Genomic DNA, 144179 nt, shown 5'->3' on the forward strand with positions numbered 1-144179 from the left:
ATACAATTGGGCAGAAACAAAATTTTGAGCATTCAGGTCGAAAACCTATGTTGTTAGCACCTATATTACCTGTTTATTTTCATAATTCATTATGATTGTAAATATATAAATAAATAAATAAAATTTTGAGCACAATATTGTTTGGGAGAATTTTTTTTAAGCGTATAATATGTTTGGGTGCAAAATGCTTCTAAACGTATTATATGGTCACATAATAACATATTGTTTTTTGGAAGACAACATTATTGAATTTGGATGCAAAAATACAAAATGCTTGGAACTTGGACTACCCAAACATATATTGTTTAGACCAATATGCTTTCAAACATATTATATATTGGAAGAGATCAAACATATAAATGTTTGGGCAATACCCAAAAATGTATATGCTTGAAGCAAAATATGTTTGGGAGTATATGTTACAGAACCGATTTTTTGTGAGGGTGTACTAATTACATACATTTAGCGTATTTAGATTTATTTTTACCACTATACCTCTATGTAAATAAAATAAAATATAATATTTAACTGTGAAGTAATTGATTTTAAATATATTTTTAATTAGGTTGGGCAACACAACCGAATGATGAAGGTAGCCACAACCAATATCGTCTGCAGACCCAACCAACACCATATGTGTTATTAGTTGTGTCGACCGAATCAGTCGGGTGACACAACTGCCAACTGGTAGTTGCTACAACTGCCAAAATGAGGTTGGCAATAAATTCGATTGTCACAACCAATCTGTATTCTCTGTGTACATAATGGAATAAAAAGAAAAAAAACGCATAAGATACTATCCGATATTTTACCCTTTAAGAACCACAAGCGAAGATTATCTTTCAGAAAGACTGTACACAGAGAATACAGATTGGTTGTGACAATCGAATTTATTGCCAACCTCTTTTTGGCAGTTATAGCAACTACCAGTTGGCAGTTGTGTCACCCGACTGATTCGGTCGACACAACTAATAACACATATGGTGTTGGTTGGGTGTGCCGACGATATTGGTTGTGGCTACCTTCATCATTCGGTTGTGTTGCCCAACCTAAATAATACTCATGACCGAATTAAAAAAATATTTAAAGTCAATTACTTCACAGTGAAATATTATATTTTATTTTATTTACATATAGGTATAGTGGTACAAATAAATCTAAATACGCTAAATGTATGTAATTAGTAGAAAAAAAAATTGTCTAGAATCTCTACACGCTCACAAAAAATCGGTTCTGTAACATATACTCCCAAACATATTTTGCTTCAAGCATATACATTTTTGGCTATTGCCCAAACATTTATATATTTGATCTCTTCCAATATATAATATGTTTGAAAGCATATTGGTCTAAACAATATATGTTTGGGTAGTCTAAGTTCCAAACATTTTGTATTTTTGCATCCAAATTCAATAATGTTGTCTTCCAAAAAACAATATGTTATTACGTGAACATATAATATGTTTAGAAGCATTTTGCACCCAAAAATATTATATGCTTAAAAAAATTCTCCCAAACAATATTGTGCCCAAAATTTTATTTATTTATTTATATATTTACAATCATAATGAATTATGAAAATAAACAGGTAATATAGGTGCTAACAACATAGGTTTTCGACCTGAATGCTCAAAATTTTGTTTCTGCCTAATTGTATATTCCCCCACATCTTTCTCCCTTCCACGAGATTTTTTAGTTCTTAGCACCTTTTTCTGTAATACAAACATTGTAGAAGAAATTATTCAATTTTATGATTTTTTTTATTTTAATTTTACCTTTTGCCGGACGGGGATTCGAACAGCGGACCACACAGTTTGTAAGGATCAAAGAAGTAGCTGATCAATTGCCCAAAGAAAAATAACATGTTAATTTTGTAATAACAAGCAACAACCACCAACTTAATTCAATATCGCTTCCTGTTAAATAGCGCTCCAAGCTACTAAACACATATATGTTTATAGGCTATTTCTAAATTAATATATGTTTGTATCCAAGCATATTATATTTACAAACATTTTATGTCCCAAACATAATATGTTCTAACATATTAACATATATGTCCCAAACATGTTATGCTAGTTTATGAACATTATATGCTTGCACTCAAAAATATTGTGTTTAAAAAATTTGTTTTCCAAACATATAATGTTTATAGCCAAACATATGAAAAACAGTCTTTTTCATCCGTGTACTTATTGCATCAAAATGTATCCACACCCAGATTCTTCTAGCATGGTTGCCGCAATCCTCTTATTTTCTCGGACATTATGTTCCTGATTCGACAGCATCAAAAATATATTTCCTTTTTTTATGGATATCAATAATTGAATATTCGTGGGGTGAACAAATTGATAACATCGTGCAGATTTAGTAAGATTTTCCACATCCAACTGCTTTCGTACCTGAAATGTAGCTTCTTAAAATCCAGGACTATATCGCTGGTTGACCAGAGTTGATTTTTCTGCCCAAGGTGGCGTCCAGAGTACATAGTGCGGCATAGCTTAAAAATGGGTCACTATCGTAGGGAAATTAAGAAATAAAATTAGAAAGTTACGGGGTATGGGTATCACTGCTAGAGTTTATAAAACTAATTCCAAAACTTACCCACAATATCATATCACATCAAAAATGGTCCACAGCTATTACCAGATACAAAACGGCAGGTTCAATGAAAAGTTAAAAACCACAGCTAATATTGTCATTCCTATCCTACATACAATATAAAAGCGTTTCTTTTTTAAACCAATTTGAAGCCTACAAAAATATGCCTCCTTTGATAGATAATAATTTGTTAAAATAACAAGTATATACGGCCGTAAGTTCGGCCAGGCCGAAGCTTATGTACCCTCCATCATGGATTGCGTAGAAACTTCATCTAAACACTGCCATCCACAATCGAATTACTTAAGTTGCGGTAACGCTTGCCGATGGCAAGGTATCTTAAAACCTCCTAACACCATCTTCTAAATTGTATGTAAGTCCATACGTGGTATATATTAAATCAAAAAAGATCGATCCAATACGTATATAATTCAGTTTGACAAAGTAGACATAAAATTTTGACAAAATTTTCTACAGAAATAAAATTTTAACAAAATTTTCTATAGAAATAAAATTTTCACACAATTTTCTGTAGAAATAAAAATTTTGACAAAATTTTCTATAGAAAGAAAATTTTGACAAAAATTTCTACAGAAATAAAATTTTAACAAAATTTTCTATAGAAATAAACTTTTGACAAAATTTTCTATAGAAATAAAATCTTGGTAGATTATTTTTGGCTCGAGTGGCAACCATGATTATGAACCGAATAAAATTTGAACAAAATTTTCTATAGAAATAAAATTTTGACAAAATTTTCTATAGAAATAAAATTTTGACAATGATGAAAATTTTATTATGAACCGAATAAAATTTTAACAAAATTTTCTCTAGAAATAAAATTTCTATAGAAATAAAATGTTGGTAGATTATTTTTGGCTCTAGTGGCAACCATGATTATGAACCGATATGGACCAATTTTTGTGTGATTGGAACAATTTTGGTATGGTTGTTAGCAACCATATACTAACACCACGTTCCTAATTTGAACCGGATCGGATGAATTTTGCTCCTCCAAGAGGCTCCGGAGAATGTTTTATATGGGGGCTATATATAACTATGGACCGATATGGACCAATTCTGGCACGGTTGTTAAAGATCATATACTAACACCATGTTCCAAATTACAACCGGATTGGATGAAATTTGCCTCTCTTGGACACTTCGCAAGCCAAATCTGGGGATCGGTTTATATGGGGCTATATATAATTATGGACCGATATGGACCAATTTTTGCATGGTTGTTAGAGACCATATACCAACATCATGTACCAAATTTCAGCCGGATCGGATGAAATTTTCTTCTCTTTGAGGCTCCGCAAGCCAAATCTGGGGATCGGTTTATATGGGGGCTATATATAATTATGGACCGATGTGAACCAATTTTTGCATGGTTGTTAGAGACCATATACCAACACCATGTACCAAATTTCAGCCAGATCGGATCAAATTTGCTTCTCTTTTAGTCTCCGCAAGCCAAATCTGGGGATCGGTTTATATGGGGGCTATATATAATTTTGGACCGATGTGGACCAATTTTGCATGGTTGTTAGAGACCATATACCAACATCATATACCAAATTTCAGCCGGATCGGATGAAATATGCTTCTGTTAGAGGCTCCACAAGCCAAATCTGAGGGTCCCTTTATATGGGGGCTATACGTAAAAGTGGACCGATATGGCCCATTTTCAATACCATCCGACCTACATCGATAACAACTACTTGTGCCAAGTTTCAAGTCGATATCTTGTTTCGTTCGGAAGTTAGCGTGATTTCAACAGACGGACGGACGGACGGACGGACGGACGGACATGCTTAGATCGACTCAGAATTTCACCACGACCCAGAATATATATACTTTATGGGGTCTTAGAGCAATATTTCGATGTGTTACAAACGGAATGACAAAGTTAATATACCCCCATCCTATGATGGAGGGTATAAAAAGATCGATCCAATACGTATATAATTTAGTTTGACAAAGTAGATATAAAATTTTGACAAAATTTTCTACAGAAATAAAATTTTAACAAAATTTTCTATAGAAATAAAATTTTCACACAATTTTCTGTAGAAATAAAAATTTTGACAAAATTTTCTATAGAAAGAAAATTTTGACAAAAATTTCTACAGAAATAAAATTTTAACAAAATTTTCTATAGAAATAAACTTTTGACAAAATTTTCTATAGAAATAAAATCTTGGTAGATTATTTTTGGCTCGAGTGGCAACCATGATTATGAACCGAATAAAATTTGACAAAATTTTCTATAGAAATAAAATTTTGACAATGATGAAAATTTTATTATGAACCGAATAAAATTTTAACAAAATTTTCTCTAGAAATAAAATTTCTATAGAAATAAAATGTTGGTAGATTATTTTTGGCTCTAGTGGCAACCATGATTATGAACCGATATGGACCAATTTTTGTGTGATTGGAACAATTTTGGTATGGTTGTTAGCAACCATATACTAACACCACGTTCCTAATTTGAACCGGATCGGATGAATTTTGCTCCTCCAAGAGGCTCCGGAGAATGTTTTATATGGGGGCTATATATAACTATGGACCGATATGGACCAATTCTGGCACGGTTGTTAAAGATCATATACTAACACCATGTTCCAAATTACAACCGGATTGGATGAAATTTGCCTCTCTTGGACACTTCGCAAGCCAAATCTGGGGATCGGTTTATATGGGGCTATATATAATTATGGACCGATATGGACCAATTTTTGCATGGTTGTTAGAGACCATATACCAACATCATGTACCAAATTTCAGCCGGATCGGATGAAATTTTCTTCTCTTTGAGGCTCCGCAAGCCAAATCTGGGGATCGGTTTATATGGGGGCTATATATAATTATGGACCGATGTGAACCAATTTTTGCATGGTTGTTAGAGACCATATACCAACACCATGTACCAAATTTCAGCCAGATCGGATCAAATTTGCTTCTCTTTTAGTCTCCGCAAGCCAAATCTGGGGATCGGTTTATATGGGGGCTATATATAATTTTGGACCGATGTGGACCAATTTTGCATGGTTGTTAGAGACCATATACCAACATCATATACCAAATTTCAGCCGGATCGGATGAAATATGCTTCTGTTAGAGGCTCCACAAGCCAAATCTGAGGGTCCCTTTATATGGGGGCTATACGTAAAAGTGGACCGATATGGCCCATTTTCAATACCATCCGACCTACATCGATAACAACTACTTGTGCCAAGTTTCAAGTCGATATCTTGTTTCGTTCGGAAGTTAGCGTGATTTCAACAGACGGACGGACGGACGGACGGACGGACGGACATGCTTAGATCGACTCAGAATTTCACCACGACCCAGAATATATATACTTTATGGGGTCTTAGAGCAATATTTCGATGTGTTACAAACGGAATGACAAAGTTAATATACCCCCATCCTATGATGGAGGGTATAAAAAGATCGATCCAATACGTATATAATTCAGTTTGACAAAGTAGATATAAAATTTTGACAAAATTTTCTACAGAAATAAAATTTTAACAAAATTTTCTATAGAAATAAAATTTTCACACAATTTTCTGTAGAAATAAAAATTTTGACAAAATTTTCTATAGAAAGAAAATTTTGACAAAAATTTCTACAGAAATAAAATTTTAACAAAATTTTCTATAGAAATAAACTTTTGACAAAATTTTCTATAGAAATAAAATCTTGGTAGATTATTTTTGGCTCGAGTGGCAACCATGATTATGAACCGAATAAAATTTGAACAAAATTTTCTATAGAAATAAAATTTTGACAAAATTTTCTATAGAAATAAAATTTTGACAATGATGAAAATTTTATTATGAACCGAATAAAATTTTAACAAAATTTTCTCTAGAAATAAAATTTTGACAAAATTTTCTATAGAAATAAAATTTTGTCAAAATTTTCTATAGAAATAAAATTTCTATAGAAATAAAATGTTGGTAGATTATTTTTGGCTCTAGTGGCAACCATGATTATGAACCGATATGGACCAATTTTTGTGTGATTGGAACAATTTTGGTATGGTTGTTAGCAACCATATACTAACACCACGTTCCTAATTTGAACCGGATCGGATGAATTTTGCTCCTCCAAGAGGCTCCGGAGAATGTTTTATATGGGGGCTATATATAACTATGGACCGATATGGACCAATTCTGGCACGGTTGTTAAAGATCATATACTAACACCATGTTCCAAATTACAACCGGATTGGATGAAATTTGCCTCTCTTGGACACTTCGCAAGCCAAATCTGGGGATCGGTTTATATGGGGCTATATATAATTATGGACCGATGTGGATCAATTTTTGCACGGTTGTTAGAGACCATATACCAATACCATGTACCAAATTTCAGCCGGATCGGATGCAATTTGCTGCTCTTTGAGACTTCGCAAGCCAAATCTGCAGATCGGTTTATATGGGGTCTATATATAATTATGGACCGATGTGGACCAATTTTTGCATGATTGTTAGAGACAATATATCAACACCATGTACCAAATTTCAGCCGGATCAGATGAAATATGCTTCTCTTAGAGGCTCCACCAGTCAAATCTGGGGATCGGTTTATATGGGGGCTATATATAATTAAGGACCGATATGGACCAATTTTTGCATGGTTGTTAGAGACCATATACCAACATCATGTACCAAATTTCAGCCGGATCGGATGAAATTTTCTTCTCTTTGAGGCTCCGCAAGCCAAATCTGGGGATTGGTTTATATGGGGGCTATATATAATTATGGACCGATGTGAACCAATTTTTGCATGGTTGTTAGAGACCATATACCAACACCATGTACCAAATTTCAGCCAGATCGGATCAAATTTGCTTCTCTTTTAGTCTCCGCAAGCCAAATCTGGGGATCGGTTTATATGGGGGCTATATATATTTTTGGACCGATGTGGACCAATTTTGCATGGTTGTTAGAGACCATATACCAACACCATATACCAAATTTCAGCCGGATCGGATGAAATATGCTTCTGTTAGAGGCTCCACAAGCCAAATCTGAGGGTCCCTTTATATGGGGGCTATACGTAAAAGTGGACCGATATGGCCCATTTTCAATACCATCCGACCTACATCGATAACAACTACTTGTGCCAAGTTTCAAGTCGATATCTTGTTTCGTTCGGAAGTTAGCGTGATTTCAACAGACGGACGGACGGACGGACGGACGGACGGACGGACGGACGGACGGACGGACGGACGGACATGCTTAGATCGACTCAGAATTTCACCACGACCCAGAATATATATACTTTATGGGGTCTTAGAGCAATATTTCGATGTGTTACAAACGGAATGACAAAGTTAATATACCCCCATCCTATGATGGAGGGTATAAAAATGACATTTGAGAATTCATCAACCGGCATTCGGCTGAGAATACCAAATATCAGTTAGAACTACTAAATGACAGTTACGAAATTGTTTTAAGGTAGGTCATATCTATCGGATTCAAATAAATTTTTACAAAAGAGGGGCAATTAGAGGGTGATATGGACAAAATTTGGTCAAGGGAAAACGCCTGTAAATCGGTGAAATCGTTTATTTAAAAAATCAAATTAAATTTCTTTTTCAAGTTCAATTAGTATAAAATTCAGGAAAAATATTCAGTTAGGCTTTCGCTTTTCCAAATCTGAATTGCCGGGCCTCACGCTTGACACCTGCCATCAGATTTTGTACAGCCACCTTGTACACCTTCTTCGCCGCAGAAAGCCAGTTTGCCTTGAATTGCTGCTCGTCCTTAGCAGTTTTTTGGTCTTCTTTAGGTTCCGCTTGACAATAGCCCAGTATTTCTCAATTGGGCGGAGCTCTGGCGTGTTGGGAGGGTTCTTGTCCTTGGACACCACCTGCACGTTGTTGGCGGCGTACCACTCCATGGCCTTTTTACCGTAATGGCAAGATGCCAAATCCGGCCAAAACAGTACGGAACAACCGTGTTTCTTCAGGAATGGCAGCAGACGTTTACTCAAACACTCTTTCACGTAAATTTCTTGGTTGACAGTCCCGGAAGCTATGAAAATGCTGCTTTTCAAGCCACAGGTACAGATGGCTTGCCAAACCAGATATTTCTTTGCGAACTTTGACATTTTTATGTGCTTGAAAATATCTGCTACCTTTCCCCTTCGTTTTGCCGTATAAAACTCCTGTCCCGGAAGCTGCTTGTAGTCGGCTTTGACGTAGGTTTCGTCGTCCATTACCACGCAGTCAAACTTCGTCAGCATCGTCGTGTACAGCCTCCGGGATCGCGCTTTGGCCGTCGTATTTTGTTTATCATCGCGATTTGGAGTCACTACCTTCTTGTAAGTCGATAGTCCGGCTCGTTTTTTGGCTCAATGCACGGTTGTAGATGATACATCCAGCTTATTTGCGGCATCTCGGAGAGAGAGGTTAGGGTTTCGCTTGAAACTACCGGCAACTCTCTTTGTCGTCTCAGCGGCTTCCGGTTTTCGATTTCCCCCCGATCCATACTTCCTGGCTGTCGACAAACGGTTGATTTGGCAACTTTTAGCGATTTTGCCAGCTTTGCGTGCGAGTAGCTCGGATTTTCGCGATGCGTGAGCAAAATTTTCGCTTGGACGGCATTTTGACAACTGAAGAGTGAATTCCAAAATCAAAATAGGAGCAACATTCTACACACACACACCTTCAAAATGAGGGGTGTTCAGGTTTTTTAAATGCAAAATTGAAAGAAATACGTCAAGTTTATATTGACCAAATTTTGACCGTATCACCCTTTAGTTGCTACAAACATTTGTTTGCAATTACAAACGAAAATCTATTGAAATTATAATCAAATGATATATGCTTATGATTGAAGGAAATAGATCAGCACAACTGATATTTAATTCTGAGTGTAAAATTTTCGTTAGTACAACTGATTTCCAAACAATTTGTTTTCTGTGTGTAGCTGATTTAAAAAACAGGTAAAATACCTTGTTGTTTTATTTAGTAAGAAATGAGAATTTATTCTATATAAATGTGTTATTAAGCCAATTATTTTCTACGAATCTCCGGTATTGTATTCTACTACTAAATATTATATAATATATAATTTCAAGTTAATCAGTAAAATGTCTTCATACTTTTACCGCCATTTTCAAGTAGCTCCGTTAGGCTTTAACTGCCAGTTAACAGAAAGTAAATTCCAAATATCTTCTCTCCGGTTAACTTTAACTGAAAAAATTTTCGGCAGTTAAGTTCCTAACTGCCATATGGAATATATACGTAATATGGCACCTATACCCATAATACGGTTTAAAAGTTCGTTAGTTAACGGAGCTTCATGAAAATGGACGTTAGAGATTGAATGATATGAATACTTTTCAAAAGAGAAACAATTTTCAAATTCAAATATGTATTAATTTATTGTTATTAAAATACTTAATATATATACAAACTAAAATAATGTCGCACTAATATTTTTGATAGATAGTTTTTTTTTTTGTGTTTTGACAAAAATATATTCTTAAATTTACGTATAAAAGAAACATAATTAAAATAAAATTAGTTATAATTATGCATATATGTATATTTAGATATATACTACATAAAAATGGAAATATTAATTCATTATTTGTTATATTTATATTAAAAATACTAATAAAAATAACAGTCATATTCGTATGGAAATTAAAGTATCTTTGCTTCTTTTAGTAATATTGTGTCAACAATAGACGCAAGAGGGATGTGTATGGAATATAAAATGCACAAATATATATTAAATTATTTGTAATCGTTGGATACTCATGCACAAAATGAATACAGAACGATTAGAATAATTCTTATAATTATGTCTTAACATTTTGTGTTCGTCGTTTTTATTTTTTATATTCTAGAGAGATTATTGACAAACTCGTTTTTAAGAACGAGTTCAAACTCTTATTGGTGTCCTATCAAATGTACTTAAGTACCTTTGTGTATAGATCGACTATAAATTATTGACACTGATGATTTGATTGATCCAACCTATGAACGATGATACTTTGACATAAACACCCGGCACATCAACACGACCACAACCGAAGCCCCAAGAAACCAAACCAGCCAATTCATAGAAGCCATCATCTTGACATACCAATGGGCCACCTCCATCACCTTGACACGCATCATTACCTTCTTCACCGCCAGCACAGAAACTGGAGGCAGGAAGGATGAAGATTTTCTCTGTAACTGCATTGACTTTGCGTATACACTCGGTATCGCTGACAATAGGAATTTCAGCTTCGCGAACTCGTAATGGAATGGGTCCAGCTGCAATGAAAATGTATTAAAAAGAATGGTATAGTGTAGCGAATAAGAACACTTTACCTTCTCCCATGTATCCATAACCGGTTACTGTACAACGTTTACCAGCAGCATGACTAACTCCACGAGCTGGAAGACAGACCTATAAAAAGAAAAACTTTTTGAAAAATCCATATGTATATGTTTTCGAAAACTTAGGGTCGTACCCTAATACATTTTTAATCAAAGAAGTCAGCGAGTATCAGCCTAGTGGACTGGGTTAATTGTATACAATTTAATTTAACCAATATTTTGTACACTGAAAAAAAAAACTGTTCAGGTTCCAAAGATTTAGTCTTAACACTAATGATTTTGGTATTGTGTCCCAGCCAAAGAAGTGGAGAATTGCACTTAAGATATATTTAAGACGCAATTCTCTTTTAAATTTGAGTTTCGCATACTTGATAATGGGAAACAAATTTGAATTTATTCAGGTTTTCTGCATTTGCCCTCATGTGGTATCCAAGTCCTTTAAAAGGCTACATCTCCTAGACGCAGATTAGTTGTCTATGGTTAAAAATGTATGGGCCATTTTTAACCATAGACATAGGGTTATTACACTGAAAAAAAGGCATACCCGGTTCCAAAGGTTTTGTCTTTACTTTAAAAATTTTGGTATTGATTCCGAGCCAAAGAAGTGGAGAATACAATTAACGATACTTTTAAGACACAATTCTCTTTTAAATTTGAGTTTTGTGTACTTGCTTCTAGGAAGCAAATTTAAATTTTTCGTTTTTTCAGCTTTTTTTCTTCATATGCTATCAAAGTCCTTTAAAAACGAAATGACGACAACTTTATTTTCCAAATTCAGACTCAACTTCCAGTAGAAACTATGCTATGTTTCAAGTAAAACAAGTATATACGGCCGTAAGTTCGGCCAGGCCGAAGCTTATGTACCCTCCATCATGGATTGCGTAGAAACTTCATCTAAACACTGCCATCCACAATCGAATTACTTAAGTTGCGGTAACGCTTGCCGATGGCAAGGTATCTTAAAACCTCCTAACACCATCTTCTAAATTGTATGTAAGTCCATACGTGGTATATATTAAATCAAAAAAGATCGATCCAATACGTATATAATTCAGTTTGACAAAGTAGACATAAAATTTTGACAAAATTTTCTACAGAAATAAAATTTTAACAAAATTTTCTATAGAAATAAAATTTTCACACAATTTTCTGTAGAAATAAAAATTTTGACAAAATTTTCTATAGAAAGAAAATTTTGACAAAAATTTCTACAGAAATAAAATTTTAACAAAATTTTCTATAGAAATAAACTTTTGACAAAATTTTCTATAGAAATAAAATCTTGGTAGATTATTTTTGGCTCGAGTGGCAACCATGATTATGAACCGAATAAAATTTGAACAAAATTTTCTATAGAAATAAAATTTTGACAAAATTTTCTATAGAAATAAAATTTTGACAATGATGAAAATTTTATTATGAACCGAATAAAATTTTAACAAAATTTTCTCTAGAAATAAAATTTCTATAGAAATAAAATGTTGGTAGATTATTTTTGGCTCTAGTGGCAACCATGATTATGAACCGATATGGACCAATTTTTGTGTGATTGGAACAATTTTGGTATGGTTGTTAGCAACCATATACTAACACCACGTTCCTAATTTGAACCGGATCGGATGAATTTTGCTCCTCCAAGAGGCTCCGGAGAATGTTTTATATGGGGGCTATATATAACTATGGACCGATATGGACCAATTCTGGCACGGTTGTTAAAGATCATATACTAACACCATGTTCCAAATTACAACCGGATTGGATGAAATTTGCCTCTCTTGGACACTTCGCAAGCCAAATCTGGGGATCGGTTTATATGGGGCTATATATAATTATGGACCGATATGGACCAATTTTTGCATGGTTGTTAGAGACCATATACCAACATCATGTACCAAATTTCAGCCGGATCGGATGAAATTTTCTTCTCTTTGAGGCTCCGCAAGCCAAATCTGGGGATCGGTTTATATGGGGGCTATATATAATTATGGACCGATGTGAACCAATTTTTGCATGGTTGTTAGAGACCATATACCAACACCATGTACCAAATTTCAGCCAGATCGGATCAAATTTGCTTCTCTTTTAGTCTCCGCAAGCCAAATCTGGGGATCGGTTTATATGGGGGCTATATATAATTTTGGACCGATGTGGACCAATTTTGCATGGTTGTTAGAGACCATATACCAACATCATATACCAAATTTCAGCCGGATCGGATGAAATATGCTTCTGTTAGAGGCTCCACAAGCCAAATCTGAGGGTCCCTTTATATGGGGGCTATACGTAAAAGTGGACCGATATGGCCCATTTTCAATACCATCCGACCTACATCGATAACAACTACTTGTGCCAAGTTTCAAGTCGATATCTTGTTTCGTTCGGAAGTTAGCGTGATTTCAACAGACGGACGGACGGACGGACGGACGGACGGACATGCTTAGATCGACTCAGAATTTCACCACGACCCAGAATATATATACTTTATGGGGTCTTAGAGCAATATTTCGATGTGTTACAAACGGAATGACAAAGTTAATATACCCCCATCCTATGATGGAGGGTATAAAAAGATCGATCCAATACGTATATAATTCAGTTTGACAAAGTAGATATAAAATTTTGACAAAATTTTCTACAGAAATAAAATTTTAACAAAATTTTCTATAGAAATAAAATTTTCACACAATTTTCTGTAGAAATAAAAATTTTGACAAAATTTTCTATAGAAAGAAAATTTTGACAAAAATTTCTACAGAAATAAAATTTTAACAAAATTTTCTATAGAAATAAACTTTTGACAAAATTTTCTATAGAAATAAAATCTTGGTAGATTATTTTTGGCTCGAGTGGCAACCATGATTATGAACCGAATAAAATTTGACAAAATTTTCTATAGAAATAAAATTTTGACAATGATGAAAATTTTATTATGAACCGAATAAAATTTTAACAAAATTTTCTCTAGAAATAAAATTTCTATAGAAATAAAATGTTGGTAGATTATTTTTGGCTCTAGTGGCAACCATGATTATGAACCGATATGGACCAATTTTTGTGTGATTGGAACAATTTTGGTATGGTTGTTAGCAACCATATACTAACACCACGTTCCTAATTTGAACCGGATCGGATGAATTTTGCTCCTCCAAGAGGCTCCGGAGAATGTTTTATATGGGGGCTATATATAACTATGGACCGATATGGACCAATTCTGGCACGGTTGTTAAAGATCATATACTAACACCATGTTCCAAATTACAACCGGATTGGATGAAATTTGCCTCTCTTGGACACTTCGCAAGCCAAATCTGGGGATCGGTTTATATGGGGCTATATATAATTATGGACCGATATGGACCAATTTTTGCATGGTTGTTAGAGACCATATACCAACATCATGTACCAAATTTCAGCCGGATCGGATGAAATTTTCTTCTCTTTGAGGCTCCGCAAGCCAAATCTGGGGATCGGTTTATATGGGGGCTATATATAATTATGGACCGATGTGAACCAATTTTTGCATGGTTGTTAGAGACCATATACCAACACCATGTACCAAATTTCAGCCAGATCGGATCAAATTTGCTTCTCTTTTAGTCTCCGCAAGCCAAATCTGGGGATCGGTTTATATGGGGGCTATATATAATTTTGGACCGATGTGGACCAATTTTGCATGGTTGTTAGAGACCATATACCAACATCATATACCAAATTTCAGCCGGATCGGATGAAATATGCTTCTGTTAGAGGCTCCACAAGCCAAATCTGAGGGTCCCTTTATATGGGGGCTATACGTAAAAGTGGACCGATATGGCCCATTTTCAATACCATCCGACCTACATCGATAACAACTACTTGTGCCAAGTTTCAAGTCGATATCTTGTTTCGTTCGGAAGTTAGCGTGATTTCAACAGACGGACGGACGGACGGACGGACGGACGGACATGCTTAGATCGACTCAGAATTTCACCACGACCCAGAATATATATACTTTATGGGGTCTTAGAGCAATATTTCGATGTGTTACAAACGGAATGACAAAGTTAATATACCCCCATCCTATGATGGAGGGTATAAAAAGATCGATCCAATACGTATATAATTCAGTTTGACAAAGTAGATATAAAATTTTGACAAAATTTTCTACAGAAATAAAATTTTAACAAAATTTTCTATAGAAATAAAATTTTCACACAATTTTCTGTAGAAATAAAAATTTTGACAAAATTTTCTATAGAAAGAAAATTTTGACAAAAATTTCTACAGAAATAAAATTTTAACAAAATTTTCTATAGAAATAAACTTTTGACAAAATTTTCTATAGAAATAAAATCTTGGTAGATTATTTTTGGCTCGAGTGGCAACCATGATTATGAACCGAATAAAATTTGAACAAAATTTTCTATAGAAATAAAATTTTGACAAAATTTTCTATAGAAATAAAATTTTGACAATGATGAAAATTTTATTATGAACCGAATAAAATTTTAACAAAATTTTCTCTAGAAATAAAATTTTGACAAAATTTTCTATAGAAATAAAATTTTGTCAAAATTTTCTATAGAAATAAAATTTCTATAGAAATAAAATGTTGGTAGATTATTTTTGGCTCTAGTGGCAACCATGATTATGAACCGATATGGACCAATTTTTGTGTGATTGGAACAATTTTGGTATGGTTGTTAGCAACCATATACTAACACCACGTTCCTAATTTGAACCGGATCGGATGAATTTTGCTCCTCCAAGAGGCTCCGGAGAATGTTTTATATGGGGGCTATATATAACTATGGACCGATATGGACCAATTCTGGCACGGTTGTTAAAGATCATATACTAACACCATGTTCCAAATTACAACCGGATTGGATGAAATTTGCCTCTCTTGGACACTTCGCAAGCCAAATCTGGGGATCGGTTTATATGGGGCTATATATAATTATGGACCGATGTGGATCAATTTTTGCACGGTTGTTAGAGACCATATACCAATACCATGTACCAAATTTCAGCCGGATCGGATGCAATTTGCTGCTCTTTGAGACTTCGCAAGCCAAATCTGCAGATCGGTTTATATGGGGTCTATATATAATTATGGACCGATGTGGACCAATTTTTGCATGATTGTTAGAGACAATATATCAACACCATGTACCAAATTTCAGCCGGATCAGATGAAATATGCTTCTCTTAGAGGCTCCACCAGTCAAATCTGGGGATCGGTTTATATGGGGGCTATATATAATTAAGGACCGATATGGACCAATTTTTGCATGGTTGTTAGAGACCATATACCAACATCATGTACCAAATTTCAGCCGGATCGGATGAAATTTTCTTCTCTTTGAGGCTCCGCAAGCCAAATCTGGGGATTGGTTTATATGGGGGCTATATATAATTATGGACCGATGTGAACCAATTTTTGCATGGTTGTTAGAGACCATATACCAACACCATGTACCAAATTTCAGCCAGATCGGATCAAATTTGCTTCTCTTTTAGTCTCCGCAAGCCAAATCTGGGGATCGGTTTATATGGGGGCTATATATATTTTTGGACCGATGTGGACCAATTTTGCATGGTTGTTAGAGACCATATACCAACACCATATACCAAATTTCAGCCGGATCGGATGAAATATGCTTCTGTTAGAGGCTCCACAAGCCAAATCTGAGGGTCCCTTTATATGGGGGCTATACGTAAAAGTGGACCGATATGGCCCATTTTCAATACCATCCGACCTACATCGATAACAACTACTTGTGCCAAGTTTCAAGTCGATATCTTGTTTCGTTCGGAAGTTAGCGTGATTTCAACAGACGGACGGACGGACGGACGGACGGACGGACGGACGGACGGACGGACGGACGGACATGCTTAGATCGACTCAGAATTTCACCACGACCCAGAATATATATACTTTATGGGGTCTTAGAGCAATATTTCGATGTGTTACAAACGGAATGACAAAGTTAATATACCCCCATCCTATGATGGAGGGTATAAAAACGTCCTTAAAATAAAGCGTTGAAAAACATATCCTATATTTGAACGATTTTTTGCTTTGTAGTCAAGATGCAAAAAGACAACAACTTTAAAGACAATTGCATTAAATTTAAAGATTTTTTCTGAATTATTAAAGTCAAGTTGACCTTAGCCCAAACATTTTTTCTTTCATGTTATGATACCTGTTTTTAAATGAAATCACTTAATTATAAGGACAATACGACTTCATTGAAAAGTTTATCGACTTTTGGTCAAGGAAAAAAACTTTATACTAGAGAAATGCGTCTTCTATGTTAAGCAAAATTTGCATTCATATTTTAAAGACATGAAATCTTTGACCTCACGACAATATTTTTTTCAGTGTAGAGGGCATATAATAACATCACGTAGCAAATTTCAACCAGATCGGATGCGAATTTCACCTGCAAGAGGCACCGGAAATCAAATCGGTCGGGTCGCTTTGTATGGGAGCCACATATAATTATGGACCGATAGAGGATACTAACATTGCGTTTTAATTTTCAACGGGATCGAATGAAATTTAATCCTTCAAGAGGCTCTGGAGGTTAAACCTGGGGATCTTTTTATATCCCCCAAGGCGAGGTTCTTACTTTTAGGGTCTGGCGTCTCTTGGGAATGTTTTATATGGGAGCTATATATAGTTATAGACCGATATTGATCAATTTTTACATGATTTTTTTGGTTAGGTTAAGTATAGTGGCAGCCCGATTTCAGGCTCACTTAGACTATTCAGTCCATTGTAATACCACAGTGGTGAACTTCTCTATTACCTCTGAGTACTGCCCGATTCTTTGTTTAGTTCAATGACAAGGGACCTCCTTTTTATAGCCGAGTCCACATTGCGGTGAAACCACTTAGATAAGCTTTGGAGCACTCAGAAATGTCACCAGCATAACTTTTGGTGTTCGGTCGAAACTTGTGTTGAAGCCACGACCCTGTGGATGCAAGGGGAGCATGCTAACCACTGCACTACGGTAGCCATATGCTAGCATCGCGTTCCAAATTTCAGTTGGATCGGATGAATTTTCATCTCCAAGAGGCTCCTGAAGTCAAATTTGTGGGTCGCATTATATGGGGTTATACCAAAAAGTGGTCCGATATATAACAACGACAATGTCTCAAGTCGATAGCTTGTTTCGTTGGGAATTTAGTATGATTCCAACAGACGGACTTATAGGGTCTGAAGTCAATATTTTAATGTGTCACAAACGGACTGACAAAGTTAATATACCCCCCATCCATAATGGAGGGTAAAAACCAATTAAAATTTAAAATAAAGAAGTTTATAAAAATTTAGTGCTTATCAGTATGGAAAATGTCTAAAGTCTCCACTTTAAAATAACATCGAGAAAAAATCGAAGCGAAATGGAGAAATAGAGTTTGGTGTTGTTTTCGAATGTCCTCTTAAGTGGACATCAGTAGTCAAAGCGTTAATTGAATTTTAAAAATATTCAACGAAACATTTAATTGGTTTGATTAATTTTTTAATTAAAACAAGGATAAATCACAAAATTAATTTTTCAATAGGCATTGGTGAGTGGTACTATCATTTCTGTGTTGGATCTATCATCACATTGTGATTGAAGGCAAACAATATTTTTTTCTGTATAAAGCCTCGATTTAAAGCTTCCTAAAATTCTTACGGAAAGGTCAAAATCTTTGTATTTTAATAATTAAATATTTGTCTAGTCTGACCACGCCGCGAACACTTTACTTTTCACATAACTTACCAAACAGACGCCATCCCTCAATTCAGCCTGACCATGTAACTTCAATAAGGCAATATCATTATCTAAAGTCTGACTATTGTGATTGTGGTGAATATATGTGGTGGCCACCCTGAGTGTTTGGGCTCCAGGACTACCATATTTTCTAGTTAAATCATAATCACCTACACGAACATAGATAGCATCACCAGAGCGAACGATACTAAAATGAGAGGGAGAGAAATCATAACAAATAGAAAAAATGATTTTTTTTCTGTTGGTTTTCTCTACTCACTTTGTCACACAATGAGCTGCCGTTAATACCCATTGGGTTCCAATGAGAGCTGCGCCACATAGATATTGATTCATGGAATTGATCAAAGCCACCTGCCAACACCATTCGCCATTGTCACCATCTTCACCGCCTACAACACGAGCCCTCCTTCGACCCGACGTGTAATTACCAAAATAGGATTGGGCAAATACTGTAGCCGGATAGGTATCGGGATAGGAACGCACCTGATTATAATTGGCTACCTCATCTTGTATTAAATCACCCAATTTATCATTATGGATTTGTATGGGTACAATATCAGATCCCAAAATTAGACGTTCACTGGATTTTTGCATTCCTGTGGGCATGTTCAAATCAGCATTCAATTGTCTCGATTGACGATGAACACCATATTTGGCACGAATATAAGATATCAAAGAGAGGGCAGGTGAGGAACGACCAGTACGTAAAGTACCTTTAACGCCACACACATATTTAGAGTAGACATGAGGCCGCTGTGTTGTCGTTGTAGTTGTAGTGGGTGTAGTTGTTTGTATGGTGCTGGGTGGTAAGTGCTGATGTTGTGATGGTAGTCCGCCTTGGTGTGGAACTGAAAAGAAAAATTACATAAAAAAACAATGAAAAAATGTTCAGTCATTATCAGCAAATCTACTAAATTCCTACGAATCGAGAAACAAAATTCGACATCGGACAATAAATAAAAACTTGACATGTCGAACAAATCCTCACAAGGTGAGATTTTTACTAATATTACATTGTTGTCCTTCAACTTTGTCCATTTCCATCTTACATATGGCAATGGACAATGTTAGGTTAGGTTAGGTGTAGCGGCAGCCCGCTTACTTAGACTATTCAGTCCATTGTGATACCACAGTGGTGAACTTCTCTCTTATCACTGAGTGCTGCCCGATTCTATGTTAAGGTCAATGACAAGGGACCTCCTTTTTATAGCCGAGTCCGAACGGCGTTCCACATTGCAGTGTAACCACTTAGAGAAGCTTTGAAACACGACTGTCACCAGCATTACTGAGGTGGAATAATCCACCGCTGAAAAACTTTTTGGTCTGTTTGGTCGAAACTGGGTTCGAATCCACGACCCTGTTTATGCAAGGCGGGCATGCTAGCCATTGCACCACGGTTGCTCCCATGGACAATGTTGAACCTTATTAATAATAGCCATCACAAGATTGTCTTTTGCAATTGAGTGATTTTTAATCGCTATTAGAAAGTGACAACTCATCAGGTGAGATATTTCCCCTTTGCCAGTTCCAAAAATTCTTGCACCCATTATAAGGAATTGCTTTGCTTAGCCGACGGTGTGCTTGTGTCAACTGATCCCAATTTCTATGGGATAAATAAATAATTTCTTCGGTTTTTTATCTTCTTTCTTGAGGGATTACCACCACTGTTGCCACAATTGGTAGAAATTTACTATAGAAATAAAATTTTGACAAAATTTTCTAAAGACATAAAATTTTGACAAAATTTTCTAAAGACATAAAATTTTGACAAAATTTTCTAAAGAATTAAAATCTTGACAAAATTTTCTAAAGACATAAAATTTTGACAAAATTTTCTAAAGACATAAAATTTTGACAAAATTTTCTGTAGAAATGAAATTTTCACAAAATTTTCTGTAGAAATAAAATTTTGACGAAATTTTCTACAGAAATGAAATTTTGGAAAAGAAGATTTTTTGCAGTGTTTTGGTAAAATTTTCTCCAAATTATATTTGGGTCGAGTGACAACCGTGATTACCATACCAAAAAGGTGTCGCAGACTGTCGACCCGTCTACCAGGGATGGCCAATGCAGTACTATAGTACTTTTTCCCAATACTTTTTCACCCTTGTCAGTACCCCCACAAATGATTTAGTAGCTTTTGTGTACACAGTTTTGAACCAATATCAGTTTTCGTTGTACCATAATTTTGACAAAATATTTTAATAATTTGAGAAAATCTTCAACGAACTTATTTGCTAAAGGTCTTTTGCAGTATCCTGAATCTGCATCCTTACAAATTTGTTAAAACAGTCCATCCGGTATATTTATTGGTACGGACCTGGACAAGGGCAACGGGATGGGACCTCACTGAGAAACGTGAGCGGAGTTAAAACTAAAAAAAGAATAATTTCAAATTGAGGAGTTTATAAACCAATTTGATTTTCGTTTTTATATTAAAACTTGTGATCAGTGTTAACATTGGAATGCAGTCTTAAGGAGCTCTTGGCAATAACGTTCCAATGGAAGTTTTGTCGGGATACTGAAATATTTATACCCTAAACCACATAGTGGTCAGGGTATAATAAGTTTGATCGACCAAAAAATGTGCCTACCAGAAATATTGATTTTAGACCCCATAAAATATACACCGATCGACTCAGAATCACCTCTTGAATCGATCTAGCACTTGGTGTCCGTCCGTCCGTCTGTCCATGTATTTGTTGTTCACAGGATTCCGGTCGCAATTATTAACCGATTTTGGTGAAATTTTGTACAGGAAGTTTTTTGGGCACAAGGACGAACGCTATTGAATTTGGAAGAAATCGGATCAAATTCAGATATAGCTCCCATATATATGTATCGCCCGATTTCGACAAATGGGGTCACGTTGCGCTTTTTTTCAAACGGATCGTCATCAAATTTGGCAAAAGCTAATCTTTTCCATCGCCCTTCAAGTCTGCAAAATTTCATCCAAATCGGTTCAGATTTAAATATAGCTCTCATATATATGTACCGCCCGATTTTTCTAAATTTGGCCATAAAACCCTTATTTATCAACCGATCTTACTCAAATTTGGCTAAATGTAGTCTTCTATAGCACTAACTATATGTGCAAAAAATCATCGAAATCGGTTCAGATTTAGATATAGCTCCCATATAAATGTATAGCCCGATTTTCCCAAATTTGGCCATAGAACCCTTATTTATTAACCGATCTTTCTAAAAGTTGGCTAAATGTAGTCCTCTATAGTACTAACTATATGTGCAAAATTTCATCGAAATCGGTTCAGATGTAGATATAGCTCCCATATATGTATCACCCGATTTTGAAAAATTCGCCCCTAATAACCTTATGTTTGACCACACTGGCCTCATTTCTTAACTGATCTTACTCAAATCTTGCACAAGGTAAACGTTTGTGGTATTAATCAAACCAGCAAAATATTATGCAAATTGGTTCAGATTTAGATATAGCTTCCATATATATGCATCGCTCGATTTTCCCAAATTTGGCCATAGTACTCTTATTTATTAACCAATGTTACTCAAATTTCAAATTTTGATGTACTAGCCGATCTTACTTATACGTACTTGTAGCTCTTACATAAGAATATTGCTCGACTTTTACAAATTTGTATTTATTACCCACACTAATTTAACGATTTTCTCTTTTTTAATAATGGGCTCAATATTAGTGGCATACTAACTCCGTAGGTGCAATATCAACACAGCCAGTGTTGCTAGAAGTAGGGGAAATTCCCTATATGTAGGGTTTGTTCTAATATTTAGCGTCTTGTAGGGACGTAGGGCCACAATGTAGGACATTTTCACTCAACACAATTTGTAATAATTTTTACATTTTGGTGGCTCTAGAGGAGGAAATTAGAAGCCGGCAAGGCTTGATCTTTAACAATGTGTGGTAAACTTTATTCCTGTAGAAAATTTTGTCAACATTTTATTTCTATAGAACATTTTGTCAAAATTGTATTTCTATAGAATTTTTTTTTCAAAATATTATTTCTATAAAAAATTTTTTCAAAATTTTATTTCTGTGGAATTTTGTGTCAAAATTTTATTTCTATAGAAAGATTTCTCACAAAAATTTGTTTATAGAAACTTTTTCCAAAATTTTATTTTTATAGAGATTTAACAAAAAAGATTACTAATTTGGGTAGAATTCTACCAACTGTGGCAACCGTGGTCGTAATACAAATTTATATTCTAAGTTATATACGTTGCATATTCATGTTTTAAGATAATAAAGTACTTAGAACCATTTTTGTTTTGTAAAATTTTTTAAATTTAACGAAAAATATAGTAGGGAAAATTGTTTGGGAATGTTTAGGAAAGTAGGGAACTTTTTTTGTCCTTGTAGGGTAAACCGAACATTTTCCCTGGCAACATTGACTATCAGATTGACACAAAGCACCCATAGACATGTACCCCTTAATTTTCTTAAATATTCAACTGCGGTTTATCTCCCAGATCTTTATGTTACCCCACAAATGCTTATGATTACTAATTCTGTAATGGTGGTTTAGGGTATGATATAGTCGGCCCCGCCCGACTTTCTACTTTACTTACTTATTTTGAAATAAGAAAGTATGGAAAATTTCTTGAAACCAAAAGTTCAAATAAGAAGAGTTTTAACTAGAAAATATAATGTCACGAAAGGTAAACAAGGTAATTCCTCGTTTAAATAAATTATTTCCCGGTGAGAAAAAATGTAAATATATAATTTTGTTTTCAAACTTGAAATGCTAAACAAAAAAAAAACTTAATGCCGTTAGTAATTTTTTGCAAAATGTCAGCCTTATTATAAATGAATTTGACAAACTCATGGCCGTAGTAGGTTTTTGTTGAATAAAACTTGAAATTTAGTGAAAAGTACTTTTTGCCTCAAAAAAAAAAATCGTTTTTTCTGTACTTTCTTAGAAATTGTATTTTCCAGGCCTGCCGTCAGGTGGACTAATAGGGCCTAACTACTCGTCATGGCCCAAATTGGTAACTTCAGTCGAGACCCATCCACTGGTCCCTGAAGTTGGCAACCCAGCGGATAGCATGTCGCTGTCTGTCAACCCGTCTTCAGGTCGACTAATATGGCCTAACTACTGGTCATTGCCCAAATTGGTAACTTCAGTCGAAGCCAGTCCTGAGTTGAGCAGCTCATTGCATGACGTTGAATCTCCAAAAAATAGGACCAATTTTCATTTGAAATATTGCGGTTTATTTCCATAATGCCAACAGACCCCATATGAAGTTCCTCCCCAAAAACAACATAAAAATTTGGGCGCTATGGACACATGTAAAACTTTATATAACCTCATCGAAGTTAAAAACAGATATATTTCCAATACTTACGTATTCCAGGGCCATATTGAGAATAATCGTAGTTCGGCTGCTGTGGTGGAACTTGCATCGGTGGCTGTGGTGGATAGTGGGGATGATGCATTTGGAGTGGTTGTTGTGTGGGCATATATGCTGGAGGTGGTGGTGGATAAACCGACTGTGGTGGATATTGTTGTACGCCCAATGGAGGTGGAGGTCCCAATGGTGGATAATGGCCATAGGCAGTATCGTTACGTGTCTGGAATTGTTGTTTTTCCAGTATTTTACTCTTTGGAGCACAGCACGTTTGGCCAGAACGTTTGCATTTGAACAAGTCTGTCATTTCGGCATTTTTAAAGCAAGTGAAACTGAGCAAGCTGACAATACAAGAACCAGGACATTCCTCACGGGGATCTGGCAAAGGTGTATTGGGTATTACATAAGGTGGTTGCGTTGGAGGTGGTGGTGGTGATGATGATGGTGGATATCTGACTTGTGGTGGTGGTTTTGGTGAACCAGCTCGAGAATTATCACAACATACCGAACCTTTGGAACAAGTGGTGGGCGAGGATATCAATACTGAAGGTCTTTCACAGAAAGCAGCCATAATATTGAGTAAACAGAAACCAGGACAACGTGGAACTTTAGGAGGTGGTGGTTGTGATGTTGGCTCAGGTGGTCCTCCGGCTCCACTCAAAGTGTTTTCGGCAAATGTTAAAAATTGAGAGAATAAATCATTACCGCCACCCGATTGTGGGGGTGATGGTGGTGGTGGCGATGCAGATTGTGGTTTCTTAAGGGCTGGCTTATTTCCAGGTTTTGAAGCGATTTTGGTCGATGGCTTTGTTGGACTGACTTTGGTGGCTGGAGATGTATTTTGGGCAGCAGTTCCTGTTATACAACAACTACCTTCATTTGGACAAAATGCATCAGAATCAATGTCGTCACAGAATATAGCCAAAATCCCATTCATACATTCGCCCTCGCACTCTTTCAATACCTCACCGTTAGTGTTTTCGGTTTTCTCATTGGCATTGGGCTCTTCGTCGTCTTGTTGCTGTTGTTCCTCATTTTCAGTATCTTCCTCCTCCTCTTCTTCTTCAGTAGGCTCCTCTGTCGTTGTGGTTGTTGTACCAACAGTGGGTTGTGGTTTCTTTGCCTTCGTGGGTTTGTTTTGACTGGAACTACTGCTGATAATTTTAGTACGTGCTGGTTCTGGTGTAGTTGATGTCGTAGTTGTTGTTGTCGATGTTGAGGATGTCGATGAGGTGGATGTTACCTTAATTTTGCTATTGCTACTTGATGTAGCCACTTTAGTCTTATTGTGTGATGGATTCAAATTTGCCATATGCTCTGAAAATGTAAGGAGAATAAACGGATGAACATGAAGTTTTACAAAATGAAAATTTGAAATTTGAGTAGTTTGATTAATTCATGTGGCAAACGGACAGTCATGCTATCAATCTCTGGCTCTTACACGTTGTGAATTAAAAAAAAAAAATGACACAAAAAATGGAGACGCGTTTTTTTGTTTTAAATTAGATCTAAATTAACCTCACTTTCATTTTATCTCCACTTAATGGAAAACCAATTCTTGAATATTACTCATTCAAGGGAGAACTAGGGTTTTCTAGGGAAAGCGGGAATTTTTTTTTCGAATTTCCCGGGATCCCGGTCAAAGGGAAGCCTGCATTGATGTGGAATACATTTAGACATTTCAATAAATGAGAAATAGCCTAAAGCTACGGTTATAAGGCGCTCTCTGGACAACTAACAACATATATTATGTTGTTTTCTTACATCAGCCATAAATCATACTAAAATTTTGTAATACAAAACATTGTGACAATGGTTAAGGCAGTCTCTTTCGGTATAGTTTTCGGAAGAACACTATTAATATAGTGGGATTTTTTGTAACACTAAAAAACTGTTTGGAAATGAAAGAAACTTATTTCGATTTCACCATCGTTAAACGGGGTCAATAAATGCACATGTTCAGTCAATATTCCCAAAAGGGAAACACTACCATGTAATACGACTCACATTGCCCATCCACTATAACTAGATTTCAGTTGTCATATGCCCTATAAATAAGGGCTTTCAACCCCAATTTTAATAGATTTCAACCCTACTATGTATAAGGTATCAATTTGAAATTAAAGTAACTATCTTAAAAAAGGTTGCAATTTTCTTTTTTCATAAAAAACATCCTTGCAATAATTATGAAATTTTGAAATTATGCAATTGCCAACGTGGGTTACATAAGGTAAAATTTCCCGTTGTTTTTGATGGTTTACTCAGTCTACCAGTCTATCGGAATGTCGGTTTACAGAAATATGACAATCATAAATTAGGAAGTGAAAACTTCTTTTTAACAATTGGGAGCCCGTTGGATTCAGGATTAGAACCCACGACTACGTATGCTCCACAAGGCAACTAATACGACTTGGTACCGTAGTTAACATATTCACATTACACTTCCAAAATCCACTTTAACTAAAGGGTGATACGGTAAAAATTTGGTCAATATAAACTTGACGTATTTCTTTCAATTTTGCATTTAAAAAACCTGAACACCCCTCATTTTGAAGGTGTGTGTGTGTAGAATGTTGCTCCTATTTTGATTTTGGAATTCACTCTTCAGTTGTCAAAATGCCGTCCAAGCAAGAAGAGCAGCGTATCAAAATTTTGCTCGCGCATCGCGAAAATCCGAGCTACTCGCACGCAAAGCTGGCAAAATCGCTAAAAGTTGCCAAATCAACCGTTACAAATGTAATTAAAGTGTTTGGGGAACGTTTGTCGACAGCCAGGAAGTCTGGATCGGGGGGAAATCGAAAACCGGAAGCCGCTGAGACGACAAAGAGAGTTGCCGGTAGTTTCAAGCGAAACCCTAACCTCTCTCTCCGAGATGCCGCAAATAAGCTGGGTGTATCGTCTACAACCGTGCATCGAGCCAAAAAACGAGCCGGACTATCGACTTACAAGAAGGTAGTGACTCCAAATCGCGATGATAAACAAAATACGACGGCCAAAGCGCGATCCCGGAGTCTGTACACGACGATGCTGACGAAGTTTGACTGCGTGGTAATGGACGACGAAACCTACGCCAAAGCCGACTACTTCCGGGACAGGAGTTTTATACGGCAAAAGGAAGGGGAAAGGTAGCAGATATTTTCAAGCACATAAAACTGTCAAAGTTCGCAAAGAAATATCTGGTTTGGCAAGCCATCTGTACCTGTGGCTTGAAAAGCAGCATTTTCATAGCTTCCGGGACTGTCAACCAAGAAATTTACGTGAAAGAATGTTTGAATAAACGTCTGCTGCCTTTCCTGAAGAAACACGGTTGTTCCGTACTGTTTTGGCCGGATTTGGCATCTTGCCATTACGGTAAAAAGGCCATGGAGTGGTACGCCGCCAACAACGTGCAGGTGGTTCCCAAGGACAAGAACCCTCCCAACACGCCAGAGCTCCGCCCAACTGAGAAATACTGGGCTATTGTCAAGCGGAACCTAAAGAAGACCAAAAAAACTGCTAAGGACGAGTAGCAGTTCAAGGCAAACTGGCTTTCTGCGGCGAAGAAGGTGGACAAGGTGGCTGTACAAAATCTGATGGCAGGTGTCAAGCGTGAGGCCCGGCAATTCGGATTAGGAAAAGCGAAAGCCTAACTGAATATTTTTCCTGAATTTTATACTAATTGAACTTGAAAATGAAATTTAATTTGATTTTTTAAATAACCAAATTTTGACCGTATTACCCTTTAGATTTCAACTGTCATTTGCCATATAAAACCCTCTATTATACATAAAATATTGTAAAGAAAATTTCCCGGGAAAGCGGGAGCGAAAAAATAGCAATTTCCCGGAATCCCGTTCCCGAAAAAAACCCTAGGGAGAACCCAATGCAGTTAAAATCTGAAGTTCGATTACACAGAAAAAGTATCTGCAAAATATTTCCAATTAAACAGTTGATTGAAGTTTAAACTTTTTTCAATTAATAAATTTATTGATACAATTAACTTTTTAGTCAAACTAAGTCAGTTTAAAAAAGTGATGGAATTGTTTTAATTTTTAATTAAAAGTTTATTTCAAACAATCAATCGTTTAATCAAACTAGCACCTATATTTTCTCTTTATTTTCATAATTTATTATGGATGTAAGTATATAAATAAATAATAAATAAAAACTAAAAACACTAAGTCAGTTAAGAAAGTAATTCAAAATAGTTAAGTTTTTAATTAAAAATTTAATTGAGTTTTGCGATCATCATCAATCAATTTTTTAATTGAATTAATAACAAAATTAATTGAAATTTGCTAATGAAATCAATTTATTTATTATTCTCAATTGAAACTGTGATTGATACTATCATTTTGGTGATTGAGGATATTTCAATTAAAACTCTAATTGGATCAATTAATTTCGTGATTGAATCAGAAAAAAAATGTTATCATCGAGAATTTCAAAAAAGTGACACAAAAAGTGTCAATCACAATAAAAAGTGGCACAATTTTTTGTAAAGAAAAGTATACGAATTAATTGGTTTTTATAACTTTTCTTTAACGAAATATATCTAAATTAACCTAACTATCATTATAAAATAAATTTGTGAAAATTACATCTTCAAGAGAGAACCCAGTTCATTTACTATAGAAACAATCCTTTGTATATTTACAGGTAGCAGAATTGTTCGCTATGGTATGAGAAGGATCCCAGCAAAAAAAGCGTCGCCAAAAAAGTAATGAAAATTTTCTTTTTGCATCCGGAAGTGGTGCAAAATTGACGAAGAGGCGATGAATTTAACATGGGCTTGTCATAGGACGGAAGTCCTCAATTTCAACAGCCGTTGCACTGATTTTGCATCACTTCTTTAGGTGTGATCCGAATTCAATGTTTTGGATGTAAATTAAAAAATTCTGTGATATTTTGTCGAATAAATAATTTTTATAATTTTTTAAAATTTTTAATGGATTCTAATGATTGTCGGAAACGTTTGTACCATTTTATAAATTCTTACTCTGTTTTTAACCTATTTGAAACAAAAAAGTTAAAATTACCCATTAAAAGTATGAAAAAACAAGTTATAACAAGTATATACGAAACCAGGCCGAATCTTATGTACCCTCCACAATGGATTGCGTAGAAATTTCTACAAAAGACTGTCATCCACAAATTTCAACTCACTCGGATGAAGTTTGCTCCTCCAAGAGGCTACAAAACCAAATCTCGGGATCGGTTTATATGGGGGCTATAAATGATTATGGACTGATATGGACCACTTTTGGCATGGTTGTTAAATATCATATACTACCACCACGTACCAAATTTCAACCAGATCGGATGAATTTTGCTCCTTCAAAAGGCACCGGAGGTCAAATCTGGCGATCGGTTTATATGGGAGCTACATATAATTATGGACTGATAGGAACCAATTCCTGCATGGTTGTTGGATACCATATACTAACATCAAGTACGAAATTTCAACCGAATGGGAAGCATTTTGCTCTTCCAAAGTGCTCCGGAGGTCAAATCTGACGATCGGTTTATATGGGGCCTATATATAATTATGGACCGATAGGTTAGGTTAGGTTATGTGGCAGCCCGATGTATCAAGCTCACTTAGACTATTCAGTCCATTGTGATACCACAGTGGTGAACTTCTCTCTTATCACTGAGTGCTACCCGATTCCATGTTAAGCTCAATGACAAGGGACCTCCTTTTTATAGCCGAGTCCGAACGGCGTTCCACATTCCAGTGAAACCACTTAGAGAAGCTTTGAAACCCTCAGAAATGTCACCAGCATTACTGAGGTGGGCTAATCCAACGCTGAAAAACTTTTTGGTATTCGGTCGTAGCAGGAATCGAACCCACGACCTTGTGTATGCAAGGCGGGCATGCTAACCATTGCACCACGGTGGCTCCCTAACCGATATCGACCAATTTTTGCATGGGTGTTTGAGGCCACATATTTACTAACATCACATACCAAATTTCAACTGAATCAGATGAATTTTGGTCTTCCAAGAGGATCCGGAGGTCAAATCTGGTGATCCGTTTATATGGGGGCTATATATAATTATGGACCGATATGGACCAATTTTTGCATGGTCATTAGAGACCATATACTAACATCATGTACCAAATTTCAGCCGGTTCGGATGAAGTTTGCTTCTCTTAGAGGCCTCGCGAGCCAAATCGGGGGATCGGTTTATATGGGGGCTATATATAATTATGGACCGATGTGGACCAATTTTTGTATGGTTGTTAGAGACCATATACTAACACCATGTACCAAATTTCAGCCGGATCGGATGAAATTCGTTTCTCTTAGAGGCTCTGCAAGCCAAATCGGGGGATCGGTTTATATGGGGGCTATATATAATTATGGACCGATGTGGACCAATTTTTGTATGGTTGTTAGAGACCATATACTAACACCATGTGCCAAATTTCAACCGGATCGGATGAAATTTGCTTCTCTTAGAGGCCTCGCAAGCCAAATTTGGGGGTCCGTTTATATGGGGGTATACGTAAAAGTGGACCGATATGGCCCATTTGCAATACCATCCGACCTACATCAATAACAACTACTTGTGCCAAGTTTCAAGTCGATAGCTTGTTTCGTTAGGAAGTTAGCGTGATTTCAACAGACGGACGGACGTGCTCAGATCGACTCAGAATTTCAACACGACCCACAATATATATTTTATGGGGTCTTAGATCAATATTTCGATGTGTTACAAACGGAATGACAAAGTTAATATACCCCCCATCCTATGGTGGAGGGTATAAAAATGGAATTAAAAGAACTTCCTGGGTAGTTAAAATAAAAAACGTCATTGGGAGTGCATCTTCTGGAAGTACTTTTAAAGTTGTGCCTTTGGAAGAACTTGCAATATTTTCTGCTGGGATATTGTGCTAATAATTTTAGAATTGGACCCTGAAGTTTGATTTAATGTTAATTCACCGATCACTTGAGTAATTTTTATGGGATTCGGTCAAAACGAGGAAACAAATCTAAATAGGTATGTCAATTAGTTGCACAAATAAGTATCACAAAAGTGTCTACACGGATGAAAAAGGCAGTTTTTCATATGTTTGGCTATAAACATTATATGTTTGGAACACAAATTTGTAAACACAATATTTTTGAGTGCAAGCATATAATGTTCATAAACTAGCATAACATGTTTGGGACATATATGTTAATATGTTAGAACATATTATGTTTGGGACATAAAATGTTTGTAAATATAATATGCTTGGATGCAAACATATATTAATTTAGAAATAGCCTATAAACATATATGTGTTTAGTAGCTTGGAGCGCTATTTAACAGGGAGCGATATTGAATTAAGTTGGTGGTTGTTGCTTGTTATTACAAAATTAACATTTTATTTTTCCTTGGGCAATTGATCAGCTACTTCTTTGATCCGTACAAACTGTGTGGTCCGCTGTTCGAATCCCCGTCCGGCTAAAGGTAAAATTAAAATAAAAAAAATCATACAATTGAATAATTTCTTCTACAATGTTTGTATTACAGAAAAAGGTGCTAAGAACTAAAAAATCTCGTGGAAGTGAGAAAGATGTGGGGGAATATACAATTGGGCAGAAACAAAATTTTGAGCATTCAGGTCGAAAACCTATGTTGTTAGCAACTATATTACCTGTTTATTTTCATAATTCGTTATGATTGTAAATATATAAATAAATAAATAAAATTTTGAGCACAATATTGTTTGGGAGAATTTTTTTAAGCATATAATATTTTTGGGTGCAAAATGCTTCCAAACATATTATATGTACACATAATAACATATTGTTTTTTGGAAGACAACATTATTGAATTTGGATGCAAAAATACAAAATGTTTGGAACTTAGACTACCCAAACATATATTGTTTAGACTAATATGCTTTCAAACATATTATATATTGGAAGAGATCAAACATATAAATGTTTGGGCAATACCCAAAAATTTATATGCTTGAAGCAAAATATGTTTGGGAGTATATGTTACAGAAGCGATTTTTTGTGAGCGTGTATGCATGAAAAAAGTGGCAAATTTACCACTAAAGCGACACAACGTACAATGCTTCGATCCCATGCAACGAATGGACAAACTTTGTAAATTTTTTGTCTTGTAAAGTTTTTACGTGTATTAGAAACTTTTTTTTTTTTTTTTTTTTTGACATTTATTTAAAGTATTATTATACTATGTTATACAAACAGTTATATTCTTAATATTCTTATATCTTAATATAATTCTCTATTTTTAATAAAATCAACAATAAGTTTTTTAAATACAATATTATTTTCTTGACATTTTATATAGTTTGGTAATCTGTTGTATGTTTGTAACCCTTTGTAGAAAAGACTCATTTGTCCAGCACTCGTTGTTGATCGTTTGATCCTGAAGTTTTCTGCATTTCTTAGCCCATATGGTTGAGCGTCTCCTACCATTTGTAGTTGTTCGCTTAAGTACTCCGGCGCAATTCCCATTTTCATTTTTTGTATAAATACCATAGTATTCATTTCTAAACGTTGTCTTATATTAAGCCATTTTAATGTATCCAGCATCCATTTTATATTTGCATATCTATTCATCCTTAGTATACATCTCATACCTTTATTTTGAAGTTTCTGCAGCCTATCAATTTGGTTCTGCGTACAACATGTATATAACACTGTTGAAGCATATTCAAAATGTGGTTTTATCATCGTATTATATATATTTATCGCTGTTGTCGTTGACATTTGATTTCTTATTCTTTTGAAAAATCCAAGTTTTTTTCCTATCTTTTTGCATATATATTCCAGGTGTTCTTTAAATTTTAAATCTTTGTCAATGATTATTCCAAGGTACTTTATGTTTGTTACTTTTTCTATTTCTTTGTCTTTTATTATAATACTCCTATTAGTGTTCATGTTTATTTCCATAATTTTAGTCTTACTTTCATTAAGTTTTAGTCTATTCATATTCAACCATGTATTAAGCGCACTTAAGTCTTTTTCCATTTTTATATAGCATTCATTTGGCGTATCAGCTTCCGTAAAAATCAATGTGTCATCTGCATATAGTATTACCTCACTTTCTTCTAATACATTTGCCATATCATTTATGTAGATGATGAAAAGTACTGCACCTAGTATCGACCCTTGTGGAACTCCGTATTCATTTCTAATATCTTCCGAGATCACGTCATTTACTCTAGTTCTTTGTGTTCTATTGCTTAAGTATGATTTGAACCATTTTAATTCCTTGTCTTGTATTCCATACATATATAATTTTTGTATTAGGATATCTCTGTCAATCGTTTCAAATGCTCTCTTGAAATCTATGAACATAGCTAATGTTTTGTCATCTTTGTTTTTGTTTTTCCATCTATTTATCACATAATTTACTGACGTCTCACAAGAATAATTTTTTCTGAAACCAGACTGGTATTTTGATAATAATCCGTTCATTTCAATATATTTCACCAGTTGCTCTTTAACCACTTTTTCTAGGATTTTTTCGCATGTCAATAATGTATTTATTGGTCGAAATTCTTCACATTTCTTTGTTCTCTGAACTTTTTCGATTGGTATTACCATAGTCTCTTTCCAATTTTCCGGAAAAATTCCCCTTTCAAGTGAATCATTTATCGTCTTTAATATCATATTTCCAATTTTATCCCAGTTATCCAATATTATTGTTGTCGATACATGGTTAAAGTCTGGTTTATTTTTTAGCTGTTTGCATATTGCCAAAAGTTCGTTTATATTTATGGTTCTGAATTGGAATTTCGTACTAGTCATATGTATTCTGTTTTGGTATTGCACATCATCTATTTCATCTCTTATCGTTCTAATACTATTTACAAAATATTCGTTGAATTTATTCGCTATTATTTTGCTGTCCTTATATTCTATTTGGTTAAATATCACAGTCTCTATTGCACATTTCTCATTCCTTAGTACCAAGTCTTTTATCTCCCTCCACATTTGTTTTTGATCTTTCGCTCCATTTATTTTGTTGTTTATGTAACTATTTCTGGTATTTATTACTTTCGCTTTATACATATTTCTTGTTCTTTTATAAATATTCCATGAGGACACTGTATTTTCAAGCTTTGCTTTTCTATATTTCTCCATTTTCTGCATCTTCATTTCAAACAGTTCTTTGTTGTACCACGCAGTTTGATGTTTAGTAGAGTTTATTCGGAGAGGTTTTATAAATTTCTTTATTGTATTTTCAAGACATATATCTATTATATTAGGATATTCATATCTATTGTTTTGCATTTCCAACTCCATTATTGTGCGTAATTCCTCTCTGAACATGTTTTTATTGTATCTGAAACATTCTTTAACGATCTTATTGTTCTCATTTTGTTTACGTCGGCATTCTACAATAATATCTATGCATTCATGGTCAGAGATTTTGTACATCCTGTAATTTTTATTGACATCTCAGCTGGGTTTGGGACTTTAACCTCGTAGTTTTCATTTAATCCATTTTGTACTGCTAGTCTTATTTTTTCCCTTTCTGTTTCATTCTCAGTTTGTATAACCACTGTACCATTTCTTCTATTTTCAACATTTATAATTTTCAGATTTGTTGGGTCAACATTAGAATTCAAGTCATTTTTGGTTTGAGAAATATTCTGCTTTTCCTTTGGTTTTATCACAATTGGTTTTGAAACATCTGGCATCATTGTATCAGAATCTTTAATAGCTTGTGCATATGTCACATTTCGTTTGACATTTCTCTCCTTTAAAGCTCTCTTAATTTCGTTGCACATCTTTTCATTGCTCTCACCTATTGTATCGCACATTGCTTTATTTTTGTTCTCCATTTCTTGCACATTACCAATTAGTTTCGTGATCTCTCCAATATTTTTGTCACTCATTCTTTGTAATTTCTCTATTTTACTCATTCTCTCTTCGTATCTTTTTTCTATCGCTTCAAGTAGGGCTTTTATTTCGTTTTCATTTTGTTTCAGAGACATCTCAAACTCATTTTTATATTCGCTTAAGCTTTGTTTGTTTTTACACACATCCTCATGTATTTGTCTCATAGCCTCATCAATATTGTGGATGTATTGTATACAATCATCACACATATAACGCACATTTTTGTTGGCCCCAATGCAACTTGCCGCGTATGCATCAACACCTGAGCATTTGTTCTCACAGTGATATACTTTTGCACACACACCACTGCATCTAATGCCTGTCTCTCCTCTAATTGGCTTTTTACACTTATTACATTCAGTCATTGTTGACCAAATAAAATTATTATTTTTATGATTATCCTCAGCTCTTCCACAAATCTTTCACACTTTAGATATTCAGTTTTGATTCTATTTATATATGAAATAGTCACTGTCTATTAAAGTTGTGTTTTTATATTTTTAATTATTTATTTATTATCTCCTTGTATAAACTTTGACTTATCGCTTTCGCTCTCTTTCGCTCTTCAGAAAAAACTAACGCTACTTTTTATTCAATTTATTTTTATTATGACAACTCCCTCGGTGGTGCAATGTGCTAAGGTAATGGTGTAGAAAACACAGGTTCGAGTCACGGTGGCGGAAATCTTTTTTTAATTCTGTTTATAAATTCGTAACCATAACGTTTTCAGATCGTGAACGCTGGTTGTTATTTCAACAACGCATGGTGTCATTTTATCGTTGTCAGATTGACACCGCCTGTTCTCGGTTCGACACCACATGTGTGTTGATTCACTTTCATGAACGAATCGTTTTGAAACGAGCACGCCGTACATGATTTTTACTATGAGTGTAGTCAATTATACCAAAATTTTATTTTTGTATTCGTAGCTCGATATCATAAACTATTAAACAGAACAGAAATTGGAATAAAAATCGGAGCACATATTTTTGTTTGGCCGCTTTCGAAGCACTGTGCAACGGTAACACGGCTCTAATAAAACCCCAAAACATTTATCAAGTTCCTCAGTAATAATGCTTGAAATTCCTAGTATATCAATCTTCTAAAGAACTGAAAATGTTTACGAAGATCGAATATATACATATGTCATACTTACTAGCTGGTATATAAATATCCTTGGGCATCTTTGTGTTAGCATAATCGTCGAGAGAGACACAACACTTAGTGCCCTCCTTACACCAATCACTACCAGTCAAATAAGCTTCACAATATTCTGCTATGCGGTCGGTAACACAGACCCCTTTACATTTATCTGCTGTGGAAAATCAATTTCACGGATATCATCAATATCATCTTGGAATTGAAAATAGTTCACTTACCTGATTTTTCATCTTCATTGGCATCTTTGTCCGTTTTTTTGGTTGGGGCTGAGGTGCTGGTGGGTTTCTTAGTGGTGGTGACTTTAGTGGTGGCCAGAGTTGTTGTGGGTTTTTTCTGAGTTGTTTTTGGTTTTTGGGTCGTTGCCGCTGTGGTGACTTTGGGTTTCGGTTTATGTGTAGTAGTGGTTGGACGCTTCGTACTTGTAGTCGTCGTCGACGTTGTTGTACTCGTTGTGGTTGACGTCGACGAACTACTACTGCTGCTACTGCCCCCGGCTCCACTATTCAATGACGTTACATTTTTCGCTGGGGCGCTTTCTATGCAGCATTTCATGCTGGGTGATGGACAGGGTACATCTTCCAATACCTCATAACATATCAAAGTGGCCAATGTGTGAACACACACTCCGGGACAATCTTTAGAATCTGCAGTACTGGTTATGGTATCCAAAAGTCCGGAAAGAAAACTACCAGCTAAAGATTCGTCTTGGCCAGCTATCGGTGGTGGCGATATGCACAATAGTAGCAGTGTTAGTCCTAAGACTAATGTTGGAGTTTTGTATTTGATCATAATGTGATGGATAATATGATGGCTGTTTATCGTCTCAGTGGACGCTTGATGGCTTAATGTCTAGTTTTGTTTCTTAACGTGGCTAATGTTGACTCGTCGTTTAACTGATGGACTGACTGATGCCTGTTATCTGATCCACGTTTTTTTTTTTTTTTTTTTTTTTTTTTTTATTAAAAAACTTTCGCTTAATGGCACATCATTGATTTCCCTTTAAATGGATGAATAGCCTGTAAATGAGATTACTGATTATTACTATCATTTTGGTTGTTGGTGTTGTTACAAGTGCAATCTAAATATAGCTGAAGTAAAAGTGTAAGAAATTATTTAAAAATGAATTATCATTTCCAAGGAAGTCCATATATTTGTATGGCTATATGGACGAGAAAAGGGGTATCACAAACGTTATTCCTTATACACCAAAAAAAAAAGAAAATTTTAACTCAAATAGTTTTCCAATTGCAACATGTTACAAATACGTTAATACTTTTTGTCAAATTGAAGAAAATTTATTAAAAATAATACATTTTTCTGTTGTTTAAGAAAATGTCATATCTTGACGGGAAATATTAGATTTAAAAATTTTTAAAACGTCTTTAGCGCTATACGAAGCTCAACAGAGGTATAATTTTCCTAAAATGTACTCATTTCAGAGATTTATGAACTCAATTTAAGCAGATTTCTTCCATTTCAAGAAAATATAAACTAAAGGGTGATACGGTCAAAATTTGGTCAATATAAACTTGACGTATTTCTTTCAATTTTGCATTTAAAAAACCTGAACACCCCTCATTTTGAAGGTGTGTGTGTGTAGAATGTTGCTCCTATTTTGATTTTGGAATTCACTCTTCAGTTGTTAAAATGCCGTCCAAGCAAGAAGAGCAGCGTATCAAAATTTTGCTCGCGCATCGCGAAAATCCGAGCTACTCGCACGCAAAGCTGGCAAAATCGCTAAAAGTTGCCAAATCAACCGTTACAAATGTAATTAAAGTGTTTGGGGAACGTTTGTCGACAGCCAGGAAGTCTGGATCGGGGGGAAATCGAAAACCGGAAGCCGCTGAGACGACAAAGAGAGTTGCCGGTAGTTTCAAGCGAAACCCTAACCTCTCTCTCCGAGATGCCGCAAATAAGCTGGGTGTATCGTCTTCAACCGTGCATCGAGCCAAAAAACGAGCCGGACTATCGACTTACAAGAAGGTAGTGACTCCAAATCGCGATGATAAACAAAATACGACGGCCAAAGCGCGATCCCGGAGGCTGTACACGACGATGCTGACGAAGTTTGACTGCGTGGTAATGGACGACGAAACCTACGTCAAAGCCGACTACAACAGGAGTTTTATACGGCAAAAGGAAGGGGAAAGGTAGCAGATATTTTCAAGCACATAAAACTGTCAAAGTTCGCAAAGAAATATCTGGTTTGGCAAGCAGCATTTTCATAGCTTCCGGGACTGTCAACCAAGAAATTTACGTGAAAGAGTGTTTGAATAAACGTCCGCTGCCTTTCCTGAAGAAACACGGTTGTTCCGTACTGTTTTGGCCGGATTTGGCATCTTGCTATTACGGTAAAAAGGCCATGGAGTGATACGCCGCCAACAACGTACAGGTGGTTCCCAAGGACAAGAACCCTCCCAACACGCCAGAGCTCCGCCCAATTGAGAAATACTGGGCTATTGTCAAGCGGAACCTAAAGAAGACCAAAAAACTGCTAAGGACGAGCAGCAATTCAAGGCAAACTGGCTTTCTGCGGCGAAGAAGGTGGACAAGGTGGCTGTACAAAATCTGATGGCAGGTGTCAAGCGTGAGGCCCGGCAATTCGGATTTGGAAAAGCGAAAGCCTAACTGAATATTTTTCCTGAATTTTATACTAATTGAACTTGAAAAAGAAATTTAATTTGATTTTTTAAATAAACGATTTCATCGATTTACACGCAATTTCCCTTGACCAAATTTTAACCGTATCACCCTTTATTTTATTTATTTATTACTTAATTTACTATAATTACAAACTAAAATAAACTTATCCATACGGCCACTAGCAACTAGAGGCTGTCGGCCTAAATATTTTATTTTTAGTAAAATTGTGTACTATATTTTTGTTTACAACTTTTTTTTCTTATTTTTGGTTCACGTCATTAAAGTAAACTAAAATTATTCAAATTAGGAACATTTGCTCATATCAACTAACTTTCATGAACTAAAATAAGGTTAAGTTGACATAAGCGCCCCTTTTTTGAGTGTACGCTGTTGCATTTGTTGTGTTTCTTCGAAAATCTTTAATTTATTTTATTAATTTATTAACAACAAGTAAATACAGCAGTAAGTTCGGCCGGGCCGAATCTTAAATAACCACCACCATGAATCAAATATTTTGAAAATTCTTCGTCGTAGCAGGTTACTTGATAACATACATATAGAATTTCAGAAGGTTTTATGACAAATATTCGCCCAAGTAGATCAGTTCAACCAGTACGCTTCCCGAAGATACATTTAAAAATTCTACCGATGAAGACTGGATTTATAAGAACCATTTTTGTTTGAGTTTTTGAGGAATCATAATCATCTCGTGTAAGTGTGCAAGAAAATGATGATTTCGCGATAAAATTCAATCACCTATTTGATTGATTCAATTAAAATTTTAATTGATATTGGCAATAAATTTCAATCAAAACAAATTATATATTGCGCCCCAAAAATATTATTTAGTTTTATTTGAAATAAAAGAAAATATGCATTTCTTATAAAAAAAATCAATATTTTATTTTTCTGACAATGAAAATTCTTCTGTCTATAGCATAGACAAAAGAATTTGGTTCTTGTTATTTGTGTGTTTTGTTCTAACATAACTAAGACATACAATCGCGATCAATAACAACTAAAGGGTTCAAAAAATAAACTATATAAATTATTGTCTTCCTTATCACATTAACCATGTCAGCATGTTCCTTCTAATATGTAGATGCGCCTAGATTTCCAAGAAATCAGCAGCCTGTAAGCTAAATTAGTTTTTCTGAAAGTAAACAGAATAATTCCCAGCAAAAAATGGAGCAGGATTGTAAGGGAAAGAGGCAGTACCAACTGCTTACAATACAACCGAATCAGCGCTGATTTCTGTGGGCGATGTCCCGATTTAGAGCAGCTTCTACATAGCGCTCTAAATAGGCAAAGCAATGTAATATTTGGTATTATATTGATGATACTTTGCAAATTCTGGAAATATAAATGAAAATACATATTTTTATTATTTTCGGATATTTTTCATATTTTTAAATCCAAAAGAAAGGAATTTTTTACCTTTGCATAGAGATTGTAATGCAGCTCATTAGGTTATCTATCAGATATGCTGCTCTCTACTTGGGTTAAAACTGGAAAAGCAGGTAAAACATAAATGCAATTTAATGCCAATGCTACTTCGCAACTTGAAGGTGAATCTTCCAACAAACCCATACTTTTGGTTTTAAAAAAAGTTTAACATTTTAAAAGATCAATACGGTACCCACCTTTTGATTGGAAAAATATTCATATATGTTTGATAAAATGATGGAGTTGATTGATTAACCTGAAATTGGTAAGTAAAGAAGTAAAATTGCTCACTCAAAGAAATGAATAAAAAATATATTATTTTATTAATATATATTTAACAGGATTCATTATTAAACAGGATTCGATGGAAAACGGTATTCACATTTCACAATTGCTTACCTTCAATAAACGTAGATTGTTTTCCATTTTTACAATACTACAAACACTGGTAACTTCAAATGCATTCTGCCGTATATTTTATTCAAACCTTAACCACAAGGCCATTTGTTGTTGCACACTTTATTTACTTCAACCCTTTGCTATGATTTGTTGTTGCGTTCAAAATATTTATGCACACATTTCGAACGCAGCAGACAGAATGTTGCCAATCATGTTTTTCAATTTACGCGAAAAACAAAAACCCAACCGTTCGTTACGAGTTACTTTCACAGACTGATCTCTCCTAGAGGTGTGCACGTGACACGAAATTGTCGTGACTCACGAAAATTTTCGTCATTCGTGCGTGAGTCGTGAGTCACGCTCATGACAACAGCGTGAGTGTGCGTGATTAACAAAACAAAATGTCGTGCGTGAGCGTGAGTCACGAAAATAATATCTTCGTGAGTGTGCGTGAGTAACGAATTACACTCACGACAATATTCCTGCTCACCAACATAAAACGCTTAAGAGTTAAATTCAATTACAATTCTAGTGACACCTGAGATGTTATGAGTTTAATAACACTCTCGATTTTAATAATGCTCATGTTTTCAGACACTTCGGTCAGATAAACGAATCATAAAATTATTCGTGAGTCACGATATTTTTCGTGATTCACGGTATTTTTCGTGAGTCACGGTATTTTTTGTGAGTCACGACGATTTCGTGCGTGAGTGTGCGTGAATATAAATTTTCTTTTCGTGAGTGTGCGTGAGCGTGAGTCCTACCAAAAAATATCGTGCGTGAGTGTGCGTGAGTATGATTTTTCTGTCGTGAGTGTGCGTGAGTAAACTATTACTCACGTGCACACCTCTAATCTCTCCATCGCGTGTTGTTGAAAAAATACACATTCTCTTGTTCTCTTTTTGCTCTTTCTCTCCATCGCTCAAAACTATTCAATTTCAATCACAAAGGTGATTGAATCAATCACATGTTTAATTGGGAAGGGAAAATTTTTCAATTACGTTTGTAATTGAAAATTATTTCCGAATTGATTAACAAATTGATTGAATCAATTAATATTTTAATTGGAAACGTAATATATAACAATAATTTTTTATTTGGATTTGATTAAATATTTAATTAAATCAATTAACATATTAATTGAATCGGTATCCAAATTCTATTTAGTGTTTAATTGAAAAAATTTCGGTGATAATTTTTTGTGTGTAGCAATATCCAACTGCAGATATTGTCACCGACTTCTTTGCTATTTAGCTAGTGCTTTTTACATAAAGCCTACCTGATATTTCTTTTACACAGAAAACATATGAGAAAAATGTTTTTTTTAATTAAAATGCTAGTTGAATTAAAAAAAAATAACAAAAAATACCAGAAACAAAAAATTTTTTATTTCTGATTTTATGAGATTGAAAGACAAAGGTTGTCCATATTTTATCACTTGGTATTTCTTTTGGTAAATTTGCATAAAATAGGAAAACTTAAATAATATATGTGGAGTAATTGAACATACGGGAATTTTGGCAAATTATGTGTAAGATGCGGAACACTTCCTGCAGACGAATTTCCGGGACAATACAGGCAAATCCCGGCCATGTGACAAGCCTAGGGCTAATACTTGTCTCTGTTCAAATATATTGAACTGAATTGAATATATCTACAGTCTATTATATACCAAAGGATATATAAACAATAAACCAATTAATTAGAATTTTCTTAAAAAAAAAAATAAAATAAAATGGATATCTTTAGCAAAATGTGAACTAATTTAATCATGAAGTCTTTTGGCAGAAGTTCAAATATTTTGAGCTACAGCGATTGTGTCTTAAGTCTTTTGTTTTTCTTCAGCCATGGTAGAATTAAGTCACATACACACCGTTAATAGATCCAATGCTGCTCAGTGTTTACATGATGAAGAGATATGAGAAATCTCACTTCAAATATTTTAAACAACACTGTATGTGTCTTAAGTCTTTTATGAACCTTAAGATAGAACAAATAAATAATTTTTGTAATTAATTAGCACCCGGTTTCAAGAAAATTTGGACATTTTATTTTTTCTCATATAGAGGGACTTCAAAGATCCATGAATATTTAAATAGCTTTACGGTTGGTATACAATAGATTATTGTTGATGTCAAAGTCCACTCCCCCCCATGCTGGTTATGTCACTTTAAATAGAGAGCATGGAGAACATTGTTTATTGTGAAAATATGCTAGGGTGGCGTTGAGAAGTTGTTATACAGGTCTGTGGTCATTCATGTTAACTTCTATGAATGGGATTCTACCGTTATGACTTGAATATGACCAACAGTAAACAACCATTTGAAAAAGCATCATCGCATTGCCATTACCAATTATTTTCATGGCACATTACATTACATGACAGCTTTGACATAGTTTCAGTAGATTCTTTCAGGTTTTTGTCGTCCAGTTTGGCGTGTAGTCTCTGTGTGTTTTTGCATTTTACGGTAAAAATTGTTTTAATAGCTTTACTAACCAAGCTGACCAAGCAAGTCAAATGCAACATAACTGACATACTATACAGAATACTTTGTCTCCAACTGCCGGTTCCGACCCCCACAGTGTGTTGACGCTGTTTATTTCATGTATGTGTGTTTTCTTTTTTTCTTGCTAGCTTTTCGTTCATATATGATGTGTCCCGTCCAAACTTGGCAAGGGAAAGACTTTCACTTTGTTTGCAATGCCATGGAATTATTGGAACGGAAGTCAAAGTGAACTTCCCCCACTGCATAATAGCATTCATGAAAATCAAGACATTAATGTTTCGTGTGTTTCCATAAACAGAATTATTGGTTGATTTAAGCCTATTTATGACTGTAAGACACGATTGCCACAGTTGGTAGAATTCTACCCAAAATGATAGATATTTTACTGTTTGGTAGAATTCTTAAGCTTTGGTAGATTTTGCAAAATATTCCTCTCCAACTAAGAGGTACTTCACAAACTTTTATAGAAATAGAAATTTTCTATAGAAATAAACTTTTGACAAAGTTTTCTATAGAAATAAAATTTTGAGAAAATTTTCTATAGAAATAAAATTTTAAGAAAATTTTCTATAGAAATAAAATTTTGAGAAAATTTTCTATAGAAATAAAATTTCTCAAACATGGAATGATCTGTTTAGGACCTTCATACTGACAATCGGTTTTCTTGATGTACCAATTTTATGTATATTATACTTAATTTTTATTAAAAGTTTGTGTGCTAGTATAGGTCAATAGTTAGTTTAGGACCTTCATACTGACAATCGGTTTCTTGTTTTTTTTTATACTTAATTTTTATTAAAAGGTTGTGTGCTAGTATAGGTCAATAGTTAGTTTTAAGTCAATTTTTCCTGACTTGTACTAAATTCTATCAACATGTTGTCCTATAGGGCGTTGGTTGATTAAATAAATGAATAAATAAATAACTTTTCCATAGAAATAATATTGAGAAAATTGTCTATAAAAATAAAATTTTGAGAAAATTTTCTATAGACATAAAATTTTGAAAAATTGTCTATAGAAATAAACTTGTGAGATAGTTTTCTATAGAATTTTAAGAACATTTTCTACACACATACAATTTTGGCAAAATTGTCTAGAGAAATAAAAGTGTGTGAAAATTTTCTATAGAAATACAATTTCGAGAAAATTTTTTATAGAAGTAAGATTTTGAGAAAATTTTTTATAGAGATAAACTTTTGAAAAAATTTCTATGGAAAATTTTTTTTGCAAAATAAGATTTTTTTTTGGTTTTTAAGGTTTTTGGTAGAATTTTCTCCAAATTTTGGTAGATTATTTTTGATTCGAATGACAACCATTCCATGTGTATGTTAACCAGAGTGCGTTACCGGAAAAAAGTGACGCTCTATTTTTGTTCCTTTGATATACAAATAATTTATAGTAACAGTATAGAAAGACTTCAAATTAGTTTAGATCGAAAATATATAAGACATAGATTGATCATTAAAGGAAATTAAACTTTTTTGCACTGAAAAAACGCAGGTCCGGTTCCAAAGATTTTGTCTTTACGTTAACCCTTCGTTGCATGATTTAATTTGAGCAAGGATAAAAATTATTTAGTATGTTAGAATTGTTGTATATGGAGTTATGATACCGTAAACCAATTTCCGTTCGATTCTGATCACTGAAGCAAAAGTTACGTAACATTGCATATATGCAATTTCATGCAGATAATCAATTTCTTTAGTCCACGTTGTTATCTCTATATATCACAGGTAGAGGAGAAAAGTGATGAGATAAAAAATGTTTTAAGTGAAAAATTTTATTGCTGGATGGGGAAAATGGAACATTTTTACTAAAAAAAATTTGTTTTCTCGCCAAACATAAAATGTTTGCCAAAATCAGATAGCATGGTTGCGTCAAACATGTTACACGTTCCCCATCGAAAACTAACATTTTACTTCTGAAACATGTTTGAGGTGATCATATTCCTTCATGGGGTGCAATATTAAAAGTCAAACTCTTGGGATTCTAAATAATTTCTGCCTTTTTTGATGCACAGAATTCCCCAGTTTTGCATTTAACACAAAGGGATGTGAACATGGAGAACGCAATCCCATAGATGCGAGACCGTTTGCCGTTTACCATTGCACTGTTCCACGTAGAACAGTGCAATGGTCGGAGGGGCGACGAAACTTCAAACATAGGGAGTGACCCAAACAAGAAAAAGACTGGAGAAGTAGCATGCTTAAAGAAAAGAGGAACAGAAACGTCATAGCAATCATTACCTGATACCTAGAGTTGGAACCACATCTGTGCCGAGTAAGAGCAGCGGATACTTGTGTATGCAGTCGATAAAGAGACTTTGGAGCTCTTTTTATGTCAAATTCTACGCTTATGAATCCGATGATGGAACAAAGAAGTTGGAGCGAACCACGTGCTGAAAACTGGTTTTGGTATATACCAGCTTATATGATACACGGAAATCTGGACTCTCGTTTTTACTTAGAGTAGGTATAATGGCGACTTTTCAGTTAATTATGATACCACAATATTGACCTTTTGTTTATCACTGAGTGTAGTTCGATTCAATATTAAGCTCTAAAATTGTCACCAACATATTGACAGGGGACCACCGCAAAAAAATGTTGAACCCATTTAACCTATCTATCACGATGATATACGTGTATCAATTACAACCCAGCAGCTTGTATGTTATACGATTCTACAACGATGTAGGGCAAGGATCAAATCGAATCTTCTTCTACGACCTCGATTTATATCAAACTCGGTGTTTAAATCTTCATCATCATCAAAATACTCGTCTTTATATTCATATTCGTCGTTAAGTTTCCTAGTAGTAACAAAAATTGATTGAATGCATGACATTGCACATATGCAATTATATGGCATATATGCAATGACAGTTCATATCGGCTCAAACGCATGAAATTGCAGATATGATATCATACATTGTAGAGCACTTGTAAATATAATTTGTATTATAAAACTATATACGTAGCGTTTAGAATAGAGTATACTTTTCATTTTATATTTACATTTAAAAAAAAAAAAATTTAAGAAAGTTTCATAATATTAAAACAAATAAGTTAAATTTTTCGAGGTACTCAAAATGCTTATTTTAATTTCGCTTTATTTAAATGAAATTGTTACGATACTGGACAAAATCCTTATCAAATATAATCTACGGCTTCCAAAATGTGAATAACAAAAAAAAAATTATGGTAAAATATGTAAAAGAATAGGAGCTAGACAGGCAAGAAACTAACATTGCATATATGCAATGTCATGCAACGAAGGGTTAACAAAGCAGCGGAGAATACAAGTAAGGATACTTTTAAGACACAATTCTCTTTTAAATTTGGGTTTTGTGTTCTTGCTTCTAGGAAGCAGATTTTAATTTTTCGTTTTTTCAGCTTTTTTTCTTCATATGCTATCAAAGTCCATTAAAAACGAGTTAACGACAACCTAATTTTCCAAATTCAGACTCGACTTCCACTAGAAATTATGCTATATCTCAAGTAAAAAACGTCTTTAAAATAAAGTGTTGAAAAACATGTCCTATATTTGAACGATTTTTTTTCTTTGTAGTCAAGATGCAAAAAGACAACAAATTTAAAGACACTTTCATTAATTTTAAAGAATTTTTCTGAATTATTAAAGTAAAGTTGACCTTACCAAAATAAAAATGTTTCTTTCATGTTATGATACCCATTTTTAAGTCAAATCACTTAATTATAAGGACAATACGACCTCGTTGAAAAGTTTATCGAATTATATATATATATATATATATATATATATATATATATATATATATATCTATATATATATATATATATATATATATATATATATTATATATATATATATATATATATATATATATATATATATATATATATATATATATATATATATATATATATATATATATATATATATATATATATATATATATATATATATATATATATATATATATATATATATATATATATATATATATATATACATATATATATATATATATATATAAATATATATATATATATATATATATATATATATATATATATATATATATATATATATATATATAGATATATATATATATATATATATATATATATATATATATATATATATATATATATTTCGCCCGATATGGACTTACATGGCCCCAGAAGCCAGAGTTTTACCCTAATTTGCTTAAAATTTTGCACAAGAACAACAATTAGTACTATAGTCAAGTGTGCCAAATTTTATTGGAATCGGTTCAGATTTAGATATAGCTCCCATATATATCTTTCGCCCGATATGGACTAATACGGTCCCAGAAGCCAGAGATTTACCCCAAGTTGGTTGAAATTTTGCACTAGGAGTACAATTAGTAGTGTCATTAGTAAGTCAAGTGTGCCGAATTTTACTGAAATCGGTTCAGATTTAGATATAGCTCCCATATATATCTTTCGCCCGATTTACACTCATATGACCACAGAGGCCAATTTTTTGCTCCGAATTAGTTGAAATTTTGCACAGGGAGTAGAATTAGTATTTTAGCTATGCGTGCCAAATTTGGTTGAAATCGGTTCAGATTTAGATATATCTCCCATATATAGCTTTCGCCCGATTTACACTCATATGACCACAGAGGCCAATTTTTAACTCCGATTTAGTTGAAATTTTGCACAGCGAGTATAATTAGCATTGTAGCTATGCGTGCCAAATTTGGTTGAAATTGGTTCAGACTTAGATATAGCTCCCATATATATATATGTTTTTCTGATTTCGACAAAAATGGTCAAAATACCAACATTTTCCTTGTAAAATCGCCACTGCTTAGTCGAAAAGTTGTAAAAATGACTGTAATTTTCCTAAACTTCTAATACATATATATTAAGCGATAAATCATAAATAAACTTTTGCGAATTTTCTTTAAAATTGCTTCAGATTTAAATGTTTCCCATATTTTTTACTAACATTGTGTTCCACCCTAGTGCATTAGACGACTTAAATTTTGAGTCTATAGATTTTGTAGAAGTCTATCAAATTCTGTCCAGATCGAATGATATTTAAATGTATGTATTTGGGACAAACCTTTATATATAGCCCCAACACATTTGACGGATGTGATATGGTATCGAAAATTTAGATCTACAAAATGGTGCAGGGTATAATATAGTCGGCCCCGCCCGACTTTAGACTTTCTTTACTTCTTGTTTACTAACATTGTGTTCCAACCTAGTGCATTAGTCGACTTAAATTTTGAGTCTATAGATTTTGTAGAAGTCTATCAAATTCTGTCCAGATCGAGTGATATTTAAATGTATGTATTTGGGACAAACTTTTATATATAGCCCCCAACACGGATGTGATATCGAAAATTTGGATCTACAAAGTGGTGCAGGGTATAATATAGTAGGCGCCGCCCGACTTTAGACTTTCCTTACTTGTTTTAAATAAACAAATATATATAATTACATTAATTGTGGTCTTGTACGATGAAAAAATCTCTCACAATATTCAGATAATTCACAGCGTATGTAATGCAGCACTAATCGCATAGTTTAGTTAGAAATTTCGAATTTATTTTCGTAAAATTGCTTCTTGTGTTCCTATTTAAAATGAATTCTTAAAAGTTGAATGAAAGTTATAGGTGTTGACTGCTAATTGAAAATGTTAACACTTTCTTGGTCTATAGCCGTATACACACACGCACTCTCACACGCACAAATAACGCAACTTTTACGAAAACAAAATTTGCCCAAAGCAACACAATCATTTATCGGACAGTACAATTCGAGCTTTGTTTGTTGGTTGGTATGCTTTCTTCATTCCCTATACAACCCTCTTCTATTCCATCTCCAAATTTTAGAATTCAGTTAAAGTCTTTGATTTTTGTTTGTCAAAGAGCCAAGAATGTTTTGCTATACCCACACGATTCAGTGTAAACCCAAATAACTTGTTAATGAATGTATTTGGGTCAGAATCTGTCACACATTTTCGAAATTCCTATACAAAAAGAGAAAAATTAATAAAGCTATAAAGATTCAATATTGTAGTATTCTTATACCAGGAATTTTAAATAACTATGAGAGAAACATCAGAATTGTAAGCGAAAGTATTCAAATTACTAGCATGTTTTGTACATCATTAATTATTGGATAATTTTCTATCTTTTTCTCCTTTTATTACCTACATTGGCAGCATTTGATGTAATTGAACAAAACACAAAAAAAAAAACAAAAATATACTAACAGATATTCACCACATTAGACAGGTATCAACTTTCTTCTAAGACTTCTTTATTGTTTAATTGTTTGTCGTTAACTTTCATTTTCCATTACCCAATGTCGGGTCGTTGATATCAACAATTACCTTGTTGTAATGTAATGCATTAATGTTTATGTCATGTTTTCAATTTAGTTAACAAAATATTTTGGCATATTGTCTGGTGTTAGTTTTGTCCAATTGATTTTGAATATTGTTTTTTGAGTTATAAAAGCACAGTGGTTTTTCAGTCATAATTTTCTTTCTAAAAAGGCCATTATTTTTTAAATCTTAACTAAAAGTGGGGGAACATGAAATTGTCGAGACAAATGAAAATCTGATAGTCACATTTTGGAAAAGGATAATGTTAGAAGAAAATTATAGACTTTTGTAAAAGATTTTCTAATTATTATGGACAAATTACTTTAAAATAAAAAACTTTTGCATATTATTAACATTTTAGTAAGAACTCAATGGACATGAAAATTAAGTAATTGGTATTATTGAGTTGTTAGAAAAACAAATCCAGATACGAATCTACACAAGCCTGACTATACATGTTTCATCGCTGGCTAATCCTCTACACTGAAAAAACAGTGAACCCACTTGGAAGAAAATGTTCGCTTAATTTTAGAAAATTTCGATTATTTTTAGAAAATTTTAAATAAACAGCATTACAAACGCTGACATCACGCCGATATCACAAAAATAAGTAAATATTTTTCTATAAATTCTAGAAAATTTATTAGACATAGTTAGTTTTGTTTACTTGTTAACGAAAATTTTGTAGTTTGAAGAAAAAAATTGTAGTTCAAATGTGAACGAAATTTCGAAGTTCAAGATGGTCGCATTTGTAGTAAAATTTACAAATTTAAAGAAATAATGAACTATTTTGTGAGAAGTACGAATTTAGTAAATGTTTATGCCTCATTTGTGTATAGTTTTTTCCCCGTTTCTTAGTTCATTTAACTAATATACGCAAAAAAATTTTTAGAGCAAAAGGAAACTTTCTCGAAACATAATAATTCCATGAACTAAAATAAAGTTAAATTGGCTATAGTGCACCAAGAAAAAAGTGCCTTCGGAACTAAAGGAAAAAATGTTTAGCCAATTTATTTCCATTAAGTAAAATTTTTGTTTAAAATAATAAAATTTACTTGTTTCAGTAAAAAAAAAATCCTAAACTGAAAGCAGTTAGGAATAGTTCATTAACTAGAATAAGGCATGGAATTTTACTAACACTGTTTTCTTCGCTGGGTATAAGAATTTACTACTGAACAAGAAAATTTTATTCACTGATAACAAAGCATTCGTAAAAACAAGTATATACGGCCGTAAGTTCGGCCAGGCCGAATCTTATGTACCCTCCACCATAGATTGCGTAGGAACTTCTACTAAAGGCTGTCATCCACAATCGAATTACTTGGATTGCGATAACACTTGCCGATGGCAAGGTATCGTAAAATTTTTTAACACTGTCTTCTAAATTGTAAGTTAGCCCATACGGGGTATATATTAAACAAAAAAAAAGGCCGATTAAATACGTATATAATCTAGTTTGACAAAATTTTCTATAGAAATAAAAATTTGACAAAATTTTCTATAGAAATAAAAACTTGACAAAATTTTCTATAGAAATAAAATGTTGACAAAATTTTCTATGGAAGTAAAATGTTGACAAAATTTTCTATAGCAATACAATTTTGACAAAAATGTCTATAGAAATAAAATGTTGACAAAATTTTGTATAGAAATGAAATTTTGACAAAATTTTGTATAGAAATAAAATGTTGACAAAATTTTCTACAGAAATAAATTTTTTACAAAATTTTCTATAGAAATAAAATTTTGACAAACATTTCTATAGAAATAAACTTTTGACAAAACTTTCTATAGAAATGAAATTTTAACAAAACTTTCTATAGTAATAAAATTTGACAAAATTTTCTATGGAAATAAAGTTTTGGTAGATTACAAAATTTTCTATAGAAATAAAATTTTGACAAAATTTTCTATGGAAATAAAATTTTGACAAACATTTGTATAGAAATAAACTTTTGACAAAACTTTCTATAGAAATGAAATTTTGACAAAACTTTCTATAGTAATAAAATTTGACAAAATTTTCTATGGAAATAAAGTTTTGGTAGATTATTTTTGGCGATATGGACCAATTTTTGTGTAATAAGTCATCGGCTATATATAACTAAAGACCGATATGGACCAATTTTTACATGGCTGTTAGAGGCCATATATTGACAAAATGTACCAAATTTCAACCGTATCGGATGACTTTTGCTCCTCCAAGAGGTTCCGGACGTCAAATCTGGGGACGGTTTATATGGGAACTATATATAATTATGGACCGATATGGACCAATTTTTGCATGGTTGTTAGAGACCATATACTAACACCATGTACCAAATTTCAACTGGATCGGATGAATTTTGCTCTTCCAAGAGGCTCCGGAGGTCAAATCTGGGGATCGGTTTATATGGGGGCTATATATAATTATGGACCGATATGGACCAATTTTTGCATGGTTATTAGAGGCCGTAAACTAACATCAGGTACCAAATTTCAACCGGATCGGATGAATTTTGCCCCTCCAAGAGGCTCCGGAGGTCAAATCTGGGGATCGGTTTATATGGGGGCTATATATAATTATGGACCGATATGGACCAATTTTTGCATGCTTGTTAAAAACCGTATACTAAGACCACGTACTAAATTTCAACCGGATCGGATGAATTTTGCTCCTCCAAGAGGCTCCGGTGGTCAAATCTGGGGATCGGTTTATATGGGGGCTATATATAATTATGGACCGATATGGACCAATTTTTGCATGGTTGTTAGAGGCCGTATACTAACATCAGGTACCAAATTTAAACCGGATCGGATGAATTTTGCTCCTCCAAAAGTCTCCGGAGGTCAAATCTGGGGATCGGTTTATATGGGGGCTATATATAATTATGGACCGATATGGACCAATTTTTGCATGGTTGTTAGAGACCATATACTAACATCAGGTACCAAATTTCAATCGGATCGGATGAATTTTGCCCCTCCAAGAGGCTCCGGAGGTCAAATCTGGGGATCGGTTTATATGGGGGCTATATATAATTATGGACCGATATGGACCAATTTTTGCATGGTTGTTAGAGACCGTATACTAAGACCACGTACCAAATTTCAACCGGATCGGATGAATTTTGCTGCTCCGGGAGGCTCCCCAAGCCAAATTTGGGGATCGGTTTATATGGGGGTTATACGTAAACGTGGTCCGATATGGCCCATTTTCAATACCATCTGACCTACATCAATAACAACTACTTGTGCCAAGTTTCAAGTCGATAGCTTGTTTCGTTCGGAAGTTAGCGTGATTTCCACAGACGGACGGACAGCCGGACAGACGGACAGACGGACAGACGGACAGACGGACGGACGGACGGACATGCTTAGATCGACTCAGAATTTCACCACGACCCAGAATATATATACTTTATGGGGTCTTAGAGCAATATTTCGATGTGTTACAAACGGAATGACAAAGTTAATATACCCCCATCCTATGGTGGAGGGTATAATAAACAAAATATGAACTAAAACCAAGTGTCTGTCTTTTGCGCTATACAAAGTTCAACTTTCTTCACAATTAGTTCATTCTAACTTAAAGAAGGGGTCACTTTTTTCTGGGTGTGAAATAGAGGGTTCACTTTTTTTGAGTGTAGTTTTGAACGCCTTTTTGCTTTGTATACAAAATTTTCTTTCATGTGAAGACAGCCTGTTTTAAGTGAAATCACTTAATTATAAGAACAAAACGACATCATTGAAAAATTTATCGACTGGACAAGGAAAAAATCTTTATATCAGAGAAATGCGTCTTCTAAGCAAAATTCGCATTCGTATTTGAAGGGCATGAAATCTTTGGCCTCACGACAATATTTTTTTTGCAGTGTGATATTGCTTTCATTACCCTCCGGCTATCCGTGAAAATATTCACGTTCCTGGGTTCTTGTTTTTTGTGAGCCATTCCATAAAGAATCTCAGTATATGGGTCCATAATTTAGATTTAGAAAAATTTTCCATAGAGAAAAATTTGGACAAATTTATGTAATCGTTAATTATCCTATTGCATTCTAATACCGCTTGTGATGTCACTATAATGTCTGATGTTGCTTTCATTACTCTCCGGCTATACGTGAAAATGTTAACGTTCCTGGGTTCGTGTTATTCCTGAGCCGTTCCATAAAGTCTATTAATCTCCCGCAATTTCCTCCTGTAGGACTGTGCAATCGAAACAGAATCTCAGTACCCATAGGTCCATCACATATGCATCCAGTCCACAGTTGGTAGAATTCTACCAAAAATTGTAGATTTCTTACTATTTGGTTGATTGGTAGAATTCGTTATCTTTTAGTAGATTTTAGAAAATATTCCTATTCAACTAATTTTAAATAGAATTTCTTTAATTTTGTTATAGAAAAAAAATCTTGAAAAAAAATTTCTATAGAAATAAAATCTTTAACAAATTTGCTATAGAAATAAAATTTGAACACAATTTTCTATAGAAATAAAATTTGAACAAAATTTTCTATAGAAATAAAATTTGAACAAAATTTTCTATAGAAATAAAATTTGGACAAAACTTTCTATGGAAATAAATATGATTATGGTGCGTCATGTATCCTGTTCCCGTCATGGTAGATTCGCTTTTGATCTCTATCTCTACAGATCTTTAGTTAATATTATCTTCACTGTCCCACTTATGCCGAGACAAAATGTCCTTGGGTCCGGCATTAAAATTTATTAGCATTAGTCTATGGACTTATTATCCTTCATAATATTTATATTGACTAATTTTTCATAATCTTAAACCTAGGTTAGGTTAGGTTAAGTTAGGTGGCAGCCCGACGTATCAGGCTCACTTAGACTATTCAGTCTATTGTGATACCACATTGGTGAACTTCTCTCTTATCACTGAGTGCTGCCCGATTCCATGTTAAGCTCAATGATAAGGGACCTCCTTTTTATAGCCGAGTCCGAACGGCGTTCCACATTGCAGTGAAACCACTTAGATAAGTTTTGAAACCCTCAGAAATGTCACCAGCATTACTGAGGTGGGATAATCCACCGCTGAAAAACTTTTTGGTGTTCGGTGGAAGCAGAAATCGAACCCACGACCTTGTGTATGCAAGGCGGGTATGCTAACCATTGCACCACAGTGGCTCCCAATGTAGTTAAACTAAAGAACTTCTCTGGGAGGACATGTTTGGAAGTACTATTAAAGTTTTGCCCTTTAGAAGAACTTCCAATTTTTTTGCTGGGTGGTTCAATTAAAAATTTAATTGATTAAAGTTGCTAAACTCAAAACAAAAATTAATTAAGGCAATAAATTATTATTTATTTTTTCATAATTATTTTACATTTAGATGAAATAATTTCCTTGTAATTTATAAGAGTTTATACGTTTTAGCAATTTTGTATGAATTTTTATTTCGATTTAAGGCAATAATTAATGAATAGTGCTAATTATTTTCGAACAACAATTCCAATTATATTTTTAATTCGAAATATTTTTTTTTATATATTAATTAAACACGTTAAAAAATTGATTTTATTTTTGAATTATTTATTAGTAATTATTAATTCTTTAAATTATTATATCACATAGTTTTTTAATTGATCAACTTGTCAATTGGAAATATATTGGTGGCATTTTTATCTACATAATTTATTTTAGTTTTTCATTGGGGTTATCAATTTTTTTTCAGGCTGATGTTAGGAAGAACTCTTCCTATACATGTCGACAATGTCTTAGTAATTGTATTATTCCCAGCAAAAAATACTTTTTGGTATACAATAAAGTAGGCAGTACATCAACACTGCATGAATCGGTGGCAATAACGTAAACGAATAATCAAACTAGTTTATGATCATTCGTTTACATTATTGCAACCAATTCATGCAGTATAGATGCATGAAAGGTAGTGCTGTTTTCCTTCATGCCAACAATGCTATACTCAAGATTTTATATCACATCTGAACATTATTTCTATTAAAATGAGCAATTATATCAGCGCTATGTAAAAGCTGCTCTAAATCGGGACATCGCCCACAAAAATCAGCGCTGATTCGATTGTTTTGCAAGCAGTTGGTACTGCCTCTCTCCCTTACAATCCTGCTGAAATAGTGATCCATTTTTTTTCTGGGTTATATAGGGTATTATATAATTACCGCTATTTTCTAAGAAATTCGAGAGAAATTGCATTTGCAATTTTCATTTACCAATTAAACTTTTTATACCATCCACCATAGGATGGGGGTATATTAACTTTGTCATTCCGTTTGTAACACATCGAAATATTGCTCTAAGACCCCATAAAGTATATATATTCTGGGTCGTGGTGAAATTCTGAGTCGATCTAAGCATGTCCGTCTGTCCGTCCGTCTGTCCGTCTGTCCGGCTGTCCGTCCGTCTGTGGAAATCACGCTAACTTCCGAACGAAACAAGCTATCGACTTGAAACTTGGCACAAGTAGTTGTTATTGATGTAGGTCAGATGGTATTGAAAATGGGCCATATCGGACCACGTTTACGTATAACCCCCATATAAACCGATCCCCAAATTTGGCTTGGGGAGCCTCCCGGAGCAGCAAAATTCATCCGATCCGGTTGAAATTTGGTACGTGGTCTTAGTATACGGTCTCTAACAACCATGCAAAAATTGGTCCATATCGGTCCATAATTATATATAGCCCCCATATAAACCGATCCCCAGATTTGACCTCCGGAGACTTTTGGAGGAGCAAAATTCATCCGATCCGGTTTAAATTTGGTACCTGATGTTAGTATACGGCCTCTAACAACCATGCAAAAATTGGTCCATATCGGTCCATAATTATATATAGCCCCCATATAAACCGATCCCCAGATTTGACCTCCGGAGCCTCTTGGAGGGGCAAAATTCATCCGATCCGATTGAAATTTGGTACCTGATGTTAGTATATGGTCTCTAACAACCATGCAAAAATTGGTCCATATCGGTCCATAATTATATATAGCCCCCATATAAACCGATCCCCAGATTTGACCTCCGGAGACTTTTGGAGGAGCAAAATTCATCCGATCCGGTTTAAATTTGGTACCTGATGTTAGTATACGGCCTCTAACAACCATGCAAAAATTGGTCCATATCGGTCCATAATTATATATAGCCCCCATATAAACCGATCCCCAGATTTGACCACCGGAGCCTCTTGGAGGAGCAAAATTCATCCGATCCGGTTGAAATTTTGTACGTGGTCTTAGTATACGGTTTTTAACAAGCATGCAAAAATTGGTCCATATCGGTCCATAATTATATATAGCCCCCATATAAACCGATCCCCAGATTTGACCTCCGGAGCCTCTTGGAGGGGCAAAATTCATCCGATCCGGTTGAAATTTGGTACCTGATGTTAGTTTACGGCCTCTAATAACCATGCAAAAATTGGTCCATATCGGTCCATAATTATATATAGCCCCCATATAAACCGATCCCCAGATTTGACCTCCGGAGCCTCTTGGAAGAGCAAAATTCATCCGATCCAGTTGAAATTTGGTACATGGTGTTAGTATATGGTCTCTAACAACCATGCAAAAATTGGTCCATATCGGTCCATAATTATATATAGTTCCCATATAAACCGTCCCCAGATTTGACGTCCGGAACCTCTTGGAGGAGCAAAAGTCATCCGATACGGTTGAAATTTAGTACATTTTGTCAATATATGGCCTCTAACAGCCATGTAAAAATTGGTCCATATCGGTCTTTAGTTATATATAGCCGATGACTTATTACACAAAAATTGGTCCATATCGCCAAAAATAATCTACCAAAACTTTATTTCCATAGAAAATTTTGTCAAATTTTATTACTATAGAAAGTTTTGTCAAAATTTCATTTCTATAGAAAGTTTTGTCAAAAGTTTATTTCTATACAAATGTTTGTCAAAATTTTATTTCCATAGAAAATTTTAACAAAATTTTATTTCTATAGAAAATTTTGTAATCTACCAAAACTTTATTTCCATATAAAATTTTATCAAATTTTATTACTATAGAAAGTTTTGTTAAAATTTCATTTCTATAGAAAGTTTTGTCAAAAGTTTATTTCTATAGAAATGTTTGTCAAAATTTTATTTCTATAGAAAATTTTGTAAAAAATTTATTTCTGTAGAAAATTTTGTCAACATTTTATTTCTATACAAAATTTTGTCAAAATTTCATTTCTATACAAAATTTTGTCAACATTTTATTTCTATAGACATTTTTGTCAAAATTGTATTGCTATAGAAAATTTTGTCAACATTTTACTTCCATAGAAAATTTTGTCAACATTTTATTTCTATAGAAAATTTTGTCAAGTTTTTATTTCTATAGAAAATTTTGTCAAATTTTTATTTCTATAGAAAATTTTGTCAAACTAGATTATATACGTATTTAATCGGCCTTTTTTTTTGTTTAATATATACCCCGTATGGGCTAACTTACAATTTAGAAGACAGTGTTAAAAAATTTTACGATACCTTGCCATCGGCAAGTGTTATCGCAACCCAAGTAATTCGATTGTGGATGACAGCCTTTAGTAGAAGTTCCTACGCAATCTATGGTGGAGGGTACATAAGATTCGGCCTGGCCGAACTTACGGCCGTATATACTTGTTAACTTTTTTTTTTGTGAATGATTTAACGGTTTAAAAATCCGCCACATTAATACCCTCCCCTTATCTTCACAACTCAGTTTCACATACGCCAAGTACATTAATAATAAAAATGCACATGAAAAAAAACGACAATGAATGTTGATAGCTCTCCAAAAATATTATAGTACTCAATACACTGAAAAAATATTTATTTAATAACAAAGACTATATAACCCAAAATTTTGGGACACATAATTTGCACTACAGTCACGGTTGCCACTGTAGCCATAAATAATCTACCAAAATTTGAAGAAACTTTTACGGAAAAACTACCAATCTAAAAAATCTTATTTAGCTAACCTTAATTTCTATAGAATATTTTGTTTTTATAGAAAATTTGACAACATTTTATTTCAATAAAAAATGTTGTCAAAATTTTATATCTATAAAAAATTTTGTCGAAATTTTATTTCTATAGAACATTTTGTCAAAATTTTATTTCTATTAAAAGTTTTGTCACAATTTTATTTCTATAGAAGATTTTGTCAAAATTTTATTCCTATAGAAAATGTTGTCATAAGTTTATTTCTATAGAAAATTTTGTCAAAACTTTATTCCTATAGAAAATTTTGTCAAAATTTAATTTCTATAGAAAATATTGTCAAAATTTTATTTCTATAGAAAATTTTGTCAAATTTTTTTACAGAAAATTTGTCAAGTACCTCTAAGTTGGAGAGTATCATTTGGCAAGATCAACCAAAACATAACGAATTCTACCAATCTACCAAATAGTAAAATATCTACCATATTTAGTAGAATTCTACCAACTGTAGCAATAGTGACTTCAGTAGATAACGTATATAAGGAATTCAGAAGAAAAACACAACTGGTTCGTATAGGAGTTTGTTTTTCTCTTAAAGTTTTTATAGAAAATAAAAATTTTATAGAAATAATAAATAGATTTTGTAAATAAAAATAGAAAATCTCATACTAAACAAATAAATATTTGTATTAAAAAAATTTAAAACTTTATAATCTCACTTTGATTAAAATAAAAATGTATTTAGATTAACTAGTTATTCTTTTTTTATACTATTAATACGGTAATTGTATATTAAGATTTAATTTTTTTGTCCTTTTTGGAACAAATGATTTATCACTCTGGTTATATGAAATGGTATAAATGTTGCAGATATTATCATCATAAGTTCATAGAATGTTTTAAAATGAACGCATATTTGTTTTTTTTTTCTAGTGTAGAATATCACTTAAGTCTCTGGGTTAAACTTACAAAAGTAGAAACCCACATAAGAATAAAGATGACAATGTGTAGACTATGACCAGAAAAAAAGAAGAGCTTTAGCGGCACAATAAACCAAAACAGAAAGTATGTCAGCTGCATAAAAAAAAAAACTACGGTGACACAGAAGCGCAGAGAAAGAAATACCAAAAATAAAAATAAAAACGTTCGTGCTTCCAATATGAATGTCACCGAACATTCTCCAGTCAGCCAGTGGGATAGGCAGGCACCACTATCGAGTGGAGAGGCGTAGCCACAATAACAGAAATTCAAGTGACAATCCATTGAAGAAGTTAAAAAAGGCAGCATTTCCAAATTAGATACGTAGATGGACTAGTGGATTGATTTTAAAGTTTTGGTTACACTAAATACGGGATATTCCATAAAAATCGCAACGAGGAAACTAAGAAACTTGTTTTCTTAATGTTCTATTTATTTGTTTGAAATTTGCATAAAATTCTTCAATAAAGAAGACAATTTGTAGTTGATAGCAGTCCACTTTTTATATAAAAAACTGACCGTTTATACGTCTGGGTGTCTGTCAATTTGTTTGGTAAGTTAATTATCATCGTGCTGGAATTTGGCATAGATAAATTCTTGTCCAGTTTTGGTCTGTCAGGTATCCTGAAATTTGAAATCTGGAGCTACTTTTGGTCTTTAGGAGACCAATTAAATAGACCGATTTACTTCTAAAGCATCTGGTAATTTGAAAATTACACTGAACAAATTTTGACTTAATAAAGGGTGATTTGTTAAGAGCTTGATAACTTTTTTTAAAAAAAAAACGCATAAAATTTGCAAAATCTCATCGGTTCTTTATTTGAAACGTTAGATTGGTCCATGACATTTACTTTTTGAAGATAATTTCATTTAAATGTTGACCGCGGCTGCGTCTTAGGTGGTCCATTCGGAAAGTCCAATTTTGGGCAACTTTTTCGAGCATTTCGGCCGGAATAGCCCGAATTTCTTCGGAAATGTTGTCTTCCAAAGCTGGAATAGTTGCTGGCTTATTTCTGTAGACTTTAGACTTGACGTAGCCCCACAAAAAATAGTCTAAAGGCGTCAAATCGCATGATCTTGGTGGCCAACTTACCGGTCCATTTCTTGAGATGAATTGTTCTCCGAAGTTTTCCCTCAAAATGGCCATAGAATCGCGAGCTGTGTGGCATGTAGCGCCATCTTGTTGAAACCACATGTCAACCAAGTTCAGTTCTTCCATTTTTGGCAACAAAAAGTTTGTTAGCATCGAACGATAGCGATCGCCATTCACCGTAACGTTGCGTCCAACAGCATCTTTGAAAAAATACGGTCCAATGATTCCACCAGCGTACAAACCACACCAAACAGTGCATTTTTCGGGATGCATGGGCAGTTCTTGAACGGCTTCTGGTTGCTCTTCACTCCAAATGCGGCAATTTTGCTTATTTACGTAGCCATTCAACCAGAAATGAGCCTCATCGCTGAACAAAATTTGTCGATAAAAAAGCGGATTTTCTGCCACTGATTTTGGTAATAAAATTCAATGATTTGCAAGCGTTGCTCGTTAGTAAGTCTATTCATGATGAAATGTCAAAGCATACTGAGCATCTTTCTCTTTGACACCATGTCTGAAATCCCACGTGATCTGTCAAATACTAATGCATGAAAATCCTAACCTCAAAAGAATCACCCTTTACAAATGATTATGCAACTTAAATTTTAGGCAACTAAATTTACCCAATATTAATGAAGCATTTCATTCAAATAAAGAAATTCTAATTAACACAAGTTCATAAACTTTGCTTTATTATACCCACCACCATAGGATGGGGGGTATATTAACTTTGTCATTCCGTTTGTAACACATCGAAATATTGCTCTAAGACCCCATAAAGTATATATATTCTGGGTCGTGGTGAAATTCTGAGTCGATCTGAGCATGTCCGTCCGTCCGTCCGTCCGTCCGTCCGTCCGTCCGTCTGTTGAAATCACGCTAACTTCCGAACGAAACAAGCTATCGACTTGAAACTTGGTACAAGTAGTTGTTATTGATGTAGGTCGGATGGTATTGCAAATGGGCCATATCGGTCCACTTTTACCGATAGCCCCCATATAAACGGACCCCAAAATTTGGCTTGCGAGGCCTCTAAGAGAAGCAAGTTTCATCCGATCCGGCTGAAATTTGGTACATGGTGTTGGTATATGGTCTCTAACAACCATGCAAAAATTGGTCCACATCGGTCCATAATTATATATAGCCCCCATATAAAACGATCCCCCGATTTGGCTTGCGAGGCCCCTAAGAGAAGCAAATTTCATCCGATCCGGCTGAAATTTGGTACATGGTGTCAGTATATGGTCTCCAACAACCATGCAAAAATTGGTCCACATCGGTCCATAATTATATATAGCCCCCATATAAACCGATCCCCCGATTTGGCTTGCGAGGCCTCTAAGAGAAGCAAGTTTCTTCCGATCCGGCTGAAATTTGGTACATGGTGTTAGTATATGGTCTTTAACAACCATGCAAAAATTGGTCGACATCAGTCCATAATTATAAAAAAAGCCCCACATAAACCGATCCCCCGATTTGGCTTGGGAGGCCTTTAAGAGAAGCAAATTTCATACGATCCGGCTGAGATTTGGTACGTGATGTTAGTATATGGTCTCTAACAACCATGCAAAAATTGGCCCACATCGGTTCATAATTATATATAGGTCCCATATAAACCGATCACCAGATTTGATCTCCGGAACCTCTTGGAAGACCAAAATTCATCTGATTCAGTCGAAATTTGGTACGTGGTGTTAATATATGGCCTCAAACTCCCATGCAAAAATTGGTCGATATCGGTCCATAATTATATATAGGCCCCATATAAACCGATCCCCAGATTTGACCTCCAGAGCCCCTTGGAAGAGCAAAATTCTTCCCATTCGGTTGGAATTTGGTACGTGATGTTAGTATATGGTATCCACCAACCATGCAGGAATTGGTTCCTATCAGTCCATAATTATATATAGCTCCCATATAAACCGATCCCCAGATTTGACCTCCGGTGCCTTTTGGAGAAGCAAAATTCATCCGATCTGCTTGAAATTTGGTACGTGGTGGTAGTATATGATATTTAACAACCATGCCAAAAGTGGTCCATATCAGTCCATAATCGTACATAGCCCCATATAAACCGATCCCGAGATTTGGTTTTGGAACCTCTTGGAGGAGCAAATTTCATCCGAGTGAGTTGAAATTTGGTACATTGTGCTAATATATGGTCGTTAACAACCATGCCTAACTAGGTCCATATCGGTCTATAGTTATATATGGCCCTCAGATAAATCGATCCCCAATCACACAAAAATTGGTCCATATCAAGTTCATAATTGTATATAGCCCCCATATAAGCGACCCCCATATTTCAATTCTGGCTCTCTACGTACAAAAAGTCCATATCGATTCGTAATTATTTGTAGACTTAACTATACATAACTTTTTTGTCTAATATATACCATGTATGGACTAAACAACAATTTAGAAAACGATGTTAAGAAGTTTTAAGATACCACAACCCAAGTAATTCGATTGTGGATGATAGTCTTTCGTAGAAGTTTCTACGCAATCCATGGTGGTGGGTACATAAGATTCGGCCTGGCCGAACTTGCGGCCGTATATACTTGTTTTTTATTAAATTTAGGATACGAATCATCGAAATTTTCGTCCCTGCCTTACACTTACATAGTTTTGAAAGACTAACGATGTTAGTCGAAATATTGTATAATAAATGTATTAATTAATCAAAAATCGTAAAAACGACATTTTATTAAAAGGACCTCAAGCCAAAATAATAATAAAATAAATTAGAACAACAGGTCAGTAAAACTAATGTACTTTTGGATTTTGGATTTTGAGAAATAATCTTTAAATTGTTTTATTTTAAACAACTTTTGGATTAGAGATAAAAATTCTTCAAATATTGGTTAAGATTTATTTAAAATAATTTCGAACTTTATTACAATAAAGACATTTTTAAGAAGCAATTTGGCTTTAAGGAGAGAAATTGACCACCAACGAATTGAATAGTCTAATTGAGCCTAAACAAGTATATACGGCCGTAAGTTCGGCCAGGCCGAATCTTATGTACCCTCCACCATGGATTGCGTAGAAACTTCTACGAAAGACTGTCATCCACAATCGAATTACTTGTCGATTACTTATCTTAAAACTTCTTAACAACGTTTTCTAAATTGTGAGTTAGTCCATACGTTGTATATATTAGACAAAAAAGTTATGTATAGGTAAGTCTACAAATAATTACGAATCGACATGGACTTTTACACGGTACGCAGAGAGCCAGAATTGAAATATGGGGGTCGCTTATATGGGGGCTATATACAATTATGAACTTGATATGGACCAATTTTTGTGTGACTGGGGATCGATTTATCTGAGGGCTATATATAACTATATACCGATATGGACCTAGTTAGGCATGGTTGTTAACAGCCATATACTAGCGCAATGTACAATTTCAACTGACTCGGATGAAATTTGCTCCTCCAAGAGGCTCCAAAACCAAATCACGGGATCGGTTTATGTGGGGGCTATATATGATTATGGACTAATATGGACCACTTTTGGCATGGTTGTTAAATATCATATACTACCACCACGTACCAAATTTCAACCAGATCGGATGAATTTTGCTTCTCCATAAGGCACCAGAGGTCAAATCTGGGGATCGGTTTATATGGGAGCTAAACATAATTATGGACTGATATGAACCAATTCCTGCATGGTTGTTAGATACCATATACTAACATCACGTACCAAATTTCAACCGAATCGGATGAATTTTGCTCTTCCAAGGGGCTCCGGAGGTCAAATCTGGGGATCGGTTTATATGGGGCCTATATATAATTATTGACCGATTTCGACCAATTTTTGCATGGGTGTTTGAGGCCATATATTAACACCACGTACCAAATTTCAATTGAATCAAATGAATTTTGGTCTTCAAAAGGCTCCGGAGGTCAAATCTGGTGATCGGTTTATATGCGGGCTATATATAATTATGTTAGAGACCATATACTAACACCATGTACCAAATTTCAGCCGGATCGGATGAAATTTGCTTCTCTTAGAGGCTCCGCAAACCAAATCGGGGGATCGGTTTATATGGGGGCTATATATAATTATGAACCGATTTGGACAAATTTTTGCATGGTTGTTAGAGACCATATACTAACACCATGTACCAAATTTCAACCGGATCGGACGAAATTTGCTTCTCTTAGAGGCTCCGAAAGTCAAATCGGGGGATCGGTTTATATGAGGGCTATATATATTTATGCACCGATGTGGACAATTTGTGCATGGTTGTTAGAGACCATATACCAACACCACACTGAAAAAAATATTGTCGTGAGGTCAAAGATTTCATGTCTTTAAAATACGAATACAAATTTTGCTTAGCATAGAAGACGCATTTCTCTAAAATAAAGTTATTTTCCTTGTCCAAAAGTCGATAAACTTTTCAATGAAGTCATATTGTCCTTATAATTAAGTGATTTGACTTAAAAATGGGTATCTTAACATGAAAGAAAAAATTTATAGGCTAAAGTCAACTTGACTTTAATAATTCAGAAAATTCTTCAAATTTCATGAAATTGTCTTTAAATTTGTTGTCTTTTTGCATCTTGACTACAAAGCAAAAAATCGTTCAAATATAGGACATTCTTTTCAAAACTTTATTTTAAAGAAGTTTTTTACTTCAAACATAGCATAATGTCTACTGGAAGTCGAGTCCTAATTTGGAAAATAAAGTTGCCGTTAACTCGTTTTTAAAGGACTTTGATAGCATATGAAGAAAAAAAGCTGAGAAAGCTAAAAATTAAAATTTGCTTCCTAGAAGCAAGTACACAAAACCTAAATAAAAAAGAGAATTGTGTCTTAAGAGTATCCTTACTTGTATTCTCCGCTTCTTTGGCTCGGAATCAATACCAAATTTTTTAAAGTAAAGACAAAATCTTTGGAACCGAGTATGCTTTTTTTTCAGTGCATGTACCAAATTTCAGCCGGATCGGATGAAATTTGCTTCTCTTAAAGCAATCGCAAGCCAAATTTGGACGTCCGTTTATATGGGGGCTATACGTAAAAGTGGACCGATATGGCCCATTTGCAATACCGTACGACCTACATCAATAACAACTACACACAAAAAAAAATTTTTCTGATTCAATCACCAAATTAATTGATCCAATTAATTTTTTAATTGAAATGTCTTCAATCACTTAAATGATAGTATCAATCACAGTTTTAATTGGGCATAGAAAAAATTCTTGATTAAAAAATTAATTGATTTTTCAGAAAAATTCAATTAATTTTTTAATTGATTCAATTAAAAATTTAATTGATGTTGATTGCAAAACTCAATTAATTTATTAATTAAAAAAGGTAACTATTATTAATTACTTTGTGAATTGACTTAGAGTTTTTATTTGGATTAACAAATGATTGTTTGAAATACATTTTTAATTAAAAATTAAAAAGTTAATTGTATCAATTAATTTTTTAATTAAAAATTTTAAAATTTTCAATCATTGACTTAATTAACTTAATGTTTCTATCATGATTAAAAAGTTAATTGTATCAATTAATTTATTAATTGAAAAAAATTTCAACTTCAATTAACTTTTTAATTGGAAATATTTTGGTGATATTTTTTTCTGTGTACTTGTGCCAAGTTTCAAGTCGTTAGCTTGTTTCGTTCGGAAGTTAGCGTGATTTCAACAGACGGACGGACGGACATGCTCAGATCGACTCAGAATTTCACCACGACCCAGAATATATATACTTTATGGGGTCTTAGAGCAATATTTCGATGTGTTAGAAACAGAATGACAAAGTTATGGTGGAGGGTATAAAAACAGGTTGTTACTATTCCTAGTCTCACCGAACCTAGCTTTAAATCTAGGCTCTATAAAAAAACAAAATAACAAGTATATACGGCCGTAAGTTCGGCCAGGCCGAATCTTATGTACCCTCCACCATGGATTGCGTAGGAACTTCTACTAAAGGCTGTCATCCACAATCGAATTACTTGGGTTGCGATAACACTTGCCGATGGCAAGGTATCGTAAAACTTTTTAACACTGTCTTCTAAATTGTAAGTTAGTCCATAAGGGGTATATATTAAACAAAAAAAAAAAAGGCCGATTAAATACGTATATAATTCAGTTTGACAAAATTTTCTATAGAAATAAAATGTTGACAAAATTTTCTATGGAAGTAAAATGTTGACAAAATTTTCTGTAGCAATAAAATTTTGACAACATTTTCTATAAAAATAAAATGTTGCCAAATTTTCTATAGAAATAAAATGTTGACAAAATGTTCTATAAAAATAAAATGTTGACAAAATTGCCTATAGAAATAAAATGTTAACAAAATTTTCTACAGAAATAAATTTTTTACAAAATTTTCTATAGAAATAAAATTTTGACAAAATTTTCTATGGAAATAAAATGTTGACAAACATTGCTATAGAAATAAACTTTTTACAAAACTTTCTATAGAAATGAAATTTTGACAAAACTTTCTATAGTAATAAAATTTGACAATTTTTACATGGCTGTTAGAGGCCATATACTAACGAAGTGTACCAAATTTCAACCGCATCGGATGACTTTTGCTCCTCCAAGAGGCTCCGGAGGTCAAATCTGGGGATCGGTTTATATGGGAGCTATATATAATTATGGACCGATATGGACCAATTTTTGCATGGTTGTTAGAGACCATATACTAACACCACGTACTAAATTTCAATTGGATCGGATGAATTTTGCTCATCCAAGAGGCTCCAGAGTTCAAATCTGGGGATCGGTTTATATGGGAGCTATATATAATTATGGACCGATATGGACCAATTTTTGCATGCTTGTTAGATACCGTATACTAACATCAGGTACCCAATTTCAAACGGATCGGATGAATTTTACCCCTCCACGAGGCTCCGGAGGTCAAATCTGGGGATCGGTTTATATGGGAGCTATATAAAATTATGGACCGATATGGACCAGTTTTTGTATGGTTGTTAGAGACCATATACTAACACCACGTACCAAATTTCAATCGGGTAGGATGAAGTTTGCTCCTCCAAGAGGCTCCGGAGGTCAAATCTGGGGATCGGTTTATATGGGAGCTATATATAATTATGGACCGATATGGACCAGTTTTTGCATGGTTGTTAGAGACCATATACTAACACCACGTACCAAATTTCAACCGGATCGGATGAATTTTGCCCCTCCAAGAGGCTCCGGAGGTCAAATCTGGGGATCGGTTTATATGGGGGCTATATATAATTATGGACCGATATGGACCAATTTTTGCATGGTTGTTAGAGACCATATACTAACATCAGGTACCAAATTTCAACCGGATCGGATGAATTTTGCTGCTCCGGAAGGCTCCGCAAGCCAAATTTGGGGATCGGTTTATATGGGGGCTATACGTAAACGTGGGCCGATATGGCCCATTTTCAATACCATCCGACCTACATCAATAACAACTACTTGTGCCAAGTTTCAAGTCGATAGCTAGTTTCGTTCGGAAGTTAGCGTGATTTCCACAGACGGACGGACAGCCGGACAGACGGACAGACGGACGGACGGACGGACATGCTTAGATCGACTCAGAATTTCACCACGACCCAGAATATATATACTTTATGGGGTCTTAGAGCAATATTTCGATGTGTTACAAACGGAATGACAAAGTTAATATACCCCCATCCTATGGTGGAGGGTATAATAAAATAAAAATTAGTTCTCAAAATTACAGGTCTCATTTATCGAATGTTTTCTTAATTTGAAAAGCAAACTTTAAAACAAAAATACCAAAACCTTAAAACCCGGAATAGAATTTGGTATTTTTGTTTTAAAGTTTGCTTTTCAAATTAAAAAAAACATTTTTAACTTCCGATAAATGAGACCTGCAATTTTGATTTTTAGGCCCACTTATACTATTCAATTCATTGGTGGTCAACTTCTCTTCTTAAAGCCAAATCGCTTCCTAAAAAATGCCTTTATTTTAATAAAGTTCGGAATCAATACCAACATCTATGTATGGTCAAAATCTATGGATACAAATTAACTTTTTTGGCTGTATTTCTAGCGCCCATTTCTGCCAAATAGGGTCATATTACCCACATTAATCTTACTGAACTTACTGGTTTTTATTTAACTATATCCCATATCCCATCTAGAATTTAGAATATATTTAGAATATCAATTCCACTTAAATTGCCCGGATCCGCCAAATAGGATAATATTCCAATTTTATTTCTTAAAACCTTAAAACCCATTATTTTGTTCAGCTAGTGTTAAAATCATTCACGGTGTATCACCCAGGCTGTACAACTGAACAAAAATAAATAATTCGTAGGGTAAAATCTATAATGCTGTAAGGTACTTTTCATATATCTATTTTTATATATTGAAATCACTTTCACTTTCCATTTTAATGATGATCTCCTAAAAATGGACTGCATGGAAATGTAAATATTTTTAGAAAAAAAAACTAGTAAGGAAAGTCTAAAGTCAGGCGGGGCCGACTATATTCTACTCTGCACCACTTTGTAGATCTAAATTTTCGATTCCATATCACATCCGCCAAATGTGTTGGCTGCTATATAAAGGTTTGTCCCAACTACGTACATTTAAATATCACTCGATCTGGACATAATTTGATAGACATCTACAAAATCTATAGACACAAAATTTAAGTCAGCTAATGCACTAGGGTGGAACACAATGTTAGTAAAAACAAGTAACGAAAGTCTAAAGTCGGGCGGGGCCGACTATATTATACCCTGCACCACTTTGTAGATCTAAATTTTCGATACCATATCACATCCGTCAAATGTGTTGGGTGCTATATATAAAGTTTTGTCCCAAATAACTACATTTAAATATCACTCGATCTGGACAGAATTTGATAGACTTCTACAAAATCTATAGACTCAAAATGTAAGTCGGCTAATGCACTAGGGTGGAACACAATGTTAGTAAAAAAATATGGGAAACATTTAAATCTGAAGCAATTTTAAGGAAACTTCGCAAAAGTTTAGTTATGATTTATTGCTCGATATATATGTATTAGAAGTTTAGGAAAATTAGAGTAATTTTTACAACTTTTCGACTAAGCAGTGGCGATTTTACAAGGAAAATGTTGGTATTTTGACCATTCGAAATCAGAAAGACATATATATATGGGAGCTATATCTAAATCTGAACCGATTTCAACCAAATTTGGCACGCATAGCTACAATGCTAATTCCACTCCCTGTTCAATTAAATCGGAGTAAAAGATTGGCCACTGTGGTCATATGAGTGTAAATCGGGCGAACGATATATATGGGAGCTATATCTAAATCTGAACCGATTTCAATAAAATTTGGTACACTTGACTACACTACTAATTGTACTCCTAGTGCAAAATTTCAACCACATTGGGGTAAAACTCTGGCTTCTGGGAACGTATTAGTCCATATCGGGCGAATGATATATATGGGAGCTATATCTAAATCTGAACCGATTTCAATAAAATTTGGCACACTTGACTATAGTACTAATTGTTCTTTTTGTGCAAAATTTTAAGCAAATTAGGGTAAAACTCTGGCTTCTGGGGCCATATAAGTCCATATCGGGCGAAATATATATGGGAGCTATATCTAAATCTGACCCGATTTCTTCCAAAATCAATAGGGTTCTATTCTGAGCCAAAATACATACTTGTGCCAAATTTGAAGTCGATTGAACTAAAACTGCTACCTAGACTTTGATTACAAAAAGGTGTTCACGGACAGACGGACATGGCTATATCGACTCAGGAGCCCATCCTGAGCATTTTTGCCAAAGACACCATGTGTCTATCTCGTCTCCTTCTGGGTGTTGCAAACATATGCACTAACTTTTAATACCCTGTTCCACAGTGTGGCACAGGGTTTAAAAATGGTTGTATTCGACCTATCGCGATATTGTATGGTGATGACCCTAAGAGCTACATAGCTCAGTGGATAGTGTGTTGGCTTACAAAACTATTGGGCTATGGTTCGACTCCGTCTAGGCAAAAGGTAAAATTTAGAAAAAAGTTATGAAATTTGATATTTGCTCTACATTCTTGGTATTACAAAAGAGAAAGTGGTGGTGAGTGCTTAATGAATCATGTGGAGTGTGAGACATATACACTCAAAGAAAAAAAACGTTTGGAAAACGTGTACCGAAAACATTTTTCTTTTGTTAGAGTTTTTTGAATTGCTTCGAAAATTTTAAACTTTTATCACCAAAAAAATTCGTTTGTTACAAAATTTTTATTTTTTCAATAAAAAAAGTTATTTTTGAAACAACAACACAGTCCAATTCGTTTATATCAAACACTGTTCTTTTCTGACTTTAGGTCTTTAATAAGACACATTTTATAGTTCAAAATTTAATATACTACAATGTAATGTTGAACATTTTTTTCGGAATCTTCTGAACTTATCTGGAATATATGTAAAAAAAAAAGAAAAACAAAAAACTTTGGTCGAAGAAGGGATCGAACCCAAGACCCTTGGCATACAAGTCGGACGTAGCAACCACTGCTCCACGGTGCCAAACTAAATGATTGTTTCTGTTAAATAGACTTTGTTTATTCGGTTCGTGGGCGCCGCAAGCTATACTATATAAATATAACTTATATGGATATTTATCTATTGATGACCATAACAGGTACATAGCTCAGTGGTTAGTGTGTTGGCTTACAAAGTGCATGGTCCGCGGTTCGATTCTCCGTCCAGGCGAAAGGTAAAAAATTTTAAAAATTTATAAAATCGTATAATTTCTTCTACATTGTTGGTATTACAGGAAAAGGTGTTAAGAACTAAAAAACTCGTGGATGTGAGAAAGATATGAGGGACAATGCAATTAGCAAGAAAACCATGTTTTTTTTTTGAGTTTGTCTTTATGAAATTGTTTTTACATCCTGGAATAGAATAAACGTTTATCACAAAAAGTATATACTTTTCTTCCAAATACACTTCCTTACAGCGAAAAGCAAATGGGAAAAGAACTTTGTTTGTCTAAAATTTCGTTTGGGAGGAAAGAATTATTTTTTTGCGTGTAGGGAAGATAAAATTAGCCAGGAAATTAAAACAATTCTGTGGACTTTTGAGAAAATAACTTATTTCTTTGCAGGAAAATTGAAGCTAGTATTTAATACATTTAATTAGCTATGGTGTCTTTTAATTTAAGGAAAGGTTTAAACTCAATATTATACAATTTTGTATGCTGTTGATTTTTTTCAAAAATTTTAACTTTAAAATGTACAGTATTTTTTAAGAAAGTATTAAACTTACGTTGTTTTGTCAAAATTCTACAGAATTAAGCTAGAACAGTGAAACCTCTCAAACATAGACACTGTGAAAAGCGGACACCTCCCAAACATGGACAGTTGTTAGGGAACCATTTGCAATATTAACACAATAAAATTAAGCTCTTATACCTGGACACCTCCCAAAGGTGGACAAAATTTAGGCGACCGTGTGTTTTCACCTTTCAGAGGTTTCACTGTATTTAATAAATTGTAAAATACGTCAAAAACAAATATCACAGCAATAACATACTTATACATTGTTCCAAACAAATTTGTTTTTACCGCGAAAACGATTTCCAAACGATGTTCGTTGGTCAAAAATTTCGTTTGGGATAAAAGCATTTTCTTTTGCGTGTTATATAAAGGTCAAAATCTGTGGATCAACTTTTTTAACTTTCGGAGTGCATGGAGAAAATGACAATAATTTACATTAATATATGGAAAAAGAAACTCCAAATAGGGTTAAGAGTACAAACAAGTGTTTTTTGTTTATAGTTTTTCTTATATTGTTAATTGAAAACCACACAATATGCCAAGAACGGTTCCCTAAATGATTTATAGTCTCTCCATACCAAGTTCATTGCCTTTTATTTTCGATTATTCAGCACTTCGTGATCTGCCGTAACATTTTTGTACTACATATTTTTTGGACATTCTTTTATTTGGTAGATTGACTTTTAGAAAGAGTTTGTGTCTTAAGTCTTTTGTTCTTTTATATGTCGAAGTGCAAAAATTCACAGCTTATATATTGTGTCTTTGAAATAATGGATAAGAAAATAATTTTAATATTTATAAACACGTTGTTCTTTAGTTTGTATGAAATTCTTGTGAAGTCCTGTATGAATTTTATAGTGTGTTTGGTATTTTGGTATTTTTGAGACCAGACTTGAATAAAAACAATAGCTAACGGTCCTCGGGTACACTGATATTGGAGCTTATATTTATGTACACTGATATGGAAACACTCACAAAATACCTCAATATAGTATGTAAGACACATAAATTGACTGTTGAAGTTGATATCCTTTCACTTTGATTGAGAAAAATCCTTTTATTGATATCAGATCCTATCTGAGACTTAACATATGCAACCAGATTTTGGTTTCAATTCTAATCAGTTGCAGGTTATTTTTTGTTTTGTTAAGACATTATAATTTATTTTTTATGGTCACATATTTTTCGCATTTCTCTAATACCTTTTACAATAGAAGTAGTTTTACTTTTCCTTAAACGACTATTGTCTTTTCAATTTTTTCTCTCTGTTTGCTTCACTTTTCTTTTACTATAAAATTTGTTTCACGACGCGAGTATTCCTTTGAGGCGCGTGTTATTCCAATGAAAGCTCTTGCCAAACTGAATTGTCCATGATAACCAATGGTCTAGTAATGCGGTCATTTCTTTCAATTTGTTGTAGGTACATTCTTTTTACAATGTCTCTACAGGCAACAGCTACGCTAACAGCGGCAGTGGTAATCGTGGCAGTAGCAACAGGTGCCAGTGTTTGTTCATAATCGAGGTAGAGAAATACTACAACCTAAGACAAGTTAAGACACACACGAATTGGCCACTTTAACTTCCAATAAGCCATTCATCCACGGTTCGATGTCAGCAAACAGAATTTCTTCTTTATTGCAGCTTCTTCTTAACTTCTATGTGAGATAATTTAAAAAAGAAATTGTTTACCTGTTACTCTCTCTCTCTCTCTCTCTCTCACTGTCATCGAATCTCGAATTGTGAGAGAGGAGAGATTAAACGAATAAGGCATCTTGCTTAATCTCTTCTATCTTGATATGTGTGGCAGGGCTAAATGCTCTGTGCTAGGGTTTTGTTGTTGCAATCCCAAGAGATGTAAACATAAAATTTCCCCTCAAAATCTCTTTCACCTCTTTGAGGTGATTGATTTTATGATATATGTATGAACTTGGCAGAAAATTACACTAGTTGGCTGAAAAATACACTGCTTCAATTCTATATCATTTTTCATCGTAAGCGTATAATACATACAATCCTTAGGTGCACTCAAAAAAAAGTGAACTCTCTATTTCACTAAAGCCAATTTAACTTTATATTAGTTCATAGAATCATTATGTTTGGAAAAAGTTTACTTTACTCAAATAATTTTTTGCGTACGTTAGTTAAATGAACTAAAAAACAGGAAAAAATTGTACAAAAATAAAGCATAAAGGTTTCCTAATTTCGTATTTCTCACAAAATAGTTCATTATTTCTTTAAATTTGTAAATTTTACCAAAAATGTGTCCATCATGAACTTCGTATGGCACTAAAGACATTCTTGCAATTTTGAACTCCAAGATTTCTTTTAAAACTACAAAATTTTCTTTAACAAGTGCAAAAACTTAGTTATGTCTAATAAATTTTCTTGAATTTGTCGAAAAATATTTACTTATTTTTACCATATCGGAGTGATGCCAGCGCTTGTAATACTGTTTAGTTAAAATTTTCTAAAAAAATTCAAAATTTTCTAAAATTAATCGAAAGTTATCTTTCCTGGTGGGTTCACTGTTTTTTCAGTGTGTAATATATTCTTATATATTTTCAAGAAATGACAAAGACCTAATGTTTCACATGAACTAACAAAACACATATATAGCATACTACAAAAAGAGATATTTTCATTAAAATTTTTAATAACAATTATCATTACTGACACAATACGCTCTTGCCTTCAGTAGGAGATATCTCAATGGACTGAATGGGTCTAAGTGAGCCTGAAACTAAATCGGGCTGCCATTTTAACCTAACCTTACTGTGTCCATGGCGGAGGGTAATTAAAACTCGATATATTCAAAGTAGCCCTATCTCCCATTTTACTTTTTAACACTATGTGTTGGCTTAAAACATGGAGCTCATTATGAACACCAGTTATAGATTTTCTTTTTATACCCTTCGCCACTACTGTGGTACAGGGTATAATTATACCCTTCACCACTACTGTGGTACAGGGTATAATAAGTTTGTGCATTTGTATGTAACGCCAAGAAGGAAAAGTCCGAGACCCATCGTTTAGTATACCGATCGTTTTAGAATTAAATTCTGAGTCGATTTAGCGATGTCCGTCTGTCTGTCTGTCCGTCTGTCTGTCTGTTGATGTATTTTTGTGTGCAAAGTACAGCTCGCAGTTTTAGTCCGATTGTCCCAAAATTTGGTACAGGGTCCTGTTTCGGCTCAAACACGATCCCTATTGAAAAAATCGGTTCAGATTTAGATATAGCTGTCATATATATTTTTCACCGATCTGGTCATAATTGGCGTGTATATCAACCGATCTTCCTCAAATTCCGTACATCCGAATATTTTATGAGTCTCGAAAAACTTGCAAAATATCAGCCAAATCGGTTCAGATTTAGATATAGCTCGCATATATAGCTTTCGCCCGATTTACACTCATTTGCCCACAGAGGCCAATTTTTTGCTCCGATTTAGTTGAAATTTTGCACAGGGAGTATAATTAGCATTGTAGCTATGCGTGCCAAATTTGGTTGAAATCGGTTCAGATTTAGATATAGCTCCCATATATAGCTTTCGCCCGATTTACACTCAAATGACCACAGAGGCCAATTTGTTGCTCCGATTTAGTTGAAATTTTACACAGGGAGTAGAATTAGCATTGTAGCTATGCGTGCCAAATTTGGTTGAAATCGGTTCAGATTTAGATATAGCTCCCATATATATGTTATTCTGATTTCGACAAAAATGGTCAAAATACCAACATTTTCCTTGTAAAATCGCCACTGCTTAGTCGAAAAGTTGTAAAAATGACTCTAATTTTCCTAAACTTCTAATGCATATATATCGAGCGATAAATCATAAATAAACTTTTGCGAAGTTTTCTTAAAATTGCTCCAGATTTAAATGTTTCCCATATTTTTTTACTAACATTGTGTTTCACCCTAGTGCATTAGCCGACTTAAATTTTGAGTCTATAGATTTTGTAGAAGTCTATCAAATTCTGTCCAGATCGAGTGATATTTAAATGGATGTATTTGGGACAAACCTTTATATATAGCCCCCTGCACATTTGACGGATGCGATATGGTATCGAAAATTTAGATCTACAAAGTGGTGCAGGGTATAATATAGTCGGCCCCGTCCGACTTTAGACTTTCCTTACTTGTTTTTTACTTTAATTTAATCGTCTTGTACGATTCGCCAAAAGCTTCGACTTCGTTGTGTTGGTCTTTTTCTACAGGAAGCTTATTCATTCGATTGGAAGAGTTTATAAAGGGGTCTGATTGAGCTTTTTATTATTTTTATTTATTGTTTCTGTGGCACAGTGTATTCTGGAATGCTAAACATAACAACGTGTATAACAAAATATAGCATAATTGTGGAAATGTGGTTTAACTATTTTCTGGTATGTGAGGTATGTTGCAAAAGATGATATGTGAGTTCTTTTATAGTAATCATCACATGTTTTATGCTGAAACTGCATTCTTGTTGGTACAAAGAGATGAAATGATTTTCAGGTAAATTATTGAACATTTAAGGAGTTTAAATAGGCGACAGGTATATAATATATGACACATTCCAATAGTGGTGTATTGGTTGTCATTGTTCTTTGGGTAGAAAATTTATCTTACACGAAAAAATGTGGTTCTATATTTTAATTTAAACTATAATTTGTTTACGCTTAGAGATTGTAGTGGGGATTAAAAGTCGACTTTTCAATTTTTTGATTAATTTTCAACACAAAAAGGTAAATCACACTCACCATCAGGCGATTTTTCCAACATCAAAAGTGGATTAGTCGATTTTACAAAAAAATCACCTACGACTTTTCGACTTTTTTTTGGCAAAAAAATCGGTTATGGATTTTTGTATTCCTAGCACAGATGTACCGTCAAGGTGCCCGGCCATGAATCTCACGGTCATCATCTTACTCTCCTTTACATGGACGGAAAATACTGTAAAACTTATATGTTTGGCACATTATTTTTAAGTGCAAGCATATAATGTGCATAAACTAGTATAACATGTTCGGGACAACACATTTTCTTAAATATAATATCTCTGAATGCAAACATACATATATTAATTTGGAATTTTCGTATAAATATGTATAGGTTTAGAAAAGTCAGATAGTGCAAGAGAGAATAGAGAAAAAAGATAAAGGTGGCGATGGAGACAGACAACGAAAGACATCAACGTATCACAGTGAGAAAATTAAATATATATTTTTATATTTATCAACATAATTTTTTGAAATGTACGGGACACGTGTGTGGAAACCATGGAGTGATTAATCAGTACTTCAGATTTTATGCCAGACTTCCACTGATACTACTCTCTAAATGAGTTCAAATCTTTTCGAATTTTTTTTTCAGATCGAAGGATATGGTTAACTAAGTTAACCCTCAAAAACAACAACGTGTTGATAATTCTGAGCGGTGTTTGCAGCTGTTAACTCGTAATACACCCGAGTTTTTCCGTCGATATGTGACAATGGATGAAACATGGCTCCATCACTACACTCCTGAGTCCAATCGACAGTCGGCTGAGTGGACAGCGACCGGTGAACCGTCTCCGAAGCGTGGAAAGACTCAAAAGTCCGCTGACAAAGTAATGGCCTCTGTTTTTTTGGGATGCGCATGGAATAATTTTTATCGATTATCTTGCGAAGGGAAAAACTATCAACAGTGACTATTATATAGCGTTATTGGAGCGTTTGAAGGTCGAAATCGCGGCAAAACGGCCCCATATGAAGAAGAAAATAGTGTTGTTCCACCAAGACAACGCACCGTGCCACAAGTCATTGAGAACGATGGCAAAAATTCATGAATTGGGCTTCGAATTGCATCCCCACCCACCGTATTCCCCATATCTGACCCCCAGCGACGTTTTCTTGTTCTCAGGCCTCAAAAGAATGCTCGCAGGGAAAAAATTTGGCTGCAATGAAGAGGTGATCGCCGAAACTGAGGCCTATTTTGAGGCAAAACCGAAGGAGTACTACCAAAATGGTATCAAAAAATTGGAAGGTCGTTATAATCGTTGTATCGCCCTTGAAGGGAACTATGTTGAAAAATAAAAACGAATTTTGACAAAAAAAAATAAATTTGTTTTTCTTTGTTAGACCGGGGAATTATCAGCCAACCTGTTATAGTATTAAATACCATTTTTTGAGTTTTATCTACACGCAAAAAAATAATTCTTTCCTCCCAAACGAAATTTTAGACAAACAAAGTTCGTTTCTCATTTGCTTTTCGCTGTAAGGAAGTGTATTTGGAAGAAAAGTATATACTTTTTGTGATAAACGTTTATTCTTTTCCAGGATGTAAAAACAATTTCATAAAGACTAACTCAAAAAAATTTTTTTTCTGGCTAATTGCATTTTCCCTCACATCTTTCTCACTTCCACGAAGATTTTTAGTTCTTAGCACCTTTTTCTGTAATACAAACAATGTAGAAGAAATTATACGATTTTATAAATTTTTAAAATTTTTTTACCTTTCGCCTGGACGGAGAATCGAACCGCGGACCATGCACTTTGTAAGCCAACACACTAACCACTGAGCTATGTACCTGTTATGGTCATCAATAGATAAATATCCATATAAGTTATATTTATATAGCATAGCTTGCGGCGCCCACGAACCGAATAAACAAAGTTTATTTAACAGAAACAAACATTTAGTTTGGCACCGTGGAGCAGTGGTTGCTACGTCTGACTCTCATGCCAAGGGTCGTGGCTTCGATCCTTGCTTCGACCAAAGTTTTTTTTTTTTTTTTACATACATTCTACATATGTTCGGAAGATTCCGAAAAAAATGTTCAACATTACATTGTACTATATTAAATTTTGAACCGTAAAATGTGTTTTATTAAAGACCAAAAGTCAGAAAAGAACAGTGTTTGATATAAACGAAATGGACTCTGTTGTTGTTTCAAAAATAACTTTGTTTATTGAAAAAATAATAACTTTGTAACAAACGAATTTTTTTGGTGATAAAAGTTTAAAATTTTCGAAGCAATTCAAAAAACTCTAACAAAAGAAAAACGTTTTCGGTACACGTTTTCCAAACGTTTTTTTTTTTCTTTGCGTGTATAAGATATTGCAACAAATAAAGACTAAACGGAAAAAATCATGTTTGGTTTCAACCACACAATTAATTGATCCAACTAATTTTTAGTTGGAATGTCTTCAATCACAGAAATGATAGTATCAACCATCAAAGTCAATGAAAAAATTTATTGATCCAATTAAAAAGTTAATTGATAAAATTATTTTTTGTGATTGATGTTTTTATGATTAAAAAAATTGTTGAACCAATTAAATTTTACATTTTTTTTAAATTCAATTCAAATTTTAATTAGAATCATATTAATGATATGTTTTATATTTACATTTTTGTGAATATAATTAAAATATTATATATTTATTAAATTAAATTAGATTTTATGGGTAAAAGTGGGTAAAAACCCTTATTTTACAGAGAGGGGATTCAAGGATAAGTCTAGAAGTAATGGTGAATATTGATAAATTATTTTGAATACTATATATTACTTACTTTATAGCTTGATGATGTCACAGTTTGGTATACACCCAGAAAAAAAGTGGTTTCGAAACTAAAGAAAAAAATGTTCATCAATTTAGTTTAGCCATTTTATTTCCATTAAGTTAAATTTTTGTGTGAAATAATAAAATTTACTTGTTCCAGTAAAAAAAAATCTAATCTGAAAGCAGTTAAGAATAGTTCATTAACTAGAATAAGGCATGGAATTTTACTAATACTGTTTTCTTCGCTGGATATAAGAATTTACTACTGAACAAGAAAATTTTATTCACTGATAACAAAGCATTCGTAAAAATAAACAAAAAACCGTACTAAAACCAAGTTTCCTCAAATTTAGTAAAATTTCTTATAAAATGATAATTCTGACATCCTTTATTATAGAAAGCTTATCATACATACGAATGACACTTGGCATAGAAATATATTTTAGTTCATTCGTACTAAGAAGTATTCAATCCTTTCAAAACTTAAGGAAACATACCTGTTAGAAAATAGGAAATTTTCCTATATCTCTTTTGTCTACCTGTAATCGATACCTTGCATCTGTGTAATCGATATCTTTGCGCGTGGGTTGTTTTTCAGTTGGAATCGCGTTGTTATAGTATACGGAGAGATTATTAAAAAATAATATAGTAAAATAATATAATAAATAACAAATAAAATATGTGTTATTTTAAATTAGTGAGAACAATTTTCGTTTTTTTGAAAATTATTAAACATAAATAACAAACAATAAGTCTATCAATGTTCGTGATGGTGTACAAAGAAAGAAAACACCAACAGAATAACAACCCCTTCATTCATCAGGTAATATTCATTCGTGAAAAAATTGGTTTATAATTTTTATATTTGTAGGCATTGAAATTGTCAAATGGGGACAAAATCGTTAGGCAGCAACTTATTAAAAGTGAAAGGCACAAGAAGAAGAAAAAAATTACGTTTTACAGTTGATAACATTACATGAAAATTGGAAATAGTGGAATAATAAACTAATATTTCGATGCTGTTGATTCTTAATAAATATATTTAATATATTAATAAAACCTGTATTTTATTGAAGAAAAAATTGTCTATATAAATAAATAAAATTGCATTTAAAAACGAAGATAAGCAGTTCTAATTTTGAAGTAAAAGGTTTATAACAAATTTATAACAAATAATTTCGACAAAATTAATGAAAAAAGTTCAATAAAATCATTCCATATACGAATTCAATTCAGTTAATTTTTTTCATTCTGTAGTATATTTAGTGGTACATAAATATATGGAAATGTTAACTAATATATGGAATGCATTCTACCTAATTTTTATGAAAATCACATCGTTCAAACAAATAAAAATGTCTTTGGCGCTATACGAAGTTCAACTTTATTCACAATGAGTTCATTTTAACTTAAAGAAGTGGTCACTTTTTTCTGGGTGTAGGAATTACTACACAGAAAAAAAGTGTCTCGTAAATTTAAGAAGATTTTTACAATAATTTATTACAAGAATTTTCCAGAATTTTAGTTCATTTTTCGTATCTTCAACGAAAATTAACTACTCGAAAGGAAATTTTACAAATTCTAAGTAGCAATCGTTTAGTTCATGGCCTACAAAATACGATGGAAATTTCCTTAAAAAATTTCTTAACTGGTAGTTAAAAATTCGTTTGTCATGCTATAAAACTACTTGTGAAATGTAAAGTATTTTCTAAATAATAAGTGCAATTTACCATAAGATTTTTTTGTATGAGAAAATATTTTTTTACGAAAAATGAACTTGAAAGTGGATAGCAATTTCTTATTGACAATTCCTATGGTTAATAATTGTTGGTAAAAAATTTCCCAATGAAATATTTTTAGTTCACATGTAATTAAATTTATAGACATTTTCTTCAAAAATGGGTAGATATCATTTCATGAAGTTTTTGCTAATTTTAAGTTAAACGTTTCATCGTTCTTATACTGATATGCATTTAAGAGTATTGTTTTTAGAGTAAATTGTGGACAGATGCGATGAACTAATGCATAGTACAGAGATCTTTCTCGTCAAAGTAGAATATGTTTAATGTAAAGATGATGTTACTTGATTTTTTTTGTTTTTGAGAGAGAGAGCATGCAATGCAATAATGAGAAATGGTAACGAGTGATGGGGATGTTGTGTATATCTGAGCGTGGGGTTGTTTTTGTTCTTTCAGTGGTTTGTGTGTGTGTGTGTTTATTATTGGCGAATGGTTTATTTGTCTGGATGAGGTGTTGTTTTCAATGAAGGCACATGTGTTTTTGTTGTTGTAGAAATGTTTTGGTTTTGCTTGGTTTTGTTTGGCATGCTTCAGTTATATAGTTGGCGTTGGCGTGGGCTGTTGCATCTTTTTATCCAGTATGTAACAAGGGAATATAAAGGTATGGAATATTTTGGTTTTTTTAGACATATATTGGTGTTTGTTTATTAAAACTTTGAAATGAAAGGTATTAATATTTTAGCGATGAGATGTACGATGGCGAAGTGATGATCGGTAGCTTAGAAAAATGTTATTAAGAATGTTCAATATTTAGGAAAAAATGCTGAAATGGAAAGTATATTGAAATTGTTTTATCTGATTTAATTTTTATTATTCAATGTAAAAAATAAATATTCAATTTCAGAGTAACTCCAGATGAATTTGGAAAATTGTTTGTTACACCTCAGCGTATAGTTTAATGATAAATAGGTAAGAGTGGTTTTCTATGTGGTTTTCTATTAAAAAATAATATTCTTTTATTATTATTTGCTAATTATTATTATTATTATTTTTTTTTAACAAGTTTCATGTTTTTCTTTGTTGTAACAAAATATCGAAGTTAAGAGCAACCCCACACGGATGAAAAAGACTGTTTTTCATATGTTTGGCTAAAAACATTATATGTTTGGAACACAAATTTTTAAACACAATATTTTTGAGTGCAAGCATATAATGTTCATAAACTAGCATAACATGTTTGGGACATATATGTTAATATGTTAGAACATATTATGTTTGGGACATAAAATGTTTGTAAATATAATATGCTTGGATGCAAACATATATCAATTTAGAAATAGCCTATAAACATATATGTGTTTAGTACACCCAGAAAAAAGTGACCCCTTCTTTAAGTTAAAATGAACTCATTGTGAAGAAAGTTGAACTTCGTATAGCGCCAAAGACATTTTTATTTGTTTGAACGATGTGATTTTCGTAGAAATTAGGTATAATGCATTCCCTATATTAGTTAACACTATACTACAGAATGAAAAAATTTAACTGATTTGAATTCATATATGGAATGATTTTATTTATTTATTCATTCATTTGGACAAATCTTACACATTTGTGATAAAACTTTTACTTCATAATTAGAACTGCTTACCTTCGTTTTTAAATACAATTTTATTTATTTATATAAGCAATTTTATCTTCAATAAAAGACATGTTTTATTAATATATTGAATATATTTATTAAGAATCAACAGCATCGAATCTCCTTAAAATATTAGTTTATTATTCCACTATTTCCAATTTCCATGTGATATTATCAACTGTAAAACGCACTTTTTCTTCTTCTTGTACTTTTCACTTTTAATAAGTTGCTGCCTTACAATTTCAATACCTATAAATATAAAAAATCATAAACCATTTTTGTTACAAAAGGTTAGCGTCACTGAATATTACCTGATAATTGAAGATTCCAAAATGAAGACAAATGAAAGGGTTGTTATTCTGCTGGTGTTTTCTTTCTTTATACACCATCACGATTGATAGATTAATTTTCAAAAAACGAAAATTTTTCTCACTAATTTAAAATAATAAATATTTTATATATTTTATTTGTTATTTATTATATTATTTTACGATATTATTTTTTAACAATCTCTCCGTATACCACAACAACGCGATTCCAACTAAAAAAACAACCCACGCGCAAACATATCGATTGCACCCACGCGCAAACACATCGATTACGATGACAGGTATCGATTCCAGGTAGACAATAGAAATATAGGAAAATTTCCTATATTCTAACAAGTGTATTTCCTTAAGTTTTGAAAGGATTGCATACTTCTTAGTACGAATGAACTAAAATATTTTTCTATGCCAAGTGTTGTTCGTATGTATGAACTTTCTATTGTAAAGGAAGTCGCAATTATCATTTTATAAGAAATTTTACTAATTTTGAGGAAACTTGGTTTTAGTTCGGGTTTTGTTTATTTTTACGAATGCTTTGTTATCGGTGAATAAAATTTTCTTGTTCAGTAGTAAATTCTTATACCCAGCGAAGAAAATAGTATGAGTAAAATTCCATGCCTTATTCTAGTTAATGAACTATTCCTATCTGCTTACAGTTTAGGATTTTTTTTACTGAAACGAGTAAATTTTATTATTTCTCACAAAAATTTACCTTAATGGAAATAAAATGGATAAACTATATTGATGAAAAATTTTTCCTTTAGTTTCGAAGGCACTTTTTTCTGGGTGTAGCTTGGAGCGCTATTTAACAGGGAGCGATATTGAATTAAGTTGGTGGTTGTTGCTTGTTATTACAAAATTAACATTTTATTTTTCCTTGGGCAATTGATCAGCTACTTCTTTGATCCTTACAAACTGTGTGGTCCGCTGTTCGAATCCCCGTCCGGCAAAAGGTAAAATTAAAATAAAAAAAATCATAAAATTGGATAATTTCTTCTACAATGTTTGTATTACAGAAAAAGGTGCTAAGAACTAAAAAATTTCGTGGAAGTGAGAAAGATGTGGGGGAATATACAATTGGGCAGAAACAAAATTTTGAGCATTCAGGTCGAAAACCTATGTTGTTAGCACCTATATTACCTGTTTATTTTCATAATTCATTATGATTGTAAATAAATAAATAAAATTTTGAGCACAATATTGTCTGGGAGAAATTTTTTTAAGCATATAATATTTTTGGGTGCAAAATGCTTCCAAACATATTATATGTTCACATAATAACATATTGTTTTTTGGAAGACAACATTATTGAATTTGGATGCAAAAATACAAAATGTTTGGAACTTTGACTACCCAAACATATATTGTTTAGACCAATATGCTTTCAAACATATTATATATTGCACCCAGAAAAAAGTGACCCCTTCTTTAAGTTAAAATGAACTCATTGTGAAGAAAGTTGAACTTCGTATAGCGCCAAAGACATTTTTATTTGTTTGAACGATGTGATTTTCGTAGAAATTAGGAATAATGCATTCCATATATTAGTTAACATTTTCCTATATTTATATACCACTATACTACAGAATGAAAAAATTTAACTAATTTGAATTCATATATGGAATGATTTTATTTATTTATTCATTCATTTGGACAAATCTTACACATTTGTGATAAAACTTTTACTTCATAATTAGAACTGCTTACCTTCGTTTTTAAATACAATTTTATTTATTTCTATAAGCAATTTTATCTTCAATAAAAGACATGTTTTATTAATATATTGAATATATTTATTAAGAATCAACAGCATCGAATCTCTTTGAAATATTAGTTTATTATTCCACTATTTCCAATTTCCGTGTGATATTATCAACTGTAAAACGCACTTTTTCTTCTTCTTGTACTTTTCACTTTTAATAAGTTGCTGCCTAACGATTTTGTCCTCCTTTTAAAATTTCAATACCTACACTCAAAAAAAAGTGAACTCTCTATTTCACTAAAGCCATATTAACTTTATATTAGTTCATAGAATCATTATGTTTGGAAAAAGTTTATTTTAGTCAAATAATTTTTTGCGTATGTTAGTTAAATGAACTAAAAAACGGGAAAAAGTTATACACAAATAAAGCATAAAGATTTCCTAATTTCGTATTTCTTACAAAATAGTTCATTATTTCTTTAAATTTGTAAATTTTACCAAAAATGTGTCCATCGTGAACTTCGTATGTCACTAAAGACATTCTTGCAATTTTGATCTCCAAGATTTCTCTTAAAACTACAAAATTTTCTTTAACTACTGAAAACATTTAGTTATGTCTAATAAATTTTCTTGAATTTGTCGAAAAATATTTACTTATTTTTGCCATATCGGAGTGATCCCAGCGCTTGTAATACCGTTTAGTTAAAATATTCTAAAAAAGTTCCAAATTTTCTAAAATTAATCGAAAGTTATCTTTCCTGGTGGGTTCACTGTTTTTTCAGTGTACAAATATAAAAAATCATAAAACATTTTTGTTGCAAAAGGTTAGCGTCACTGAATATTACCTGATAATTGAAGATTCCAAAATGAAGACAAATGAAAGGGTTGTTATTCTGCTGGTGTTTTCTTTCTTTATACACTATCACGAAAATTGATAGATTTATTTAAAAAAACGAAAATTTTTCTCACTAATTTAAAATAACAAATATTTTATATATTTTATTTGTTATTTATTATATTATTTTACGATATTATTTTTTAACAATCTCTCCGTATATCAAAACAACGCGATTCCAACTAAAAAAACAACCGACGCGCAAATATATCGATTACACCCACGCGCAAACACATCGATTACGATGACAGGTATCGATTACAGGTAGACAATAGAAATTTAGGAAAATTTCCTATATTCTAACAAGTGTGTTTCCTTAAGTTTTGAAAGGATTGCATACTTCTTAGTACGAATGAACTAAAATATTTTTCTATGCCAAGTGTTGTTCGTATGTATGAAGAACTTTCTATTATAAAGGAAGTCGCAATTATCATTTTATAAGAAATTTTACTAATTTTGAGGAAACTTGGTTTTAGTTCGGTTTTTGTTTATTTTTACGAATGCTTTGTTATCGGTGAATAAAATTTTCTTTTTCAGTAGTAAATTCTTATACCCAGCGAAGAAAATAGTATGAGTAAAATTCCATGCCTTATTCTAGTTAATGAACTATTCCTAACTGCTTACAGTTTAGGATTTTTTTACTGAAACGAGTAAATTTTATTATTTTTCACAAAAATTTACCTTAATGGAAATAAAATGGATAAACTATATTGATGAAAATTTTTTCCTTTAGTTTCGAAGGCACTTTTTTCTGGGTGTGGAAGAGATCAAACATATAAATGTTTGGGCAATACCCAAAAATGTATATGCTTGAAGCAAAATATGTTTGAGAGTATATGTTACAGAAGCGATTTTTTGTGAGCGTGCAGATGGATTCGGGAAAATTTGTATATTTCTCCTCAGCGTATAATTTAATAGAGAAGTGGTAAGTTTTCTTTTAAAATTTGGCTTTCTTTTCACTAGAATATTTAAATTTTTATGACCTTTTTATTATCAAAATTACATGTTTTTAATACCTTATTTTAGTATTACAATAATCAAATATTTTTGGAAACAAATTTAATATTTTTATTGTAAAAAACAAATATTTAATTTCAGAATAACAATTTGGAAACATTTTTATGAGTTGGTAAGCTTTCTTCAACATTCTTTTAACCAGAATATTTAGTTTTTTTTTTTTTATGCATATTATTTCTTTAATTAGATTTTTTGGAAACCAATTTAATGTTTTCTATTTAATGTAAAAAATAAATATTTAATTTCAGAGTATCCCCAAATGAATTTCGATAACTTTTTAACCTCAGCGTACAATTTAATAGAGAATTGGTAAGTTTTATATTAAAACTTTGGCTTTCTTTTGGCAAGAATATTTATTGTATTATGTCCTCCACATCGATAAGAACACAGTTTTATGAGTTAATATATTACTTAATTCATTATTTCTCTAATTGTTTCAGGTACAAACATTATGAGGTACGTTTATCTAAGAAAAGTTGAATTCCTTACACCATTTAATAAAAAGCCCCAAATATGGTAAGTTACAAGCTAATTTAAAGAGATTAAAAATTATATTTTATTACATGTTATTTTTTAACAATTTTCATTATTCCTTCCATTTTCTTCAGCAAGATATGTGAATATACTAACGATGAATAAAAAACTAAGGAAAAGTCAAAATGTCCAAATAGCGAGTTAAAATAAACTACTTTCTTGTTCCACGTGGTCATAATTTTTATTCACAAAAACATTGTATTAAGAACTCTCATCATAAGTTTTTATAATAAAGTACTTTTGCTTAAAGAAAGTTGAATTTTAATGTATGAAAATTTTCATAATAGTAAAACGGGTTGTTGTTCCTTTAATTATTTAATTTCTCTGTACTGTGGAATGATTGATTTAAAAATAGTTTAGTCGTCGACATTTTAAGGAGACTGTTAACCACTTTTTATTATCGGGTTTCCCAAAAAATAAGCAGGTAAACCAAAATAATAGTGACCTTTTAACTTGGTAGGGGTATATAAATCTTATGGTGTTGTAAAAATGAACTAAAATACAATGTTATAGATTAACTAAAATTTAAGACAATTATAAACTAGACAATTTGAAAAAAATCTTAAGGGCTAAATCATGGTCAATATTACTACAGTTTAGTTCATTTTGCAATGGAAAAGTGTTCACTGTTTTGTCAGTGTATAATTCAAAACAATCTCTCTCTATAATTTTGTTGAAGAAGTTGATACTAGAGGTCTGCACAATTCCATTTGTAAATGCAGAGTACACGTGTACTTGCTAAATGAGTACATCTATTTGAGAGAGTCGCAAAACAATTGGTACACATTTTAATGAACACCAAAAGCCACGAGTACCTTCTTGTTGCTACTCCGATGTCTTCACTACCAACAAACACATATTCCTCTTTCTCTCTTATTGAAGTGTACTCAGAGTGATCACGTCGAGTATGTTGCGAGAACAAAACTTCATAGAGTACTCCATGTACCACGTGCAGTTTCAGAAATACAAGAATACAGTTACTCTCCATAATATATGTTTTCGGATTGATATAAAGAACGGCAAACGTTAAGGTAAGTGTGTGACATACATAAATATATGAAATATGTGATATATATACATATCTATGATTAATAATAATGGAAAGTTTTGCTTCGCACATAACTGAGCAATACTTGTGGTACCACGTGAAGTGAAGAGAATCCATGTTGTACTTTTTCTCAAGTACTTACATTTTTATTGTTCCTTTTTTTCGGAACACATTTTGTTTCGGATAAGTATTTGGTGGTATTTGACAAGCAAGTGTTCTCTTCACTTCACTACTTGCGCTCTGAGAGAAAGACAGTGTATGTACTATATTCGACAGCGAATTGCATACATGTAGTGAAAAGTTATTCGATGCAGACCTCTAGTTGATACCAGCGTTGCCAATTTAGCTTTTTTCCCGCTAGATTTGGCTTTTTTTGAAGACGTTTAGCGGGGAAAAAATGCATTTAGCTTTTAGCTTTTTTCTGGCTTTTTTTCATGACCCTTTTAGCTATTTTTGGCTTTTTTTATTTTCGACATGTTCCTATTGAAATATGGATAAAACTTCGTTTTTATCTAAGTCTTGCTGCCAGAATAAGGGTTTCCGCATATTTCAAAGCTCAATTGAAGCCTTAATAATTATTCCAGCCATTATGCGGGCATTTTTGCAGCAAATACACCTTGATGTAAAGTTTTTTTCCTCGTATTCATAAAAGTTATCGTAAACTTTAAATCTACTATTACCATACAAATTCCTTATATAAACTGTCAGTAAATTATTAGGAATAATACCATTTGACTCGTTTATCCTTTTTATGTTATTTTAATACGTATTCTAAAGTTATTATGATATTACTAAATTAAAATAGTGGATGTGAATTGCTTTGTGCACTGAAAAAATATTGTCATGAGGCCAAAGATTTCATGACTTTAAAATACGAACGCGAATTTTGGTTATAATAGCATTTGTGAATTTCTCTTATATGTTATAAACTGTTTTCCTTGTCCAAAAGCCAATAAAATCGTTTTGTCCTTATAGTTAAGTGATTCAACTTAAAAATGGGTATCTTTTCATGAAAGAAGGCTAGGGTCAATTCTAAAAAATTCTTCAAATTAATTAAATAGTCTTTAAACTTGTGGAGTTTTTGTATCTTGACCACAAACCAAAATAGCGTTCAAAAATAGAAGAGGTTTTTCAACATTTTATACACAGAATAATTTCTACTTAAAGTCGAGTCTGAATTTGGAAATTTAAGTTGTCGTTAGCACATTTTTAAAGCACTGTGATAGCTCATGAAGAAAAAGCTGAAAAAACGAATAAATTCAAATTTGACTCTGAATCAATACCAAAATCATTAGTGTACAAAATCTTTGGAACAGAACATAGAAATAATTAAGGAAATAAAGTTTTGAATGTGGTATTATTTTTTTAACATCAAAAAAATGCAATAAAAAAATCGTAGTGATAGGATCAAAATAAATCTGCTATTTATTAATGGAATGGATTTACATTTACGAAAATTGGACAATAGGTTTGTATGGGAAATTTTCGAATAAAAGTTATTCAGTATAAACTTGCAAGACAGTTAGAATGGGTTTTATTCTCTTGGGTAATATTAGGTGAAGTGTACACGTTCACGAATTTATCATTAATTCAGTTAAAACGAAATATATTGATATTTTCTAATGCAGTTCTATGCGACATTGGACTTGTTGACGATTAACCAGCTGATAATTGCAAGTTTACCGGGAAAAAAGTTTTTTACTAGGAAATATAAATGAAGGACTTGTGATAGTAATCAAAATGTATCGAGTATGCAAACAGAGCTAATATGACATAGATTTTCTTACAGTCTCACAGAAATGGAAATAAAATGAATACAATTAAAATAATATGCATTTTAAGTGAAATAAAGCCTTTAAGTTTGTTAAATTTCAATCAAAAATGTGACTTTTGATACAAAAAAATTTAGCTTTTTTTCTAGCTATTTTTTAAAATTTTTTAGCTTTTTTTGGCTAGTTTTTTGGACAAATCTAGCGGTTTTTGGTGAAACAATTCTGGCAACGCTGGTTGATACATATATGTTAATTTTTGCACCGAAACATATGAAAAGTAGTCTTTTTCGTATGTGCAGAAACAGGATATAATACAAAATAATTAAATAACTTCAGGATTAATGAATGGCCCTGAATTGATGGAATTGATTTTTCTCTTTACTAACAGTTAATTTTTTTCCATTATAAGAAGGTGTAATTTCGTAGATGGTAGTTAGAAGTAATACCAAGTTATTATATTATGGAGTACAATTTAGTAAAATTTTTGCATGAGGTAGGTAATTGTAATGTTACATTTCTACCAAATATTGGATTAGAAGGGACATTTTTAAACCCACTAAAAATTTCTGTCTGTCATCTTAATGAATGGGTTTATTTCAATATTTCGACAAAGTTATATTTTTTATAATTTCTATAAAATTTTCTCACGTTTTTTTTAATCATTTTTCTCGAACAAAAAAAAAACACAGAAAATACAAAAAAAAACTATTGTAATGATTTAGTTTTTTTTCTTCTGGTAATCAAGAATCAGGGAAAGAATAGGAAGAAAAAATACCTCAAGCAACTGCTATTCTCCTCAGTATAATGATCGAAAACAAACCCTTTGTTTAATCAGTTACAAACAAAGGAGGTTCTATGATCGTAGACATAAATTTGCATATGGGGTTGTCAATTAAAAGATGTTCCCAAGAAAGGATGCTTAGACATCAATGTGCAGTTGCCGTAGGCTATGCAGCCGTAAAGGGATTTATCTGTATGCTTGTCTGTTTGTCTAAATTCGTGCCCTGCATGAAAAATTATTAGTTTTACCCAAAAAAAAAACTCTCGATTACTTTTAAATATTTGCTTAGATTTTTTATAGACAACTCTCATTTTTCAAAATTTTTTTCTTAGTTTTGTGTGATGGGTTCAATATTTAAATGAAGTTTTTTCTTAACATACTTGTATGTCAGGGAAAATACAGAGAGGAATTCTTTAAGTATCCTGGGAATAAACCTTAAAACATTTTTTAACTCTTCTTCAAACGCTGTATGTTTCATTTGAATTCAAGCTGCTAAAGGCAAACGTGACCGTTGTGACATATTCCAAGTTTTTTTTTTTTTATGGTAACATATTTGTCTCAGATGGCCATCCTGTGGTTATTTCTCATTCTTCTTAGAAGATACACAAATTACTTCACTTCAAGAGCAGATAATTCTCTTAAGAGTGATCAAATTTGCATATCTTTAAATGAACTTGGAATTTTCACTCGCGAAACTGAGATTTGCATAATGCCTCTAATCTCTAAGAACAATTCAATTACATGTAAATATGCAATTGTTAGCATTTTGCAGAAGAGAGGGAAAGGAAACCAAATTACATCAAATACAAAGGATTATTAAATTCGCATATATTCCTTGAGGCACTTCATAAATTCGCACTTTTTTCAACTCCTTTGTGTACATGAGAATTCGTAAGGGTTGCAGCATCAATGACATTCTTAAGGTTTTGACATAAGCATCATTGTATTGTTAAGGTGGTTAATGTCATTTTAGGTTTGCCAAAAATTTTGATTTTGTGGATTTGTGTGCCAATATGAAAACAAACCCAATAAGGGGTGTTGTTCAAGGAGTTTAAGAGGTTTTAATTTGTTATTGATTTCTAATGAGGATGACTCAATAAATTGTAAAGAGGTTATAAATATTCCTTGGCGTTGACAATTAGCATATGCCAAAGCCATTGTAAACCACTGTTATTATAATATTGTGTACTAAAATTGGCAATACAATACCCTAAGGAAATTTGAGCTATAAAAATTTTTTACTTGCATCCAACGATTTCAAACTTGACTTGATGGTTTTGCCATCTATAAAATAATTTTTTTGGAAGAAATCCAGCTTAACATACATATGCCAGATGGATTTGATGACAGCAAACATATATACCAGATCATGGACCATCAAATCGGGATATCTGTCTATACCATACTCGCCACACCTATTTACGGTCCTAAAATACCTATAAATTTTGAATTTCAAGTATATAATATTACTAAAGGGTGGTTAAATTGTAAGGGCCGATGTTGAATGTGAACCACACCTAAACGCCAAGTTTTTTTTCCGAATTTTATTTGACATTTCTCTATTTCAGACTTACTCAATTTGAACCATGGAGAGATACACAATCCAAGAACGTGTTAAATGGTTCCAAGAAATGGCAACAGTGGATGATCAATTTTCGAAGAAAATCAGCTTCAGTGATGAGGCACATTTTCACCTCAGTGGATTCGTCAATAAACAGAATTGCCGCATTTGGGCGAATGAGAATCCAAGAGTGATTGTCGAAAAACCAATGCTTCCACAAAGAGTGACTGTTTGGTGCGGTTTATGGGCTGGCGGCATCATCGGGCCGTATTTTTTCCAAAATGAGGACGGTCAGGCAGTTGCTGTGGATGGTGTTCGCTATTGTGAGATGATAACGAATTTTTTATGGCCCGAATTGGAAGATATGGATGTGGACGATATGTGGTTTCAGCAGGACGGTGTCACTTGCCACACAGCTAACGAAACAATGGCTCTTTTGCGCAACAAATTCAATGGCCGTGTTATCTCACGTAATGGCGATGTCAATTGGCCGCCAAGATCATGTGATTTGACACCGTTGGACTTTTTTCTTTGGGGTTATTTGAAAGAAAAGGTGTACGTCGATAAGCCAGCAACAATTCAAGAGCTAAAGGATGAGATAATTCGGCACATTAACGGCATAGAACCTCCATTACGCCTCAGCGTCATCGAAAATTTTGACCATCGGATGAAAGTGTGCCACCGAGGTCGCGGCGCCCATTTGGCCGATATTTTGTTCCACACATAATTGAGTAATACCAATGTGCTAACGAAACAATGGCTCTTTTGCGCAACAAATTCAATAGCCGTGTTATCTCACGTAATGGCGATGTCAATTGGCCGCCAAGATCATGTGATTTGACACCGTTGGACTTTTTTCTTTGGGGTTATTTGAAAGAAAAGGTGTACGTCGATAAGCCAGCAACAATTCAAGAGCTAAAGGATGAGATAATTCGGCACATTAACGGCATAGAACCTCCATTACGCCTCAGCGTCATCGAAAATTTGGACCATCGGATGAAAGTGTGCCACCGAGGTCGCGGCGCCCATTTGGCCGATATTTTGTTTCATACATAATTGAGTAATACCAATATATCATAATAAAATAAAATTACAATAATTTCCTAAATAGTTTGTATTTTATTCAAAATCAACATCGGCCCTTGAAATTTTAACCACCCTTTACTTGGCAGCCACCGTGGTGCAATGATGCTAACCCGTCTTGCATACACATGGTCGTGGGTTCGACTCCTGCTTCGACCGAACACCAAAAACTTTTTCAACGGTGGATTATCCCACCTCAGTAATGCTGGTGACATTTCTGAGGGTTTCAAAGCTTCTCTAAGTGGTTTCAGTGCAATTTGGAACGCCGTTCGGACTCGGCTATAAAAAGGAGGTCCCTTGTCATTCAGCTTAACATGGAATCGGGCAGCACTCAGTGATAAGAGAGAAGTTCACCAATGTGGTATCACAATGGACTGAATAGTCTAAGTGAGCCTGATACATCGGGCTGCCACCTAACCTAACCTAAACTAAATAATATTATTTTATGATTCAATAAATAAATAAACAGTTGGAATGTCAAATCGGAATATCGATCTATATGAGGCAGACACCAAAACATGGACCGATACACACGATATTCGGCATATCCCATATTTATGGACCTAAGATACATCTAGATTTCCAATTTCAGGCTACAAAGAAAAAAATATCACCAAAATATTTCCAATTAAAAAGTTAATTGAAGTTTTTTCAATTAATAAATTAATTGATACAATTAACTTTTTAATCATGATAGAAACATTAAGTTAATTAAGTCAATGATTGAAATTTTTAAAATGTTTAATTAAAAAATTAATTGATACAATTAACTTTTTAATCAAATTCGGAAGACTAATTCAGTTAAAAAAAGTGCTGATTTTTTTTTTCACTTTTTTAATTAAAAATGTATTTCAAACAATCATTTGTCAATCCAAATAAAAACTCTAAGCCAATCTAACTAAGTAATTAAAAATAGTTACCTTTTTTAATTAATAAATTAATTGCGTTTTGCAATCAACATCAATTAAATTTTTAATTGAATCAATTAAAAAATTAATTGAATTTTGCTGAAAAAATCAATTAATTTTTTAATCAAGAATTTTTTCTATGCCCAATTAAAACTGTGATTGATACTATCATTTTCGTGATTGAAGACATTTCAATTAAAAAATTAATTGGATCAATTAATTTGGTGATTGAATCAGAGAAAAAATTTTTTGTGTGTAATCGGATAAAAATTCGAATTTCTAGACGCCTACAAAGTAAAATCGGGGATCCGATCTATATGAGGGCTATAACAAATTATGGACGGATACACAGCATCTTCGGCATACTTTTGTATGGACCTGAAATACCTCTGGATTTCCAATTTCAGTACAATTGGATAAAAATTGCGGTGTCCAGAAGCCCAAGAAGTCAAATATGGGGATCGGGCTAACAAACAAAATTTTTTTCTGATTCAATCACGAAATTAATTGATCCAATTAATTTTTTAATTGAAATGTCTTTAATCACGAAAATGATAGTATAAATCACAGTTTTAATTGGACATTAAAAAATACTTGATGAATTGATTTCATTAGCAAAGTTCAATTAAGTTTTTAATTGATCAATTAAAAATTTTATTGACGTTGACTGCAAAACACCATTATTTTTTTCATTAAAAACTTAACTATTTTCAATTACTTTCTTAACTGACTTACCCCCATTTTCATGAAGCTCCGTTAGTGCTCCGTTAACTAACGAACTTTTAAACCATATTATATTTAGACGTAGCTGTCTTCTTGCCTATATATTCCATAAGACAGTTAGGAACATAACTGCCAAAAAAAAATTTCGGTTAAAGTTAACCGGAGAGAAGATATTTGCAATTTACTTTCTGTTAACTGGGAGTTAAAGCCTAACGGAGCTACATGAAATTGACCGTTAGTGTTTTTAGTTTGATTAAAATTTATTGTTTGAAATAAATTTTTAAATAAAAACAAGTTAGTAAAGTCTAAAGTCAGGCGGGGCCGACTATATTATACCCTTCACCACTACGTAGACCAAAATTTTTGATACCATCTCAATTCCTTCAAATTTGTCGGGAACTATATAAAAATTTAGATTCCCATACATAAATATTTAAATCAGAACCGATTTGGAGAAACATTTTTAAGCTTCTATAAAATTTCTAGACTTTAAATTTAAATCGGCTAAAGCCCTGAAACGAAACACAATTAAGTAAAAATAAAAATGGGAAATATAAAGCTAAAGCCATTTTATGGCACAATAGTGCATTAATAATTTATCGTACGATACACATGCACCGAAAAAAAAGTGAACTGTTTTATAGGAAGAATGAACTACCTCGCACGAAAATTGAACTAAAGTTTGAGATTTCCACAAAGCGTTGTTAAAACCAGGAAAATGTAATGCCCTGTTGTACTTTTTAACTGCAGTTCACAAAAGTACATCCTCTCATAGAAGAAAAAATGAACTAAAAGTAAAGAAGAAAATCATTGGCGCCAAATCATCACCATTTTAACCATACAGTAGTCCATTCTTACTATTTTTGGGAATCGTACGAAAATTTTCATTTGTTTTAGTTCATATTGAAATTACGTGTACGGTCATTGAACTTTATACCCACGTTTAGTTCATAACATTTTTGAGACATACTTAACAAAAGTAAGATTTCGAAAAAAAAAATAATAACATTTAACTACTAGCAAATAATTTTTTTAGTTTAACTACGGATTTTTTTTTACAGGTATAGGACCACTTGAGGAATTTTTATGTTTGCTCCTTAGCAGTGGTGAGTTCACAAGGATATCGGCTAGATTTCAGCAAGATACATCGGGCGACATTTACACAGCCGGAACTTTATCCAAATCTTAAAGTATGAGGACATCTTCGTTAACGTTGTGCCAAAATTTTGCCTAAATCGGAAGAATATATGGCGCTTTATCTAAATCTGAACCTATTTGGATAAAATTCGACACAGTTAGATAGAAAGTAAAATCTTTCTTCTGTATAAAAAATCGAATTGCAGTAAAATTCCGTTGAAATGGCGTATACACTGAAAAAAATATTGCCGTGAGGCCAAAGATTTCATGTCCTGAAAATACGAATCCAAGTTTTTTCCTTGTCCAAAAGACTATAACAGGTTGGCTGATAAGTCCCCGGTCTGACACAAAATTCAAGCGTGGTGAAATGAGCACGGAGGACGGTGAACGCAGTGGACGCCCGAAAGAGGTGGTTACCAACGAAAACATCAAGAAAATCCACAAAATGATTTTGAATGACCGTAAAATGAAGTTGATCGAGATAGCAGAGGCCTTAAAGATATCAACCCTATAGATTTTGGAAGAAATCGGTTCAGATTTAGATATAGCTCCCATATATATATTTCGCCCGATATGGACTTACATGGCCCCAGGAGCCAGAGTTTTACCCTAATTTGCTTAAAATTTTGCACAAGAAGAACAATTAGCACTATAGTCAAGTGTGCCAAATTTTATTGGAATCGGTTCAGATTTAGATATAGCTCCCATATATATCTTTCGTCCGATATGGAGTAATACGGTCTCAGAAGCCAGAGTTTTACCCCAATTTGGTCGAAATTTTGCACTAGGAGTACAATTAGTAGTGTAGTCAAGTGTGCCAAATTTTACTGAAATAGGTTCAGATTTAGATATAGCTCCCATATATAGCTTTCGCCCGATTTACACTCATATGACCAAAGAGGCCAATTTTTTGCTCCGAATTAGTTGAAATTTTGAACAGGGAGTAGAATTAGTATTTTAACTATGCGTGCCAAATTTGGTTGAAATCGGTTCAGATTTAGATATATCTCCCATATATAGCTTTCGCCCGATTTACACTCATATGACCACAGAGGCCAATTTTTAACTCCGATTTAGTTGAAATTTTGCACAGGGAGTATAATTAGCATTTTAGCTATGCGTGCCAAATTTGGTTGAAATCGGTTCAGATTTAGGTATAGCTCCCATACATATATGTTTTTCTGATTTCGACAAAAATGGTCAAAATACCAACATTTTCCTTGTAAAATCTTAGTCGCTTAGTCGGAAAGTTGTAAAAATGACTCTAATTTTCCTAAACTTCTAATACATATATATCGAGCGATAAATCATAAATAAACTTTTGCGAAGTTTCCTTAAAACTGCTTCAGATTTAAATGTTTCCCATATTTATACCCTTCACCACTACTGTGGTACAGGGTATAATAAGTTTGTGCATTTGTATGTAACGCCAAGAAGGAGTAATCATAGACCAACCTTTTAGTATACGGATCGGCTTAGAATTAAATTCTGAGTCGATTTAGCGATGTCCGTCTGTCTGTCTGTCTGTCTGTCTGTCCGTCTGTCTGTCTGTTGATGTATTTTTGTGTGCAAAGTACAGCTCGCAGTTTTAGTCCGATTGTCCTAAAATTTGGTATAGGGTTCTGTTTCGGCTCAAAGACGATCCCTATTGATTTAAAAAAAAATCGGTTCAGATTTAGATATAGCTGCCATATATATTTTTCACCGATCTGGTCATAATTGGCGTGTATATCAACCGATCTTCCTCAAATTCCGTACATCCGAATATTTTATGAGTCTCGAAAAATTTACAAAATATCAGCCAAATCGGTTCAGATTTGGATATATCTCCCATATATAGCTTTCGCCCGATTTACACTCATTTGCCCACAGATGTCAATTTTTTGCTCCGATTTAGTTGATATTTTGCATAGGGAGTAGAATTAGCATTGTAACTATGCGTGCCAACTTTGGTTGAAATCGGTTCAGATTTGGATATATCTCCCATATATAGCTTTCGCCCGATTTACACTCATATGACCACAGAGGCCAATTTTTAACTCCGATTTAGTTGAAATTTTGCACAGGGAGTAGAATTAGCGTTGTAGCTATGCGTGCCAAATTTGGTTGAAATCGGTTCAGATTTAGATATAGCCCCCATATATATGTTTTTCTGATTTCGACAAAAATGGTCAAAATACCAACATTTTCCTTGTAAAATCGCCACTGCTTAGTCGAAAATTTGTAAAAATGACTCTAATTTTCCTAAACGTCTAATACATATATATAGAGCGATAAATCATAAATAAACTTTTTCGAAGTTTCCTTAAAATTGCTTCAGATTTAAACGTTTCCCATATTTTTTACTAACATTGTGTTCCACCCTAGTGCATTAGCCGACTTAAATTTTGAGTCTATAGATTTTGTAGAAGTCTATCAAGTTCTGTCCAGATCGAGTGATATTTAAATGTATGTATTTGGGACAAACCTTTATATAGCCCCCAACATGGAAGTGATATCGAAAATTTAAATCTACAAAGTGGTGCAGGGTATAATATAGTCGGCCCCGCCCAACTTTAGACTTTTTTTACTTGTTTTTTGTTTTTAATTTTAAAATTGTTATTAATTAACTGAGTGTTTCTATCTTGATTATAATTTTAATTGCATCAATTAATTGAAAAAATTTTCAACTTCAATCAACTTTTTAATTGGGAATATTTTGCTGATATTTTTTTCTGTATATGGGGGCTATACTTAAATATGGACCGATACACACCATATTCCGAACTCTTATTTATGGATCAAATATATCTCTAGATTTCCAATTTCAGGGTAATTGGATGAAAATTAGAGAATATCTAGTCGCTTAAAAAGTAAAATCGTGAAACCGGTATTTATGAGGGCTATACCAACACTGTTAGAAAAATATGTTTTTCATATGTTCCGATATAAACAAAATGTGTGTTCGGGCACAATTTTAAAACACAATATATTTAAGTGCAAACATGTAATGTTCCTAAAGTAACACTAAATGTTTGGGACATCTATATTAATATGTTAGAATATATTATGTTTGGGGCATGAATGTTTCATAAAAATCATATGTGTGAATGCAAACATATATACATTTACAAATTTCAACTAAACATACATATGTTGTGATATTTTATTCAAAGCGACAGAGAGAGTATAGAGAAAGAAATAGAGATGGAAACCGGAAGAGTTGACAAAAGACAACATAACACAGCGAAAGAATCATAAGAGAACAATTTCTGTGAAACCGCTTGTATGTTGTTTCGGAAAACTGTTTTATGATAAGGCCAAAAATTTGATATGCTTAAGTCTAAATATTATTTAATTTGAATAAAGAGAATAGACATTCGGAGCCAAGAGAATAGACATTTGAAAAACAAACAGCATATGTTTTCGCCTTGAGAGCAGCATTTTATGTATGTGTGGACATGTGTTTTGTTTATCATTTTGGCATTATGGGCACAATTTTTTTCTTGGTTCGTTAAAAGAAATCAGGGGTCTTCATAAAAATATACTCTTTTTAGAGTTGGGACAGTAAAATGAAATAAGGAGGAAATAGTGAAAAATTACACAGTAAAATCTATAAAAACAAAGTTTAGTTCCTCTTTATTAATAAGTAGTCCACGAGGAGTTGACGGACACCTTCAAATATAAAAAATGGTCCTCGGTCCGATTCTCCGTGCAGGCGAAAGGTAAAATTTAAAAAAATTATAAAAGTGAATAATTTCTTCAACATTATTTGTATTACAGAAAAACGTGCCAAGAACTAAAATATTTCGTGAAAGTGAAAATTACGAGTATGTTAGGCAATGAGCACAATCGTCTTTGGGAAAAATTCTTCAAAGCATATGATATTTTTGGGCTCAAAATGCTTCCAAACATATAATATGTTCACATAAAACAAACATATTAATGTTTCGGCAGTATCCAATAATATATGTGCTTCCTGCAAAATATGTTTGGAACATATGTTAAAGAAGCGATTTTTTTTAGGGTGAAATTATGGACGGATACACACCATCTTCGACACACTTTTTTGTAGATCCAAAATTCCTTTGGATTTCCAATTTCAGGATAATCGGATAGAAATTGCAGCGTCTAGATGCCCAAGAAGTCAAATATGGTGATAGAGCTATATGGGGAATATACCAAAATGTGGGCCGATTCAACACACTATTTATATACCCAAAATATCTATAGATTTTGAATTTCAGACAAATCGGATAAAAATTGTGGTGTTTGGACGATTAAGACCCCAAATAGGGGGGGGGTCGGTTTGTATCAAAATCTGGACCGATATAACCTATCTTCGAACTTGACCTGACTGCAGACAATAGACGAGTTTAAGCGAAATTTCAGCACGATAGCTTCATTATGGAAGAATGTGGCGTTATAACAACAGACAGACAGATGGACATCGTTATATCGTCTTAGAATTTTTCCCTGATCAAGAATCCAGCTAAAAAATTGGAAATTGTTCCAAAGGCACAATTTTAAAAGCACTTCAAAAGATGTTCTTTATTTTAACTACTCAGGAAGTTATTTTAATAAAATTATTTACTACTCGCTTTTTTCATATTCTTAATGAGTAATTTAAACTATTTTTGTTTCAAATAGGTTTATAACAGTCTCACATAGGTTAATAACAGAGTAAAAATTAATAAAGTGGTAAAAGTTATTTATCGAAAAAATGCTAAATTCATTGTAGAAAAATTGCGAATTTTTGAAAATATTTGAGGTCGAACGTTTCAGACAAGCCTTAGAATGCGTTAAAAATCATTAAAAAAATATTTATTTGGCAAAATATTACAATTTTTTTTAATTCACACCAAGAACACTGAATTCGAATCAGAAGTAATACAAATTCAGTACTGCGGTTGTCGAAATGGTGGACATCTGTCCTATGACAAGCCCATGTTAAATTCCTCGCTTCTGCGCTAATTCTGCGCGACAATTTGGCGACACTTTTTTCCTTATTTCAATGTGCTACAAACGGAAAGACAACCCAGCAAAAAAATTGGAAGTTCTTCTTAAGGCACAACATTAAAAACACTTCCAAAAATGTCCTCCCAAAGATGTTCTTTATTGTAACTGCACAGGAAGTTGATTTGAGTCAATTTTTTATAACTCACTTTTTTCATATTTTTAATGGGAAATTTAAAATTTTATTGTTTCAAATGGGTTAAAAATATATTAAAAATTAATAAAATAGTGCAAATTATTTAAATCTTGCCGAATATATGCTACATCATTTCTAGAAAAATTGCTAATTTTTGAAAATAATTGGTGTTAAAGGTTCCAAACAAGCGTTAAAAATTATAAAAAATAATAAAAATTTATTTATTGGTCAAAATATCACAAAATTTCTTTATCCACATCCAAATCCCTGGATTCGCATCACACCTTAAGAAGTGATGCAAATTCAGTGCAACGGCTATTGAAATGGTGGACATCCGTCCTATGACAAGCCCATGTTAAAATCATCGCTTCTGCGCCAATTTTGCACCACTTCCGGATCCAAAAAGAACATTTTCACTACTTTTTTGGCGACGCTTTTTTTGCTGGGAAATTTATTATACCCCATCACCATTCTATGGTATGAAAATTATCATTGCAACAATATATAAAATTAAAGATTATCGATTATTTCACCACTTATACTTAAATATAATATAATGGGGATTTGCTCATGCTTCAAGTATTGGAAAGATTACTTGCATTATACAAATTTTCTTGTTGCTGAAATGCTATTTTAAATAAGCAAATTCCAAAAGAAAAGAATATTTTGAACAAACCAAGATATTAAAAAATGGGGTTCCATTTTATATGAACAACAATGAAAACTTTTACTTTCTTATTAGTCCTTGATATCAAGCTGTGAACGTTTCAATAGATAATTTTTTTCTTCTTCTTCTAAAATATATATATTCAAAATATTCTATAAGCAAACAAAAAAAATTTAATTCCCAGGTTTCTGAATCATCCTACTTTGGTCCTTATTGAATTTTATTTGGATGACATCATATAATAGATAGAAAAATTTGAATATTCTCAAAATTTCCCAATGGATAACAAAGTATGCTCCTTTTTTTCATAACAAAAATCTAGAAAAACTTCACAAAAAAATTGAGAAAAAAAAGTAATTTTATATGCCTAGGGCACACTGGTATAGTTAAATAGATAAATGATTTTGTTATCCTAGCTCACCTTTTCTTTACTTAACCTTGGGCTATTTCATTGTTTGAAGATGATGCCAGTGGTGGTGAGTATACATCACCATCATCTTCTTCTTTTATGCAAATGAATGATTGAAAGGATCCAAGGATATGCAGCATTCGATTGAACACAAAGGGTTTGTTTGCATCATTAGATGATTTTTGGATTTTTTTCTTCTTGTATTTTGAGCTATTTCTTAACAAAAAAGGCAAACAAACAAACAAGAGGTATTCGGTATCTAACGATGAAATTTCCTATAAATTCTGTAATGATTTTTAATAAAAAAAAAAACAGTGAAATACAAATAATTTCACTTTTTAGCGTGAGAAGATTTTTTTAAGATACTACCTTTTGGAATAAATGCCAATCAAATAAACTGCCCATTTTTCCCTTAAGAGATATTGAAGATGATTTTAATTTTAGGGTTAACTGTTAACTTGGGAGCAGTTATTTTCTATTACACTGAAAAATAATATCAACCATATTTTATTTAATTAAAATTTTAAGTGAATTGGAAAAATTATTCAAATAAAAAATTAACTGAAATAAAATCAAAAAACCTGATTTGAACCAACAATTATGTTTTTTTTTCTGAATATAATTTTACGTTAATTACAAAAAAATAATAAGTTTACCTATCCTTCATTGTCATTTATTCATCATTTATTTGTATCATTAACCCATACAGAGCTTATTTTTTTGCATAGTTTGAATTTTCAATTTGATTTAATCAAATTTTTTAATCTACTCTAATTAACCAATGAGTAGTTGTTCGATTTCTGCATTCAACTCTGATATAAGACCCAAGGTTAGGTTAAGTTTCAGGCTCACTTAGACTACACGCACAGAAAAAACATGTTTGAACATGGTTGCCGCATCCATTTAATGCTTATCTAGAGCATGTAATTGTCTCCGAAACTACGTATTTTGTCTTTGTAAAAATAATTTTCGAGCAGAGAAAAATTTATGCTGCCAATAAGCATTTAAATGGTTCTCAAATGTCGCAAACATGTTCTATTATTTAAATGATAGAATTTGAGACCATTACATGGTCGGGATAATTATGTACTTGGCCATTCAATTTTTCAACTTTTTTGTAGGGAAAAAATTATTTTTATAGGTTACGTATAGACATGTCTAGCACCATTATATTGCCATAAAGCCTATGTACATTTTTTCGTGACCATTTAATTGTTTAACTTTTTTTTGCAGCGAAAAGAATTTTATAAAAATATTGAGCAGGAACACACGATTTTTATTTTGCGCTTCAGTCGTGTTTTGATTGTTGCTTGAAATGGACTGAGAATACGGAATTACTGTGTATTGTGTTAATTTATTTATTCAGAAGTGGCACGTGGTTTTATGTGAACACAAAAAAGGGAAGTGTAATTGAAAACAAGTGTATACGGCCGTAAGTTCGGCCAGGCCGAATCTTATGTACGCTCCACCATGGATTGCGTAGAAACTTCTACGAAAGAATGTCATCCACAATCGAATTACTTGGGTTGTGGTATCTTAAAACTTCTTAACATCGTTTTCTAAATTGTGAGTTAGTCCATATATTAGACAAAAAAGTTTTGTATAAAAGTTAGTTAGTTAGTTAAGTCTACAAATAATTACGAATCGATATGGACTTTTTGCACGATACGTAGAGAGTCAGAATTGAAATATGGGGGTCGCTTATGTGGGGGCTACATACAATTATGAACTTGCTATGGACCAATTTTTGTGTGATTGGGGATCGATTTATCTGAGGGCTATATATAACTATAGACCGATATGGACCTAGTTAGACATGGTTGTTAACAGCCATATACTAGCACAATGTACCAAATTTCAACTGACTCGGATGAAATTTGCTCCTCCAAGAAACTCCAAAACCAAATCTCGAGATCGGTTTATATGGGGGCTATATATGATTATGGACTGATATGGACCACTTTTAGCATGGTTGTTAAATATCATATACTACCACCACGTACCAAATTTCAACCAGATCGGATTAGTTTTGCTTGTCCATAAGGCACCGGATGTCAAATCTGGGGATCGGATTATATGGGAGCTATATATAATTATGGACTGATATGAACCAATTCCTGCATGGTTGTTGGATACTAACATCACGTACCAAATTTCAACCGAATCGGATGAATTTTGCTCTTCCAAGGGGCTCGGTTTATATGGGACGCGTACCAAATTTGAACTGAATCAGATGAATTGTGGTCTTCCAAGAGGCTCCGGAGGTCAAATCTGGTGATCGGTTTATATGGCGGCTATACATAATTATGGACCGATGTTGACCACTTTTTGCATGGCCATTAGAGACCATATACTTACATCATGTACCAAATTTCAGCCGGATCGGATGAAATTTGCTTCTCTTAGAGGCTCCGCAAGCCAAATCGGGGGATCGGTTTATATGGGGGCTATATATAATTATGGACCGATGTGGACCAATTTTTGCATGGTTATTAGAGACCATAAACTAACACCACGTACCAAATTTTAGTCGAATCGGATGAAATTTGCTTCTCTTAGAGGATTCGCAAGCCAAATTTGGGGGTCCGTTTATATGGGGGCTATAGATAAAAGTTGACCAATATGGCCCATTTGCAATACCATCCGACCTACATCAATAACAACTACTTGTGCCAAGTTTCAAGTCGATAGCTTGTTTCGTTCGGAAGTTAGCGTGATTGCAACAGACGGACGGACTGACATTCTCAGATCGACTCAGAATTTCACCACGACCCAGAATATATATACTTTATGGGGTCTTAGAGCAGTATTTCGATGTGTTACAAACGGAATGACAAAGTTAATATACCCCCCATCCTATGGTGGAGGGTATAAAAACTGTTTTTTGTTCTGCATTTTGCTATATGGTATCATTTATTTTTATATGCAGTTACATGATGTCTACGTTTGCATATTTGATGGGTTCGAAGTAAATATGGAATGATTACTTAACATATTGTTGAAATTGCACCGAAATAGTGCAAAAATATGTGATGTTTGCTTGCACGACATTATAAATACAAATAAACAAGGAATTAGTTTATAAAAAATAAAAATAAATAAAGTTAATTTTATGTTTTCTTTTCTCAAATGGCGTCCTTTTTTCGACGACGAAAAACGTTTTTTTCATAAAGATCAAAACATTTTAGGTTGTGACCATGTTCTTTTAACTGTAAGGAAAACATTTTTGACGAATGCCATAATGGTCGCCGAAAAAAAATGTTACATGGTCGCCGAAAAATAGCTTCTATCATATTATTTTGCTCTTCGAATATGATCGTGACAATCATGTTTCTTCTCTGCGTGTATGGAATGATTACTTATTGTTGAAATTGAACCAAAATAGAGTGTGTAAAATTATGTGATGTTTGCTTGCACGACATTATAAATACAAGTAAACAATGAATTAGTTCATAAATAAATAGAAACAAATAAATAAAGTTAATTTTGTGTTTTCTTTTCTCAAGCGGCGTCCTTTTTTCGACGACGAAAAAAGTTTTTTCATAAAGATCAAAACTTTTTAGGTTGTGACCATGTCCTTTTAACTGGAAGAAAAACATTTTTGATGAATACCGAAATATTTTAGATGTCTTTTGATTCAAACAAAATTCTTTTCATCAATATAATAACATTTTAGATGAGGACAATTTTATTTTTCTTAGAACTATGTTTACAGAGCCAACATGGTTGCAGGTGAAAAAATAGCTCCTATCATATTATTTTGCTCTTTGAATATGATTGTGACAATCATGTTTCTTCTCTGCGTGTATTCAGACCATTGTGATAAGTAACTAAACCGTAATATGAAACGCCGCACAGTGTGTCCTTCCCATACATTCGACGGCCAAAAATAGAAGGAGTTGTACGAGAGTAATGAAATTTGGCACGAGTTCCTAATATAATAGAATTAAGAAAATTTCAAAGTATCGACAAAATCGGTTCAGATTTAGATATAGCTCCCATATATATCTTTCGTCCGATATGCACTTATACGGCCCTAGAAGCCAGAGTTTTACCCCAATTTGGTTGAAATTTTGCACTAGGAGTACAATTAGTAGCATAGTCTAGTGTGCCAAATTTTATTGAAATCGGTTCAGATTTAGATATAGCTCCCATATATATCTTTCGTCCGATATGAACTTATACGGCCCTAGAAGCCAGAGTTTTACCCCAATTTGGTTGAAATTTTGCACTAGGAGTACAATAAGTAGCATAGTCTAGTGTGCCAAATTTTATTGAAATCGGTTCAGATTTAGATATAGCTCCCATATATGTCTTTCGTCCGATATGAACTTATACGGCCCTAGAAGCCAGAGTTTTACCCCAATTTGGTTGAAATTTTGCACTAGGAGTACAATGAGTAGCATAGTCTAGTGTGCCAAATTTTATTGAAATCGGTTCAGATTTAGATATAGCTCCCATATATATCTTTCGTCCGATATGAACTTATACGGCCCTAGAAGCCAGAGTTTTACCCCAATTTGGTTGAAATTTTGCACTAGGAGTACAATGAGTAGCATAGTCTAGTGTGCCAAATTTTATTGAAATCGGTTCAGATTTAGATATTGCTCCCGTATATATCTTTCCCATACAAATAATATTTCAAAAATGCTATATCTTCTGTAAATTTATAACTAGAATGTTTATTTTTCGCAAAAATGCATACAGCATCTATTAAATGCTGTTTTGAAAATATGAAGAAAATCAGCCCACTGTAACACCCGTCCCCCGTACAACCCCCATACAAAAATTGTACAGTTCACTCTATTTAATTTATTAACAACATTTTCACATCTTCGTGATAATCTAATTTTTTAAGCTTCAATTTCGTTCTTAATGAATTGATGTATGGGTCGGAGGATATCAACAAATGATGCATTACGTCTTCGTTAGTAGAACAGCGCCCAGTCTTGCGCGAGTTATATAGCCTATAACGTTTATAGTCTTTATTCCTCGCTTCCTGCTTCATTATGGTATGTAAAAATTTATTTAAAAAAAAATAATAACTGATATATATAGCGTTATATTTTCTAATTTTGCAAAAATAAAATGCACATCAACATAGGTTCTATTTTTAGAATGACTGCAAGAACTGCTACAATTTTAAAAGATTCTACACATTGCGTGTAATAATAAGTGACGTTATTATTCATTCAATCCCAACGTCTTTAATAGCTCAGTGGATAGAGTTGGCGGCTGGTGTGCGAACATCTGGAGTTCGAGCCCAACTCATGCTCAAGTTTTCATTATGGTATGTAAAAATTTATTTAAAAAAAAAAAATAATAACTGATATGATTTTAATTTCAGTGTACGAGCACTTTATACACAATTATCTTACAAATATACTATTTATAGTAATAGACATGCACACAGGCAAAACAACAACAAGCTGTAACGAAAGAAAGAGTGCGCAGTTGTTGATGCACTCGTAAAATAACGCATAACTCATATTTTTTACTGTAATTTTTTGGTTTTCCATTGTTTTTTTGGCCGCGGGCAAATATGGGCGCAATTTTTTTTTTTTTTGAATCTGTTAGCTGAGACCCTCAGCTTTAATTTGGTATAGGAGTCCATGTTTCGCACTGCTTCGCACACAACTAAAAGTTTAACGGAAAATCATAAATGTTTATTTTTTTGGCCCAAAATAAAAAAAAAATAATTTGTTGTTTTTTTTTAATTTTTATTTTTTTTTTAACTTACATAATGCTTGATGCCTATTTAAAGTGAAAAAAATTTCTATAAGGTACACCCGGTGTATAGTTTATAAGTAACAATGTTTTAAATATGACATAGAAAACTAACCTATTTGAGACTTGTTCACATATGTCAACTTTGCGCTGCTCGGGACAGAAAACCAATGGAGATATTTGCATAAAATTTTACACACATGACCTTTGTAATATAGTTTAACCAACTGTGCAAAAATCATCAAAATCGGAGAGCAGGTCCAAAATGATTTATTGCCGCAGTTGGTAAAACCCTACCAAAAATGGTAGGTTTTTTACTGTTTGGTACAATTCTTGTCGTTTTGGTAGATTTTACACAATATTCCCAAGAGGTACTTCAATTTTCTATAAAAATATAATATTGACAAAAATTTCTATAGAAATAAATTTTCCTTATAAAAGTAAAATTTTAACAAAATTTTCTACACTCGCAAAAATTTAACTTTATTTTAGTTCATGGAATTATTATGTTTGGAGAGAGTTTCCTTTACTCTAATAATTTTTTGCATGCGTTAGTTACATGAAAAGAAAAATTATACACAAATGAAGAAAAAAGTTATACACAAATGAAGAAGAGATTTACTAAATTCGTACTTCTCACAAAATAGTTTATTATTTCTTTAAATTTGGCAATTTTACTACAAATGCACCCGCCTTAAATTTCATATGGCACTAAAGACATTCTTGCAATTTTGAACTCCATATTTTCCTTCAAACTTCAAAATTTTCTTTTATAAGTGAAAAATAATAATTTTTTTCTAATAAATTTTCTTGAATTTGTCGAAAATTTTTTACTTATTTTTGTGAAATTGGCGTGACATCTGCGTTTCTAATATAGTTTAGCTAACATTTTCTAAAAAAAAGTTTAAGTTGTCTAAAATTAACCAAAATTTTTCTTCCTGGTGGGGGGTCACTGTTTTTTCAGTGTATGGAAATAAAATTTTGACAAAATTTTGACAAAATTTTATTTAGAAATAAAATTTTAACAGAAGTATCTATAGAAATAAAATTTTGAGAAATTTTTCTAGAAATTCAATATGTATGTATTTTATTTTTGTGTACAAATCCATAAAAATGGTCATATAAAAGTCCATTGTGGGCAAGCTCTCCCTCTCTAAAATCGTTAAAACATTTAAAATTCGTCACATTTGCAATTCAAGTGATATTTATACAACCAAAAAATTGTCGCTAATAAGATACATCATAACATATGTTATTGCAAATACCGAAATAAAATTCTAAAATGAAATAAAAAATTTCTTTCGAAGAAACCAAAACTTTTTTTTTGTATAATAACCACAAAAATTTGAAATAAAACTTCAAAATAAGATTTATTCTAATATAGTAGATTTTTGGTAATAGGAGTAGTACGAGTAGGAGGTCCCTTGTCATTCCGCTAAACATTGAATCAGGCAGCACGCAGTGATAAGAGAGAAGTTCAGCACAGTGGTATCACAATGGGCTGAATAGTCCTAACCTAACCTAACCTTGTTGCAGTATATAGGTCTGTTCACGTACTTTTCCAGTAAAAAATATGCAGTAAAAACTAGCGAGAGAGTAAGAGTGTATTTTATTCTCTTTGCTTAAACTTGATGAAAAGTTCATAACGGCATCCATTCTAAATTTGAGCTTCTAAAAACAAAAAAACGAATACTGTTTTTTAACTTCCAATTGTAGTTGAGGAACATGTACATTGTGCTGGGGCGTTGCTTGTTATCAACAACCAGCTGGCAATGTATGTTACGATTTGCAAGATTTTACTAGGGAATTTTTTTTTCAATTTCTCTATCTGATAACTGTCAAATGTACGTAGTCTCTCTCTCTGGCTCTCGTTTGCTGGCTTTTTGGTGTAAACGAACAACTTCCAGTAAAAATTTGAGATAATTATCAAAAACTGGTTCTTGAACGGAGCTTATATTAACCATAGTTGTAAACACCGAAAAAATTAAGATATATTTACTTTTTCTTATTTTGTCAAATGAAATCCGAATTTCTGAAATAGCAACACACCTGAAGAATTAATGAGAAATATAAGTAGCAGATGCAAAAAATATCACTTCCGCCCTATGTAAAATTCATTGTCATGTAAAATTCATTGCTTTTGATACGATTTTGCTGCACTTCCGGATCAAAAAAGGACATTTTCATTGCTTTTTGGCCACGTCTTTTGCTGAAGTCTTTCATACATTTTTATACCCTCCACCATAGGATGGGGGGTATATTAACTTTGTCATTCCGTTTGTAACACATCGAAATATTGCTCTAAGACCCCATAAAGTATATATATTCTGGGTCGTGGTGAAATTCTGAGTCGATCTGAGCATGTCCGTCCGTCCGTCCGTCTGTTGAAATCACGCTAACTTCCGAACGAAACAAGCTATCGACTTGATACTTGGCACAAGTAGTTGTTATTGATGTAGGTCAGACGGTATTGCAAATGGGCCATATCGGTCCACTTTTACGTATAGCCCCCATATAAACGGACCCCCATATTTGACTTGCGAGGCCTCTAAGAGAAGCAAATTTCATCCAATCCGGCTGAAATTTGGTACATGGTGTTAGTATATGGTCTCTAACAACCATGCAAAAATTGGTCCAAATCGGTCCATAATTATATATAGCCCCCATATAAACCGATCCTCCGATTTGGCTTGGGAGGCCTCTAAGAGAAGCAAATTTCATCCGATCCGGCTGAAATTTGGTACATGGTGTCAGTATACGGTCTCTAACAACCGTGCCAAAATTGGTCCACATCGGTTCATAATTATATATAGCCCCCATATAAACCGGTCCCCCGATTTGGCTTGGGAGGCCTCTAAGAGAAGCAAATTTCATCCGATCCGGCTGAAATTTGGTACATGGTATTAGTATATGGTCTTTAACAGCCATGCAAAAATTGGTTGACATCGGTCCATAATTATATATAGCCCCCATATAAACCGATCCTCCGATTTGGCTTGCAAGGCCTCTAAGAGAAGCAAATTTCATCCGATCCGGCTGAAATTTGGTACATGGTGTTAGTATATAGTCTCTAACAACCACGCAAAAATTGGTCCACATCGGTCCATAATTATATATAGCCCCCATATAAACCGATCCCCAGATTTGACCTCCAGAGCCCCTTTGAAGAGCAAAATTCTTCCCATTCGGTTGAAATTTGGTACGTGATGTTAGTATATGGTATCCAACAACCATGCAGGAATTGGTTCCTATCAGCCCATAATTATATATAGCTCCCATATAAACCGATCCCCAGATTTGACCTCCGGTGCCTTTAGGAGAAGCAAAGTTCATCCGATCTGCTTGAAATTTGGTACGTGGTGATCGTATATGATATTTAACAACCATGCCAAAAAGTGGTCCATATCAGTCCATAATCATATATTGCCCCATATAAACCGATCCCGAGATTTGGGTTTGGAGCCTCTTGGAGGAGCAAATTTCATCCGAGTCAGTTGAAATTTGGTACATTGTGCTAGTATATGGTCGTTAACAACCATGCCGTATCGGTCTATAGTTATATATATCCCTCAGATAAAGCGATTTCCAATCACACAAAAATTGGTCCATATCAAGTTCATAATTGTATATAGCCCCCATATAAGCGACCCACATATTTCAATTCTGGCTCTCTACGTACCGTGCAAAAAGTCCATATCGATTCGTAATTATTTGTAGACTTAACTATACATAACTTTTTTGTCTAATATATACCACGTATGGACTAACTCACAATTTAGAAAACGATGTTAAGAAGTTTTAAGATACCACAACCCAAGTATTTCGATTGTGGATGACAGTCTTTCGTAGAAGTTTCTACGCAATCCATGGTGGAGGGTACATAAGATTCGGCCTGGCCGAACTTACGGCCGTATACACTTGTTGTCATTTAAATCAATAATTTTTATTTTCAAAATCATATTTTTTACTTCTAACACTTCGTGTCAGCTACCTAGTATTACATTCTTGTTTTCCCATAGCAGAAATTGTCTATTCATATTTTGAAATTTTGATTAATATCTCCATTGACAGGATAATTTATGAAAATAACATAATCAATGATTATAGAAAAAGAAAACAACATAATCTCCAGCATGAGAAGACTGAACGCAGATGGTAATTCTTTAAAAAGATATGCTTATTATCCACAAAGGATTAAATCCAGACTTCCAGATGCTTGTTATGCTAACTTGCATATCAGTACCAAAAATTTGCATATGCAAATTTTTCCATCTAAGATTGGAGATATTTATCGACTCTACATGATGTCAAGAACTCATTATGATTGTTTACAAACTTGTAAATAGACATTCAATGAACTTGTAAATCATAGAACCCTTTTCCAAGGAACCAAGTACCCAATATATATATTGGCCAGATTTGCATATGCAAAAATATAAATTGCATTTCTCTTAGAGGTGACAAAAGGATATTTGCATAATGCAACTAATCTTTTGTTTTCCTTCAAAGATTAGAGAAGAAACCTCAAGATCATTAATTTCTATTTTTTTGTGTGTGTGCAAAAACTCCGGCCACTCAGCAGGAGTTAATATCTTAATTCCTTGCCAACAAGGGTTAAGGGTTTGCAAAACACGTGACGCCACAAAGTTTGCACTTCACAACAATCTATTCTCTGTATTATCATCCCTTTATGCCCTTTTGATGAGGTGTTTGCACATTTGCACTAAATGAAAAATATTGCAAATCGATTGATGACGACGATGATGCTGATCATTTTGCGAATTTCCTTTACTTATTTGAAGGGGTTGTAAAATATCCTTGTCTAGATCCTTAGGAACAATGTTCTTCGATTACTCACCCTACTGATTAATAAAATCAGTATTCCATTTGTTGCTATAACATCAATAAATTTATATTGCAAATATTTTTCTCTGTGGCCATAATTGGGTCTGAGTGATTGTTAGACTTTTAGTGGTTTTATTTTAAATTGCATTTAAAAAATCTATTCCTACAAGAGTAGAAAAAATAAAATGCTTGGTATTGCAAATGTTCTTCTTTTGTTAAATTTTTTCATTTTTTTTCGACTTTTAACACAAAAAAAAATTCATTGTTATAAAATTTTTGCCACTAAAAAATATCCCGAAATCACAGTCGATTTCCTTTATATTACATTCAAAACAAAAATGCACCCAGCCCGAGAAAATTGAACTAAATTGTACCAGGGATCCGGAGCGGTCCATTTTTTTCGCTCCGCTCCGCTCCCGCTCCGGAGAAAAAAAAAACCGCTCCGCTCCTCGCTCCGCTCCGAGAAAAAAAATCGATCCGCTCCACTCCACGCTCCGCTCCTCTTCGAGAAAATTATAGTACAAGCATTGTATTATTTGTTCAATTGAGTTTTATTTTATTTAGAAAAATCGGGCGGTACATATATGGGAGCTATAGCTAAATCTGAACCGATTTCGATGATTTTTTGCACATATACACGCTCACAAAAAATCGCTTCTGTAACATATACTCCCAAACATATTTTGCTTCAAGCATATACATTTTTGGGTATTGCCCAAACATTTATATGTTTGATCTCTTCCAATATATAATATGTTTGAAAGCATATTGGTCTAAACAATATATGTTTGGGTAGTCTAAGTTCCAAACATTTTGTATTTTTGCATCCAAATTCAATAATGTTGTCTTCCAAAAAACAATATGTTATTATGTGAACATATAATATGTTTGGAAGCATTTTGCACCCAAAATATTATATGCTTAAAGAATAATTCTCCCAAACAATATTGTGCTCAAAATTTTATTTATTTATTTATATATTTACAATCATAACGAATTATGAAAATAAACAGGTAATATAGGTGCTAACAACATAGGTTTTCGACCTGAATGCTTAAAATTTTGTTTCTGCCCAATTGTATATTTCCCCACATCTTTCTCACTTCCACGAGATTTTTTAGTTCTTAGCACCTTTTTCTGTAATACAAACATTGTAGAAGAAATTGTTCAATTTTATGATTTTTTTATTTTAATTTTACCTTTTGCCGGAGGTGATTCGAACAGCGGACCACACAGTTTGTAAGGATCAAAGAAGTAGCTGATCAATTGCCCAAGGGAAAATAAAATGTTAATTTTGTAATAACAAGCAACAACCACCAACTTAATTCAATATCGCTCCCTGTTAAATAGCGCTCCAAGCTACTAAACACATACAAGCATATTATATTTACAAACATTTTATGTCCCAAACATAATATGTTCTAACATATTAACATATATGTCCCAAACATGTTATGCTAGTTTATGAACATTATATGCTTGCACTCAAAAATATTGTGTTTAAAAATTTGTGTTCCAAACATATAATGTTTATAGCCAAACATATGAAAAACAGCCTTTTTCATCCGTGTAGTTAGTGCTATAGAAGATTAGATTTCGCCAACTTTGAGTAAGATCGGTTGATAAATAAGGGTTTTATGACCTAATTTGACAAAATCGGGCGATACATATATATGGGACATATATCTAAATCTGAACCGATTTCGATGAAATTTTCAGACTTAAAGGGTGATACAGAAGATTATTTTGTGCTAAATTTGACGACGATCGGTTAGTAAAAAAAGTGAAACGTGACCCCATTCGTCCAAATCGGGCAATACATATATATGGGAGCTATATCTAAATTTGATCCGATTTCTTCCAAATTCAATAACGTTCATCCTTGTGCCCAAAAAAACTCCCTGTGCCAAATTTCATCAAAATCGGTTAATAATTGCGACCGAAATCCTGTGAACAACAAATACATGGACAGACGGACGGACGGACGCCAAGCGCTAGATCGACTCAGGAGGTGATTCTGAGTCGATCGGTATATATTTTATGGGGTCTAAAATCAATATTTCTTGTAGGCACATTTTTTGGCAGATCAAACTTATTATACCCTAACCACTATGTGGTTTAGGGTATAATGACTTTAAAACAATGTGTTGAAATATTTTATGAATTTTGAAGATTTTTTCAGAAATATTAAATCCATTTTGACTTCATTAAAACGAAATTTGCATTCATGTTAGGATACACATTTTTATGTCGAATCACTTAGCTATAAGGACAAACAGACTTCATTGAAAAGTTTAGAGACTTTTAGACAAGGAAAAACTTTTTTTCAGAGAAATACGTCTTCTATTCTAAGCAAAATTCGTATTCGTATTTTAAGCATGTGAAATATTTGGCCTCCCGACAATATTCTTTGCGGTGCACCATCTACTATTTAATATGTGATAGAAACCAAATTTATGAAAATGGACCAAAATGGATCAAATTCTGTTTGGTCTGACCATCGTACCAAATTTAAAAATTAGAAATCTTTTGGACCAATTTTGGTCCGATCGGACCAAAACGGCAACGCTGATTGGAATTGAAAGTATATACACAGAGTAGAAGTAACTACTCTCCGAAAGTTTTTTTTTTTTGTTTTGCAACAGACGTAGAGAAGAGGTTTTGTTATATTTGTAATGCGTGTGTGTATGTTTATGTTTGCAACAACCTCCATCGACATCAGTCCGTGGTATACCTACGAATATTCTTACTCAGATCTAGTGTTACCTAATTTCGCTTTTTTCCCCTTTATTGTATAATAAATGTATATGTGCACATTTTTCAACCAAAATTGAAACTATCCATAATTTTAATTAAATTTTCGAGAACTAATATCAGAAATAAGAGAATGCTAGGATATAGTACAATAGTAAAGCAAATGTGAATGAAAAAAAGCATGCCCGGTTCCAAAGATGTTGTCTTTACTTTAACAGTTTGGGTATTAATTCCGAGCCAAAGAAGCGGAGAATACAAGTAAGGATACTTTAAAGACGTAATTCTCTTTTAAATTTGGGGATTATGTACTTGCTTCTAGGAAGCAAATGTTAATTTTTCATTTTTTTAGATTTTTTCGTCAGTTGTTATCAAAATCCTTTAAAAACGAGTTAACGAGTTATTTTTTTTTTCATATTAAGACTCGACTTCCAGTAGAAATTATGCTATGTTTCAAGTAAAAAGCGTCTTTAAAATAAAGTGTTGAAAAACATGTCTTATTTTTTAACGATTTTTTGCTTTGTAGGCAAGATGCAAAAAGGAAACAAATTTAAAGACAATTTTATTAATTTTAAAGAATTTTTCTTAATTATTAAAGTCACGTTGACCTTACCTTATGTTATGATACACATTTTTAAGTAAAATCACTTAATTATAAGGACATTACAACTTCATTCAAAAGTTTATTGCCTTTTGGACAAGAAAAAAAAACTTTATTTGAGAGAAATGCGTCTTCCATGTTAAGCAAAATTTGCATTCTTATTCTAAGGACATGGAATCTTTGACTTCACGACAATATTTTTTCAGTGTAGAAAACTAAAAAATTAAATATAAATAAGATCGTTTAATTGCATTTATTTGACGTTCATTACAAACATCTTTGTAGTAATACGGGATGAAATTGATCGAAAGTACTGTTGTTACTTTTACAACACCTACTAGATATATATTTTGACATTTGCCGTTTTTGAAAACAATTACTAAAAAACACGTTGTGTTTTCCCCAATGTACGTACGTACAAAAATACATATCGTACATTTTAAACGTTTACTCACACTACGCTAAGTACTAGCTAAATTTGAAATTACCTACACAGTGTAATTTCAAAGTTACACATTTCATTCAAGTAATATTTTATTCCTGACGTAGGTTTCGTCGTCCATTACCACGCAGTCAAACTTCGTCAGCATCGTCGTGTACAGCCTCCGGGATCGCGCTTTGGCCGTCGTATTTTGTTTATCATCGCGATTTGGAGTCACTACCTTCTTGTAAGTCGATAGTCCGGCTCGTTTTTTGGCTCGATGCACGGTTGTAGACGTTACACCCAGCTTATTTGCGGCATCTCGGAGAGAGAGGTTAGGGTTTCGCTTGAAACTACCGGCAACTCTCTTTGTCGTCTCAGCGGCTTCCGGTTTTCGATTTCCCCCCGATCCAGACTTCCTGGCTGTCGACAAACGTTCCCCAATCACTTTAATTACATTTGTAACGGTTGATTTGGCAACTTTTAGCGATCTTGCCAGCTTTGCGTGCGAGTAGCTCGGATTTTCGCGATGCGCGAGCAAAATTTTGATACGCTGCTCTTCTTGCTTGGACGGCATTTTGACAACTGAAGAGTGAATTCCAAAATCAAAATAAGAGCAACATTCTACACACACATACCTTCAAAATGAGGGGTGTTCAGGTTTTTTAAATGCAAAATTGAAAGAAATACGTCAAGTTTATATTGGCCAAATTTTGACCGTATCACCCTTTAAACACCAATTTTACAAAAATAAATATTTTTGACAAATTCAAGAAAATGTATTCGACATTATTATTTTATTTTTATATGTTAAAAAAAAAAACTTCGTAGCTTTTAGAAAAACAAATTGAGTTCAAAATTGTAAAAAAAACGTGGATTTTTTAAATTTGAACTATTTTATGGGACATGCGAATTTAGAAGATCTTTATCATTTATATAATTTTGTTCCCCTTTTTTTAGTTCATTTCATTAACCTACACAAAAACGGAAACTTTCTCATATTAGAGAACTAGAACAAAATAATTTACTACACTCAAAAAAAGTGAACTCTCTATTTCACTAAAGCCAATTTAACTTTATTTTAGTTCATGGAATTATTATGTTTGGAGAAAGTTTACTTTACTCTAATAATTTTTTGTGTACGTTAGTTAAATTAACTAAAACCGAGGAAAAAATATACTCAAATGAAGCATAAAAATTAACTAAATTCGTGTCTTCCACAAAATAGTTCAGAATTTCTTTAAATTTGTAAATTTTACCAAAAATGCGTCCATCATGAACTTCGTATGTCACTAAAGACATTTTTGCAATTTTGAACTCCAAGTTTTTCCTTCAAACTACAAAATTTTCCTTAACAAGTAAAAAAACTTAGTTATGTCTAATAAATTTTCATGAATTTGTCGAAAAATATTTACATATTTTTATGACATCGGCGTGATGCCCACGTTTGTAATACTGTTTAGTTAAAATTTTCTCCATATATTCAAAATTTTCTAAAATTAACCAAAAGTTTTCTTCCTGGTGGGTTCACTGTTTTTTCAGTGTAGGGTATATATTTGATTTGATAACGAAACTCTAGTAAATGATAACTTAAACTATAATAAAATTATTCTCGTGGACTAAAATTTTAATTTGTGTGGCTTTAGAAACTGTCGTTGACCTTTTTTGAGTGTTTCCTACAAAAAATTGATTTCAACTAGCACGCCAGCTGTTTATATCTTGTACAGATCTTTTTTTATATTCATTCAACACATTTCACTGAAATAAGAACTTCTCACGATGCAATTAATTTAAAAACGTAAGGATTAAAGAAGAACAAAAAAATAAGAAAAAATCACCCATTTTTTTATAAAATATCATTTCTTTTTTTATGCTGAACGCATCCTTTACCTACGCATAGATAAAAGGATTAAATCCTTTTACTTTTTCTTCGATTCTAAAGGTGATGGTGGCCGTGGTGGTGGTATAAGGCTATGTCATCGTCTACGGTGCCCTAAAGACATTGTGGCTTACTTGTATGTATGCAAATGAGTTGATGCTGGATGATTTGTCTGTTTGGGAATCCTGCAAGAAAAGGGATGCTTCTTTGTTGGACAGGAATCCTTTAAGAGAATGACTTTTTTTTTTGTATAGTTTTTTTTTCTATAAAAATGCTAAGAAACCCTTTCGTTTTTTTCTACATTTTTTATATAAAAAAAAATATAGAAAAAATCGATTTGATCGTGAGAACATTTTAAAACCCCAAAACGAGTATAAAAAATTACTTGTTTTTTGGGGGAAATTTTATTTAAAAAAAAATATTCATTGTGGAACATTTATAATTTGAATTTTTATAAAAGATCTCTACTTGTCTACTACAGTATTATCAAGCATTTATAGTTGCATCACAATGTGTTTCTTCTTCTTTCCCTTTTAATACCCGTCATATTTCTTTTGATCGTAATCTATTCTCTGTTTGCCAAGTGCCAATTAATAAGTTTATTATATTATTTTTGTTAGATCAAATATTGATTCAATTTAGTATTGTTCCCTACACAATGTGTGTCTTTGTTCCCATGACATCCAACTAATAAACCCTTTGATTTATGCTTGTAATGACACTGGAAACCTTAGCTGCAGCCTCAATATCATCCACATAGAAATTTACCATTACTCACAGATTTTTATGCAAATTTCCAATTGCTTGGAAGGTTAACAATATAGTCCTCTTTTAACCCACAAAATGAATGATGATCTTCAATATTGAAGGGCATGAAGGTGAAAAAGAGAGATACTCTTTTATCCTGGAAATGTTAACGAGTGACGTGACTTAAATAGCAAAGGATATCTTAAGGCTATGTCCTGTGACAGATCATTACATCTCTGCAGCAAAAGGGGTGAGTGTGTCTTATTTCAATATCCAAGAGAATATGTAAATTTTCTTACAAGTTTTTTTTTTCTTACGTTAAGACGACAGAAAAATTTACATTAGTAACAAATGACCTTAAGCGGTTTAACGTTTAGAATACAGTTTTCTCAAAGAATTTTTTCGTCAAATGCATGTCGCAAGAATTTTAATCAATCATGATCGAAAAGAGATGAACGATGGACCACCATTTACGTGAATTTTATTTTAATTTATCTGGAAAAGCATATAAAAGCAAATAGTATTAGAAAATCTTAGAAAAGACTGCTGGGTATTGTAGTCTACTTTTCCGGGAACTGGCATGGAATTTATTTTCCGATAAGAAAACCACATTAGTGGTTCTCTTATTGCTAATATTTCAGCCTGAAGAACACTACAGTGATCAGGTAATATTTTCGCTATTCGAAGTTCCAGATCTTTAGAATATAACAGATTGGCTGATAAGCCCCCGGTCTAACAAAGGAAAACACATTTTTTTTTGTCAAAATTCGTTTTTATTATTCAACATAGTTCCCTTCAAGAGCGATGCAACGATTATAACGACCTTCCAATTTTTTGATACCATTTTGGTAGTACTCCTTCGGTTTTGCCTCAAAATAGGCCTCAGTTTCGGCGATCACCTCTTCATTGCAGCCAAATTTTTTTCCCTGCGAGCATCCTTTTGAGGTCTGAGAACAAGAAAAAGTCGCTGAGGGCCAGATCTGGAGTATACGGCGGGTGGGGAAGCAATTCGAAGCCCAATTCATGAATTTTATGCCATCGTTCTCAATGACTTGTGGCACGGTTACTGTTACTCCGAAACCCACTTGTCCATCCAATTTGGAGCCATCAGTGTAGAAATCTATATATCTTTTATTCCCCGTGGTCCGTGTACACCACGCCTCACTGTTGGGAATTAGAGTCTCAAACTTTTTGTCGAAAAGTGGTCTCGCCAAAGGGTAATCCACTACTTTAGGCACATCTGGCATTATTTTGAGGACCGAACTGTGACCGTAACTTTTTTCCGACCACAGCGATAGCTCGCGCAACCGCACAGCCGTTATTGCAGCTGACTGTTTGGCCAAAATGTCTAAAGGCAATAGATGCAGTATGACATTAAGGGAATTTGATCCTGCCTTGCTGAATGCACCTGAGATACACAAGCACGCCATACGCTGAACTTTGTCTAAACTTGTCAGCTGGTGAAGTGCCGGCCAACAGACTACAACACCATATAGCATTATAGGTCTAACCACTGCCGTGTATAGCCACTGCACAATTTTTGGTTTTAGTCCCCACTTTTTTCCTTTTTCCTTATTGTATATAAAACAGCGCAACTAAACTCTTATTGCTGAAGTATTTTTTCTGTGTTAGTGCTCGCCAATAAGGAAAATATTTATAGCTTATATAGATTAAAGCCTCTTCTTTAAAATAACATGGAGAAATAAAAAGGAACAAAATTGGGAAATAGAATTAGCTGTCGTTTTCGCATGTCCTCCTTAGTGGGCATCGGTAGTGAAAGGGTTAAGGGAAAATTTTAAAAAGTTGGCGCTACATATATATATATATATATATATATATATATATATATATATATATATATATATATATATATATATATATATATATATATATATATATATATATATATATATATATATATATATATATATATGGCAGTTATATCTAAATCAGATTCGATTTAGATGAAATTTATCGTAGATTTGGTTGATACCTCATATTAATTTGTGCTAAACTTAAGTAGGTTAGGTTAGGTGGCAGCCCGATGTGTCAGGCTCATATTGGATTTTTCTTCAATCTTCACATTATTTCATTATTTATTTGATAGTTTCGCTGCAAGTACACGCACAGAAAAAATTTGTTTGGATTTGGCCATTGGGGCAGCGTTGCCATTGAGAATTTCTAAAAAGTTGCACAATAGGTGTCACTCAGACTAATTTAAAAAAAAATTGGCACACTTTTTTTTTTATTATTAAAAATACGAATTACACCGAAACAAAAGTAAACTGTTTTATAGGAAGAATGAACTAACTTGTGCGAAAATTGAACTAAATTGTACTTAAAATTTTAAGATTTCTACAAAGCGTTGTTAAAACAAAGAAAAATGTAATACCCTGTTGTACTTTTTAACTATAGTTCACGAAATTATACCCTCTCATAGAAGAAAAAATTAACTAAAAGTAAAGAAGAAAATCATTGGCGCCAAATCATGGCCATTATAACCACAAAATAGTTCATTCTTACCACTTTTGGGAATCGTACGAAAATGTTCTCCTGCTTTAGTTCATATTGAACTTATGTGTACGGTTATTGAACTTTATGTCCTCGTTTAGTTCTTTTTATATATGTATTCATACTTAACAAAATTTCGAAAAAAAACATATTAAAATTTAACTGCAAGCAAATAATTTTCTTGCAATAAAAATAAGATAAATTTAGTATTAGATTAACTACGAATTTTTTTCTGTATAATTTATTTTTATTAATTAATTGTACTAAATCGATAAGGGGAGCCGGTGGACCAACTCCCAAAATGTTTTGTCCTACTAAACTGAATAGAACAAATTCTGCAGAGAAATACTTAAATATCTATACACGGATGAAAAAGGCTGTTTTTCATATGTTTGGCTATAAACATTATATGTTTGGAACACAAATTTTTAAACACAATATTTTTGAGTGCAAGCATATAATGTTCATAAACTAGCATAACATGTTTGGGACATATATGTTAATATGTTAGAACATATTATGTTTGGGACATAAAATGTTTGTAAATATAATATGCTTGGATGCAAACATATATTAATTTAGAAATAGCCTATAAACATATATGTGTTTAGTAGCTTGGAGCGCTATTTAACAGGGAGCGATATTGAATTAAGTTGGTGGTTGTTGCTTGTTATTACAAAATTAACATTTTATTTTTCCTTGGGCAATTGATCAGCTACTTCTTTGATCCTTAAAAACTGTGTGGTCCGCTGTTCGAATCCCCGTCCGGCAAAAGGTAAAATTAAAATAAAAAAAAAATCATAAAATTGAATAATTTTCATAATTCATTATGATTGTAAATATATAAATAAATAAATAAATAAAATTTTGAGCACAATATTGTTTGGGAGAATTTTTTTTAAGCATATAATATTTTTGGGTGCAAAATGCTTCCAAACATATTATATGGTCACATAATAACATATTGTTTTTTGGAAGACAACATTATTGAATTTGGATGCAAAAATACAAAATGTTTGGAACTTAGACTACCCATACATATATTGTTTAGACCAATATGCTTTCAAACATATTATATATTGGTAGAGATCAAACATATAAATGTTTGGGCAATACCCAAAAATGTATATGCTTGAAGCAAAACATGTTTGGGAGTATATGTTACAGAAGCGATTTTTTGTGAGCGTGTAGCTAGAAAGTGCAATAATGAAATGGAAATGTCATATGTCATAAAACCTTATATTCCTAACATTTATCATCCCGCCTCAGAAGTATGCGATCTAAATGATTAATCACAAATAATTTGCATATATTTTTGAAAATTATAGAAAATTTACCAACTGTAGTAATAAAGATATACCACCCCAATAACATGTCACTCTCTATTTTATCACTCTGGAATTGACAAAATCACACTTCTCAACCCTAAGAATAGCGAAATGTGATTACGCACAAGTATTATTGACAAAAGAATAGCTAGAAGATTTTTCGCACATTCCCAAAGATATTAATGAGCTCATGGTTATCCTCAATCAAATGCTCCTTTTTGCTATTTCAGCAAACAAAAAATCTACCCCTATTTCAAAATGATACTTTTTCGATATTGCAAATTTCAAAGGAGGAGGCTTTGTCACCATCCCCATTTGGGTCATTATTGACAAATATTCGAAGTGTGCCAATTCTTTGATATTGACTCAACAATGATTACAATGCCTCTATTCTCTATTTATCTTTGATTGTTATCAAGCAATCGAATGGGAAATGTGCGAAAACGTAGATCATTTTGGCCCATGTAATATAAGAAGATTTTAGAATGTTTGCGGATTTTTAAATGATTGTTGTTATCATTAATTGCCTACAAATAAAGAAGTCAAAAGGATCATAATCGCTTTTGGAATTTTCTATTTGGGAATTGTATTTAAAAGACAATAGGAATGATTTGTTATTATTGCAAAAAAGGCATTGCGGTATTTGTTTTATTTATGTCAGAAATGCCCAGCAAAAAAAGAGTCGTGAAAATGTTCTGTTTGGATCCGGAAGTGGTGCAAAATTAGCGCAGAAGCGATGAATTTAACATGGGCTTGTCATAGGACGGATGTCCACCATTTCAGTAGTCGTTGCACTGAATTCGCTTCACTTTTTAAGGTGTGATGCGAATTCAGTGTTTTGGATGTGAATTAAGAAAATATGTAATATTTTGACAAATAAATAAATGAAAAATTTTTTTTGTGATTTTTAATGCTCTAACGCTTGTCTGGAACGTTTGACATCAAATATTTTCAAAAACTCGCAAGATTTCTAGCAAACAGTTGATTACGGCGCGTCTGAGTCATTATGTGAGTTCTGTTATTTCCTCCTGTCAACATGGTTTTGTTAGGGGCAGGTCCACTGTGACGAATTTGTTAGAGTTCGTTACGAGGATTTATGGGTCTTTTACGGATAGGTGCCAGACGGATGTACTATATACGGATTTCAGTAAGGCTTTTGACACTATTGATCATGATCTTCTGATTTGTAAATTGGACAGGGTTGGATTTCCATCCGTTCTTTTGAAATGGTTGAGGTCTTACTTGTTCGATAGGACCCAAAGGGTCAATTTGGCAGGTTATTATTCTAGGAGGATTTCGGTGACGTCTGGTGTGCCTCAGGGAAGCCACCTTGGTCCCCTACTATTTGTTCTTTATCTAAACGATCTCCCTTCTGTTGTCCATTATTCCGATGTATTGATGTTTGCAGATGACGTCAAACTATTTTTATCTTTTGACAGACTTGATGACTCGTTTAAATTGCAGGAAGATTTTGAGAGGCTTGTTAGATGGTGTACCTTTAATTCTATGAGACTCAATCTGAGGAAATGTAGGAAAATGTCATTTTTAAGGACGACTTTAATTCCGACCAGTTACCGTGTAGGAGACTATATTTTGGAGGACGTTACTTCATTTAAGGACTTAGGAGTTATGATGGATAGTAAGCTGACATTCAATCTGCATGTGGACTCTTGTGTTGGGAAGGCGTCTGCACTGTTGGGATTTATCAAGAGGTGGTCTAGGGAGTTCAATGATCCATATTTATGTAAGAGCTTATTCGTTTCCCTTGTGAGACCCATACTGGAATATGCGTCGATTGTGTGGTCCCCGAGCTATGAGTGCCATATTAATAGACTCGAGTCCGTACAGAAACAATTTCTGTTATTTGCCCTGCGATATTTAGGTTGGAGTAGTTCCCAGGATTTACCTCCCTATGTCGACAGACTTAGACTCATTGATCTGCCTACTTTGGGACGTAGGAGACTTATGTTAGATATTTTATTCTTTGTGAAATTGCTTAAAGGGGAAATAGACTCACCATTTTTAATAAATACTTTACAGTTTAACGTTCCAATGCGTCAATTAAGGAACTTTACCCCGTTATTGCTTCCTGTCTTTAAACATAACAATGAGTTACATAATCCCTTTTATAGAATGTGAAAAGAGTACAACGAATTATGTTATTTATTTTCTATCTCTGATTCAATTGTATTTATTAAACGCTCTATTGCAAATGCTAGACTAGGGTTCGCCTAATTAGACTGGTTATCTATTCTTAACAATCGCTATATCTTGGCTCATCCTGTTATCAACCATTCCCGACCACTTGTTCCAGTAAATTTCTCCCATCATCAACCATTCCCGACCACTTGTTCCTGTAAATTTCATCCATCAACTACGCCATAAAACTTTGTCTTCTGTTCCCGTCCATCTTAACACTTTGTTCCTGACCACTACCTCATTTTCCTTTCGACTCTGATCCTGTTCGCTCCTGATCATCCCATTTATTTCTACAACTGCCTTATCTTGCTTCATTGTCTCTGTTCCTGTCCATCCAACTATTTGTTCCTGCTGTTAACAAGTTCCTGTTCCTGTTGTCTCTGTTACTGTTGTTTCTTGATCATTTTCTCCTGTCCGTTATATTGCTCCTTAGTCTTTGTTCCTGTTCATCCAAATATTTGTTCCTGCTGTTATCGATTCCCTGTTCCTGTTTGTCTCGCTGCTGTTAATTCCTGCTCTTTTTCTCCTGTTGTTATCTTGTTCCTGATTATTATAATCTCTTTCCTCACAATTAAATCGTTTACTATTATATATTATATTTATCTTTGTCCATTTTTCTTATTTTTGTTTTATTTAATAAGTCATTTTTATTATTGTATTGTTTCATACATAAATTTTCTTTTATTATTAAAATTATATAAATGTGTATATTATTATTTGTCTCTAATTTTAAAGTATTGTATTTTGTATTTTATTCATCTATATTTTATGTTATAACTGTACTTCACTGTTTATATCAAAACGGCTGGTATCCTTTAGCCTAAATAAATAAATAAATAAATAAAAAATTTAAATAATTTGTATCATTTTATTATACCCTCCACCATAGGATGGTGGTATATTAACTTTGTCATTCCGTTTGTAACACATCGAAATATTGCTCTAAGACCCCATAAAGTATATATATATATATATATATATATATATATATATATATATATATATATATATATATATATATATATATATATATATATATATATATATATATATATATATATATATATATATATATATATATATATATATATATAATCTGGATCGTGGTGAAATTCTGAGTCGATCTGAGCATGTCCGTCCGTCCGTCTGTTGAAATCACGCTAACTTCCGAACGAAACAAGCTATCGACTTGAAACTTGGCAATAGTAGTTGTTATTGATGTAGGCCAGATGGTATTGCAAATGGGCCATATCGGTCCACTTTTACGTATAGCCCCCATATAAACGGACCCCCAAATTTGGCTTGAGATTGTTCTAAGAGAAGCAAATTTCATCCGATCCGGCTGAAATTTGGTACATCGTGTTAGTATATAGTCTCTAACAACCATGCCAAAATTGGTCCATAATTACATATAGCCCCCATATAAACCGATCCCCCGATTTGGCTTGCGGAGCCTCTAAGAGAAGCAAATTTCATCCGAAAATGCTCCATTAAATTTAGAACGCGAATCTTCGTTCCTTCCTTCATTAAAGTAAAGTAAGACAAAATTTCCTTAATGTAAAGAAAAAGAGTTTTATTTAAAGAAATTATCTGTAAATTAACTGATATATTGAATCTTTAGATTTAAGACAAAAACGCAAAAAAAAGGCTAAAACTTATTTTGGGGATTTTTCATCTTAGGTTTTTTTTTTTTTTGAATTAAGAAAACATTTTTTATTTTGATGTATTTATTATAATTGTGCAATTTTCAAATGGCTTTTGTTTGTACGTGAACAGCTTTATTAATATATCACAAAACAGAGAATGAAAATTTGATAAATGAGATCTGTATCCTAATTTTACTTTTATTGATCCTAGATAGGTATCTAAAAACGTTTTTATCAAAACTAAGCCGCATCTTAGGCGCGGTATAAATACCAAGATCCATAAGTGAAGATCAAAAACTTTGGATTCAAATAAACTTTTTTTTGAGTGTAGGTTCAATTTATAGAAAATATTTTATTTATGACAGAAGCAAATAAGCACACTGAAAAACTTTTTAATACAATACGAAAGATTGTACACAGAAAAAAATTTTCGTAGTTAAACTAACGCTAAATTTAACTTATTTTATCAACTACCCAGCAAAAAAATTTGGAAGTTCTTCCAAAGGCACAACTTTAAAAGCACTTCCAGAAGATGCACTCCCAATGATGTTCTTTTCATTAAATTTTTTATATCTTGGTTTTTCATACTTTCAATGGGTAATTTTAACTTGTTTTCTTTCAAATAAGTTAAAAACAGGGTAAGAATTCATATAATGGTACAAATCATTTAAATTTTGCCGAAAAAATGCTAAATCCAATCTGAAGAAATTGTGAATTTTTGAAAATATTTGAGGTCAAACGTTTCAGACAAGCGTTAGAATCCATTAAAAATTATAATAATAATTTATTTGACAAAATATCACAGAATTTTTTAATCTACATCCAAAACATTGAATTCGGATCACACCTAAAGAAGTGATGCAAGCTCAGTGCAACGGCTGTTGAAATGGAGGACTTCCGTCCTATGACAAGCCCATGTTAAATTCATCGCTTCTGCGTCAATTTTGCACCACTTGCGGATCCAAAAAGAATATTTTCATTACTTTTTTGGCGGCGCTTTTTTGCTGGGTACTGTGTGGTTAAAATGGTCATGATTTGATCATCTTCTATGAGATGATGTAATTTCGTGAACTGCAGTTAAAAAGTACTACAGGCCATTAAAATTTCCTGGTTTTAACAACGCTTTGTGGAAATCTCAAAATGTGGAGTAAAAATTAGTTCGATTTTCGTGCATGGTAGTTCATTCTTCCTATAAAACAGTTCACTTTTTTTGGTGTATAACCTAAATTTAGGCTACAAAAGTTACACAATATTAAGGATAAAGAAATTTTAATTAAAATAATGTTTTTAATCCATCTTTGAAAATTTGGTCCCTCCATTAAAGAAGTATATATTTGAAGGAAGGCAAATTTGTCCAGAGAAAAACGTCTTTGATTTAAAGAAATAATCTTTAAATTAACAGAAACATTGGGTATTTCGAGTATATTTATATATAATGAGTATTTTGAATTATTACCAACATCACAAATATAAGTCAATATTTTCCCACAAATCCAGGAAAATTTACTACACTGAAAAAACTAAACGTAAATTTTAGGAAGCGCAATTTACACAAGGACAAATTTCTTTAAAATTATGAAATTTTAATTAAACGAAAGCTTAGAATCATTGTTTCAAAAATTTTCGAAATTTGTGTCCCTCCGTTAAAGTCGTATGCCTTTGAAACTAAGGCAAATTTTCTTTAATGTAAAGAATAACATTTTTGATATAAAGAAATCATCCCTAAATTAACTGAAATATTGAATCTTTATATTTAAGATAAAAATGCTTCAAATATAGGCTAAGACTTTTTTTGAGGATTTTGCATCTATGGTTTAAAGTTTTTTTTGATTTTTTTTTAATCAAGAAAACATTTTTTTCTTTGAAGTATCCATTATAGTTGGGATTTTTAAACTGGCTTTATTAATATACTGGGAAAAGAGAATAAAAATTTGATAAATGAGATCTGTATCCTAATTTTAATTTTATTGATCCTAGATTTAAAACCACATATGTCGCTAAAAAATGTCTTTATTTTAAAGAAGCCGCATCTTTGTCTCGGAATCAATACCATAATCCTTAAAGGAAGGTCAACATTTTTCGATCCAAATAAACTTTTATTTTTGAGTGTAGACATAATTAATTTTCTTCACTTATTAAATAAAATTTCGTAGCTTGAAGGGAAAATTGTCCTGGAAGGTTGCTTAAAATTTTTCCAATTTGAGAATGTTTCCTTGACTTTAATAATTTCTATGTACGTTAGTTGAATTAAGTAACAAATATATACGGTCGTATGTTCGACCAGGCCGAATCTTTTACCTTGCGCCTGGACGGAGAATCGAACCGAGGACTATACAGTTTGTAAGCCAACACACTATCCACTGGGCTACGTAGCTGTTATAGTCACCAGTAGACAATTATCGTTATAAGTTACATTTATATAGCATAGTTTGCACCGCCCACGAGCCCATGCAAACATAACATTATTTAGCAGAAACATACATTTGTTGGCCACGTGGAGCAGTCGTTAGCATGTCTGCCTTGCATTCAAAGGGTCGTGGGTTCAATCCCTGCTCCGACCGAACACCATTTGTTTTTTAATTTACACATTTATTTTATACTGCATTAAATTTTTATATTGAAACTTCTAAATGTGGGTTATTAAAGATTTACAGTCAGAAACAGTGCTTGATGTAAACGAAATGGACTGAGCATTTGGATAAAATATTATTTTTTTATTGTAAAAATAACAATTTTGTAACAAAAAACTGTGGTATAATAGTTTGAAATTTTGGAAGGAATTCAAAAACTCTAACAAAAGAAGTACGTGGAGTCGAGTATATTTAAACATACATAAATAATTTTATAATATACACATAAATTTATTTAGGCGTAAACAGTGTTTTACTAGCATTTAACACCATATTAAATGCATTTAAAACTTATCGTGTTTTGTACTTAATTTCATTTTTACCTTTAAGGCCGGCATGAAGTTGGCATTATCGTTCTTTTACTTTTCTTTAATAATTCATTTTAAAGAAAATAAACTTTTTCAATTATTTTAGCTGCAAAAAACGAACTTAATGCCCGCTTTTATATTTGAAGGTGTCCATCAACTCCTCTTGGACTTCTTATTAATAAAGAGAACTAAACTTTGTTTTTATACATTTTACTGTTTAATTTTTCACTATTTCCTCCTTTTTTCATTTTGCTGTCCCAATTCTAACAAGACTATAGTGCCCTTTCGTTATTTTTATGAAGATCCCTTTGTAATTTTTGTATATTTTCCACCGTTTTTTTTTTAATTTCCTTTGCCTGAGTATTTTGACTTATTCCTCGTACGTTCCGATTTCTTTTAACGAACCAAGAAAAAAATTGTGCCCATAATGCTAAAATGATAAACAAAACGCATGTCCACACCAGCGTTGCCAATTTAGCTTTTTTCCCGCTAGATATGGCTTTTTTTGAAGACGTTTAGCGGGAAAAAAATGCATTTAGCTTTTAGCTTTTTTTTCTGGCTTTTTTCATGACCCTTTTAGCTATTTTTAGCTTTTTTTATTTTCGACATGTTTCTATTGAAATATGGATAAATCGGCGTTTTTATCTAAGCCTTGCTGCAAGTATAAGGGTTTCCACATATTTCAAAGCTCAGTTGAAACATTAATAATGAGTCCAGCCATTATGCGGGCATTTTTGTAGCAAATACACCTTGTTGTAAAGTTTTTTCATTATATACATAAAAGTTATCGTAAACTTTAAATCTACTATTACCATACAAATTTGTTAGATAAACTGTCAGTAAATTATTGGGAATATTATCATTTGACTCGTTTATCCTTTTTATGTTATTATAATATTCTAAAGTTATTACGATATTACTAAATTAAAATAGTAGATGTGAATAGCTTTGTGCACTGAAAAAATATTGTCGTCTCCTTAAAATACGAACGCGAATTTTGGTTATAATAGCATTTGTGAATTTTTTTTATATAAACTGTTTTCCTTGTCCAAAAGACGATAAAGTCGTTTTGTCCTTATAATTAAGTGATTCAACTTAAAAATGGGTATGTTTTAATGAAAGAAGGAAGAATTAATGAAATAGTCTTTAAATGTGAGGAGTTTTTGCATCTTAACCACAAACCAAAATAGCGTTCAAAAATAGAAGATGTTTCTCAACACTTTATTTTAAAAACGTATATATACAATAATAATTTCGAGTCTGAATTTGGAAATTAAAGTTGGCGTTAGCACGTTTTTAAAGCACTTTGATAGCTCATGAAGAAAAGGAAAATGTTTTTACTGGGAAATGTAAACTATAGGTATTTTCTACAATTTAAATAAAAGTAATGTATTTCGAATTTTTCACAATTTCAAATCCAAACTAAAATTTTATTTAAAAAATGACAAATCATTTAATATTTTAAAATATTTAATATTTTAAAATTTAATATTTTAAAATAACAAGTAAATAAAATAGAGGTGTTGGGAAGGTAGCTCCCACAAAACGAAGGACTTCCAGTAAAAAATTTGTGATAGTAATCAAAATGTATCGAATACGCAAACAGAGCTAATATGCCTTAGATATTGTTACAGTCTCACAGAAGTGGAATTAAAATGAAAATAATATGCATTATAAGTGAAATAAAGCCTTTAAGTTTGTTAAATTTCAATCAAAAATGTGACTTTTGATACAAAAAAATTTAGCTTTTTTTCTAGCTATTTTTTAGCATTTTTTAGCTTTGTTTAGCTATTTTTTTGGGCAAATCTAGCGGTTTTTGGTGAAACAATTCTGGCAACGCTGGTCCACACATACATAAAATGCTGCTCTCAAGGCGAAAACACATGCTGTTTTTTTTCAAATGTCTATTCTCTTGGTTCCGAATGTCTATTATCTTTACTCCAAATACTCATTCTAATATTCAGATTAAATAATATTTAGACTTAAGCATAAAACATTTTTGGCCTTATCTTAAAACAATTTTCCGAAACAACATTTTTCATTCTCTCGCTGTGTTATGTTGATATCTTTCGTCAACCCTCCCGGTTTCCATCTCTATTTCTTTCTCGATACTCCCTTTCTGTCGCTCTCTGAATGAAATATCACAACATATATATGTTTACACGAAAATTTACAAATTTATATATGTTTACATACACATATATTATTTTTATGAAACATTCATGCCCCAAACATAATATATTCTAACATATTAACATATGTGTCCCAAACATTTAGTGTTAGTTTAGGAACATTACATGTTTGCACTTAAATATATTGTGTTTAAACACAATATACATATTTTGTTTATATCGGAACCAGGGATCCGGAGCGGAGCGTGGAGCGGAGCGGAGCAAGCCCTTTTTTTGCCGGAGCGGGAGCGGCATTTCTAAAATCCGGAGCGGAGCGGGAGCGGAGCGGTTTCCAAATGAAAAACCGCTCCGCTCCGAATAAAATATTACTTGAATGAAATGTGTAACTTTGAAATTACACTGTGTAGGTAATTTCAAATTTAGCTAGTACTTAGCGTAGTGTGAGTAAACGTTTAAAATGTACGATATGTATTTTTGTACGTACGTACATTGGGGAAAACACAACGTGTTTTTAGTAATTGTTTTCAAAAACGGCAAAATATATATCTAGTATGTGTTGTAAAAGTAACAACACTACTTTCGATCAATTTCATCCCGTATTACTACAAAGATGTTTGTAATGAACGTCAAATAAATGCAATTAAACGATCTTATTTATATTTAATTTTTTAGTTTTCTACACTGAAAAAAATATTGTCGTGAAGTCAAAGATTCCATGTCCTTAGAATAAGAATGCAAATTTTGCTTAACATGGAAGACGCATTTCTCTAAAATAAAGTTTTTTTTCTTGTCCAAAAGGCAATAAACTTTTGAATGAAGTTGTAATGTCCTTATAATAAAGTGATTTTACTTAAAAATGTGTATCATAACATGAAAGATAAAATTTTTGAGGTAAGGTCAACGTGACTTTAATAATTAAGAAAAATTCTTTAGAATTAATAAAATTGTCTTTAAATTTGTTTCCTTTTTGCATCTTGCCTACAAAGCAAAAAATCGTTAAAAAATAAGACATGTTTTTCAACACTTTATTTTAAAGACGCTTTTTACTTGAAACATAGCATAATTTCTACTGGAAGTCGAGTCTTAATATGGAAAAAAATAACTCGTTAACTCGTTTTTAAAGGATTTTAATAAGAACTGACGAAAAAAAATCTAAAAAAATTAAAAATTAACATTTGCTTCTTAGAAGCAAGTACATAACCCCCAATTTTAAAAGAGAATTACGTCTTTAAAGTATCCTTACTTGTATTCTCCGCTTCTTTGGCTCGGAATTAATACCCAAACTGTTAAAGTAAAGACAAAATCTTTGGAACCGGGCATGTTTTTTTTATTCACATTTGCTTTACTATTGTACTATATCCTAGCATTCTCTTATTTCTGATATTAGTTCTCGAAAATTTAATTAAAATTATGGATAGTTTCAATTTTGGTTGAAAAATGTGCGCATATACATTTATTATACAATAAAGGGGAAAAAAGCGAAATTAGGTAACACTAGATCTGAGTAAGAATATTCGTAGGTATACCACGGACTGATGTCGATGGAGGTTGTTGCAAACATAAACATACACACACATTACAAATATAACAAAACCTCTTCTCTACGTCTGTTGCAAAACAAAAAAAAACTTTCGGAGAGTAGTTACTTCTACTCTGTGTATAGACTTTCAATTCCAATCAGCGTTGCCGTTTTCGGACCAAAATTGGTCCAAAAGATTTCTAATTTTTAAATTTGGTCCGATGGTCAGACCAAACAGAATTTGGTCCATTTTGGTCCATTTTCATAAATTTGGTTTCTATCACATATTAAATAGTAGATGGTGCACCGCAAAGAATATTGTCGGGAGGCCAAATATTTCACATGCTTAAAATACGAATACGAATTTTGCTTAGAATAGAAGACGTATTTCTCTGAAAAAACGTTTTTCCTTGTCTAAAAGTCTCTAAACTTTTCAATGAAGTCTGTTTGTCCTTATAGCTAAGTGATTCGACAAAAAAAATGTGTATCCTAACATGAATGCAAATTTCGTTTTAATGAAGTCAAAATCGATTTAATATTTCTGAAAAAATCTTCAAAATTAATAAAATATTTCAACACATTGTTTTAAAGTCATTATACCCTAAACCACATAGTGGTTAGGGTATTATAAGTTTGATCTGCCAAAAAATGTGCCTACGAGAAATATTGATTTTAGACCACATAAAATATATACCGATCGACTCAGAATCACCTCCTGAGTCGATCTAGCGCTTGGCGTCCGTCCGTCCATCCGTCCGTCTGTCCATGTATTTGTTGTTCACAGGATTTCGGTCGCAATTATTAGCCGATTTTGATGAACAGGGAGTTTTTTTGGGCACAAGGACCAACGTTATTGAATTTGGAAGAAATCGGATCAAATTTAGATATATGTATTGCCCGATTTCGACAAATGGGGTCACGTTGCACTTTTTTTACTAACCGATGGTCACAAATTTAGCACAAAATAATCTTCTGTATCACCCTTTAAGTTTGAAAATTTCATCGAAATCGGTTCAGATTTAGATATAGGTCCCATATATATGTATCGCCCGATTTTGTCAAATTACGTCATAAAACCCTTATTTATCAACCGATCTTACTCAAAGTTGGCGAAATGTAATCTTCTATAGCACTAACTATATGTGCAAAAAATCATCGAAATCGGTTCAGATTTAGCTATAGCTCCCATATATGTACCGCCCGATTTTTCTAAATAAAATAAAACTCAATTGAACAAATAATACAATGTTTGTACTATAATTTTCTCGAAGAGGAGCGGAGCGGAGCGTGGAGCGGAGCGTGGAGCGGAGCGGAGCGATTTTTTTTTTCTCGGAGCGGAGCGAGGAGCGGAGCGGTTTTTTTTTCTCCGGAGCGGGAGCGGAGCGGAGCGAAAAAAATGGACCGCTCCGGATCCCTGATCGGAACATATGAAAAACATATTTTTCTAACAGTGTAGAAAGTTCTACTACAAACTATCATCTTTAAAACGAATTAGTCTTTACGGAGGCAAAAAAGTAATGAAAATGTTCTTTTTGGATCCGGAAGTGGTACAAAATTGGCGCAGAATCGATGAATTTAACATGGGCTTGTCATAGGACGGAAGTCCTCCATTTCAACAGCCGTTGCACTGAATTTGCATCATTTCTTTAGGTGTGATCCGAATTCAATGTTTTGGATGTAAATTAAAAAATACTGTGATATTTTGTCAAATAAATAATTTTTATAGTTTTTTATTTTTTTAATGGATTCTAACGCTTGTCGCAAACGTTTGACCTCAAATATTTTCAAAAATTCACCATTTTTTCAGATGGTATTTAGCATGTTTTTCGACAACATTTTAATGATTTGTACCATTTTATGGATTCTTACTCTGTTTGTAACCTATTTGAAACAAAAAAAGTTAAAATTACCCACTAAAGTATGAAAAAAAACAAGTTATAAAAAATTGAATTAAAAGAACTTCCTGGGTAGTTAAAATAAAGAACATCATTGGGAGTGCATCTTCTGGAAGTGCTGTTAAAGTTGTGCCTGTGGAAGAACTTCAAAATTTTTTTGCTGGATATTTACGTCAACCGGATCGGATGAAATTTGCATATGCAAGAAGCGCGGGATCGGTTTATATGGAAACTACATACACTGAAAAAAAAAGCATACCCGGTTCCAAATATTTTGTCTTTACTTTAAAAAATTTGGTATTGATTCCGAGCCAAAGAAGCGGAGAATACAAGTAAGGATACTTTTAAGGCACAATTCTCTTTTAAAATCGGGTTTTGTGTACTTGCTTCTAGGAAGCAAATTTTAAATTTTCGCTTTTTCAGATTTTTTTCTTCATATGCTATCAAAGTCCTTTAAAAACCAGTTAACAACGACTTTATTTTCCAAATTAAGACTCGACTTCTAGTAGAAATTATGCTGTGTTTCAAGTACAAAACGTCTTTAAAATAAAGTTTTGAAAAACATGTCCTATATTTGAACGATTTTTTGCTTTGTAGTCAAGATGCAAAAAGACAACAAATTTAAAGACAATTTCATTAAATTTAAAGATTTTTTCTAAATTATTAAAGTCAAGTTGACCTTAGCCCAAACATTTTTTCTTTCATGTTATGATGTCCATTTTTAAATCAAATCACATAATTATAAGGACAATACGACTTCATTGAAAAGTTTATCGACCTTTGGTCAAGGAAAAAAACTGTATACTAGAGAAATGCGTCTTCTATGCTAAGCAAAATTTGCATTCGTATTTTAAAGACATGAAATCTTTGACCTCACGACAATATTTTTTTCAGTGTATAATTAGGAACCGATATAGAACAATTTTTGATTGCTTGTTAGAAGTAGACGTTTGGTGAAGTTCTACACCTTCAGGAAGCTCAGGACGTCAAATCTGGGGATCGGTTCATATGGAAGCTATATAAAATTATGAACCGATATGGAACAATTTTTGCATGGTTCTTAGATGCGATAAACTAAGGCCACGTATTAAATTTCAACCGGATCGGATGAATTTTGCACTTCCAGGAAGCGCTGGAAATCAAATGTGTGGATCGGGATAGACTAACACCAAGTACCAAATTTGAACTGGATCTGATAAAATTTGCTCCTCCAAAAGTCACTAGGGTCGGTTTATATGGGAGCTATACCTAAAAGTGGCCCGATGTGGACCATTTGTTATACCATTCGACCTACATCAACAAAACTACATGTTCCAAGTTTCAGGTCGATAGCTTGTTTCGTTCCGAAGTTAGCATGATTTCAACAGACTGACGGACGGCCATAGCTTCATAGGATCTGAGACCAAGATTTCGATGCGTTACAAACGGAATGACAAAGTTAATATACCCTTCACCCTATGGTGGAGGGTATACACACATGAAACATAAACATTTACTAAATTCGTATTTCCCACAAAATCAGAATTTCTTAAACTTTGAACTTTGTATGGCGCTAAAGACATTTTGTCAATTTTGAACTCCTCTTTGTTCCTTCGAACAAGTGAAAAAAGTAGATATGTCTAAACAAGTTTCTTTGTCGAAAAATATTTACTTATTTTTGTGATATCGGTCTTTGTAATACAGTTTAGTTAAATACTTCTAAATGTATCCTACATTTTCCTTTCAGATGGATTTACTTTTTTCAGTTTACTGATTTAAAGACTATTTGATTGTTTTCCAATTGACCACACTGAAGAAAACATGACTGGTTCCAAAGATTTTGTCTTTACACTAATGATATTCTCGTTTAAATTTGAGTTTTGCGTACTTGATTCTAAAGAACCAAGTTTTAATTTATTTGTTTCTTCAGTTTCTTTTTTTTTTCAGTGAAAAAAATATTTACATAAAATTAAAAATTACGCAACATAAATTTTAGGATGCTCAATTTACAAAAAAATCAAGGACAAATTTCTTTAAAATGATGAAATTTTAATTAAAATAGGTTTTATAAAGTTTGCTTCTATTTTTTTATATTTAGGGCACAAATGTTGGAAATTTGCGCCCTTAGTCAAAGTCGCATAACATATTTTCCTTAAAGTAAAGATACCCATCTTTGATAGAATGCTAACACGATAAATGAGATTGTAGGTGGTTCAAATAATGCACGCTATTTATCAAAATTTAAAATTATTTATTTTTAGAAATTGATAGCAATAATTTGAAAAAGTAAAAATTGAAGTGAAAAAATAATTTGACAAAAAACACAAAACAAATTAGATTTAAAAAATCAAATTTAAAAACGAGTGTCGCCACAATACTCCCCTTCCAGTGCGAAACTAACGACGGGCTTTGTTCTTGAGTGAGTTTCAAACGATGTCGTGTTATCATCGACGTAAGTTGGTTTAAGTCGATCCACTGTAACGTTCTCTTCGTTCCTACCCATTCGAATCTTAAAGTACTTTGAAGATCGCTCAGTCACTTCATAAGGTCCTGAATATTTGGGCATTAACGGCTTTTGAACTTTATCAATTCGTAGCCATACATGTGAGCAATTGTTTAAATCTTTGTTTAAAAATGGTGTGTTTTTGGCATGATTACTGGTCTGAGATGGTCGTAAATTGTCGAACACATTACGAAGATGTTGCAGATAATCTGATGGTTCTTGTGATGTATCAGCTGTATTTCGGAAGAATTCTCCTGGGAGATGTAAGCTTTCACCATATACCAACTCAGCACTAGTTGTACCAATATCTTCCTTTAAAGTTGATCGTATCCCTAGCATCACAACAGGGAGTGTTTTTGTCCATTGTATGTTTTTATGGCATGTTATAGCGGTTTTTAAAGTGCGGTGAAAACGTTCCACAATGCCATTTGCCTGAGGGTGGTAGGCGGTTGTATGATGTACTTTTGCACCTAGAAATTTTGCTATGTTTAAAAAATTTAGTGAAGTAAATTGTGCCCCTCGATCTGTGTATATGTTATCCGGGCATCCAAATCGTGAGACCCAACCTGAAAGTAAGTTATTGCATATGGTTACCGAAGTGATGTCTTTAAGTGGAATTGCTTCGGGCCAACGTGTAAATCGGTCGACAACAGTGAGTAGGTATCGATGGCCTTCTGACTGTGGCAATGGTCCCACAATGTCTATATGTATATCTGCGAATCTGCGGCTTGGCAAATCAAAATTACCCAATGCGGATTTTGTGTGACGGTGTATCTTACACGATTGACAAGATTGACAGTTTATAGTCCATCGATTAATGTCTTTATTCATAGAGGGCCACACAAATCTGGAGGAAATAAGTTTCCTAGTTGAGCGGATGCCAGGATGTGACAGGTTATGTATATCTTCGAAAATATTTTTTCGAAACTGTCGAGGCACATAGGGGCGTGTTTTGTTAGTTGAAACGTCACAGTAAATGCTTTTTTTGCTATGAGGTATTTCCAATTTCTTTAGCTTTAGTTTTGTTTTGGAAGACAACAATTTAGTGAGTTCTTCATCGTTTTGTTGAGCCAAGTAAATTTGATTGTAATCAATTGCAGAGTTTTCTGATATTCTGGAGAGGGTATCTGCCACGATATTGTCTCGACCAGATATGTGTCGTATGTCAGTCGTATATTGCCCAATTAGGTCAAGGTGTCTCCATTGTCTGGGAGTTGACTTTTCTGAATTTTGGTTAAAAGCAAAACAGAGCGGTTTGTGATCTGTGAATAAAGTAAATTGTCGACCTTCTAGTATATGACGAAAGTGACGGATGGCTTCATAAGCGGCTAATAATTCGCGATCATACGCGCTGTATTTGATTTGTGAAGGGCTTAGTTTTTTAGAAAAAAAAGCCAAAGGTTCCCACCTACTATCAACCATTTGTTCCACAACGGCCCCAATGCCGTTATTGGAGGCGTCAACTTTAAGAGCCATTGGGGCATTAGGCTTGGGATGAGATAGCATAACAGCTCTAGCAAACAACGACTTGTAGCGGACGAATGCATTTTCGGCTTCCATGGTCCAAATAACTGGTCTTTTATCTTTCTTTGTGGCTCCTTTTAGATATTCATTTAGAGGTATTTGAAGCTCAGCTGCCTTGGGTAAAAACCGCCTATAATAATTGCTCATTGCTAAAAATTGTCGCAACTCCTGAATGGTGTTTGGTTTTGGGTAGTTTGTAATAGTTTCCACTTTTGAGTCTGTGGGCATTAATCCGGATGCGTTGATCTTGAAACCAAGGAAATTTATTTCTGAGAGTCCAAATTTGCATTTCGTTTGGTTTAAAATGATTCCATGATCTTGGAATCGTTGAAAAATGATCCTAAGATGTTGCAAGTGTTCTTCATGATTTTTTGATGCTATTAGTGCGTCATCCAAGTAGCAAAATACGAAGTCGAGGCCACGTAGTACCGTATCCATAAGCCTTTGAAAACTTTGTGCAGCGTTCTTTAACCCAAATGGCATTTTAATATATTCGTATAAGCCAAAAGGCGTAATAATTGCAGTTTTTTTGATATCATCTGGAAAAATGTCCACTTGGTGATATGCCCTCACCATATCTAGAGTTGAAAAAATTGTGCATCCGTTAAGTTTTTGGTTGCAATCAGTAACAAACGGTATGTTGTATCGATCTGGGACAGTTTTCTTATTCAAATCGCGATAGTCTCCACAGCATCGCCAAGTGCCATCTTTTTTGGGCACCATGTGCAAAGGACTTGACCATTCCGATTTCGACGGACGTATTATACCATTTTCAAGGAGAAATTCAAATTCTTTTTTAGCTGCCGCTAATTTTGTGGTGTCCAGACGGCGGGCCCTAGCATGCGACGGTGGACCTATAGTTTCTATATGATGAAAAACTGTATGTTGTGGTAGACGTTGGAGGGCATTTGACATCCGATAAATATTTGGAAATTCCGATAGTAACTTTGTAAATTGACTATCATCTTTAAGAATTGCCGTAATACCGCCGGAGGATTCCTTTGTTATGGTAGCTTGAGATTTAATCATTGTTTGTCCGTCAACCAATTGATTATTTTTCAAGTCAGGAAGAATATGAAAATATGACAGAAAATCTGATCCGATAATTGCTTTGGTTACGTCAGCTATAACGAAGTTCCACTTAAAATTTCTGCGTAGACCAAGGTCTAAACAAAGAATACTAGTCCCGAATGTTTTAATTGGAGTACCGTTAGCCGCGAAGAGATTGACAGGTGCATTATTATTATTTGCAATTAAAATGGAGTTTTTACAGAATGATTTAGGAAGTACAGAAATGTCTGCGCCAGTATCTATTAAGAAAGTATTTTGTGTTTGGCGATCTTTAACAAAGAGGCGGCAAGAGTTTATTGCTTCGCATTCGGCTGCCGCAAAATCCGAATGCAATTCTATTTTTTTGGAAATGAGCAGGGCGCTATGCACTTAAGCGCCTTATCCTTGAAGTTGTTATGATACCAGCAATACTCCTTTCGGCCTCTGGATTTACTTCGAGATCTATTTCGTGATCTTAAAAATTCTGGTGAACGGGGTCGAACCTGATCGAAACGTTTTTCAAGGGCGTCGATTTTATTTAATATAGCAGACATATCGTATGAATGATTGTTCTCGATTCCAAATATTGATGGATTTAGTTGCTCCATTATTTTGTCTGCTTGTTCTGCAATGTCTTCCAAATTACCTTTGTTGCCAGTGAGAATTATTTTAACTTTCTCTGGCATCTGTTCATAGAATAACGCTCTTAAAACTGATTCACTAACCTGACCAGTTGCCGCATTGCGCATCATTTGTAAGTAATGGCTGGGTTTTTGATCACCAATGGCATGTCCCAATAAAAGACGCCTGAGTTTCTTTTCATCGGATTCTGTGAATGCGGAAATAAGTTTCTTTTTTAAAGCCTCGTACTTACATCCCTCGAATGTTGTAGCCATTATAATATCTGACGCGAATTCTAGTGTTTCCGGGTCTAAATTACAAATTATGTGGTCGTATTTAGTTTCACTTCTTGTAATTCGATTGACTTTGAATACCGCTTCAACTTGAATGAACCAGAGTTTAGGGTTTTGCTTCCAAAATGGTGGAATTTTTACGCTGGTTGTGGAGGCAATCTGAGGCTGTGCCTGTTGGAAAACTAAAGAGTTTTGAAGGTCTGAGCCTTCTCTTCCAGTATTTTCTTCAGTCATAGTGTTCTTATGTCGGGGTCACCAATGTAGGTGGTTCAAATAATGCACGCTATTTATCAAAATTTAAAATTATTTATTTTTAGAAATTGATAGCAATAATTTGAAAAAGTAAAAATTGAAGTGAAAAAATAATTTGACAAAAAACACAAAACAAATTAGATTTAAAAAATCAAATTTAAAAACGAGTGTCGCCACAAGATCTGTATCCTAATCTATCTTAGATTTAAAGCCACATAGGTCACTAAAAATGTATTTATTTTAAAGAAGCCGCAACATCAAAATCCTTAAGGGAAGGTCAAAATCCTTGGATCCAAGTAAACTTTGTTTTGAGTCTTCATATGCTTTCAAAGTTGTTTGAAAACGTACACTGAAAAAAATATTGACCTAATATGGAAGATTATGCAACTTAAATTTTAGGACTCGAAATTTGCGCAATGCTAAGGACAAAATTCTTTAAACAAATGACATTTTAATTAAAAGAAAGTTTATAATTCTTGCTTCAAAATTTTTTTTTCATTAAATTTAGGACACAAATCTTGAAATTTTGCGTCCCTCTGTTGATGTTGTATATCTTTGAAGGAAAAAGTTCCTTAAAATAAAGTCTTTAACTCAACTGACATATTGAATTTTTAAATTTAAGATAAAAATGCTTCAAATATAGGCTAAGGCTTATTTTAAGGATTTGCATCTTTGGTTTAAAGTTTTTCTTAACATTAAGAAAACAGTTTTTACTTTGAAGTGCTTGGCATAATTTGGATTTTGAAACTGGAATTTATTTGTACATGAATACCTTTATTAATATATCGCAAACAGAGAATAAAAATTCGATGAATGAGATCTGTATCCAATTTTTATTTTATCGATCCTAGATTTAAAGCCAGGGAGGTCCCTAAAAAATGCCTTTATTTTAAAGAAGCCGCATCTTTGGCTCGGAATCAATACCTTAAAGGAAGGTCAAAATCTTTTTTTGAGTCTAGTAACGACAAATTCATGATCGACTTCAAGCAGAAATTATGCTATGTTTCAAGTAAAAAACGGCTTTAAAATAAAACATATACTATTTGAATTATTTAAGTCAAGTTTACCTTAGTCAAACGAAATTTTCCTTCATGTTAAGATACCGATTTTTATGTCGAATTTCTTAATTAAAAGGACAAAACGATTTCATTGTAAAGAGAAATGTGTCTTTTATATTAAACAAAATTCGCATTCGTATTTTAAGGACATGAAACTTTTAATCTCACGACAATATTTTTCCAGTGTAACTTGTAGTGTCTGATAACTCTATTTTTTTCCGATTGTAAAATTATTGTCACAACCATGTTCTTTTCTCGATAATAATCTATCTGTTTTCGCATAGCATGTTTATGTTCGACGAGAAAAAATATTTCATTATACCCTGCTCCACACTGTGGAACAGGGTATTATAAGTTAGTGCATATGTTTGCAACACCCAGAAGGAGACGAGATAGACACATGGTGTCTTTGGCATAAATGCTCAGGGTGGGCTCCTGAGTCGATATAGCCATGTCCGTCTGTCCGTGAACACATTTTTGTAATCAAAGTCTAGGTCGCAGTTTTAGTCAAATCAACTTCAAATTTGGCACAAGTATGTGCTTTGGCTCAGAATAGATCCCTATTGATTTTGGAAGAAATCGGTTCAGATTTAGATATAGCTCCCATATATATATATATATATATATATATATATATATATATATATATATATATATATTTCGCCCGATATGGACTTATATGGCCCCAGAAGCCAGAGTTTTACCCTAATTTGCTTAGTCAAATCGACTTAAAATTTGGCACAAGTATGTGTTTTGGCTCAGAATAGATCCCTATTGATTTTGGAAGAAATCGGTTCAGATTTAGATATAGCTCCCATATATATATTTCGCCCGATATGTACTTATATGGCCCCAGAAGCCAGAGTTTTACCCTAATTTGCTTAAAATTTTGCACAAGAAGAACAATTAGTACTATAGTCAAGTGTGCCACATTTTATTGAAATCGGTTCAGATTTAGATATAGCTCCCATATATATCTTTCGCCCGATATGGACTAATACGGTCCCAGAAGCCAGAGTTTAACCCCAATTTGGTTGAAATTTTGCACAGGGAGTAGAATTAGCATTGTTGCTATGCGTGCCAAATTTGGTTGAAATTGGTTCAGATTTAGATATAGCTCCCATATATAGCTTTCGCCCGATTTACACCTATATGACCACAGAGGCCAATTTTTTGCTCCGATTTAGTTGAAATTTTGCACAGGGAGTAGAATTAGCATTGAAGCTATGCGTGCCAAATTTGGTTGAAATCAGTTCAGATTTAGATATAGCTCCAATATATAGCTTTCGGCCGATTTACACTCATATGACCACAGAGGCCAATTTTTTGCTCCGATTTAGTTGAAATTTTGCACAGGGAGTAGAATTAGCATTGTAGCTATGGGTGCCAAATTTGGTTGAAATCGGTTCAGATTTAGATATATCGCCCATATATAG

General features: G+C 33.1%; 1 protein-coding gene and 2 long non-coding RNA genes across 4 annotated transcripts; 1 reads left to right on the forward strand and 2 right to left on the reverse strand.

Moving 5' to 3' along the window:
- Nucleotides 1-10006: 10006 nt before the first annotated feature.
- On the reverse strand, nt 10007-73107 carry mas (trypsin-like serine protease domain-containing protein masquerade). Of its 2 annotated transcripts, none has more exons than XM_075305930.1 (8): nt 72934-73107; nt 36326-37123; nt 36103-36258; nt 24082-25401; nt 18998-19586; nt 18727-18925; nt 10961-11039; nt 10007-10903 (listed from the first exon to the last, which is right to left on the reverse strand). In XM_075305930.1, exons 2-8 carry the CDS (start codon nt 36894-36896, stop codon nt 10581-10583), a joined length of 3237 nt encoding a protein of 1078 aa, XP_075162045.1. In that variant the 5' UTR covers nt 36897-37123; nt 72934-73107; the 3' UTR covers nt 10007-10580. The 2 variants fall into 2 exon arrangements, with proteins under 2 accessions (XP_075162045.1, XP_075162044.1); XM_075305929.1 differs by having other exon boundaries at nt 36103-36261.
- A 9595-nt stretch (nt 73108-82702) lies between these two features.
- On the reverse strand, nt 82703-83024 carry LOC142234081 (uncharacterized). The gene is made up of 2 exons (XR_012721556.1): nt 82942-83024; nt 82703-82879 (listed from the first exon to the last, which is right to left on the reverse strand). It is a non-coding gene; the product is annotated as an uncharacterized LOC142234081 (long non-coding RNA).
- Nucleotides 83025-107123: 24099 nt separating this feature from the next.
- LOC142236728 (uncharacterized) lies at nt 107124-107865 on the forward strand. The gene is made up of 3 exons (XR_012722170.1): nt 107124-107336; nt 107429-107614; nt 107672-107865. It is a non-coding gene; the product is annotated as an uncharacterized LOC142236728 (long non-coding RNA).
- Nucleotides 107866-144179: the final 36314 nt, after the last annotated feature.

This window comes from Haematobia irritans, chromosome 4 (assembly GCF_050003625.1).
Source record: "Haematobia irritans isolate KBUSLIRL chromosome 4, ASM5000362v1, whole genome shotgun sequence".
In the NCBI taxonomy this organism is placed as follows: Eukaryota; Metazoa; Arthropoda; class Insecta; order Diptera; family Muscidae; genus Haematobia; species Haematobia irritans.

Excerpts from the sequence above, each read along its gene's own strand:
- mas (XM_075305929.1), bottom strand. The coding sequence starts at position 36,896 with ATGATCAAATACAAAACTCCAACATTAGTCTTAGGACTAACACTGCTA. Across the intron at positions 18,926-18,997 it reads GCAGCTCATTGTGTGACAAA|TATCGTTCGCTCTGGTGATG; the intron begins GTGAGTAGAGAA and ends CTCTCATTTTAG. Across the intron at positions 10,904-10,960 it reads TTATGGATACATGGGAGAAG|CTGGACCCATTCCATTACGA; the intron begins GTAAAGTGTTCT and ends TTTTCATTGCAG.